This window comes from Lepidochelys kempii, chromosome 1, assembly GCF_965140285.1.
Source record: "Lepidochelys kempii isolate rLepKem1 chromosome 1, rLepKem1.hap1, whole genome shotgun sequence".
Classification (NCBI taxonomy): domain Eukaryota; kingdom Metazoa; phylum Chordata; order Testudines; family Cheloniidae; genus Lepidochelys; species Lepidochelys kempii.
Genome location: NC_136380.1, coordinates 276,588,050 through 276,732,228, shown reverse-complemented (window position 1 = coordinate 276,732,228; position 144,179 = coordinate 276,588,050). Strand labels below are relative to the sequence as shown.

Here is a 144,179-nt window from a genome sequence, read left to right as displayed (position 1 = left end):
CCCTCATACCAATGGCTCTGTGTACCCCACCACCACCACCATTTCTTCCTCTGCCACATGCCAGGGTCCTCCAATTTCTCCCCTGCCAAGGATTCAATTTCCTCCCCTCCATACCAGGGTTCCCCAATCTTCCATCCATGCCAGAAGTTCTGTTTGTTTCCCCTATTCCAGAGTCCCTCATTATCCTCCCATAGCAGGGGCTCTCTGTTTCCCCTCCTTTCCCCCATATCGGGGTCAGTCACTACCCCCTATTGCAGGGGCTCTCTCTGCCTACATTCGTTCCTTTCCCCACATGCTGGTGGGTCCCCCTTTCTTCCTCCAACCCTACACCAAAAGCTGTGTGCGTATCTTCATTCCCCTCACTTACCCATCTTTAGTCTTCCTCTGTAGGGTTAGCCTGTTAAGATGTATAAAGGTGATGAGTTAACATGCTGGTATTGTTATTCTGGAAGTGTTAAGGGGTGTCATCAACCAGTTCTTTGATCTATAGACAATTAGAGGTGCATGAAGTTGAGCTGTGCTAATCAGACATCAGGGGCTCCAAATCCCCCATTTTCCCTGTTAGTTTTCCAGTTTTCCCCCAAATCAATAGGGTTCTGGCCACTGATGACTAGAATGTTCCTGAAGTGTGATCAGATATGGTGTTCAAGAGTTATCATGTTACACACTAACAGACAGAAAAACTGAGAAAAGCTACCAAGTTGAGTAAGGCCTTTGTAAGTTTAGTCAACAATAAAATTAAGGTAAAACATATCCTGGAGATAACAATAACAGTACTTTCAAGTATATTGCCCAACAGTGTTTGGAGTAAAAACAATGACATAGTATGTGAGGAACATAAACTTGAAATAAATAATAGGGGGGACTTCACATGAAGTCACTGATGTGGTGAGCAAGTGATTTTATTTCCCCATGCCAACATGGATTGGACCCTTTGCAAATCACTAAGATAACTCTGATTTTTCAGACATACAACAGTGGATACAATTTACAATGGGCGTATCTTTCAACTTCCTCTGTGGTCCTGTAATGCAGCCACATTTTATTTTATTTAGGATGGTCATAAGCTTTCTTCTAAGAGGAAATAATTGGTTTAGGTGTCACATGGATGGCTCTTTGTGTCCTGAATTTAAAATGTCACAGAAAAAATAAGCATAGATCCAGAGTGGTTTGGCTTCATTGTGAATGCCAGCAGTGGCCCTCCAAAAAGCAGATTTTGTCTGTTGGTTGTTGTCATTTAAGCTGATTCATCTGAAGTGGATATATCAATGTTGTTGAAGAGAGGATCCTGGAGGATATTGCTGTGAACTAAAAGACTGGAAGCCCATACGGTTTAAAAGATATATCTCCCAAGATCTCTCTAAAAGAAAAGTGAAAGAGAAAATCTCATAACTTCAGCTTGTTAAAATTTGAAATCCTGGTTACTTGGTTCCATGTTTCAAAAGGAATAAAACCGGTTAGATAAAAACTTTTGATACTGGTCTCATAATTTTAGCATTTTCATAATCCAAATATTAAAGTGTTATTTTATATCTTCATTCACATGACATTCTTGTCTGGCCTGTAAATTCCAACTCTGAAACCTGCAGAAGGGCTAATATGCTTCAGGTTTAATACAGACATATTAGGTGCAGAGAAATTCAGTAGAAGAAATACATTTGGGGGTAGATTGGTGGAACAGAACCCATTTCTGTGACATTTATTAATTATTATTTCCAATGTCACATATATTTGGCTGTAATGTAAAGATTCTACATATGTTTAATCCATATTATTTTATGTACAGTGGGGGAAAATAGAGAGATACAAATCAGGTATATATGTTGAAGACAGGCCACATTTTCAAATGCCCACTGATTTCAAAGGTCCACTAAAACATATGTGCCCAGCTTGAGACACTGGGCACTTAAAACCAAGTCACCTAAAATTAATGAACACCCATGAGAAAGTGGGCCTTGATCAATGTAATTTTTGCCCTAGAAAGAAGGGGTAAGAACCACAGGATTTAGCCCTGTATACATGTATATAGTAATTCAATGACAACTCTACATAAAGAATCTGTTTGTCATTGTTCTACTTGAAGTTCTGATCTGCCACTATGAGTGCTACAGCACATAACTATTTTATTCTCTGGTAAGCTTCTAGGACAACAAGCATAAGGCCTGACTCCGCTTCTGTTGAGGTCAGTGGGAGAACTGAGCCTTTAGTAGAAAGAAAAATGCCAGCCTCAAACCAATATTGGTGATCTGGAGCATAAGACAATATATAATGATGTGGAAGAGAAGAAAGGCCGGAATCATCTCATTTTTTAATATGGAGTGTCAGCCAAGAAAGGAGAACTACTGGACCAAAAATATCTCCCCCCACACACACACACAGTTAATGAAGGCTTTGCCGTGAGGATCCATGTGCAGGATCTACCTATTTGGTTTGCAGTTGCCCCCGTGTAAGACAAAATGAAGCCATTATAATGTACAGTAAAGGGGAACACGGCTCATTTACTGGCGCATCTTGCCCCCTTCTAAACCTTCAGGGGATCTTGCTGACCAAACTGTTCTGAGAGTCGATCAAGTGTCCTATGGCATCCTCTGTAGTTAACCTGTTGAATTGATTTGGGGGAGAGACTACTCCTGTGAGCAAGGGCTGCAGACTCAGCATGTCTTATGTTCCCGTGCCTCATGTGGTAAAATGGAAAGGGCACGGGAGCTCAAAAATAAATTCAAGTAGGATGTGGCATTCTATACCTTGGGGGAGCATCCTAGAACCCCCATATTCCTCATTTTTACATTATCATGATCTTAAATATAAACTGTGGATTGTAAGGTATTAGGGGAAAGGTTATGATGTGCTGAAAGTCATTTCTCTATCCATATATGTATATCATTAATGCATATGAAGTTATAAGAATTGTGTTGTATGGTTGTCACTAAAATATGCTGTAAGTAAAATATGGCCAGATATTAGCTCCCCAGAGGCAACAGCAAGGAAAGTAACCAACACATGGGTGGGATGTCAAACAACCCATCAACAACCATTGCCCAGCAAGGGAGCTACAGTGCAATGACTCACCTGCATGAGGCCATACTAGGGGAATTGTTCAACCTTTCCTGGAGACTCAGAAATGCCCACCCAGGCATGCCTGGACTTGTGTTTTCCAAGCACATGGACTGAGGGTATAAAACTGAAAACAGGGGGGGCAGACTTGGCCTTTCTCCTTCATCCATCTATGCTGCAAGAAACAAAGACACTCTGAAGACTCCAGCTGAGGGGACTGGCTCAGATTTCAAGGGTGAAATCTGTGTACTATGAACTGCAATATCCATTCGGGTGAGAAACACAGCTTAATCTAGTTGTTGTCCAGTCTAATAGGGTTGAGAGTATAGACTGTGTGCTTATATTTTATTTATTTTGGTAACTAACTCTGACTTTTTGCCTAACACTTATAGTCACTTAAAATCTATATTTTGTAGTCAATAAATTTGTTTAACTGTTTATCTTTACCAGTGAGTTTGTATGAAGTGTGTGGCAAAACTGCTCAGGGAACAAAGGCTGGTGTATATCTACTTTCCATTGATGAAGTGGTGAGCCAATTAATAAATCTGCATTGCTTGTCTTGAGCAGTGCAAGATGGTATATTCCTGAGGTACAGTGCTGGGAGTTTAGCTCTGGTGACTTTCTCTGTGTGATCCAGGAGTGACTCTGGGAGCATTCATGTAATCTAACTGGGTGTGGGGTCTCCACATGTGGTTGTGCTGAGCAATAACAGCACCTGGAGGGGTTTGCTGCTGGTTACTAGCAAGGCATTGCAAGAGACAGCCCAGGCTGGAGAGAGTTCAGGGGGGGTACAGTGGTCCCACAGTCCCAGGCTGCACCCCAGAGAACCTGTTACAGAGGGAAATAATTATTTTTTTCAATAAATATGCTTCCACTGAAGTAAAGAGGGCAGGAGAAATTATCAGCAAATCAGATATTTATCCAAAAAACCTACTCTGTTTTCACTTAATCAGAGGCAACATAATTTGTTTGGTAGATGGCTAAACATAACCCTTACTCCTTGTGTGCAATCTTCTTCATTGCTCCTCTCCATAGATTGTGAATATTTTGGATTACTGTTTTGCCACTGACAATGTAAAAAGGCTGATTTAAAAAAAGAAACAACAAAACACAACAACAATAAAACTCATAGGCAGAAAGTTTGAGGATTAAGCTGAAATCTACAAGCTCTCTTTTTGTATTTCAGCTTAATGGACAACTCTTGTCCAAGGAAATGGACAATTCTTGTCCAACCCATAGTATCTGTTCTGTCCCCAATGAGTTTATAACATCATTCCCACCGGAAACAATAAATCCAGAGGTTAAATTCTAAAAAATGAATCTCAGACTTAATTCTGCTTCCCGTAAAAATAATAGGATCTTAAACTGTCATACAGAACTAATAGAATAGCACTGCTTGGTTGGGAGGAAAAGCCTGATAAAATATAAAATAAGAGACAATGGATTTTAACATTTCAGTTTATGAAACAAACTTATTAAAACAGTCTATTTTCTAATTTTGGAATAGAGGCTTTTTATACACTGCATTTTCAGTTTGTAACTTTTAAAAATAATTTTTAAAAAGTTGGGGGAAAGTATCCCCAGGAAAGAAATCTTGAAGCGAAAGCTTCTTTGTTGACTCCAGCTAGGATTGCAACAAAGATTGGTTGGAAGAGCTAGAAGCACTGTATGTAATGTCGTGTAGAGATGGTCAAAAAGTGTTGAAGGAAATTTCAAATTCTTGCAGTTTTTTTCAACAATACTAATGAAATGATCATATCTCGATAATAAATATTAGTGTGGCAAGTATAACGAGGTGGTGTTATTATGCATAGTCTTCTAAGTTTAGGTTTTAAGTATGAAAGCAAGTTTTGACACTTGGAAAGACATCATGGGCTATTGTTGGTTTGGGGTTATGCCAGGTTTTTGTGTAGAGACAGCTTTAGGAAAGAGGAAGCTGTTCAAGGACTTGAAGAGCTTTCTCTCTGATTAGAGTCAATACTTGAGGCAGTGTCAGGGCTGGGTCCTGGGTAACCTATGTGCACTGGCTAGTTACCAAATTGCCGTCAGAAGACTATTAGTGGGATTGGGATACCAGGAAGTCAGGGTGAGGCACCAAGTTTCAGGTGAGAGGCAAGTAGCAGAGTCAGAATCAAGCCAAATCAGGATATCAGGAAGCCAGGGTTAGGCACCAGGTTACAGACAGCAGGCAAGTAGTGGAGTCAGAGATGTACAGGGGTCAGAAGCCTGAGTCTAAGGTTCACAGCAAAGCAAGGTCTCGAATGGAAGCAGACAGATAGTCTACATCATTGTTCAGACAGCTCCCCCATGATGACTTCCTTTTGTATGCTGGCATGAACCGATCAGTGGGGTGCAGGGGGCCACCACTTGGGCCCTGCTGCGTGGTACTTCCTACGGTGTCCAGCTTCACAGGGTTCTTCAATAGAAACCCAGGCTGAATTCCTAAAGTCAGTACTACAAAACCATGTAGATCCAGGGTCTAGTCCCCCAGGTTCTTACAGGCATTGTCACTTCCCGGCAATCAGAATTAGTGTTGGGCTGAGATCCCTGGAAAAAGGGATTGTCCTGAATATTGTTTGACCATCTCATTTTAAGAGTGGTATATGTGTGTAAATAAAGTGAATTACACTCACAATATGGGCAGATTCCACATCACTGATTTTTCCTCCATTGGGAAGCCAACCTGCAAAGCTCCAGAAGACATCTGCTATCTTTCAGCAAAGGGACAATTTTTGGAGTCAGAAGAAGGAACAACACTATGCATTTCTAAAAAAGTTATATTTTCCTGAGACTCAGTAGAGAAGTTTAGAGACAGAAGCGAAGTTAGCAGAATTTGAAATATAATAACGGATTAGGCAATATAAGGAGAAAAGGTAAGCCAACATTTTACAGTTTCAATGACAATTTTGCAGTGAGAGTGGCACAAGATCCTGAGATACTGCACTGTAATTAAAAAAATGTATCAGCAGCACACACAGAGTGCTGCAATATAGTGCTGAGGTTCCAGTTGTGTCTAGCAACAAATGGGGCCAGACAACTACAGTAGATGTACCCATGTAGCAGAATCCCCCCTCTGAAGGCTGAACTTATTGTACCATATACTCAAGTGGAGTAAATCAATGTAAATGGCTCTACCTTGGTTTATATCAGCTGAAGATCTGGCCCATCACATGCATCTTGTGCCTTAGCACAAGCATGACTTTAATCCTTGTTTGTGGTCTGTAGACAGCAACTATCTCTTTTGGGGCAAGACAATAGGAGCTGACTAAGCTTGTCTCATTTGAACATCACTCATTACATTTCTTTCCCCGCCAATGCTTTTTATTTTTCACTTTCATTAATTACAAAACGGGAGGATTCATGACTACTAGTAAATTTTAGCTTTCAGACAGATGCCACAGTTTGTGACTTGAAAGGAATCTCTCTGAAGCAACTTGAAAAAATACATAATGAAGAGCATTTCTCCTCATATATAAACTATGAATTGTTTATCTCTTCATATACATCGGACTTTGAGTTTCCTGAATTATTGCTGAAAAGTTACATAATTTCTCCATCATCCTGGATTTGTTTACAGGCAGGTAAACTATGAATATACAGTTGTGTGTCTCTACACAGTCAGATACAGTAGTTAGAAGTCATACAGTTCAGATCTAAATTGGTGAGGTGGAGAGAATAACATTAGATTATATCTTCTTTCCTTTTCCTTGTTTAAATTTAGTGTCTAAGGGAAGTCATAGAATTTAAGGTCAGAAGGGACTACCATCTAGTCAGACCTCCTGTATACCACGAGTCACAAAACGCCAGTCCTATCCCTAGACCAAATTATTACAGTCCTCTGGAGACTAAATGATTGTGTGCCCCAGAGAAAGACTAGGAAGGAATGAGGTGCACCAATTCCTGAGGCCCTTGCAATTGCATGAATTAAGGTAACTACAACTAGATAGTCTTTGCAACTGATCCACTCCTTATTCTGCAGAGAAAAGCAAAAACTCCAATCCCTGCCAATCTGACCTGGGGAATAATCCCTTCCGAATTCCAAATATGGAGATCAATTAGATCCTGAGCATGTGAGCAAGAAGAGGGAATGCATGGTGCCACCTTATAGCACCACCCCATCCTGTCCAGTGTCCCATCTCCAGCTTTGGCCTCTCTGATGCTTCAGACAAAGGAGACACCCTCTACCCCATGCAAAGAAGAATAAAAAACAGAACAAATTTGGGGAAAAAATTCCCTTCCTGATCCCTACCACTTCCAAATTTTCTATTGAATAATCTTCTATAGTTTAATCATCCAGTTCTGATACCTAAACTGTTAGATTTCCCAATTATTCTATAGAAAGTTTCTGATGTAAAAGAATATTTGGACATTCAAGTCCCCTCAGGGGTATCCTCCATTCTGATCATACTTGTCTTCAGAAATCTTTCGTTGATAAAGCACTTTGTCACTAGACAAATGTGAATCCAGGAACTCACAGTGACTTTGCCAGCTGAGTACACTGGAGTCTAAAGGTATCTCTATACTGCAGTTTAACACCCACTCCTGGCTTGTGTCAGCTGACTCAGACTCACAGGGCTCGGGCTGCTGAGCAGTAAAGCTGCAATGTAGATATTTGGGCTGAAGCTGGAACCCAGGCTCTGGGATCCTCCTTCCTCAGGGTCCCAGAGCTCAGGCTTCCAACCCGAGCCCAAACTTCTCTGCTGCAGTTTTATAGCACTGCAGCCCAAGCCCCAGGAGTCCAAGTCAGCAGACATGGGCCAGCTGAGGGTGTTTAATTGCAGTGTAGACATACCCTAGAGGTCTCATTTCCAATATTAGAGCATTAGCTCTTAATTCATCTCTCATTCAGATTTAAGTCTGGTTTCCAGACTTTTACTTCAGAAAGTCATTCATCTGTATTGAGTTCTTTATTTCCTAAGATAAAATCTGGTCCTGAATATTCATTGTTTTTCAGGGCAGCAAATGTGAAGAATCCTGTTATTCCTAAATTGAAAGAGTTTGCTGATTATTAATATCCTGTGGAATCTTCTAAGAGAAGTTAACTATATTTCATGCCACAGTAGATTATCTTTAAAACTGACATCTCTGTATCTAGCCTGGGCAGTCAAAGTAAGAGATTTACAACTGTTTGGTATTTCAGAACCCTCCATGAACATAACCTAGTCATTATGAGTTTCAGTTATATTCCAGATGTAAGGCTCAAATAAATATCTGATACTTCTCCAACAGATTGGAGATTAACTGGAGAGAATTCTATATGTTCTCTTTGTTTAGTTTATAAAGATCAAACAATTTCAGAAGAGATTATGGTACATTATTGAACTCTTCATAAGAGCTATATTTTGTCACATCTGTACATTCAGTCCTTGGCTATTGCCCTGTTTCACTTTTCTTATTCTTGCATATCAAATGTTAGTCAAGATGTAGTAAAAAAAAAAAAAAAAAGCAAAAAAAAAAGCCAGGTTAGTTTTAGTGTCATACAAAACACTCATTTTACCTACAGCTGGATCCAAAGCCTGTTGAAGTCAATGAGACTCTTTCTGTCGGTTTCACTGAGTTTTGGGTCAGGACCTTGGCACATAAAATCAGAAGAAGGATTTAAAGTTTAAGAATTTGTTGGATTACTTGTCTCCTATCAGGAATATTCTCACATTAAAAGAGCTACACTATTATTCTTGACCATGAATCATGTTAAGAATACTGTGCATAGTAATGGAAAAAAAGTAGAACGTGCTTCTTATAAACTTTTCCAACTAGACAATTTTGCATTTTGTCAGTGACGATTTTGTTAAAAGCTCTGGTAGATTCTCTGCTTTCCATAGATCCTATGAAAATCTCTCGTCAAGATTCAGTTGGACTACAGAGTGTTTCCAGGCTGGTCCCCAAAGTAAAAGGATCAGATAAATTCTCTATATATAATGTAAGAAAAGGTATATTTTGCCTTGACACTACAGCTGACCAAACATTTACTGCTGGAATTAATTTTTTTAATGGAAAATGCAGTTTCTGAAAAATTGAAATTTTCTATGGGAAAATTTTTGAATCTGAATACTTCATATTGTTGACTGACCTGAAACAGTTTGTTTCAAATCAGTTCAACATAATATTAAACTGCATTTCTTACCAGCACATTGCTTTATGGGAATTTTAGTTTGGGCTCGTATTCTCTCCTATGGGTCCAGCTCCCTGTAGGACTCCATCTCCTATAATGCAATGTGGGTTTTCCTTTGACTGAGCTGCATGGGGCTTCATGGGGGGGGTCACATGCTTTGAAATGCATCATGGGAGATGTAGTCTGGTCAGGGAGCCTAGCCCATAGAGTAGAATGGAGGCAGCAGGCTGCCAAGCTACCAATCTCATGAGGCAAAACTCTGCTATGAAAAAAAAATGCAGTTCATTATTAACTGACTTGAAACACGTGGTTTTGAGTCAGTTCAATAATCCAAAATGAAACATTTCAACTTTTCCACTGTCATGGAAAAATTAACCATGCATTGTGCTTGGATTAGAACAAACCTGACATCCCTTTATTCAAGCATGTACATACAGAGAGAGTCAGAAGGAGCTGCTCTGGCATAAACAGAAAATACAGGAGCTTATATTGCTGAAAACCACAATTTGTCAAACCCACTTCCTTCAACAGCATTTTCCTTATTTGGCATATAGTGCAAGCTTCAACAGTAGCTTTGCCTTACTTGGAGTTTAGCAAAACAAGCTTTTCCTGTTATTGACAGGTGTTTTCTTTGCAGTTAATGGTTTTTTGAACTTCTAGTGGTTATGGTTACATTTCTTAAGCTGTGCTGTTTGCAATCACCCCTCAATGGAATTTTCCACACTCTCTTTTTATGCTTCATATACACAGTTAGTTTGACCAAAGTTTTAGGCCTACTTGGGAAGTTTAGGCCTACTTGGGTCCACTGAATTTTTCCTTCACGTGACAAAAAATTCAAAATGTCAACTTCTGTCCCTATTTGGCACAAAAACAAATGTTGAAATGTCAGAATTTCCTGGGGTACCTAATTTCCAACTTTCACTCAGCTCTACTTGGCAAATTGGGAAGAGAAAGAGTACAGATATTTCCCATTCAGATGTCAAGACACTGTACTGTTACAACTCAAATTATCTATTTCTTCCAAGTTGCTGAAATGTCATGAATGACATTTCAATGATCTCCTTTGAAAATTAAACAAAAGTAACTGAGACACAACAAGTTGACTTTCATGAAGTGTACTTACTCTGCCATTCACAGAGGTGCATTACTCACAGCTGATGTGCACAACTCCCAGCACAACTAAATAAATGGCTTTAAAATAAATCGTCATCAGAGAAACTCCCAAGCTACAGTATGATGGATGTTGTTTATCCACAAAAGCCAAGGAGATATGAAATCACCTTCGTAAGAAAACAATTTGTAACAGGTGTAAGTTGAGAATGCCTTCACAGTGTATTTCTATAACAGTCTTAATCATTTTCACTAAGGTCTGATTTAATTGTAGCTGGAATTCCATAAATTATGGAAAACTATCCAGTGCAGACAGGACTGACTTTCTAGATATGAATTACACCATTCCAATTGCAGGAAATCTTGTCCTAGCTCATTGTTAGCTGCTAATTAGTTGTTACTTGACCATTCTCTAGTAGTCCACACAATGTACACTACTTCATCCCACACTGGAATTGGTAAACTGGATGGAAATGTGGGCATCTCCACTGCAGTAAGTGGACATTTCCACTCATGCCAATGAAAGCAATGCCCACTTTCACTGATGTAACATATGTAATTGCTTTAGTGCTGACCATGGGCAAGATTACACATTTCCTCATATCTTTGTTCATTTCAGGGAACCATACGTTTTCACTCAATGTACGAGTCAAGTGTTCGGTAGTCTGTACTACATATATTGTCTAGTAATGATACATTCTCTCTTTTCATTAAACGGAACCTTCCACATGGTGGCAAATCACCTTGACACAAAATTATTCCAGGATGCACTATTATTTTAGTAGGTCCTGTGGAATTCTTATCAGAGTACTCACCACTTTCCAGCTCCATATTCAGTTATAGCAGAGATTATCCAGTCTGATTTAGCTTCTTTAATCCTTCTCAGACAATTACACAGGTGTTTAAATGTATGCATACGAGCAGCTGCATTGACTTCACACGCATAAGTGGTTTCAGGATTGGAGTGTTATTTTTCTGAACTGAGCATTTGAAACAACGTAGTTCATCGCTTTCTCTCTTATCAGAAGTTACATTTTTTCATTGTGGTAAAATGACAGATAATCAGCTGGAAAGTCTTTGCTATCTCAAACCCCGGTTTTCTATTTTTGCTGGCAAGTTAATATTTGGGATTCCAGGTATTAGTTAAATCATTTTTTGGTGGCCTGTAACTACTCAAATTAGCTCCACAACGGTCAAGATTAATGTATTTGCATCCCCAATCAACCGCTCAAGCTTCCTTCCCTCCTTGCAAATTTTTCTGCTCCATCTTGGTTGTGATGAGAATATGAAATTATTTTGTGGTTATTGCTTCCTGCTTTCTGGTTTCAAATTCCTCCTAGCTTCACAGGGCTGTTGTTTCAGAACAGGAAATAGTTGCAAACTGACTTAATTGAAAGATTATTTTTGAGATGCTATTTTACATTCTTTAATTTGTTGAAAGATTGTAACATCTTTAATTGAGTTTCTTAAAGGTACACATAGACTGGAATAGTTCTTAATTCTAGCACAATAATTTATAATGCCCTGAAATAATTTGGCACTCACTTAAGTACCTTGCCAAATCATGGCCCTCATATATAACAAGGCATTCCTTTTATTCAGGGAGTCCTGGATAATGTCTCTCATTCACAGAGTGCTCAGATAGTCTCTTTTCAGGAAAAAAAAAAAGGCCATGCAGTTTGTCCCCACGTTGTCTCTTATCATAGGGGAGAGATCTGCTCTGTTTCTCTCACGTCCAAGTATATTGGGTGACCTTTCCTTTCACCAAGGAAACCATTTGTCTCATAGACTGAATGTAGGTCTCAAGCCCCTGAGAGCCAGCTCCTTTTAAGCATAAAAAACAGATTTCCTTCCCTGTTTCCTCCTGACTACTTACTGCAGCTGCAGGATCATCTCCCCAGGCTTCTGATAGGGGATGCAGGTGGCTGATTTTATTCCCTATCTTCAGGACAGGCCATTAATCTCTTACTGCCCTGGCCCAATGCGAGGTTTCAACACCATATAACAAAATTTCATTTTCCTCTTTTGTGTCTTCATTATGCCCTTGTCATGTTCACTGATTATACCTTTGCCTTGTGATTTAAGTACAATCTCTGCTCCTGATGCTTTTCTCCAATGCCTTTGTTTTCCAGTGTGTTATATGCTTAGAAGTTACTGGGCTGAGGAAAGGAAGCCTCAGCCCTAGCTTAAGGCCCCTACCTTGCTTCAGGGCAGCTACCATCAGTACCTACATGGAGTGGGAAAGTAGTAGATATAATCTGCTGCATCTCCTACACTGTGTTTTGGACCAATAGATACCCATTTCCCTATCACCTACACAATCCTCATATCTCTCTATCATCATAGTCCTTGGCACTTGAGAGACTACAGTGGATAATAATGAGAACACTTTTTTCAACCACTCAGGCAGCCTGGTCATTTAAGGGAGTATATTTTTTGTGGCTATAAATGCATGTCTCTGTGTGTAATATATAGGCCTTCTTTTTTTCCAGATAGCTTTCAGGTTAACTTTCAGGGCTTTTATCTGTCATCATCTGAAAGCACTGAGCTTCCTTAGTATAGTCTACCCTGAAATACAAGTCTTGAGTGATAACTTTTGCAGGAATTCACTCATTTTAAAAATATGTATATATTTACTTGATGTTGTGAAGGTTTATTTACATTGTTCACTAGCAGGGAAACTGAATATATATATTCAGGTAAGGGTCTGTGTGACTATAAAGTAATCGCTATTCTAAGTACATGTTTTTATTCCAAGTAGATTTTGATAAATGTACTGTCTTGAGCTCATAGTATCATTTTCTTTCATCTTCTGTTAGTTCAGCGTACTTGTTCATTTGAAAGGGGGCAGGGTGCTTTATCTTGATTTTAAAAGAATTGGAGATTGAGAACTGAACAGAGCTTAGACTGTAGTTGGGGAATAGCTGTCGTAGAAAAGCAGAAAAGTTGTATTGGATCCCACGGGGTTGGCTATTTGTTGTCTGCATTTGTGATAGGGAAATCATTAGGTAGGTGCCTAGATATAAGTACATGAGAGAGCGTCATCCAAGTCAGACATTCACATCTTGCAGATATGTATTTCACATGTAAGGAACAACGGACGATTTGCAAGACAAGAGAAGAGCTAGGCACAAAGTGTGTGGGCTGCACAACATCTTTTACCTCCAAGACAAGTCACGCAGTATTTTATAATCTGTGCTAATTAGAGTTATTGTGAGATAGTGAAGAAGTCATTTTTTCAGGCATCAGTGAGCAATTAGGATGTCGCTATGTTAGGCAGCAAATGACATATCATGCAAAGAGGTTCTTAATGATAAAATGCTGTACTAGGAATTAATATTAAATTACATTAAATATTTATAGAAACTGAGACTCTGGAGGCATATATTAAAGAAGGGTCTTGGGAGAAAAAGTTTAGGCACACTCACATTAGAATAAAAAGTCTTTAATGAAAACACAACACTTGCTTTGTAACTTGAAAGCCACTGAGAGTGTTCCGCCAAAGTTGTAACATAAGAACTAGAGTGGATCAAAAATTTCTGATGAAATGTAGTTAATAGATAAGATACCCAGAAGATGACACTCAAGAATATGACCCTTGTTTTGTAAGACCAATGTAACTTCTTACTGAGCACTGCAAATGGCTTCTTCTGTGCAGTGCCTTATGTGGAGCTCTGGTTAGCATCCTCTGATAAGCAGGAAGCTGTGATTATATTTACCTGGAGCAAGATTTTTAAAGGTATTTTAAGTGCCTCAAGATGCAGAGAGGCACCTAGTGGGATATTCAAAAGCACCTAGGCATCTAACTCCCACTGATTTCAATGGGGGAGGCAGTTGGGTGCTTTTGAAAATGCTACTTGGTGCTTGTCTACATCTTTAGGTACCTAACTATCTTTTAAAATCTGGTCCTTAGAGTTGTGTGATTAATCCAGTCGTTCTCTACTTTGTTCTGAAAGTTCTAGAAAGGGAGTGATGTCTACTAGAAAGCAGAGAAGAGGAACACAATTAATTCTACTGAGGAAAAGTATCCTGCTTTCTTTATATTGTTGTTGTTCTTCTTAAGAAATGCATTTAGTTTAGGAAGGAATATGGCTTTATACAGTATGACTGAAGTAAGAGGCTACCAACATCAATTATTGTGACAAACAAAAGATAGAAGAAAATAAAAATACCAACCAAGCAAATGTTTTAGTTTTCCCATTTCTGCCACTGTGTGGTGCTGTCTCAGGATGTTAATTAGCAGCCTTTTCTAAGTCCACTGATATGACTTCGTGATACTACCCTTGAGCAAGTAATGTTGGCTTTTCCTGAGTGCCTGGATCCAAGGTAAATCCAGAACACTAGGGAATTATCCTTAGAGTGAGAGAATGGAAGAAACCATCTCTACAGTGTGACCTTGTAGATGGTCTAGCCACTCTTGAGGCTTCGTACTCACTCCCTTGGATTCTTTTGTGCTGTGATCGCAACTTGCTCCATCACAAAGTCTTCAATTAATAATTCCACTTTTTTTCATATTTTTCATAGGAATTGTAGATGAAAGGTATAAAAGATTTTCTTCTGGCTTCAGCTGCTAACCTTAGCTCTGCTACCATTAAAAGAACATAATGCTTAAAGATACAGTTTGTAGTCCAGACATCTCCAGGCTTTCATATTCTAAATTAATTGTTTCAATGGCCTTTGTGCCTGGTTGACTTTAAAGGGGTTTTATGAATGTCTGTAGAAGCAAGGGTATCCAAAGTGTCATTTACAAAACTTCTCTAAGCATTTTTCCCCATATATTTTTGAAAAATAGCTGAGAGGACATCACTGGAATCACAAAAAGAAAAGGAGTACTTGTGGCACCTTAGAGACTAACCAATTTATTTGAGCATGAGCTTTCGTGAGCTACAGCTCACTTCATCGGATGCATACCGTGGAAACTGCAGTAGACATTATATACACACAGAGACCATGAAACAATACCCCCTACCACCCCACTGTCCTGCTGATAATAGCTTATCTAAAGTGATCATCAAGTTGGGCCATTTCCAGCACAAATCCAGGTTTTCTCACCCTCCGCCCCCCCCCCCCCCACAAACTCACTCTCCTGCTGGTAATAGCCCATCAAAAGTGACCACTCTCTTCACAATGTGTATGATAATCAAGGTGGGCCATTTCCTGCACAAATCCAGGTTCTCTCACCCCCTCACCCCCATACACACACAAACTCACTCTCCTGCTGGTAATAGCTCATCCAAAGTGACCACTCTCCCTACAATGTGCATGGTAATCAAGGTGGGTCATTTCCAGCATAGATCCAGGCTTTCTCACCCGCCCCCTACCCGGGGGAACACACACACACACACACACACACACAAATAAACTACCCAAGATCCATAAACCTGGAAATCCTGGGCGCCCCATCATCTCAGGCATTGGCACCCTGACAGCAGGATTGTCTGGCTATGTAGACTCCCTCCTCAGGCCCTACGCTACCAGCACTCCCAGCTACCTTCGAGACACCGCTGACTTCCTGAGGAAACTTCAATCCATCGGCAATCTTCCTGATAACACCATCCTGGCCACTATGGATGTAGAAGCCCTCTACACCAACATTCCACACAAAGATCGACTACAAGCCGTCAAGAACACTATCCCCGATAATGTCACGGCTAACCTGGTGGCTGAACTTTGTGACTTTGTCCTTACCCATAACTATTTCACATTTGGGGAGAATGTATACCTTCAGATCAGCGGCACTGCTATGGGGACCTGCATGGCCTCACAGTATGCCAACATTTTTATGGCTGATTTAGAACAATGCTTCCTCAGCTCTCGTCCCCTAAAACCCCTACTCTACTTGCTCTATATTGATGACATCTTCATCATCTGGACCATGGAAAAGAAGCCCTTGTGGAATTCCACCATGATTTCAACAATTTCCATCCCATCATCAACCTCAGCCTGGTCCAGTCCACACAAGAGATCCACTTCCTGGACACTACAGTGCTAATAAACAATGGTCACATAAACACCACCCTATACCGGAAACCTACTGACCGCTATTCCTACCTACATGCCTCCAGCTTTCACCCTGACCACACCACACGATCCATCGTCTACAGCCAAGCTCTGTGATACAACCGCATTTGCTCCAACCCCTCAGACAGAGACAAACACCTACAAGATTTCTATCAAGCTTTCTTACAACTACAATACCCACCTGCGGAAGTGAAGAAACAGATTGATAGAGCCAGAAGAGTTCCCAGAACTCAGGACAGGACAGGCCTAATAAAGAAAATAACAGAACGCCACGAGCCGTCACCTTCAGCCCCCAACTAAAACCCCTCCAACGCATTATTAAGGATCTACAACCTATCCTGAAGGATGACCCAACACTCTCACAAATCTTGGGAGACAGGTCAGTCCTTGCCTACAGACAGCCCCGCAACCTGAAGCAAATACTCACCAACAACCACATACCACACAACAGAACCACTAGCCCAGGAACCTATCCTTGCAACAAAGCCCGTTGCCAACTGTGCCCACATATCTATTCAGGGGACACCATCACAGGGCCTAATAACATCAGTCACACTATCAGAGGCTCTTTCACCTGCACATCCACCAATGTGATATATGCCATCATGTGCCAGCAATGCCCCTCTGCCATGTACATTGGTCAAACTGGACAGTCTCTACGTAAAAGAATAAATGGACACAAATCAGATGTCAAGAATTATAACATTCATAAACCAGTCGGAGAACACTTCAATCTCTCTGGTCACGCAATCACCGACATGAAGGTCACTATCTTACAACAAAAAAACATCAAATCCAGACTCCAGTGAGAAACTGCTGAATTGGAATTCATTTGCAACTTGGATACTATTAATTTAGGCTTAAATAGAGACTGGGAGTGGCTAAGTCATTATGCAAGGTAGCCTGTTTCCCCTTGCTTTTTCCTATCCCCTCCCCCCAGACGTTCTGGTTAAACTTGGATTTAAACTTGGAGAGTGGTCAGTTTGGATGAGCTATTACCAGCGGGAGAGTGAGTTTATGTGTGTGTGTGTGTGTGTGTGTGTGTTCCCCCATGGCGGGGGGGGGGGGTGAGAAAGCCTGGATCTGTGCTGGAAATGACCCACCTTGATTACCATGCACATTGTAGGGAGAGTGGTCACTTTGGATGAGCTATTACCAGCAGGAGAGTGAGTTTGTGTGTGTATGGGGGTGGGGGGGGTGAGAAAACCTGGATTTATGCTGCAAATGGCCCACCTTGATTACCATGCACATTGTAGGGAGAGTGGTCACTTTGGATGAGCTATTACCAGCAGGAGAGTGAGTTTGTGTGTGTATGGGGGTGAGGGGGTGAGAGAACCTGGATTTGTGCAGGAAATGGCCCACCTTGATTATCATACACATTGTGAAGAGAGTGGTCACTTTTGATGGGCTATTACCAGCAGGAGAGTGAGTTTGTGGGGGGGGGGGGGGGGGCGGAGGGTGAGAAAACCTGGATTTGTGCTGGAAATGGCCCAACTTGATGATCACTTTAGATAAGCTATTATCAGCAGGACAGTGGGGTGGTAGGGGGTATTGTTTCATGGTCTCTGTGTGTATATAATGTCTACTGCAGTTTCCACGGTATGCATCCGATGAAGTGAGCTGTAGCTCACGAAAGCTCATGCTCAAATAAATTGGTTAGTCTCTAAGGTGCCACAAGTACTCCTTTTCTTTTTGCAAAGACAGACTAACACGGCTGTTACTCTGAAAACTGGAATCACAGTTCTCTTCTTAACAAGTATAGCAGTGGCAGTGTAAGCCTACTCATACTAGTTTACCACCCTAACCTGGCACAACCACATTTAGAGGTGAAAGGATCATTCATTCTTTATACCCATTCGTTCTTTGTCCTCTGATGAGATTTACAACATGCATACCCCTATGGTAGGTGGCGCTGTTAAACATAGTCTTCCAAATTCTTTTTCATAGCAAGTGAATAAATGTTTAGTTTTAAGAAGACATGCTGTTTTGTGGTTTGTTTGGATTATGTAAGGTTCTGTTCCTTGAAGAGGAGCTGTGTGAGCAGCAGGAAAGTTGACTTTCTGGCTTGATCTCTAATTAGAGTGGATTCTTGAGATAGAGTTGTCATCTGGGAACTGAGAATCGGTGTGATTCCTGAAAGAAGGGATTGCTGTATCATGCTTGACCACTTCTGTCCCAGGATTCAGGTATATGTGTAAATAAAACATTTAGAATATACCCAGATTCTGCTTCTTTGATATTTCAGGCCCTGGGAAGCCATCTTGCATGGCGCCAAACATTTACTATTGCTCAGCAGAGGGATGACACTAGTGTCAGAATAGATGCTGGGATCAGAAGAAAGGATAATAATAATAATGATACTTATCCATGGGGACTGAGAACACCAACTCACTTCACAGCTGGGATTTTCAAAGAAACCTAAGGCAATAAGGTGCCCAGCTCCTACTAGATTTTGTCCCAACAATTGGTCACACCAGGTCAGGGTGCTACAATAGTATGAAGAGGCTTGTACTGCCATTGCCAGTGCACATGCATCCTTGAAATTAGACTTCTTTTACTGAGAATGTAGGTCAGGACATCAGGACAGTTAAATTTAGTGTTCTGTGATTTCATAGTAGAGACTAAGATTTATGGTTGAAAGTGTCTCTGAAGTACCTCAGAAATATTCCTCAAAGTGTACATCCCTAAGAATTCACAACTTTCACAGGGAATGCAGATATAATAACAATAAAAAGAAAAATAAGCAGACATAATGAAGGGTTTAGTGGAAAAATTATGATTATTCATAGATATTGAAGCTTAGGCTTCAACTTTATCAGTTTAAGTATGTAAAAAGGTCTCTTCTGCCCTGTCTATACTAGAGTTTTGGAACACGCCAGTTAGAATGTATTAGCTCACTCTTTCTAAAATACCTTTCGAAGTAGCAGCCGTGTTAGTCTGTATCGGCAAAAACAACGGGAGTACTTGTGGAACCTTAGAGACTAACAAATTTATTTGAGCATAAGCTTTTGTGGGCTACAGCCCACTTCACCGGATGCATGCAGTGGAAAATACAGAGGGACGATTTTATATATACAAAGAACATTAAACAATGGGTGTTACCATACACACTATAACGAGAGTGATCAGGTAAGGTGAGCTATTACCAGCAAGAGAGAAAAAAAAACCTTTTGTAGTGATAATCAAGATGGGCCATTTCCAGGGGTTGACAAGAATGTGTGAGGAACAGTAGGGGGGGAAAATAAACATGGGGAAATAGTTTTACGTTGTGTAATGACACATACACTCCTAGTCTTTATTCAAGCCTAATTTTATGGTGTCCAGTTTGCAAATTAATTCCAATTCATCAGTCTCTCGTTGGAGTCTGTTTTTGAAGTTTTCTTGTTGTAATATTGCGACTTTTAGGTCTGTAATCGTGACCAGAGAGTGACCAGAGAGACTGAAGTGTTCTCCGACTGGTTATAATGTTATAATTATTGTCAGAATGTTATAATTCTTGACGTCTGATTTGTGTCCATTTGTCAACTGCTGGAAATGGCCCACCTTGATTATCACTACGAAAGGTTTTTTTTCTCTCCTGCTGGTAATAGCTCACCTTACCTGATCACTCTCGTTATAGTGTGTATGGTAACACCCATTGTTTCATGTTCTCTGTGTATATAAAATCTCCCCACTGTATTTTCCACTACATGCATCCGATGAAGTGGGCTGTAGCCCACAAAAGCTTATGTTCGAATAAATGTGTTAGTCTCTAAGGTGCCACAAGTACTCCTGTTATTATAATATACCTTTAAATCCTAGTCAAGACAAATTCCTAGACTGTGAGCTCGTTGGATTAAAGATTGTCTTAATCATGTGTTTGCACAATGCCTATCACAACTAGGCCCTGATCCTTACTGAGACGTGTTATGTACTGCTGTAAAAGAAGTAATAAATAATAATAACTGAATTTAGTATATAAAGTGTCTCTCTCTAGGAGGCATCCAGGCATTCACCCTGTTTATAAACAAAAACACTCAAAGTTTAAATCCTACAATAGGAAGAATCTTTGTAGTTTGACCTTAAGGGACATTTCCGTGTGTGGCCTAGACAAGCTCTGCTGATCAAAGAGTAATAAATAACGTGAGGCAAACTTCATCTCTGCTTCCTGGCATGAGGAAAGAAGGCAATTAAGGCAGAATTAAATAGGAATTTATTGTCTGGTATAAAGCAATGCACTGTACTGTAGACTCCTCCAGGAGATACTGAATTAAAGTAACAAGTTGTTAATGAGGCATATTCAGTCGCTCTGCCTCACAGCATGAAAACCGAGAAAACAATCACAGTATTCTCTATACACACAGTCAACAGGATGGAATGTGTACATTAACTTTGGGAACACCTGTGTACATACCTTGTCATGCCAATAAAGAGTAAAGATATTTAAATTTCAAATTAATTTTCCTGGTTTTCACCAGAGAGAAATTATGGCACTGTGGAATAACCAGAACTGACAGGATACTGGGAGCAAGAAAGTGCCCTATGGAATACACTTCACACTCCAGGTGCAGTTCTATATTGATCACCTAACAAAACTAGGGCCTGATCCAAAGTCCACTTAAGTTAATGGAAGTCTTTCTATTGACTTTGGTAGACATTAGGTTGGGCCACTATGCTGTTCAGTACCATATGTTTTCCAGTCCTTTGCCAGGCCCAAATTTAAGATTTATGTTACTCTTAGCCATTGTGTATAACTGAGAGCAAAATGAAAACTAGCATTGTCAGTATGTAGAGATAGAAATTTTATTAGACTTTAAAAGTGGTTAACAAAATACCGGCTGGAAATAGAAAACAGATTTAGAAAACAGAAATAAAAGATAAGACAAGATTTTGGTCTCAGTCAAGAGGACTTTTTAGGAATGTGTAAAAAATAAAAGAACAGAACTAGTCCTTGTTCTCTCTCTCTCTTTCGTTTAATAGCTTGAAAAAAAAGCCTCACAGCCAAAATGTTCCTTTACTGTTGTTTTCAATATTCTGTCACAATTATTATCAGTCCTTTCCCTTCCCATAAAAAAAGCCCTTTTTTTCTCTCTGCATGTTGGGACCAATCTCATCACAGAGAAAAACAGATCCTTTTTTTTAATATGCCATTGAAACAGTGAAAAGAAACACTCCAGACTAAACACTGATGGTCCCGTTCTCCCTCCACCTCTTCTTTAGAAAACCAAATGTTGATAAAAAAATACTAAAAGTTAAAGGAGCTCAAGAGTTTTCTTTACTTAAAAAGAAAGCTAGATATCTCAGGTGCTAAGCATAATAGGAGAAACCACAGGCTCTGTTTTAAAGGGGATCACTGGTTTTTCAGCAACTTGAAAAAAGCTGTGATCTTACCAGGCAGAGGGATTGCAAAGGAAACAAAGTGTATTCAAAAATAAGAAAAGGTCTTTAAAGAAAGAAGTATTCCAAAATTGGAGGAAAAGCGCTAATATAATAAAGAAAAAGCACTTCCAGGCAGTTAAAAGGAACTGGAAAATAAGAAATTACTGGGTGAAAAAGTTTAAAAGGTGAAAATAATGAAATGTAAATAAAGGAAACCTAAATCAGAACCAGGCTGGCTAGAATAAATTGAACAGAATTTACAAGGGAAGGAGGAAATAAAAAAGGCAGATCTACTTCAAAACCAAAGTCCCTTCAAAGGGATCTGAAATGTAAAAGAAAGTTGACCTAAGTGAAATGATGTGCAGTTAAAACTGGAAAAATAATTAAAAATAAAGTGGTTGGAAATATCAGTCTGAAAACTATCCAAAGACTTTAAAAGAATGCAAAGAGCTGAAAGAAGGATAGAAATTACTATTGGTGATTGAAATATAAATCCTCAAATAAATAAAATAAGTACTTGATTCAAAGTGTAAAGAAAAATATGGTATGAAAAGCCACAAAAGGCTCATATTTGTTCATTTCCGAAACCTTCCCCAGCAGAAGACTTCTGACACTCATTATAAATATTTAAATCAAAACAAGAAACTATTCTTCTTCACCAACAAAATCCAATGCTGCCATTTGATTGGACAATCCTTTCTCCCGTGCCCCCTGCAGTTTCCAGACATAGATCATAAAGAAACTCAAATTAAAAAAGCTGGTATCTTGTATTATTATTGATATTTCAGTGGCACCTAAACCCCAATAGACAGCAAGAGCTCATTGCACTCTGCATCTACATAATACGAGTGAGTCCTTACTGCTAACAATGAGATGCAGCTCATCTTAGGCTGACCCTCGCACCCACACAGAGCCCCACTGACTTCTTTGGGCCTCCACACAGACAAAGAGGTCTGTTCATGCATAGCCAATGAATGTAGGATTAAGGCCTGAATAGAAAAGGCAGACAGGGTGAGAGGAAGGCATTATTAGTGCACTCATTGAACACATGGAAAACTGAGGCACAGAATGATTTTAATAGATTGCTGAAAGTCTCATGGGAGCTAAACTCACAGCAGGACAAGGAATTGCATCTAGATTTCCCACGTCCCACTCCAGTGCATTGCTCACAAGACTAGCCTTCTCCTCTTTGCATTGAAGCTGTCTGTTTAGCACAGATTGTAATCAATGAAAAATAAGAAACTGTTTCATTTGAACCTGGTGAATTGAGTTTTGGCTGTGACAGTTAGATGTTCATGTGTTTCTCCCTGCTTTTAAAGTTTCGAATTCACCACTGCTTCAGTTTGATTTATTGGCTTGCTTTAGACTCCACAAGCTATATTAGATAAATCATGTATTAAACAGTCTCACTTCATGCTTAAGTGTGATTTTTTCAGATTACATCGTACAAACCAAGAGAAAATAGTTCCCGAGAATAAGAAAAAAATCTGAAATTAAAAGACCATCCCATCCAGTTTTTATTATTTCTAAAAACAGCTTTGAAAAAAGGATAGAGTACCTGAATTTTTTTATCCTCACGTTAGAATATATATTTATAAAATCACATGAGCCAAATATTTTCTTTCATACTACTAATACCATACTTTTTTTAAACATTAGAGTATTTTATTTGTAAAAATATTATTAGTTACCATTCTAAAAAAGCAACTCTAAAGTTACAGACTCTTCTAAAACTCATTCTGATGGCAATAACTGTGAACATATGTTTCCTTTGCAGAAAAACTCAAAAGTATGGAACAAGTAGTTATTTGAGTACATATCCTTAAATAGAAAAGATTAGCTAATCCTGCGTGGACCAGATGGTAGCTACTTTCCATACTATGGAAACTTTTTCTAACTCCACATAAACAAAATGGTCTAGCCTATGTAAGCCATCTTTTATTATTATACCCTTAAATATATAGCACCAGATTCTGAGCTTATATAAGTCAATAGATCTAGGCAGATTTACATCCACTGAGGATCTGGCCAACATCCTTAGGCATTAAAGGACAAAATTCTTCTTATCCTCCTATACTCCATGGATACAAAAGACTGTCAGTGCAGTAGAACTGTTACGGTTTCATTACATAGGTAGTGATATGCTATAGAGATCATACATTAGAATTCCAAATCCCTCATTATCCAAAGAGATGGGGTTGGTAGGAGATACAAAAGTAGCTGTGCAGGCTGAGGGATGTGAACAGATCAAGAAAAGAATGAGGGCATGAACCTATAGTGAGAAAATGCAAGGACAAGAATCACTATGGCAACCCAGGGCCTGATGCAGGAATTACTGGGTGAAATTTTAAAGACTGTGTTATGCAGGATGTTACACTATATGATTGTCCTTGTTCCTTCTGGCCTTAAAAAATTCTGTGAACCTAAGTGTGCCTATGCTGGTGTTTTTTTGAGCTAGTCATGACAGGATTCCATTTCTTTCTATTCAATACTTCCCCTTGAATGTGGTAGGAAGACTCTAGTTGGCAGAAAGGCTATCCAGCTCCTTCTGCCACAGAGCCCAAATGGTAAGGAGCCCTTACAGTGAAGGACTTCTGCAAGGTCATGGGAGAAGGCAAAATTGTCCTTGAAAGGTGGCACTTTCCCCTGGGCTAGTCCTGCATACTCATCTGATCAGAGACGGAAGGTGGGGAGACATTTTGCACCCTATTCCCACTTTCAGTAAACCTGTCAGATAAAATTTGGACTGATATTTAGATTTTAGTAAAGTCTTTGATAGTGGTTTAGGAATTATTCTTATCAACATTATGGCAAATTAGCTCCTATCAAATTATTGTCATGTGGAATGAAGACTGGTTGAGAGACCATAAACAAATATTTATGAAAAAATAGAAATGTGTTGAGTTGGGGGGAGATGACTAGTTGGGGACCAGCAGGGATTTGTGTAAGGATCAGCATTAATATCTTAGAGATCTAGAATTGGGTATAAACAGAAGATTAATGAAATTTGCTGTTGAGGGAGCTGTAAATACCAGTGAGAAGAGAGAAATACAAAGGGACCATTGAAGTTAGAAGATAATACACCTGGGGAATCTGTTCTTAGCGCAATCAATGATCTGGAAGAGAATATAAAATCATTGCTGGTAAAACATGTAGATGACGCAAAAATTGGAAGAGTAGTAAATAATGAGGACAGGTCAATGCTACAAAGTGTACTGGATTACTTGATAAACTGGGTTTATTTGACCAACATTAATTTTATACTTATACTTATATGCAAAACCATACAAGTAGGAACAAAGAAAGTAGGTCACACTTATAGTATGGGGGATTGTATTTTGGGAAACAGTGATGCAGAAAAGGATATAAGTGATGGTGGAAAACCAAATGAACATGAGTTCCCAGTACAATGCAGTGGTTTAGAGAGTAAATGTGAATCTTGGATGTATAAAAAGGGGAACACCAAATAGAAATAGGAAGGTGTTCTTACTACCGTACGAGACATCATTGAAACCATTACTAGAACACTATATCCAGTTCTGGTGTCTATGTAGTTTATCCAAGAGAAGGTTGAGAAAGAACTTTATCATGGTCTAAGTATCTATATGGGGAAGAGATTTCTAATAGTAGATGGCTCTTAATCTAGCAGAGTAACGTTATAAGAACAAATGGCTGGAAGCTGCAGCTAGACAAATTCAGACTAGAAATAAGATACATATTTTTAAACAGTGAAGATAATTAACCATTGAAGGAAACGTGGTGGATTCTCCATGTGTTGAAATCTTTACATCTTGCACAGACAGAAGTTATGGGCTTGATACAGGAATTAGAGTATGACATTCTATGTCCTCTGTATGCAGGTCAGACTAGAGCATCACAACGTTCCCTTCTGGCCTTAAAATCTATAATAAGCCAAAGTAGAAATATTAAATGGAAGACAGACACCTTAAAAGCAGTTATGGAGAAAGGATTAGGAGTGACAATTAACTAGACAATTAATTAGACATAGTTAGAGTGGCAAGCTGAGTGAGGTAATACCTTTTATTGGGCCAACTTCTGTTGGTGAAAGAGACAAGTTTTCAAGCTACACAGAGCTCTTCTTCTGATCTTGGAAAGGACCTGGAGATAGGGTTATCATATGCTCGGATTTTCCTGGACATGACCTTTTTTTGATATCCCCCGATCTCAGTCTGGGTGGATTTTTGAAATATGAACAAATGTCTGTGATTTTTCCTTGCTCATCTTTTTTCCAACATTGATTCTGGTGGAACTGCAATTCCCAGCATGCCCTAATACTGGCATGCGTGTTTACTGGTTTGCCACTGTAGCAGAGCATGGTTGGCCCCCCTTGGCTTCTTCCTCTGCTAAGTCCCCAAAGTCACTTTGAGACCCTGGGGTTAGTATCCACTGCAGCAGTTTATTCACAGGCTTATTCCCACCACCGTTTCATCATGTACAGTTGGCCCTTCACCATCTGCAGGAGGGAGGGAGGGAAGAGCTACCTCCCTGCTTCCACTCTCTACCTTTTCTTTTGCTCTTCCCCCACCCCCCAGCTTCCTTCCCCTGAGGCTTTTATACAGCCCCAGGCTAATTAGGTGGCAGCTGTCTCTGCCTCCCCAGTTAGGGCCAGGTTGTCTCCAGCCAGCTCTAATCTATCCCCCGGCATGACAGAGGGCTGGATCAGTAATGCTTTGCCCAGCACGCTGTCACAGCCACCCTTACTTCTGTGCTACTGTCGGTGATGGCACTGCCTTCAGAGTTGGGTGGCTGGAGAGTGGTGGCTGCTGGCCAGCCACCCAGCTCTGAAGGAAGCACCTCTGCCAGAAGCAGCACAGAAGTAAGGGTAGCATGGTATTGACTGTTGAGTCACTGAAAGGGAGCCTGCTTGTACAGTACACCTTCAGGCACACATCTTGCAAAGACTTTCATGGCTACTTGATGAGCAATCAACCACTACTGAGAAAGATATGCTCTACAGAGAAATATGCACGGGCACAACAGGAAGAAGTGCTGTAGGAAAGGATTGACTGTGTATAAAAAGGTATGTTTAAATTTGACTTACATTTATTTTTGAAGACATCATACTTGTTATTTATAAATGTTAGATATTCAAAGTAGAAAGAAATTGTACAGTAGAAACTGTACCCACCTCCTCCAGCTTTCCCTCCTCTTATTTGGGAACTTGAAATATGGTAATCCGACCTGAAGGAGACCTCTGTGTAAGCTTAAAAGCTTGTCTCTTTCACCAACAGAAGTTGGCTCAATAAAAGATATAATGTCACCTACCTTGTCTCTCTGATATCCTGAGACCAACATGGCTACTACAACACTGCAAACATATATATGGTGTGTGATATTTGCAGCAAAAAAGGCAAATGCAAATTTGCTCTGTAAACACAACCATCATTTTGTGGAAAGGAAGGATAACCAACCTTCTTCAGTGTATAACTTGGTGGTTGGGGCATCCCCCCCCGCCCCGAAATTTTTCACATGGTACACACAACACACAGCGCCCTAGGGCTTCCAGCCCAAAGTTTATTTTCCAACAAAACTTCCACCTGGAGCAAGGAAACAAAACGGAGTTACTCACTGAGAGCCATCACTGGACCTTAGGAAAAAACCCATGGTGTCTGCCCGTATAGGGTTTCCACCGCCCCTCTTCCAACCAGCTCCCACATGTGGACACTCACTGCAACTTCCCATACTTGTGTCAGGTGGGAAGGCTGTCACTGCGTCAGTCCTGAGGGCAGATCAGAGAGAGACAGACTGCTGGAAACAGGGCAAGGCCTAGCAGGCTCCTGGGTCAGGAGCCCTGGGGCAAAAACTGGCCTATTGGCAGCTGTGAGGAGGAGCAATGCTGGCTGCCCTGCTTCCCACTCAGGTTTGGCCTTGTGGCCCTACATCGTGACAAGGGGGTCAAAACTGAGTGAGTGGTATTGCAATCTGGTGCACAGGGGTTACAGTGCCAGTCAGATCATGATGAAGGAGCTGTGGGGCTAAATCTGAGCAGTGCTGGTATTTCTACCAGGTGCTGTGACCTGCGTGCACCAGGTGGCAATACCACTCACTCAATTGTGGCCTCACCGCCCCCTCTCAGCATGGTGAAGGGCCAAACCTGAGTGGGCAGTGGGATGGTCAGTGCTGCTCCTTCTCACTACTCTGTGGGGCCAGCTTCTGTCGCTGCCAATGGTATACACTGTCCATATGGCTGTGGGCACCACTGTTTGAATTCTGCGTTTTAGTCTGAGCACTTGATTTCTAGATGAAGACATGGAAGGAGTCAGAGCAAAGCAGGAAAAACTGATTGGTGGATTGAAGGGGGGATTGTTTTGTATTGAAAGATTAGGACAGTGAGGGACGTGCTAAAAATTGACTATCTGAAGGGTACAAATACCAAGGAAGGTGAGCAATTATTTTGTCGAGTGCCTGACCCTCTACGTACCAACCCAGACATTCTCGCCCCTCAGTAACTTCTAGAACCCCTCCCAAACCTACTTTAAAAATAGCATGAGTCCAAGAAAGTCCAGTGGCCTTTCTGGTAGATTCCCCGCTGCTCCCAGTAACAAATCTTGCAGGGTTTATAGGCTCCAGTGAATAGTCCAGGGGACATTCACAGCCTGGAAGGTAAAGCTGTGTGATTGTACAGTGGAATAAATGCACACCACTCTGAGAAACTAATACAGTACTTTCCACTATCCTGTGGGGCCGTAAGAAGCAAACTGCTTTCTTCTATGCTGTTCTTAGAAGCAGCGCTAGGAACCAGCAAAAATAAAGCTGTAGCCACTGAGCCAGCAACAGTGTACCATTATTGAATTAATAAATCTTAGCTTCAAAAAATAGGACTGATTGATGATTAACTGTTGTTCCATACAGTGCCATGTGATTCTTATTGTGTTTCAGATGGAAATATAGACTTTCTTGGCAGCGACTTTGGTCTGTTTCTCTTAAAGCTTGATTTTATATTGTAGGAATAGTATGGGATGGTGCAGAGCTGCCCCAGGAAGGCAGAACTTTTGATGGAGCTCCTGGGCACACAGGTGTGTTGCCACAAAGCTGACCACCAGCGTGAAGATGGGCCATGCCCAAGCTACTTCCTTCCTTCACCCTTGAGGACATGAGGGCCCTTAGATTGGGAGAGTGGGGTCAGTCTCTGCAGATTCCTTGTGCCCTCCCCAACCACAGGCTGTGTACCCATGTGAAAACCAGGCATAATCTGGCCCTTAATAGATAATGGAATGGGCTTCTGAGGGAGATTGTGGAAATCCCACCATCAAAGGCTTGTAAGAACGGGATGGACAGACACCTGTCAGGGATGGTCTAGGTTTACTTGGTCCTGCCTCAGTGTAGAGGGCTGGACCTGATGTCCCTTCCAAACCTACATTTCTATGATTCTATAAGAGACATGGACCCTCCCCGGTGTGTAACCTGTTCAGATTTGGGAGCGAGGTCATGCACACTTGGAGCTATTTGGTGTTTCGGATTCTTTCATCCTGGCACTGATGTTCTGTCTGTGTCCTCTCTCTCCACCCAAATGTCAGGGTGCCAGAGTGACCATACCTTTTCTCTTCTCTTGGATAGAGTCCAGGAATGAGTCATCTTTTTTTCCTCCCCCTCAGAAGGGAGGTTTGCCAGAGAAAGGAACTCCAGGCTACAGCATAGCAACACAGTCAATACAGCTGCAACTGGAGAGCCAGAGCTATTAGTGCTCTCTATTTGGTGTTCTTCGGTTTGTTTTTCTTTTGTTGTTTGGTTTTTCTGGGTGGAGCTGCCGGATGAATCTGCCTTGTGGTGGGTCTCTCACCTCTGCCCCTCATCCAGTCTGCATTGAAGCACACAGGGTCCTCCCTGTGGAAGTGAAGCCTGTGATGTACAGGAGGGATCCCCAAATCCTGCTCCTTGTACAATGGAGCTACCCTGTTTCTACTGCGAGAGTGCCCTCTACTGCTACAAAGGGAGGAGTAAGATTTGTCCCTTAGCTACAGACTCCACTGTACTCAAATAATACTCAAAGCTAGAGCTGGGAGAAATTTCTTGGACAACATTTATTCACTGAAAATTGCACCTTCAGTCAAACTGAAACTAGCCATGAATTCAACATGAATAGTTTCAGCCATTCACAAAATGGCCAGAGGAAGAGGAGGTGGTGGTGGTGTGGCTGCCGTCAGCCCCTTTCCCCATTATTATGTCTAGTCCAGTGGTTAGGGCATTCACATGGGACAGAGGTTTGAATCCCTGCTCTGGACAGACCCAAAATGGCTTTTTTTATTCACCAAAATTCTAAAAAAATTCAGATATCATTTGGCTTGAACCCAATTTTCCCCCGTTTTTTCCAGGATTGCCACTGATAACAAAAAATAAGTTATTCACACAGCTCTACTCCAAGCCTTAATATCAGTGTTTCTGTTTAGGATATTAACCAAACACTATTCCAGAATAATGTGAAACTTTTTAGGAATCATATTATTCAGCTCCTATCCCTAAAACTGAGCTCCAAAATCCCCTCCCCACCAAAAAATACCCCATCCATGTTTGTAAATATCTTCAGCATAGGAGTTGTATACTACTTACTACATACAGGATGCTGAGTAGATGAGACTGTGTTGGGGAAATTCATTTGGAATTTTTTCTTTGGTTTGTTATATGTGAGAATGAAAAGCAGTTTCCAAACATGAAAAACTGGCATTTTACAACCGTGGAACAAAAAACAAACATTTGTTTGCTACAAAATTTGCAAAAATTTGCCCAAAGGAAAAGTCACACTTTTGCTCATAGTGGTTAGTGCAAAATTCTCTTCAGTGGCAGTCTTGATTAAATTGCTCACTGCTTTAAACTTGTGAATTGTTACATACATATCTGCAAAGCTCTCAGGTATCTTGTGAAAATACCTACACAGCCAAAGCTAGTAGCTTTGCATAGCTGCACTAGAAATGTAAATTAGATTACTACATTTCTTAGCATTGTTTGTTTTCTTTTTAAGATAAACAGAAAATATTCCCCTTTAAGAGATGAGCATACAATTATAATTCACTTTTCTCCCCTTTTTTGTTATGAGCAGTTTCTTTAATCTGATGTAATCAGACAGAATGACAGACCACCAACCCACATATCATTTTGTCCGCATAACCTCTTTGGCTGTCAGGACTTTTCATTTTCAGCAACTCTGTGAATATACTGTAGTAGAGAGACTGTGTCTCTTTGTGTCCATGGCAAGACATTTACAAAGTCTGCAAGTCTGGTTCAAAAGAGTCCTATGAAAGTGCACAGGCAGCAGAAATGGCAACCTGCAATATCGGCTGTGGTTCGTGATGACTCCAAGCCATTCCCCATGACTCATATTTAGTAAATGTGGGTGGTCATTTGACAAGGCAGCTACAGCCATATTACTAATGTATGGATACTTTTATTTGAAGTTCAAGGAGGTTTGCCATCCGTTACAATTAAATCAATCGGAGGAACAAACTTATTCTACAAGGACAGGGAAAACTTATTTTTAAATGAAATTTAGCCTAGTGAACACTCCCCACTCTGCAGTGTGTCTCTCATGGAGACAGTTGGCTTTCATGAGGATTGACTAAGTTTCCTCTGTAGCTAGTCAAGGAAAGCTATCAGCAAACATCTTCCCAGGAGCCCCCAAAAAACCCAGCTGCCAAAACAAGTCTAATTTTTCTCCCTGTGTCCTGCCTGTGTCTAAATAGGTCCATTAGTCACAACCCTGTGAGGGAAATAACTGACCTGATTTTCAGAAGGGCTTTGTTCTTGCAGCTGCTGTTGACTTCGTAGTCGTAACATCAAAGTTAGGCCTCACATGGGTAAGATTGTGTCAGATTGATACATCCCCATATGTCATAACATGGGTAAGATTGTGTCAGATTGATACATCCCCATATGTCATAACATGGGTAAGATACTGCTGATTGATACATCCCCGTATGTCATAACTGCAGGGATGGGATTTCAGTGGATTTGAGCAGTCCAAAACGTTGGCATCTGTTCTCATGGGGGAGAGTTTTTCTACATAAGGCTTTTTTTTTTAACACAATGTGCTAGGGGAGTGTTTCCCCTGCTCACGTACACATACCCACACTAGTTCTTATTGAGCTAGCGCGAGTATAATTAGCAGCATAGCCACGGTAGAAGCAACACAGGTAAGGCTGAAAAGGGCCGAGTACATATCCACCGGCTTCAGACTGCCCGTGCTGCTGCAGCTACACTGTTACTATGGAGCTAGTGCAAGTAGGTGTACACGAGCAGGGGAATCACATCCCTAGCTTGGACTGTAGACATCACCTTAGAGAATCTTATCCCACAGTTGGAAATTAAACCAGAGGGTAGGCCTCGATAAACTGATGCCAATTTACAGCAGCTGAAGCTCTAGCCCTGTGTAGTTGCAAGGGTTTTATATGTGAGATAGATGGAAAATTGGAAGCGTTTTGGCCACATTTTTTTGCAGACAACGTCTCTTTTTTTCCACAGAAAAATACTGGCATTTGAAATGCTCTGTCAGCTCCTAGTTTATGCCTTTTTAAAAAATGACTACATTAAAAAAAATAAAATCATTAAAAAACCCCTTTTCTGACCCTGATGCAGAGAGAAATTCAAAGCTTTCTTTTTAGTCCGTAGTCAGCTAAATGAATAAATCCTTTGCAGTGTTCTCATTGTGCTTCTGTAGATGTTCCATTGAATTTGAACCAAATCTGGGAGTAACAGTGCCAATTTACTGTGGTAAACTGCTCAAGAAGAAAACCCCAAATAATGCCCCTGATGGTTGCTTTCCCAGACTCCCATTATGTTATGGGATAGTGTTATGCAACATTCCTTTTATCTCTGCTTGCTTCAATCTTCTTTTTATGCAACTAAAACCCCAGGAACCAAGTTATTTGTATTATGTGGGTTTTGGCTAACACTAAGAGGACATAATGGATAAGGATAATTGTCAAGCATACAGTGGTGTCTACTGCTTCATGAAAGCAAGTACTGGACCAGGCCTGTCTTCCTTGTCCTACTGCCCAGCAACTGTGTGGTATTTTGTCAGATGTGAGAGTATAGACTAGAATCAATGCTGATTATGAACATTTGGGAAAAATCCTGGAAACTAGCATTACAGCAGCAGCACTGTATGGACATGGAGGAAAATTGACACCCCTTTTGACTTTGCTGGACCTATCCATAAGAAATTAGTACACAATATTTTTTCATTTGATAGTTGTATTGCAACTCTCAGCATAGACTTTACATAGACCCCAATACATACCTGTCTTTCCCTCTGTAACCTGTGCCCTGCGGCCCATGGCTGAAGCCCTCAGCTTGGGCTTCAGCCCAGGGTGGTGGGGCTTGGGCTTTGGCCCCAGGCCTCAGCAAGTCTACACCAGCTTTGGTGACCCCATTAAAACAGGGTCGCAGCCCCCATTGGGGTCCCGACCCACAGTTTGAGAACCGCTGCTCTAATTTCAATAAGCATGAAATTGGAATAATGCAGTGGTAAATCAGGGCCTCAGAATATGAGAAGGCTTACAGTCTAACTATACAACACAGATAAACAACTCCCACAACATGTCAAAAATATGTGGTAAACTCTCCTTCTTTTTCTTAAACTAAATTGGACAAATCCATCCCCCTTTCCTCCCACACACCATTTTTTCTGTTGTCAAGATGGCCCACGCACCATTGCTGATCCAACGTACTCTCCTTCCACCATGCCTCATCACAAAGATCATTATGTGGGGGGGGGGGGAATAGTCTAAAAGCAAAACTTTTCACTCTAGTGTAGCTGCAGCTGCTCTTCCTTAACCTTTCTGTGGAGGGGAGGGGATGATAGCAATAAACAAGATTAGAGATCACTTTTAAAAAATCAGTGGGCATGTTGAAATGCTGCACATAACAATACTTGGCATTTATGTTGTCTCCCTTAGGGGACTCATGTTACATTTCCATACCAAAAAACAATAAAGAATTTGATCATCCCACAGACTTGTGAGATGGGTTTTTATCCCCATTTTATAGCTGTGGAAACTGAGGCACAGAGAGGTTAATTTATTTGTCCAAGGTAACATAAGGAGCCAATAGAAAAGTTGGAATAGAACCAATATTCTCCTAACACAAGAATAGCCATACTGGGTCCATGTAGCCCAGTATCCTGTCTTCCAATAGTGGTTAATGCCAGGTGCTTCACAGGGAACAAACAGAACAGGAATTCACTGAGTGATCCATCCCCTGTCATCCACTCCCAGCTTCTGTCAAACAGAGACTAGGAACACCCAGAGCATGGCTTTGCATCCCTGACCATCTTGGCTAATAGCCATTGATGGACCTATCCTCTGTGATGGACCTATCCTCCTAGTTCTGTACTATAACCTTTCTTCTATAACAAAAGCTAAAACAAACCTCCTTGCTGTGCTATTTGCACCAAAAGACAAATGAAAGCTTTCTGTTTGTTTATCTGTGTGCAAAACTGAATTCCATTCAGTATAGTAAAAAGAAAAGGAGTACTTGTGGCACCTTAGAGACTAACAAATTTATTTGAGCATAAGCTTTCGTGAGCTACAGCTCACTTCATTGGATGCATACTCTGAAACCATTCAGTATAGTGAAATTATCATGGTTATCATCCATTTAAAAGAGGTCTCAGCCTTATGTCACTTTTTCATATGTACATTCATCATATGGCATCTGTATGATAAAGTGCAGACAGGGAGCAACCATCAGGTGCTATGTGTAATCACCATAATCGAGGACATAAGCATACGTGTAAGTCTCCTGTTATCAAAGAGCAAAGAACTTCTTGATCTTAAGAGCAAGGTCAGAGGGGAAGAAGGATGGCCAGGTGGTTAACACACTAGATTAGGGATTTGTGGTTATAATTCATCATTCCTCTGCAGCCCAGCTAGGCTGGTACAAAAAGGCCATAGAGTAGTGAGGGGTGAAGTGAGTACCTGAAGAGAACCTCTGGCACAGGGGGCTCCAGTGCCTGATCAGCTCTGCACCACATCTGAAGCAGCCCTCAAGGATTGCAAGTGTTTTAGAGATTCCACCCCACTGCAAAGCTATTGAAGCAAGGACCCAGCTTCCCAAGGACACAGCTTCTTCCCCTTGTTCTGATGCTGGTGCAATCTGGGATTAATTCCTATCTCTGACACAGACTTCCTGTGTGACCTTGGGAAAGTCATTTAATGTATCCTGTACCTCATGTCCCCATCTTATCTCATAGGTATATGCTCAGATACCACTGTAATGGGGGCCATTGAATACCTAGGTAGAGGACAGTAATAGACTTCTAAAATGTACAGCACAGAATTCACAACTTTGCATGGCAGGGAAGCAGGGGGAGGTTAAAATGGCTTCTAAGCCACCTATGTATGCTCCCAGTCTTGGACTGCTGCATGGGCTGAAATGGCTCCTGTCGTAATTTCAGCAGCACATAGCTGAGCTATGGCAGCCTCCCTGGTGTGCCCTGTGTAGAGTTGCCACCTCTGAGGTACAAAGACCTAGGATACCTGGGATGATCCTTAGCCCACAAAACTGGCCAGCTGGCAGTGTGTACTGAGCACCCTGACAGATTTCCCTCGAAAGCTAGCTCACAAAAGGGATGATCCTCGGAAAACCTGGACAGGTGGCAATCCTAGTCCTATGGGTCATGGTGTTGTCTGGAATCTCTGCAGTGCTGTGTACTGGAGCCCTGTCCCAAACATGGCACTCTCAACCACAGCCCCACCTCAGTACACGCCTTATGCCAGGTCTCATGGAAGGCAGCCTCATGGCTCTGCCTGCAGCACCAACACCAGGGATATCCTTCCCCAGCTGGATATGGGGCTTTTAGGATCACTTTTACCTGGTGTGAAAGGGCCAGGGTAAGGGTGAAGATCTAACCCTGGGGTGAAATCCTAGCCCCACTAAAGTCAATGTCAAAACTACCATTTTCACCTCTGGAATTTTAAAAGGGGGAGTTAATGGAAAATACAATGCACGATGCCACCTATAACACCATGCTTCAAACTCACTGCACACAATAGTATGTAGTCTATGCCAAAGGTCTGTACAAAAGAGTCAGAAGAATTTATTATTAATAGTACCACTATTGGACAGACAAAATACTTTTTCAGTACAGAACGGAAATTATTGAATTCTTTCTAATAACGTTGATGATGCATTTACATTGGTTCAAGATTAGACTGTCAACCTCATTTAGGGGGCAGAGCACTGACAATGAAAAAGATACTGGCACATATGGCATAGTTTGGCTAAAAAATTTGACCTGGGTGTCAGAGTGGTACATGAAAGATTCAAAGAGAAAAAGCTTAGTCCTAAATGGTTATGTAGGGATATGTTTTGACAGGGTTTTAAGCCGTATGATGCCCATTAAAGTCAACAGAAGTTTAAAGCTTAATCCCCATTCCCGCTTTGAATATTTTCCTGCTGGTAGCATGTATTTGGAGCTAGGTAGTTTCATAAGTGAAATACATAACTAAGAACATCCTATCTTTGTCCTTGAGATCAGTAGTTAATGGCATGAGAAAGTTCATTTGCTAGTTTTATTTTGCATTGTTCAGTCCCTCCTGAAATTGCCCCTTTGATTCCATACTTGTGTGTGTGTGTGTGTTTTGGAAGGAGGGAACCCCACATTTTCATGAATGCTCAATTTACTAGCTCGCACCACTGCTCTTACATTCTTCTCCCCTTTTGACTCCTTTACATCATGAGTCCAAAGTGCCAGTATTTCATGCTACTGATCCTGGATTATCATTGTTTCTAAAATGCAATACAGGGCAATTGTTAGATTTTTCCGAAGGGCTGGGCACTGACTAGGCTATTGTAAATGCTTTGGGCTTTGTGTTGTAAGGCACTGTAAGAGTTAAGTACAGGTCCTGTTACACCCACATATAGTACTGATTGTAACACTGCCCAGGTAGCTTCAGGAAACCACTAAATCCTGCTGGAACCACACGTGTTTCTCATTACACCTGCCTGGCCTGCACCACAACACAACCAGCTAGAGTCTAGACTGTGGAATTTATGCCATTGCTCTCCATAATTAGATTACTTGGATTGTAAGCTCTTTGGGGCAAGTACCGTCTTTTTATTCTGTGTCTCTGTAGCCCCTAGCACAATAGGGTCCTGGTCCATGACTGGGGCTCCTAGGTGCTACCACAATAACAATACACATTGGTGTGGAGCTGTATGTCTCCCTGAAGAGCACCAGTGAGATTGTGCCTCAAGCAGACAAAGTACAGGGGGTGCACTCTGTACCAGCTTTTTGGGTCCACGCACAATTAATAGGATAGTGTGATACAGCATGGCCAGAGGGCAGCCGGAGAGTGTTTTTTTTTAAAGCAAAATATGTTTTTTATTTGCATAACACACTTACAAAGTAAAAACAGCAGCATATGCAATGTGTAACACAGCAACCATTCACAATTGTTTTCTCATTAGCTTCTGGGGAGGGAAGTGTTCAAGCTTGCCTGGGCCCAGAGCGGGGTGCTTCCTCGACTCTCGTGGTCTTCCACCCTTCCAAGTTACTTGGTGGCCCAGAGCGAGGGGGCTTCATTGACTCTCGTGGTCTTCCACCCCCTCGAGTTACCTGGCGCCACGAGTGTCACCAACAATTCCCTTCTCTGAAAGCACCCAACAAGAGGGAACTCAAGGGTAAAGGGGGTGGGGAGTGAGCTCTCAGTTATACCGGGAGCGGGCTCTATGGTGGATTTAGTAGCTACAGCATCAGGAGGTGGATTATCTTCTGTTGGGCCCCCGCCCGGGAAGGAATCGATTGCTCCGCACCAACGGGGGGTGCCCCTGGCGACTTGTGTCCCGGCCGCGTGGCGCTGGCTGTCACTTGAGCAGGCTCGATGGTCGTCAGTGGGGTGCCATCAGCAGCTGGGTCGATGGAGGAGTCCAGGGGCTCCTTGGAGGTGGGAGCAGAAGCAACAGTTAAGGGGAGGGAGCATGGGGAAAAGAGGGGTGGAGTGAGGTTGCCCAGATTGAGATTTGCTGGCAAAAGGTCATCCTCCCCCTGGGCGACCGGGGTCAGATCTAAGGCCTCAATCTCCTCTAACATGGAGGAGAGGACACTTTCCGCCGCCCCGGGGTTCTCCCTGCCGGCACCCGCCACGACGGTTGTCTCGGGGTTCACGGGGGCTTCGGGTAGTGTCAGGACAGAAGGGGCTTCCTCGAGGGTCTTGGAGGGGAGGGTCTCCCATGGAGGGGAGACACTACCCTCTGGTGGTGCCACGTCTTTCCCAGCGGTGGATGGGACGCACTCGTGGGCAAAGCGGAAGGTTTGTCATCAGTGCCCCCCTTCCTGGTCTTCCGGGGGCCTTCCGCCTCTGGTAGATGAGAAGGAGCTCGAGCCTTCTGCTTGCCTCGCTTCCCCTGGACTAGGGCCCAGTCCTCCATGGCATCATCTGGGGGCTGGTTATCAGGGGTCATGTCAGAGGGTAAAGATGATGTCTCAGGGACTTCGGGGGGAATGGTGGGGCAGCATAAGGGAGGGAGGATTCTCCCTGGGGCAGGCTCTCTCCCATGCCTGGTGGTATCTCTGCCACACCCTCCTCCATAGGCCCCGCTAGATTGTCAGCAGTGAGGGCGGGGCTGTCCCGCTCGTCTGGGCGTTGTAGGGGAGGTGCCCCTTGGGCCTGAGCGGGAGTAGCGGTGGTCCGAAGGGGGGGGGCGTGTTCAGGTACCGGGTGGCCAGGGGCGTCGGCAATGATGGGGCCAATCTCCTGCCGGGTCTCGGGGATCCCAGGTGCCCCTCCTTGCCGAGCTAAGGGGCAGTCCCTCCAGACGTGCCCCCACGCCCGGCAGAGGTAGCACCGAGCTTCCCCCATGGAAAAGTACACCCGGTAATGGGTCTCCTGGTGGGGGACTAGGAAGGACCCTTCGAGCGCCACTCCGTCACACGCCGCCGATGGCAATAAAGGTTGCACTTGCCAGTGGTAGGAAAAAATGTGACGGAGGGTGGGATCTTTGCAGCCCAATGGGAGAGGGCTGATAACAGAAACAGGTTTCCCCAGGGTGGAAAGGGCGGGTAGCAGGGCAGCGTTGGGGAGAAAAGGAGGGACAGAGGTCAGGACCAGGTGGATGCCCAGGTCCTCCAGCGGCTCTAGGAGGACAAACCCCCGCCCCCACCGCCAGGCCCCTCTCCACCGCTTCCTGGGCGGCAGCATCCGATGCTAAGAAGAAGACAACCTTCCCGTACATTTTGGAAGCTGCCACCATGGCCAAGAGCCCCACCACCCTCGCCAATGCCAGCACGTAGGTCTCCACGTGGAGCGAGGTGGGCACCAGGAGGCATCAGACACCGTGCTTCCTTGTCATGGTGGGAAAGGGGCCCCGGCCGCTATTGATGGTGGCAGAGGCGGTGGGTGGGAGAGATGACGAAGCGGCAGGCGGGGGGGCTGCCGCTGCCTGGACATGCATCCTGAGGGCTGAGGGAGGGACATCTGCAGAGCTGGTGGGGGGGCCAGCGCGGGAGGATGCCGTGGTCGGTGGCGGGGCCACAGCAGTGGGGGTGGCCCCTGCCATGGAGGGCCCAGTGGTTTTAGCGGGGCCCTTCCCCTTCTTCTTGCCCTGGCCTTTCCCGCTGGCTGGAGGGGCTTCCCTAGACTCTGGGGAGGGGATGGGCATGGCAGCGGTGGAGGTCACCCCGGTGCCCTCTATTGCTGATGCCCCAGCGGGGGCGGTGGCAGGTGGTTAACAGGAGTTTGGGTCAGATAGAAATGGACAAATTGTGGGGTGGAAAATTTGGGGGGGTGCACATAAACCACCGTACGCTTGTCCAGAGAGTCCTGTTTGGTTGGCTGGTGCTTCTGGTCCACGCGGTGGAATCAGGGCAAGAAGCTGAGTCCAGAGGCAGATGTTAGATAGCCAGCAAAGATGGCGGAGGGGGGGGCAGTGAGGACGGTCATAGTGTGGGGGTTGGGAGGACACAGATGGATCGGGGGGCAGCTCTGTGCCACACCCCCTGTGTTCCTACAAACACAATTAAGACACAGTCAAGGCCTCCCCCCACACGAGAGCACAGTTCGAAAGTTGCTCAGTCTTAGGCCCCCTCCATGGCGATTTGTAGATTTCCCGGGTGGTGTTCCTCTGGTGGATGGCTTTTCTTCTGTCTATTCCAGGTTTTCTTTTTTTCAGCAACAGCATTCCAGAAATGCCGAAGTAAGTGATAAGAATCCTCTCTACCGAAAATGGGTCCGCAGACAAACAGCAAGCGGCTGGGTCTGGGGGCTGGGTCCTTCCACTCCTCCCCTCTCTCAGGGGGGTTTGTTTCAGCTGGAGCGGCAGCAGCGTCCGAGGGCGGGCAGTGGAGCGGGGCTAACAGCCGGCCGGCAGCCAGCCAGCACTCTAGCAACAGCAGAAAGACAAAAAAAAAGAAGGGTGGAGAAGGGGGGAGAGCGTCTGGCCCGGTCGGGGGGGAAGCTGAAAGCAGGGGCAAAAAGCAAGGAAAGCCCAGGCTAGAGGGCAGCAGGAGAGTGTTAGAAGGGATCCTTATTCCCTGTGGAGGGAAGAAAGTTTGCAATAGACTAATTAGAGCACCTGAAGCCAGTCACCTGATAAAACCCACCTGCTTCAATCAGACAAGAAAAGAAGTTGAAGCAGAGTGGATTGGTGTTGGAGCAGAGAGCAGTTTGGAGGGAAGCAGAGGAGAGTTTGGAGAAGTGCTGCAGTGGGCTCAGAAGACCAAGACCCTACATAAAGGGACACCTGGTTTGTGCAGAGGGAAGGCAGGAAGCCCCCCAAGCTGAAGGGCTGGAGAGGGAAGTAGTCCAGGGGAAGGCACCGCTAGTTCAAGCGGTTTACTGCTATCCCTAAGGCCCTGGGCTGGGATCTGAAGTAGAGGGCGGGCCCGGGTCCCTCCCTCTCCACTCCCCTCCTCTAGGACACTAGTGGGGCAGTTAATACCCCAGTTCAGGGGCGAGAAACGGTGCCCTGAACCCTCCCCGAGAAGAGAAAGCGTGAGACCCATCAAAGTAGTGCTGGCAATTTGCCATAGTAGTAATAGGATAATTGACACTCTTTTTCATTTTATCAGTGTATCGATTTCCTTTTTTCTAATTAAACAAGATCCAGAGAGAAAACAGCCTGTGTTCTCAATTTTTGTGAAGCTTAAAACCTTGGGAAATTTTGTATTTCCTTAATGATCAGAATAAGACAAATTACCTCTGGACCTCATTATTATAATATTCAGTTTATCAGTTATTAATTTTGATCTCTTCTTTTCCTCTGCCTTTGCATCTTCTTGTCTTATCCTCCCAGTTTCCCTTTTAACTGTGTGGACTGGCACTATTCAGTAGTGATTTCTTATGTGGTTTTGGATCTATGCAGAAGACTGCATTATTTTGCAGCAGATGTCAACATAGTCTGACTATGGGCCTGGTCTGTTCCTACTGAATCTGTGGCTAACCTCCCATTAACTTCACTGGCATGGGCTCCCTGTATTGTTTCCAGAAGCAGACAGTGTGATCTTATTCTGAGTCTAGCAAGCAGCCAGTTATTTGCAAGTTCTCCATGCATAGAGTGTTATTGAGATATCAGTTCACTGTATGAAGATAAGTATAAAATCTTATCTGATGAACCCTCTGGAAGCTGCTGACACAGGATGTGGATAAATCCTGGAGAGCAACTTCATGCATGCTGCCCTTTTTCTTCAATTTGTCAATCCGAAGAAATTGAAAAATCTGGCACAGCTGTAAGTCTCTGATGTTGTGAGTGCGACAGTTTAGTAGGCTTCCGATAGTAGTTTCTGGATATCTATGGGTGATTATTCATTAAGCCCTTAATCACTTGGGGGTATCACAATGTTACTTTTTCACTACCCATGCCCATTCATTTCTACTCTGAACATTTGTTACACTACATGGTGAGTTTTTGTTACATTTATCTTTGGACGAGTTTACGAGTCTCTCACTTGGACTATGCTCAAAACATCTGGTGATATATATATAAAGGACATATATTTTGATGTGTTGGTAGCCAAGTCCAGGGTTTTATTTAGACCTTATCATGGATCTCTGAAAAATGGGATCCCTAAGCTAGAGGCTGCCATCTTGTAAAGGAAAAGTAGTCATTCCATATTATGACTATTATAATCAGAGGCCAGTAGCACATTCATTTATTTACACAGAGAGAGGAATTTCTTCTCCAAGTCAGTTCAGCTACAATGCCTTGCAATTAACCACAAAAAGTGAGGGTGTGAAAACATGCCATCTAAATTTAGAACCAGGTGTATTGTTACTTTAACTTTGCTCTCAGCTCAGTTCCTAGAAATGATTTTGTCTTAACAGAAAACTTGGCATACTATGGACTCAATTACCAATGCATACAATGCAAGCGAAACCCCCAGATAATGTACACTTGAAGGCAATTTATTAAAAGAGACTCCTTTAAGGACATCATGGACTGAACGGGTTTGCAGGATATGATTTTAGGCCTCAGCTGAGCAAAGCACGAAGCATTTGCCTAACTTCAAGCACACGAGTACTCCAACTGAAGTGAATGAAGCTACTCCCATATTTGAAATTAAAAAATGCTTAAGTGTTTTGCAGCATCAGAAACGTTAGGGAAATGTTCCTAAAAAGGTATGGGGCTCAGTAACCCCCATGACCGGTTCCCATCTCCTGAATTCCCTCATGCACACTCATCACCTCTCTTAATCTTCTCCTTAACCTCTCACTCTGCTCTGACTCTTTCCCTTAAGAATACAAACATGTTTTAATCTCTCCCATATTAAAAAAGAAAACTGGCCTTGACTCCACTTGCCTAACGACTGCCCCATCTCTCTTCTCCTTTTTTTCTCGAACACAGCTTACAATCACTGGAGTTCTTCTCCTCCAGTTCCATTCTAGATGCCCTCCAGTCTGGCTTCTGCTCCTTTAACTGGATTGAAACCACTCTCACCAAAATCTCTAATCACCTCTTCCTAGCCAGCAATCAGAACCAATACTCCATCCTCATCAACCTGACAGATGTCCTTGGCTGCCATCCATCATGCTCTTCTTCTTGAAGTCTTGTCTTCTGTAACTCTGTCCTCTCCTGGTTCTCCTACTACCTCTCTAATTGCTCCTTCAGCGTGTCCTTTGGAGGATCTTCATCATCACCCCATCCCTCCAACTTTCTGTGGGGATTCAACAGGGCTCTGTCCTTGATAATTTTCTCTTCTCCCTTTCCACCTTATTTCTGGCTAATGTCATCTGTCGGCAGCAGAATCAAACCTGGGACCTCTGGAGCTTAGTGCATGAGCCTCTGCTGCATGAGCTAAAAGCCAACTGGATCTTAGCTAAGGCTGTAGAGCAGACTCATTTTATCTCTCTCTCTCTCTCTCTCTCTCTCTCTCTAAGTTGTCTCAGTGCCACTAGATGGGACAGAACACCACACCCAGGAGGTGTGTGGGTTACACAAACATAAATTCAATTACCATCTCTGTGCTGACAACTCACACTTCTATCTCTCTACACCAGCCTGGTCTCTTTTTGTCTGAATTAAAATCTTGGCCTGTCTCTCTAACATCTCTTCATGGATGTCTAGCCATCAATTCAAGCTCAACATGGCTAAAACAGAACTCCTCAACCTTTCCAAACTTCCTCCCTACCTCCTTTCTTGATCACTGTGGACAACACTACCGTCCCGCCTGTCACTCAGGCCTGTAACCTCTCTCTAGGTCCTCAGACCCAGGCTATGTCTAAAACTTGCATGTTCTTTCTGCAAACTTCTCTAAAACATAGCTATTCCTATCCATCCACACAGCTAAAACTCTCATCCAGGCTGTCATCATCTCTTATCTCAGTTACTACAAACTCCTCTCTGGCTTTGACAGAGGCAATCTTGTCCTGCTCATATCCATTCAGAATGCTGCTGAAAAGATCAGTTTTCTAACCCATTGCTTTGAACATGTCATCCTTGTCTTTGAATCCCTCCACTAGCTCCCGCTTCTCTATTGAATCAAACATAAGCTACTTGTCTTCACTTTCAAGACCCTTCCTAGCCTATCTCCGGCATACCTATCATTTCTCATTCACTAATGAGAGGTCCACTCCTGCCTTCAGTAACCCCACGGTGTTGGCCTCTATTGCCTACTTCTTAAATTTTCAAACAAGCACTTTTGTGCTTTCTCCCATGCTACCCCTCATGCTTGGAAGGAGCTCTTGTAAACATCAGCAAAACAAACACATTACCCTTCTTGAAATCCTTCCTTAGAACTCCACTGACCAGCTCATTGCTTTTTTGTACTCCCCAGTTTGGCTAGTCTGTATTCATCTGTTGGCTTATGCTTAGATTGTAAATGCTTTGGTGCAAGGGCTATGTTTTTGTTCTAGGTTTGTACAGCACCTAACACTAGGACTTGTAGGTGCTACAGTAATAATAATAATAATAATAATAATTCATCACTGCACCACTGCAATTTTGGAGATAGACTTATTCCAATGTTAAATCACAGTAACATTGTAGTGAATCAGGCCCATGGACTTTACCAAGACAATGTTTTAATTTTTACTCTTCCCAAGTGCATTGAAGTTTTCAGAGCTTTCATATAGTTATTTCTCTCATTAGGCTTAAAATTTAGAGTATCACTTACTTGGCTGTTAACGGCTGTTACAAAGATGACAGTGATCAATTGTTCTCCATGTCCCCTGAAGGCAGGACAAGAAGTAATGGGCTTAATTTGTAGCAAGGGAGATTAAAGTTAGACATTAACTATAAGGGTAATTAAGCTCTTGACTAAGTTTTTGAGGGAGCTTGTGGAATCTCCATCACAGGACATGTTTCAGAACTAGCTGGACAAACACCTGTCAGGGATGGTATAGGTTTCCTTGGTCCTGCCTCAGCATGCGAGGATGGACTAGATAACCCCTTGAGCTCCCTTCCAACCCTACATTTTGATTTTTTTATTTGACCTAAGAGCCTTGTCCTTTTATCACCTTGATTACACTCTCAATCTCATATCCACCAAATCATTCACTCATTCTGATGTCACAGCCTCAGAGTTTCCTTCCCATCACCCATTACATTTTCACCTTCTGCCATTGCTTAAGTGGGCTTCCTTCACTACAGATTTCCTCTCTCCCCCAGCTCTGACATTTTTGTTACTCAACCACTCTACTTCTTCTCTTTGGTAGGTGCTGCTCCTGGGAGAATTGTATGCCAAAAAATTAAACATTCTACAAATTTTATTTGTGAAAAAACACTACAGAATCACACCAGTTTCAATTATTTTGGTAATTTATTTCAAAATGCCTGTCAGTAACAATACAGACACACACAAAAATTCCCCCAGGAGCAGAGAGTTAAAGAAACCCCTACGACAACCTAGTTCCTGTTTCTCTGCCCTCTCCCTCCACTGAGCCTAGCTGGAAGGCCAGACACCCACAAACACTCCACCCCAGAGCCCAGCTGCAGGGTCCCCCCCAGCTCAGACACCCACCCCCTACCCTCAGAGCCCAGGGATCCAGAGGGAGAAACAGCCTGATACTCAGTCCTAGGCCTGGTGGAGTTTCCTGCACACCACCACCTCCTTCCCTCAAGGGGTGCAGGGAACTGCAGCTGCCAGGAATGTACCAGCTCTTCCTCCCACTCCGCCTCTCCCCATCAGTGTTTTCTATGCATAAGCTTAGGTCTGCTGGATCCAGCAGGCCCTAGTGGCAGCCAGCAGCACTGCAGCCCATTTCTGTGGGGGAAAGAAAATTCTGCAAAAAAAGCATTAATTTCTGCAAAATTCTGCACTGTGCAGTGGCACAGAATTCCCCCAGGAGTAGTAAGTGCTTATCCTTGGAAATTCAGCATCTGTTTTCTAACTTTGTCTTCCTGCTCAAACCTGCCACAGCTTCTACTACCAACAATCTGGTGAATAGTTATCAATAATGATGAATAAAGCAAGGGAAGAGAAGTTTATCTTTCAACACACTGCATTTGAATTGGCTGTGGGACATCCAGGATGACATTTCAAAAGCTGGCACACAGCCAGAGGTATCTTTGTGTGGTTTTCCATTGAATGACTAATTCATGCTAACAGACTAATTTTAAAATTACGGGATGGCTCCAGCCATCTTAAAGCTGTGTCCTTTGCCAAAGCCCCTCTCCCTGTTTAATTAAGAAAGAGCTTATTGCTGACCTGAGGCCCTACTTGAATTGTGGGATGATTGTCAAAAAATTGCAGCTGAGTTGTGGACAAACCACAGAAAATTGTGGAAACATAATAATGGACTTTATTATTTGCGGTAATAAAGTCCATTATTACTTTTCCGTGAATTTCTGGTGTCAGCCACCCAGGGCTAAGAGCAGGGCTGACAGTAGGAGCTCGGGGTTGAGAGTGGGGGTGCCTGCTGTTGGCTGACCAGGGTTGACAGCAGGGGCCCCCACTCTCAGTCCGGGGATGGCTGGGGCTCCCACTCTCGGCCTCATACATAGCAGGGCTCCCGCTGTCAAAATTGCAATGGAAGCCTAATATTGCGGAATCCCGAGTTTTCAACAATATCAAAAGTTAAGTAGGGCCTTAATTATTAATCTCTTTCATTCTGAACACTGGTGAACATAAGGCATTAATGGGACGTCTATGTGCTGAAAAAGAAGTGGTGTTCGTAGTTTAGTAGGTGGCACTGTTCCTCCTGTGTAACTGGGAAACATCTCATACCTGCTTTACCCACAGGTGCAAATGACTACACAAGGTGTGAGGCATTGTAGGAGAAGGCCATAATATACCAGCATTCAAACCACTACCTTCCTTCTGAAGCAAGTCACTCGAGTTTAGATGAATCACTATGTGAGCTGCACTATTTCTCAGTGTTGACCTCCTTTCCCCTCATCCCCGTCATTGCATCTTTCAGTCTTTATGAAGGAAAGCAATGAGACGCAATACTGAAGTGTTCTTGGCTAGAATCTAAGAGGTTATCTCATGTTTGCTGATTAGTTTGCTGACTTCTGTACTATCCATTTAAGATTTGACCTCTTATCATGGTGGTAATTTAAAAAAAATCAAAATATCAGAGCAAGAAGCTGATTATCTACCTGGTCACTATGGCACTTCAAACCTGAAGGAAGACCATTCTGGCACAGAAAAAAAAGATAGTTTGTCCCTATATTTATAAGCATTACAGGTTTGTTGCTTATGAACGAATGCAGCTGAGAACACTAATACTAATGAATGCCGTTGAGAACACAGAATGAAAGGGGTTTTTTTGTTTGTTTTTCCAGTTCTCGCTTTATAGAAACCTATTTTCACTCTGAAATGCTCGCTGTTGCTGGTTAATAGGGGATCTGAATGTAAAAGTTTTTCCCTGGCAACAATCTCATGAACCTTGCATCTCATCAACACACTTTTGGAATGTCAGCACCCTCCAGTGGCAGTAGAACTGACTCACACCTTACGTGTTTGATTATTTCATATTTGCTTTTTACACACCATGAAATCTAGCCCAATATTCTAGGGATATTTTTAATGTAGTACATTTTTTGGAAATTGACATAGCTAAATTTATTTGTCTTTCAAAAAGAGCATTAAGGAGGGAGCAAACTTCAGTTTATCTAGATACCTTACTGCATCTCAGATGATAAACATACATTTCTCCCAACATTTTCCTGTGATCAGTAACAGAGTGGTAATTTGTTCTCTACAGAACCATTTTAGTGCAGGGCTGTGAAACAATTTTACAAATACTCTCCCTCCCCTGTCACTGTCACAAACATAACTCATGTCTTCTGTGATTGCACCACAACACACACAATCTGCCTGAGAATTCTAGGTCATCATCAACTTACATCCGAATGCACCCTGGGCTTCCTGAGCATAAACTGCCTGCTCTGTGAAACTGAAATGCCTCCTTCCCTTCTAGGGATCCTGCACCCCTCTGGGGTATCCATGGCAAAATTTCTGTGGGATCAGGGAAAGGATAGGAACAGAGCCACAGATATAGTACAGTCCTTGGATTGTGACCCATTGCCCTCTCTGCCCATTAGCCCTCTACCTAAAGATGTGGAGGAAATGTTGTGGAGCATGATTACATTATATTTAGACTTGGAAGGATTTGATTTTTATCAGTAAATGTTGGTAAATGTCAATTTCATCATACACACAAAAACCAATGAAAACATATTTTCATTGATGATTATTGAAATTTACTAAGGCAAAGTAAGAAAAATGCTGCATGAGAATTCATTAGAGTTTGATTTAAGGATATTTACTTTGTATATTTTGTGTGATGTTGACAATCTGTGTTTTCCTAAAGCTTCAGTTTTTTGACTATGTGTCTACTCTAATTAAATAATTGTCTGACACCCTCAATGCCTGATCCATCCATAATTTCCTGCAACTGTTGAAAATTAAAACTTATAAACATTAAAAAAAGCTTTAAAATGAATATTGATATCATCCATTTAAAATTATACACAAATATTGAATTCTGCCAAGCCTAGTTATATTGATGCCGGTCTTTGATAACTTTCATTTGTGCAATCAGACCACAGAAAGCATGTCCATTTTAACTTTGCAATAAATTATAGTGCTAATATATTTTCACTTTCCACATGAATGATTTGTCCTTGGGCCCTTTCTAAATGTATTAGATACAAAGAAGCTTTTCTTTAATTGGGGGCATAATTGCCTTGCGTGATGATCTTTTTTCTTTCAACAGACTTACTGGTTAATAGGTTGGCATGACACTCCAAGCCTTCCAACTTGTTTGTAGCTAAATGTCTGAAGCCTGCCTATTCTGTGTTGTCTTCCTTCCTTTTCTCCATTATATTCCCCTGCCCCTTTATGTTTTTGTTTTTTTTTTCCATTTCTGGCAGAGCAAGTAGTGACTAAAAATGCTGAAGCAATCTGAAATGGGGAGATGTGAGAGAACTGGACCAAGGCCCCAGTACATCTAAAACAATCATCACTCATTGTGTTGTCATTTATCTGTGGAATCCATGTTTGAATAATAAGAGTATAATAGTAGAAATATACTACTGACCACCTAGCCAAGGATGGTAATGGTGATTGTGAGTTGCTCAGAGAGATTAGAGAGGCTACAAAAGAAGAAAACCCAATAATAATGGTGTATTTTAGCTATCGTCATATTGACTGGTTATATGTCACCTCAGGACATGATGCAGAGATAGCATTTCTAGATATAATTAATGACTGCTTCTTGGAGCAGCTAGTTCTGGAACCCCTAAGGGGAGAGACAAGTTGTAATTTATGTCTAAGTGGCACACAAGATCTGGTTCAAGAAGTGAATATAGATGAACTGCTTGGTAATACTGACCATAATATAATTAAATTGAATATCCTTGTAGGGGGAAAAATATCAATGAAACCCACCACAGTACCATTTAACTTCAAAAATGGGACTACAGAGATATAAGGAAGCTAGTTAAATAGAAATTAAAAGGACCAGTCACAAGAGTGAAATGCCTGCAAGCTGCATGGAAACTATTTAAAAACACCATCATAGAGGTTCAAATGAAATGTATACCCCAAATAAAAAAAAAAAACAAAAACAGTAAGAGGATAAAAAGTGGCACCATGGCTAAACAGCAAACTAAAAGGGGCGTATAGAGACAAAAAGGCATCTTTTAGGAACTGGAAGTCAAATCCTAGTTAGGAATGTAGATAGGAGCATACATACTGAGAACTCAAGTGTGAAAGTATAATTAGGCAGGCCAAAAAAGGATTTGAAAAGCAACTATCAAAAGACTCTAAAACTAACAGCATTTTTAAAAAATACATTGGAAGCAGGAAGTCTGGCAACAATCAATGGCACTGAGGGACAATCAAGATGGGCAAATGTTGTGGAGAAGCTAAGTAAATTCTTTGCATCAGTTTTCACTGCAGAGGATGTGGTAGAGATTCCCACACCCGAGCCACTTTTTTTAGATGAAAAATCTGAGGAACTGTCCCAGATTGAGTTGTCAACAGAGGAGATTTAAGAACAAATTGATAAATTAAACAGTGGTAAGTCACCAGGACCAGATGGTATTCACCCAAGTGTTCTGAAGGAACTCAAATATGAATTGCAGAAATACTAACTGTGGTATGTAATCTATCACTTAAATCAGCCACTGTACCAGATGAGTGGAGGATAACTAATGTCATACTGATATTTTTAAAAGGCCCTAGAGGCAATCCTGGCAATTACAGGCCAGTAAGCTAACTTTGAAACGAGGCACATTGATTGAAATGATGGTAAAGGACAGAATTATCAGAGATAGATGACCATGATATGTTGGGGAAGAGTCAGCACAGCTTTTGTCAAGGGAAATCATGCCTCAACAGACTATTAGAATTCTTTGAGGGTATCAACAAACATGTGGACAAGGGTGATCCAGGTGCTATAGTGTGGGCTTTTGGAAATCCTTTGAAATGAAATCCCACATCAAAGGTTCTTAAGCAAAGTAAGCAGTCGTTATAAGAGAGAAGGTCCTCTCATGGATCAGTAACTGGTTAAAAGATAGGAAACAAAGGGTAGGATTAAATGATCTGTTTTCACAATGGAAAGTGGTAAATAGTGCTGTATCCCAGGGATCTATATTTGGACCAGTGCTGTTCAACATATTCATTAATGATCTGGAAAAGAGGGTAAACAGTGAGGTGGGAAAGTTCGCAGACAATACTAAATTACTCACTGGTCATGTTATAGTTACTTCATATGAGGGTATTTTATCTCCACTAATGGCTAGCACAACAAAAATCACACGCTGAGGCAAACTTCTACTCGTAGTAATTCAATAGAGATTTCAATGGACTTTCACCAGAGATTGAAAAAGGCAGTATGTATTCATGTTTGGCTTGTCTCCTGGGGCTGGGATGTTGCACAGAATCTTTTGTACTCTTTATTTTTAAGGTGACTCTTTGAAGACCTCCACATTTACTTACACATTTCCAGCAGTGGTTTTTTTTTTCAAAGGACTCAGCTTCAACGGTGGAGGATGTTTAGCAGCAGTAGGCACCAAGCATTTGAGTGGCAGTAGACAGGATGTGCACTAAAGCACAGGGATTCCTGGAGCCCACCACATTCCATGCAACCGGTATGGCAGAATAATCAAAGTATGGTTCTTGTGATGAAACTAATCAAGAGTTAGCAATTTAAATGTGTGGTCATTTTAAGGAAAGGATAAAAATATTACAGAAAGTAGATGAAACAGGAGAAAGAGATAACAGATTCTCCTGATGGCATGGCCTCTACCATACTGAGACAATCCTTCACTCTGTGATTATTGTTGCATTGAAGTCTTTTTTGTATTTCTGGAATAGGCAAAGGGAATGTAACCAGGCCTGAGCACAGGGTCTTTTGTGATAGGGGCTGTCCATTGGGAAAGGGTAGTTCTGTTGACAGATGTTAGTATGATCATCTCCATTTATTCAGCTGTGACGGGGTGTGCCCGTCACTGCCGGGATGGTGCCTCTTCCTGCCCATTCTGGGTAATAGCTTTCAAGGTTGACACTCCATCCTGCAGTTGCCGCTGTCTCTGTCTCTCTCTCTCTCTCTCAGTGTCTGCAGCTCCTCTCTTATTCCACAAGCTGCAGCTGCCCCTTTGTAACTCAGCCCACTGGCAAGGTTACCATCTGTGTTTTCCCCTTCTGGGGTCTTCTCTCAGCAATGCTGGGTAGTCCTCTCATTCACTGCCACATAGTGCCACTTCCTCAGTGGCAGGCAGGGGAACATGGGCCTGCCCTCTACTCCAGGTTCCAACTCAGGGACCCTCTAGCCAGCAGTCAAAGCCTGTGCCCTCTTAGACCTTACTGCCTTTCCCTAAGCCATCCTGACTCCCCCCGCACCCCTCTCTGGAGATGATAGTACATTCCTCCACTTCTGCTGCTTCCATGTGGCAGGTTTGGGCACATCTCTACATTCTGTACACATTTCCTCTACGTCTCTTGCTATTCTGCTGTGGTATATGTGACATTATCTGATAAAATATGACCATGTAGGTCATTGTTGCTACCACTGCTATATAATTGCAACAAATCTTGTACAAAGTATGTCAAGTAAGGTGTCTAGGGAAAGGATATGATTTGATGAATATGATTTTGCTATTTGTATGCATGTATCATTTTTGTATTTGAAGTTATGAGTATTGGCTCTATACGTGTATTTTAAATATGTGTGCTCCTGTGGTAATGCCCACAAGGTATTTAGCCTGCACATCTTGAAGGGACTATTTGAGTTGAGTGGCCCATTAAAGAACACTTAACTCACAATGGAAGTTGCCCATCTACACTTAACGGACTTTCCTGCTGTGACTAAGCGAAATCATGCATGGACATGTGACTTGCCCATGTGACTCCAAACACCATCTTGTCACTTGTAATTTTCCACAGTGAGAACAAATGGGTTTCCCTTCACTTGAGAGGAGCTATAAAAGGCTCTGGAAAGATCTCCATTTTGCCTCTTTCCTACTTAAATCTCTGGACTATGGACTTATACTAATGGGAGCATTCTAACCAAAGGACTGAGGACTTTTGAGTGATTTGGAAGCAACCAGTATGTATTTGATTTCTTTAACCAATTTTAATTCTCACCTTTCTTTCTTTTTATAAACAACCTTTAGATTTTAGATACTAAAGGAATGGCAACTGTGTGATTTTTGGGTAAGATCTGAGTAATATATTGACCTGGGTATGTAGTCCTTTGGGATCAGAAGAACCCTTCTGTTTAATGAAATTGGTTTTAAATAACCACTCATCTTTAAGTCTAGTGCCTGGATGTTGAATCAGGACTGGAATGCCTAAGGAGACTGCTTTTCTGACTTCTTATTAGCCAGTGTGGTGAAACCAGTTTACTTAGTTTGGTATATCCTATGGGAGAATAACCACCAGTTTTGGGGTGTGTCTGCCCAATTTCTCAGCAGTTTGTTCTGAATTTGGTATTCTGAGTTGTGACCCATGAAGGCACAGTGACACAGCTCCCACTGGCTATGGTTTGCCCCTCGAGGCCAATGGGGGCTGCGGGAAGCGGCGCAGGCTGAGGGATGTGCTGGCCACCGCTTCCTGCAGCCCCCATTGGCCTGGAGCAGCGAATTACAGCCAGTGGGAGCTGCGATCGGCAGAACCTGCAGATGCGGCAGGTAAACAAACCGGCCCTGTCCACCAGAGGGCTTACCCTGGCAGGCCGTGGGCCAAAGGTTGCCGATCCCTGCTCTGGACCTTTATTTTCACATGCAAGTATTTTATTCTGAATCACACACAATTTTGAGCCACCTTATACACCTATGCAAAGACATAAGCAAACATAGGGCTTACCTATGTGGGCTACCAGAAGCACAGGTAGCCGCAGAGAAACAAAGCAGCTTTCACAGCTTTCTCTCCTATGTAGACATGAAGAGGGACAGTCAGGGATAGGATGAGGATAGGTGCAAGTCAATCCCAGAGGAAGGGGGGTGGAAGGAGAATAAGGTACCAGAGAGTGGCTCCAACTTCCTTGCATTCCCCTCCCAGAGACACAATCTGGTTCCTTGTTCTGCCCCTGTGGCAACATAGCCATTCTTTACTCTTTGCTCAGGACTTGTGGCAAAAGCAGAATTGAGTCTATAGTTTATAAGCTCCTCAGGGCATATAATATGTCTGGATTTGTAAAATGCTATGTAAATTTACAGAGCTACATAAATTATTGTAGTAATAACAAAAAATCCTTATTCCTGATGCAGTAATTTAATGAAAACATGACCTCCCAGTTAAATATATTTTTGCTTTTACAGGCTTTGAGCACCTCTCTCCAGTTTGTGAACACTGTTCTTTCAGCTAGCCCAGCTGATAAGCAGGAGGGTTACACTATAAAAACAAATAAACGTCTTTTTTCACTCTCTTTATTCATAGGTTAAAATGTAATGCAATACAGTTCTTAACAATTATTCACTAAAAAAACCAAGGATTTATTTTTGCATAAACCAGAAGCAAAACAGAAAGAGACTAATTAAAAAAGCCATCTTGCTTCAAGTTTTGAAACCATTACATACAGTATTAATATACATATTTACATTACAAGTATATTATATAAATATAATATATATGTAATCTTGTAACCACAATAAATATCAAGAAGGTTTTTAGGCACACAGCATAGAAAAAATGCAGAATCTGCACAATCATTAAGAGTCTTGGAGTGACTCACTCTTACATCATTTTCACACTGAAAAAGAAAATATTTTACATAAAATATACAGCCACAGCTTAAGCAGTCCTCAGTGAACTGGGGACTCGTATTCCCATTAGAAGCCTCCTCCTTGGTTTACTAATACTATTTTTCTATACAGCTGTTACATAAGAAAATAGTTTGCAAGATTTTGTACTCAGCTAATAGCCTAAGTAATTATCAGTGCTAACAAAATAAGTACAGCGTATCTACATAATGTATATACAAATGTGTGCAGAAATATGGGTTTGGTGAATTACTTTGTAGCTCACTTCTAATACTGGGGAGTTACCCTGACATCAAAAAAGGGATTTTCAGTTAAATCAAGTCAGAAATATTACATAATTTGAGAAATTGCTGCAAACTGAGGTAACACCTGTACTTTATAGACAGAAAGCTTTCAAATTAAATTAAAAAAAAAAAATCTTGGCTATCTTGACAGACCTAAGCCATCACTGATTTTTTTTGTGTGGTGTGTTTTCCCTTCAACACTCAAGCTAGTCAAGTCCAAAGCAGACTGCAAAGAGTTACAAAAGGGATCTCACAAACCTGGGTGACGGGGCAACAAAATGGCAGATGAAATTCTATGAGAATAAATGCAAAGCAATGCACATTGGAAAACATAATCCCAGCTATACATACAACATGATAGGGTCTAAATTAGCTGTTATCACTCAAGAAAGAGATCTTGGAGTCACTGCGGATAGTTCTCTGAAAAATCCACCCAATGTGCAGCAGCAGTCAAAAAAGTGAACAGAATACTGGGAATCATTAAGAAAGGGATAGATAATAAGACATAAAATATCATATTGACTCTATATAAATCCATGGTATGCCCACATCTTGAATACTGCATGCAGATGTGGTCGCCCCATCTAAAAACACAATATATTGGATTTGGAAAAGGTTCACAGAAGGGCAACAAAAATGATTACGGGCATGGAACAGCTTCCATATGAGGTGAGATTAATAAGACTGGGACTTTTCATCTTGGAAAAGAGACGACTAAGGGGGGATATGATAGATGTCTATAAAGTCATGACTGGTGTGGAGAAAGTAAATACAGAGGTGTTATTTACTCCTTCCCATAACACAAGAACTAGGGGTCATCAAATGAAATTAATAGGCAGCATGTTTAAAAGAAACAAAAGGAAGTATTTCTTCACACAATGCACAGTCAATCTGTGGAAATCTTTGCCAGAGGATTTTGTGAAGGCCAAGACCATAACAGGGTTCAAAAAAGAACTAGATAACTTCATGGAGGATAGGTCCATCAATGGCTATTAGCCAGGATAGGCAGAGATGGTGTCCCTGGCAGCTGTTTGCCGGAGGCTGGGGTTGGGTAACTGGGGATGGATCGCTTGATGATTGCCTGTTCTGTTCATTCCCTCTGAAGCACCTGGAAATGGTCACTGTCAGAGGACATGATAGTGGGCTGGATGGGCTTTTGGTCTGACCCAATATGACTTTTCTTATGTTCTAATGCAATATAAAACCAGAAGATCAATCCAAAGGGAATTTTTACACTATATGTACCGTCATGATATTTTAAAGACTGTAGCTAGGGGGCACCTGAGATCACATTCTAGTAAGTGAAGCGGACAACTTCTCTTAGAGAGCTAACGTTCAGTGATACAGTATAAACAACAAAAAAAGTAATTTTGTTCTCTAGCTACAAGTCAGACTCGGGCATATCTGGCATATCTGCCATTAGATAGCCAATACCATAGCGTCCATTGGGAGCAGTATCCAGAGTTGGGGATCCAGTCTGTTTCCGGTATATGTTTTTACCAAAATTTGGAGATGGCAGCTCACTTGGAATCTTCCCATGAATCAGACTTGCATCATCTCCCTCTAGATTAACAGGCTCCTTTATTATCCGTCCTCTTTTGTAGGATACAGCAGCCAAACTACCAGAGCTATCATCAATAAGGTTGCAGCGGCGGACTATGAAGACTATAGGGACAGGAAGTATGGCCAATATCATCAGAGATATACAGATAATCATTCCCCATGGTGGATAGCTCAGGAACTCCGCGGTAGCCTATGCGGGCCAAGAGAAACACAATTAATACATTGTTACTTAATAAGAGACAAAGCTTGCAATCATAGGTGCCGACTTCCTCTCTTTCCCTTGGGTGCTTGACCCCCTCCTGCCCCGCTCCCATTCCAACCCCTTCTTCAAAGTTCCCGTCCCAACTCTGCCCCTCCCTGCCAATATTTCAACTCCTTACCCAAATCCCCTCCTTGGCACTGCCTCTGTCCCGCCTCCCCTGAGAGCGCCACATTCCCACTCCTCCCCCTCCCTTCCAGAGTGTGCTAACGCTGCGAAATAGCTGTTTGGCGGCAGCTGGAAAGGAAAAGCTGGGAAGTAGGCGGAGGAGGAGGGATGCGGCGTGCTTGGGGGGATGGGAGGTGAGGGGAGCTTGGCTGCCGGTGGGTGCAGAGTACCCACTAATTTTTCCCAGTGGGTGCTCCAGCCCTAGAGCACCGACGGAGTCAGCGCCTATGCTTGCAGTCCTAACCCAGGCTAAACTCCTATTGATATCACACATTAACTTCCCCCAAATTTTGATTAGCAGTCAACCCCAGATTTGGTGTTGCTAAGTGAGATGAAATAAGCACTAAGAGTAGTGCTAATGTTGCAAAAAAACTAGAAAACAGAACATTACCAATTCTTCACTGAAAAACAATATAGCTAGATTTCCCAAAAACTGAGTGTCCTTATCCCACTATACTGGACAATCACAGATTGTTCTATAAAGTAGCTGTTCACTGATATGCTGTACCAGCTTCCAAGGGGAGTGGCCATGAAATGCCTAATCTGAATATTGAGTTATATGATAGCTGATGACAACAAAGTGGTGAAACAATTGATGCTCGCTCAGTACCACCACCATGTATTCTGCTTTAATTCAAACAAACAAATGCCATTGTCATCCAGTGACTACCTTTTTTGGAAATGAAAGAACTAATGCTATATTAAAGGTAATGATGTTTTTGTATTAGTATAACTAGAAACAAAAGTGGCCAGGTTTACCTTTGTAATGAACTATATGAATTACAAAGTGTCTTTTCCCAGGCTAGCAAAAGTACTTTAAATAAAAGTTACATTATTCTGGCAATGGTATATGTTATTACTTACCTTTTCTTCAATCCATGCATTGTAACCAGGAGGACTTAATCCCATTTGGACAATACTACCTACCAGCAAAAATAACAACACTACAGGAGAAATGTACTTCCACATGTAGTAATAATATTGGTTTGGAGAAAAACCAAGCATATCCTTTAGGTCCTCCATAAATCTGGGGGGAAATGCACATTATTAGTTCAGAAATTGAGGTTTTGAGTGTCTGTAGTTCAGACATATCAGCTAATTTGCAACAATCGGCACACCAATAAAGAGTACACATAGAAATATCTGCATTTAGATCAATTGTATGGATTTACAAATAGTACCTATATTAATAATGAGTTGAATCAGCTCAGATCAAGTTCACTCAGAGTGCTAGAAAACTTAGATTTGAATCCTGATTAAGTCTCAAGCAGAAATGAGTGTGATCCCTAAACAATGTTAGACCAATGGTTAGTCCCTGGTGTGTCACAAATATAGATTAGATTACCTTCAAATAAGTAAGAAACATATTTTGAATGTTGATGAATCATTGTGAAAGACCACAGTGTTCAGCTCAGAAAGATTTAACACTGTTGTGTAGGTGTGACACATTAGAACCCCCCCCACACACACACACTGTTATGAGCTTTTCCAACCCATTCTTGCAGCTGTGTGCTAGTTCAAATATGCTACCCCAAACCAGTATACGTGTAAAAAGAAATATTACCCTGAACCAACTCAAAACCTACTGAAGTGTTTATATTTGTGCTGGGATATCTATTTAGGAATGTGCCATTGCTTTTGAATTCACATACAAGTAGGACACCAGAAAGGACAAAATAGGTGTCACAAAACTAATTTGAATTCAAGTGTGCTATATATTATGATAAATTACATTATCAACAAGCTACCGTTTTGCACCTTATCAGTTGTTGACTGACTGTGTGAGGTCTTGATTCTGCCACTGTGCCTTAGTAGTGCAACATATGTTTTGAACCAAGCCTACAGTTTTAGGACTTTCTGATGAAAAAGTACACATACTCCAATGCCAGCAGAAAATGAGAGTGTTAACTTAGAACTGGTTCCTTTTGGGTTTTGTCAGCAAACTCTGATGGCATCTTAACTCCTTTGCTGTTTCATTTCCCTATTTGAATGTTACTGTAACAAAACGTTTCTACTGTAATTAACGTTGTGAAAGAAACGTCCCATGCAAGGTTACTATGACATAAAATCTCATCTAATTCCTGGAAACATACCACTGAGAACATACTTCATTGTGAGCAAAGGACAGAGATAGGCACATAGTTAAAACCAGTGAAAATAACTGATTTCAAAAATGGCTTTAACCCTTGGTATATAGCTCCCTTTCTTCACCACAGCAAACATAAGCTACTTGTCTTCACTTTTAAGATTTTTCATGTCCAATCGCCACACTACCTATCGTCTCTCATATACTATCAAGATGCCATCTCCTGCCTCTGATCTGCCAATGGTGACAGCCTTCATCACCCACTTTCTTAGTTTCTCCATCACACTTTCTTATGTTCTCCTATGCTGCTCCTCACGCTTGGGAGGAGCTCCACATAAACATCCACAAGGTCACCTCCCTCAAACTTTCCTTTGCTGTGATGCCTACAGAAAACTTGAGGGTTAGGTGCTGTGCTGAGACCGCTGTCTACCAGGCTGATCAATATTGTCTCATGTTTCCTTGCTTTCCCCTGTTGATCTGTACCCACCTGTTGTCTCTTTTCTTACACTTAGATTATTAGCTCCATGGGGCAGGCACTGCCTTTTTGTACTGTGTTTGTCCAGCATCTACTACAGTATGGTCCTGACCTTTGACTGAGAGAACAACTTTTAGAGAAACATCCAATCTTGATTTAAAAATTGCCAGTGATGGAGAATCTACCATGACCCTTGGTAAATTGTTCCAGTGGTTAATTACTCTCACTGTTATAAATTTACATCTCATTTCCAGTCTGAATTTGTCTAGTTTCAACTTCAAGCCATTGGATCATGTTATACCTTTCTCTGCTAGACTGAAGAGCCCATTATCAAATATTTGTTCCCCATGTAGGCACCTACAGCCTGTAGTCAAGTAACTCCTTCACCTTCTTTTTGCTGAGCTAAATAGATTCAACTCCTTGAGTCTGTCAGTATAAGGCACTATAATATTTTTCACTTTCATCATTCTTGTAGCTCTTCTCTGAATCTTCTCCAATTTATCAACCTACTTCTTGAATTGTGTACACCAGAACTGGACACAGTATTCCAGCAGCAGTTGCACCAGTGCTAGATACAGAGGTAAAGTAACCTCTCCACTTCTACTTGATATTTTCTTGTTTATGCATTCAAGGACTGCGTTAACCCTTTTGGCCACAACATTGCATTGGGAGCTTATGTTCAGCTGATTATCTACTACAAACCCCAAATCTTTTTTCCTGCCTCCCAGGATAAAGAGCCCCATCCTATAAGTATGGCCTACATTCTTTGTTCCTTATACCTCTACATTTAACTGTACTGAAACACATACAGTTTGCTTGAGACCAGTTTACCAAACAATCCAGATCACTCTGTACCAGTGACCTCTTCATTACTTACACACCCCCAATTTTTGTGTCATCTGCAAACTTTATCAGTGATGACTTTATGTTTTCTCCCAGGTCACTGATAAAACTGTCCAGGGCCTGATTATTTCTCACCTCAGCTACTGGAATTTCTTCATTGATGACTTCCCTGACACTTGCTCATGCCCCCTCTAGTCTATGTAAAATAATTCAATCTGCCAAAAATCATATATTGTTCCTCACCCACTACTGTATGTTTATCTCTTCTTGAAATCCTTCCATTGGCTTCCCCTTTCTGTCTAGATCAAATTTATACTCCTCTTCCTTGACTTCAAGGCCTTTCTCATCCTGACCATCTCTCTTACCTTGTCTCTTTCCACTGACTTCCTCTCCTCTGTTGCACTGGTCTAATCAACACTCTGTGTCCCCCTACTACTCATGCTTGCAGGCCTTCTTCCATGCTGCCCCCATAGATTTAGAACCCCCCTCCTACCCTGGTCCAATATATTCTCCAACTCCATCCTTAAAAATGCACTTCACTCAGGAGTCCTACAAGCACAGACTCACCCACCCTGATACCCGTAACCTACCAAAAATAATGTACCTACACACACAAGAAAAAAACAACCCCAAGATGAAGGCTTGATTTCACCCTTGAGTTCATCATTCCCCTTCCCTTCTCTGCTTTTGTATTCTGCCTAGATAATCTGAACGCTCTTTGGGGCAGGGATCTGTCTTTACCACATCCAGAGGGCTGTTGATCCTATACAACTAAAACAATAACAAGGATAACGATGAATAGTGTCAACATATTAACCATCACAGAAAGGAGCAACTCCATTTCCTGAACTTACTTGTCTATCCCATAAACTTGAGAAATGGCAATATTCTCCAAAATGACCACGATAAGCAGAGGCAGAGTAGCAGAATAATCATCAAACATTGTGACAAAATAATTTCCAGAGCGCTGCACAAAGATCAGGCCAATTGAAAATGCTACCAGACAGCAGATGACTGGAACAAAGGACAGAAATGAGAATTGTAACCATAATCATGCATCAGAGAAAGAAAGGAAGAAAGAAAGAGTTACCAAACATCAAAATAATTATTGTTTTACTCTAGGTTGACACTAGTTTTCCCTTCTTTCCTTTCCACTTTTGCACTGGCAAAGTAAAGCCATAAAAGGAATCTTAGCCGTTCCCTAGGCAGCAAACAGTCACAATTTGAATTACTAGAATGAAAGGCAGCCCTGACTCAGCAAAGTAAGTTCTTTGCTGAAGCAAGAACTATTTATCATTAGACACTTAAAGTGAATGTAAGAGTAGAATCCAGGAAAACAGAACATTTAATGCAGTGCATGCTTCGTTCTCTCTTTCCATCAACGAAAGTTAAGTGGGTCAAAGTTTTAGACCAGATTTTTCAAAACCAACAGCTATATAGGTTTACTAGGTAGAATCATTCACTGCCACTTCAATTCAGATTGCATTCACTTGCCATGGGAACTATCTGCATTTACTTGCTTTCAAAGCAAGAGCATCACAACCTTTTCTTCTTCTAAAGTCCAGCTGGAAATCTCCGTCCCAAAGTCAATGAAATTCAGTGATGAAAGTCAATGGGATTTCTGCCATTGGCTTCAGTGGGAGCAGGACTGGGCCCTACAACAGTAATACAGTGAGACAAATTCTGCAAAAAATTAGGATTGGCCCCAAAGTGTAACAGTACTCCATAATGACCACTGGTTATACTCCAGCCAATATATGTGTTGACTTAAGTACTGTAAGGGAAGAGAACAATAATCTTGTAAATATGGTCATATAAAAATAAACTTCTCTTTTTTTATCATGTAGCCACTGTTGTTTACTTTATTAATGTCTTTTGGAGAAAAAGTTTTGAATTAAAGCATTGCAGAAGAAACATCTATTAAACTAAAAAATGGATGTTAACCATAGCATTCAGGGCCCAACACAAATTGACAAAAGCCGGGAAAGTTAGTGTGGAATCTTCAAAAGTGCTCAGCACTGGCCTAATTGCTCCCCCTGAAGTCAATAGGAGTGATCCTAGAGACTTCAGGGAAACAGATTTAGACCCATACAGTGTGCTTTTGAAAATCCCACCCTCAGACTTTATATTAGCCCTGAATTGTTAACTCTCCCCTCTGTGCCTTCATGTTGTATATAGCCAGAGTATGCAACAATCTGTATATAGAGACTCTGATAAGAGCACTAATGTATCTGAACACATACACCCCAAAGCATTTAAGCATGTGATAAGTCTCAATGAAGGCAACAGAGATTCGAAGATACTTGAGTGCTTTGCTGAATCAGGCCCATAATGCTGCAAGTTACTAATGCAGGAACACTTTAATCAAAATTGCAGATTTGTGGGTATCTATGACTCTTCACACTAAATTCTCCTGTTGGTTTTTATGCTGTGCAATTCAACTGGCATTGTATTGGGCGTAATCCAGGGTAGAATTTGGAGATTGGAGATCAATTCTGAAAACATTACACTAAATTGTAATCCCTTGAGTCCAACTGACATAAACGGAATCATGGAGGTAAAACCAATGCACAGCACTCAGAAAAAGTGTTAGATTAAAGTAGTATCATGGAACTTTATTTCGTTTTTTATTATTTAAATTCCTAAATCATAACAAAGGTTTATTGTGAAGTGTTAAAATTGTATTCCGTGCCAACAGGACATTCATATACGCATTCAGAGTTAGCTAATTTTCAAACTATGTTAATGTTACATGAGTTATTTGATAGGGTTTTAAAGAAGCAAAAGAACGTAAGGGCTGTTTTTCAGAAGTGGTGAGCATTTCTACTCAATGGCTCAGCACTCATGAATATCTGCTGATTAGCCTTTGGGCAAATGGTTAGGCCCTGATCCAGCAAACAACTGAAGCACATGTTTCCTTTTAAGCACTACTTGTTAACTAAGTGGCTTGCATACTGACAGGTTTCAGAGTAGCAGCCATGTCAGTCTGTATTCGCAAAAAGAACAGGAGTACTTGTGGCACCTTAGAGACTAACAAATTTATTAGAGCACAACATTTTGTGGGCTACAGCCCACTTCATCGGATGCACAGAATGGAACATATAGTAAGACGATATATATATATATATATATACACACATACAGAGTAATTTAATTTAATTAAATTAATTAGCCTCTTACAGTTTGTCTGGCAACTTCCACCTTCTCTGTATGTATATATATATCTGCTTACTATATGTTCCATTCTATGCATCCAATGAAGCGGGCTGTAGCCCACAAAATGTTATGCTCTAATAAATTTGTTAGTCTCTAAGGTGTCACAAGTACTCCTGTTCTTTTTGTTAACTAAGTTCTCCAAGGCCAGATTTTTAAAGGTATTCAGGCACCTAAGATTTAGACAGGCGCCTAGTGGGATTTTCAAAATTGTATAGGAACCCATAGGAGCCTAGTGCATTGCTGGCTCGGCCAGACTCTCAGTAAAAATGTATTTTTTGTGAATGGTGGGTGCAGGGATGCTATCTTCTTCATAAATGTCTGACATAGGCCATTTCTGGCAGTAGGTTATCAGAGTGAATGGGCAATTTCCTTGGTCCACTGTGGTAGTTCTATAGACTTTTTGAACTGCAAATTTCATCTCACTGTTTATTTCTTTACCTCATTTTTTTCTCTATCCAAAGAAAAGATTAGTAAAAGATGGTTAAGGATGCCCCATTAATCACTCATAAATCAGGACAAGCCACTCACTATTAAGGCTGCATGTGAAACTTCCATTCCTCTTTGTGCATAACTTTTAGCATCTTATATTTATTTTTTTCATTCTTTTTTGTTTACATTGTCATACTTGTCTATGCTTGAATGGCCAACATTTTGGGAGACTTAAGAATGACTGACTATAAAGGAGCTCACAGTGGAAACTATTATACAACTTGAATTGCAAACAAGAAAAATTCTTTATGGAGCTATGTATGTCGGGGGGGATAGAGAGTACAGACTGGACTGCAGTTAAATAACACTATGCTATATTCCAAGGTGTACCTCCTCACGCCAACAAAAACATAAAATACCTCTTATTCTTCTCCAAAGACTTTTCCATCTGTAAGGAGGAGACCTATTTTACGGGGCTAACGAGAGATGAAAACTTGTAAAACTCACCAGTAAGAATTTCTTTCCTCACTTTGAAAGTATCAACAATAGGTGTGATGATTCCTTCAATGGTTCCAAACATACTGCCAAGTCCCAAATTTACCAGCATGAGGAAGAACATCACTGACCAGAAAGGAGAAGCAGGGAAGTGGGTCATTGCTTCTGTAAAGGCAATAAAAGCTAAACCGGTGCCTTGAACAGCCTGTCAATAAGAAATCCACATAAGATGATTAATGGAGACAACAGCGCAAACTGTGAGTCGAAATAATAGTGGGTCAGTATTTATTTACATAATTTTGTAAGCTTGTGTTCACAAATTCTGCCTCCCACTCATAATATTGCATGCTCAGAAATTCTGAAAATCAGGCTTATTATATTTTATGATTTCAGGATCAGTATATCTTGACCATAGCATACAGTCACTCAGTGCAGAGACATTGATTAGGGACCTGATCCAAAAAATCTGATTGGGGCTTTAGATCAGGCCCATCTGTTTACAGATGAGGCTGTTCAGAAAATAAAGCAACTTTTAGGTATACAACAGGGATCGGCAACCTTTGGCATGCAGCCCGTAGGGGAAATTCGCTGGCGTGCCAGGACGGTTTGTTTCCCTGCAGCGTCCGCAGGTTCGGCCAATCACAGCTCCAACTGGCCGTGGCTGTTCCAGGCCAATGAGGGCTGCGGGAAGCGGTGCAGGCCGCAGGATGTGCTGGCTGCCACTTCCCACAGCCCCAGTTGGCATGGAATGGTGAACCGCAGCCAGTGGGAGCTGCAATCGGCCAAACCTGCGGATGCTGCAGGTAAACAAACCATCCCGGCCTGCCAGAAGATTTCCCTGACAGGCTGCATGCCAAAGGTTGCCAATCCCTAGTATAAAATATTGCATTCTTTATATTTCACAATAACAGATGGCTAATAAAATACCCAATCATTCAAAATCTTTGCATTGAAGACACAAACATCATTCTCACCTTATTAAGTTCATCTTCAATCAGACAGGATTTCAGGTCAAGAGCAGGAAATTCTTCTTCTTTAACTTTCTGAATGATGTCATAAACTAAATTGTAATCATCTGCTGTAATGCTAGAGAAATTGATATGATGGGGGATCATATCCTGGCTCAGATTGCCTATTTTCAAAAGTTTTAAAATCTTTTCTGAATTTCTGTAAAACACAATGAAATAGTGATAATAAATCAGAAGATTTCTTGTGTGAATTCCTCAGTGAAATATAACATAAAAATGAAGAAAAGAAATGAATATTCATACTGGGTAATGCATTTCTCATTTATGATATTTGCTTTGAAGCCCAGAACAGCAAACACCACCAAAGTTGCCAGCACAGAAGTGAAAAAATTGATGAAGGACACCAGAACAGCATCGAAATGGCAGTTGTTGTCTCTCTTGTTGTAGCTTGAAAAGGCAATGACTCCACCAAATCCAAGCCCTAAGGCAAAGAACACCTGAGTAGCAGCTTCTCTCCAGACCTTGGGCTCCAGCATTATTTCAAGCTGTTTGAAATGAGACACAATATACGTCAGCTACAAAATACAGTACTTCTTTTGTATGGATAGACAACATATAATCCTGTAAAATAACCCACACCAACTAAAATGCTAAAGCACAAATGTAAAATTATTTATACATTATTAGAACAAAGCTGAATATTAAGTATACCATTGGAGGAAAGTATGGGCCAAGATTTCTACTGGCTTACACATGGTGCAAGAGGAACACAATGAGGCACCACTGGCCAGTTAAGATCATTATTAAAATGGTAGCTAGTTGTACCCCGGTATTGGAGGCCACATTGTAGTACGTTTCCAGTTTAACTGTGGATTAATTGATTTGAGCTGCAACTGTTAAGATATTTTGGGGTACATTTCCTTTATAAAATTAAAATAAAGTATGTTGAAGATCGTTTGAATAGCAAAAATGAATTACATGAAGCATCATGTGGAATTTTGTTGTATAAAAAAGAGAGAGTTCTGTGAATGCACTTACGTTATAGTCTGTGCAGAAAGATTCACTGAGCAGAGTAAACTCTGGCCACTATAACCTATGCTGATATTTGTGGGTCAAATTCTGTCTTCAAATATACACATAAACCTCTTGCTGACTTAAATAGATCACATATCCAAGTGAAAATTTTGGCCCTGTACTGAAAATTGATTGTAAACTCCATTTGCATTGCTTCTTCAGCCAATCCAATTTCAATGAATGCCTTTGATGAAACTAGATAATTTATACTCCATCCCCTGTTTATCTAGTATCTACCCAATTAGTAGATCACAACAGAATAACAACACTGTATAGTTCTTATATATTGTTTTTCTTCCATAGATCTCAAAGAAGATCAGAAGTTGATGGTTAAGGTGGTCATATTAGATTTGTCTACTGAGATCAAACTGAACCATACCTTCATAAATATGTTATGAAATTATATATAACATTAGAAGACCTTAATTTTGATGACATACTTTGTATTTAAATGTCATTAGTTTTATAAGAAAATAAAAGCATCAAAATATGAATTGTTTTTCCATACTTTAAGCAAAATATGCCTTAAGTTACTTTAATACAATTTTAGAAAAGTTTCCAACTTCCTGGAAAAGCTGAAAGATTATATATATCGCATGTAAACAGTAAAGGAGCTATTTTCATAAAGCTAATTCTGGTCCTGGAAGTCCTGACAAATGGATCTTTAGTGTGAAGGTGGAAATATATATTTTTCTGTAAAGATGCACAGTACTTTAATTACAAATGGTACAAACAGATATACTCTACCGATACTTCAAATGTTGTATCTATCACACAATCATTTCTAGTGCTTGCTCACTAGATGGAGCTAAACATACACTCTTAATTCCTACCAGCATGTCAGAACATTTTTTTCACATTTTTATTCACTCTGTTAATATAAAGCATTTTCATTTCAGTTTTTGTGCAGTAAAAGGAAACACTTCTCCACATACTGTGATATTTCTGCCCTAGTAACTGACTTCAGTGGGTTTTGAATCAGGCCCATATGTATTTCGTTTGCTACTCTATCTACATCAAGCCAATGTTCAATTGACAGTCTTCTGGTTATATACACTGCAAACAACATGATCCCCTCCTGTATTTACACCATCACTTGATAGTAAAGAAAATCAGGTTTTGAGACACACTTCTCGAGACCAATAGAAAATATTAAGAATACCATTTTTCTTTAAACATTATTTATTTGAACAATTTTATTACTAAACTCTTTTAATTAAAAAATTATCAGTATTTTAAATAAAACATTATTTGTAATGTACTCACAACTATGTTTAAATCATGATGGGCCAAATCCTGAGAGATGCTGAGTCCCTTTTACTCAGTGGGAGTTGTGGAGCTTAGCGTCCTTCAGGATCTGGCCCCAGAGTGTTTTTATGATTAAAAGAAAGATAGTCTTGTGTTTGAAGCACTGAAATGTAAATCAGGAGCTCTCAGTTCAATTCCTGCCTCTGCTACAGGTTTTCTGTATGACAGTGGGCAAGTCACCTAATATCTCTGTTCCTTGGTTTTCCATCTGTAGAAATTGGAATAAGACTTCCTCACCTGGCAACTGTCTTGCCTATTTAGATGGTAAGCTAATTTAGGGCACAGACTGTCTCTTACTATGTGTTTGTACAGGGCCTAACTCAGTGGGCCTGGATCTCAGTTAGGGACTCTTAGCATTACTATCATGAAAGTAAAAAATAATATGATTGCTAACGCAGGTCATTTTAACCTATCGATGGTGCTCCTTACATTCAAACAAGGGGGTAACATTCTTGTTATTTTTCTCTGGCCACTATGGCCCCTTCAGTTTTATCATATATTATTTAACATTTATCTGTGAAGGCCAGTCCTGCTTCCACTTAACTCAGCTGTAGAACTGACTTGTACAGAAACAGGAACAGATCCCATATGTATTTCGGAGCAGGTAGGCTCTAAGGGCTTGATCCTGTGCCACTGAAGTCAATGGAAAAATTCCCATTAATTACAATGGGAGCAGGAGCAGGCCCTGAAAGAAGGCTGCTGAGTCCACTGTTTTATTATTCAAAGAATTCATAAATGAACAATTTGCCATTGAAGCCATAAGTGTACATTCAATGGAAACTAAGCACATACCTTAGGTGTAAACATGTGACGAATTCCATCCATGGAACCATTTAAGAGCAGTCCTCTGACTAGAAAGCATATAAGTACCACATAAGGGAAAAGGGAACTAAAATACATGATCTGAAAAACATTAAAAGATCATTAAAAAAACATTTATGGCCTTTATTTTCTCAGAGTTTCATTTTCTATAGTCAGTGCCTTTTCATGGTACAATTGCATGACCAAGATTAAATTGCAAGACAGACTCTCTGTTCCTCTCCATGGTGCAGAAAGGAGCAAAAGCAAGATAATGTTACTCAAATCGTTCCCCAAATTGCAGAAACAGTTATAGTACAATATCTGGTCTGGTTGGTTGAACAACACAGAATTGGGGTTCCGTGGAAATCCAATGGGTATGTCAGTCCTGATGAGCAGCCATTCTTGGGGGAGCAGCCATTCTTAAGCACTTTGCTTCCGCTTCTAAATTTACTCTGTTTCAGGCAGAAATCATGATGAAGAATGTGTCTGCTTCTTGCAGCATTGTTATAATCTGCAACTTGTACACTCTTTGGGAGGGGGATAACAGGTAGTCCAGTGGGTACACCCCACCAAATAATTTGTACTGCCAAGAAGGAAGGGGAGTCCAAAACAGTATGCAAATGCCTCAAGATCCATGGGATTTGAGCCATGTTCCATAGGGATTGGACCATTCCCCCTCACCTGAAGATAACATCTCACTGCGCTAGTAGGCACAGAAGTTAGTACACTTTAGAGTCCTAGAATACAATCCAGGCCAACTTTCTGAGCCAGGAGAACCCTACTCATACACGCTACAGCACCCATGCAGCTAAGGACCAGATTTTTACCTTACACTTGAAGCCTGACTTCATTTGGTTTTAAAAGCATAAAGCTTAATTTTCTGAGATACGTGCTACCCCTCGTGATAAATATCTTTTCGCTTTACTGTTAACTTAGCTGATCTCATAGCGGAAAGAAAACAGTATCCAGTAAGTGAAATGCTATCTTTCATTCCTTAACCGTTCTTGAAAAGGCCAGTAAATTAATTTGGTGCTTGAAAAGCTCAGTAGTTTTGTAATGTGTCAAAACAGGCCACACTTAAATCATTTCTGTTACTGGAATATGCTAAAGAGGCATGTGATAATTCCCAATGATCTGATGTAACATCCTATCACAAGATTTTCTGATTGCAAAGAACGGGGCAGATGATGCTGTCAACCATGAGGCGTCAGAACCAGCCAGTCTTAAGGGCAACTTTTTTTTTTCTTATCTGGGGCTGTATGTGGAGGAAAGATGAATTTCCTTAAATTTGGCTAGTATTTTATAATACAGCCTGGCATGACTCAGTCCTCTTGCCTCCAGGGCAGGAGATTATGGGTGGAAGTTCTAGGTGAGTACTTGCAGTCATGTTAAATACAAATTTTGCAGACTTACTTAGGATCAGGAATAACTGGAGGATGAACCTGGGGAGAGGATTATTGCCATTGCCACCTTCTAGGTCCATCCCAAAATGCCCCTCCACAACTTCAGACCTTCCTGCAGCATACCTCAGGTGTCTCCTTTCTAAATGCTAGTTGAGCCAGCCCTACTTACGACCCAACCCTGTAAATATTTACACTCACGTGTAACTTTATTGACTGTCCCAGTTTTAGGCTTTACTGTGATGCATAAAATTTCCACTGAACCCTGTAGGTGCCTAAACTCACTTGGCACCTAAGATTTTCCTTTAAAATTTCCCTAGGCACCTATGATTCTGCCTCTGAGAATGTACACTGCTGCCTCACTCTAGGCGCCTGCATGCCTATCTCCCACCTAATCCCCAGAGCAATTCACAGATCCGGGGAAGACTTTTTGTCACCTCAGTCATGTGTGGGGCCAGATTGTGGACAGCCTCCAAACACAGCTAATGGTTTGGGCCCCTCAGGCGAGTTTACACAAAACAGACAGGAGAAGGAGGAAGAGGACTCATAACATTTAGCCCAGTGGTTAGGGTATTCTCCTGGAACGTGGGAGACTCACAGTTCAAGACCCACTCTCCCTGAGGAGGTGAAGGGATTTGAGCAGGGATCTGCCACTGGGCTATGGCATATTCTGTTGTGGGAGTTCTCTCCTGCTGAAGCTGCACACTCTGGATAATTAGTCATTGGCACAGGAGGGCTGGGTCCTCAGTGCTCTAACCACTGGACTATGGAGTCATTTTCATGTTTGTGCTCTCTTTTACTCTCTTGCTGGCCCAAATGACTCTTTGACACACAGAGAGTGCACGAGAGAGTACAAGCATGAGAATTACTCTGTAGCATCTATTGCTCTCCTCCTCCTCCTCAGCAGCAAAAGGGGATGGCTGATAAAAAAGGAACAATCCCGGCTTCCAAAGGGAGCTGTATCCAGCCCTCATGATAAAGGATGTTACAGCAGCATGGACGCCTGTGAGACGGGATCAAAATGATAATGGATCATAAGGACCCAATCTACCATGCCGTAAATAGGCATGGATGTGGTAAGAGCATCTCACCCCTTTATCTGATACATAGAAACATATGCACATGTATCAGTGATGCAATAAAACAGAGGTGAAATTACCTGCATTATTTATATCAAATGAAAACAAAAAGGGTTCTCAGACTTCAGACTCCCTCCTTCTTTATAACCAAACGTTATGTCTACAGTTTTAATGCATAGGTACCAACAGTTCTCTACTTGAGATTATAAAAATGCTAGATAAGTCACAACCTTTAGTCTGACCATGCAGATTTTATGAGAGGGCAGGCAAAGGAAGTGGCAAGTAAGAATGTACAGAGAAGTAAAACACTGTAATTAAGATAAAGAATATACTCACTTTGCCTGAAGACTGAATGCCTTTGATCATTGCCAGGCAAACCAGAACCCAGGCAGCCAGCAAGCACAGAGTCATTTTCCAGTTCAGACCCCCACTCTCTGAGAGAGAGTTGGAAATGTTCAGTGCTTCTCTGTACCAGTAATAGGTGGTAGCAGAGCTTTTTTCACACTCAGGCTCCACAACTGGCAAAAAAGTCAATAAATTGTTATTGATCTTTGGATATTGGGTAGAAAGTACCTTCACATTCTTCCAGCAAATCATCACAGCAACCTGGAATTAGTTCTGATATATTTTATTACCATGGTGGCATCATTTTACTGAAAAAGTAAATCCACACACACAAAGTGATTAAAGTCTATTAATATGAAAATATCACAGTTCTAAGATGGAATTTGAGGCCACTGAATGGAAAGTTTTGTATACAGCCCTTGAAAAAATACCCAACTCTACGCCCTGGAAATGAAATCCATTCGTGCGCAGAACACCAACCCAAAGCCTATGAATCACCTAAATCCCATGTAAGCCCTCAAAATAGAGCTTTGAGTCGTGCACGTCTTGTACATAGTTTTCTGCACAAAGCTGAATTCCAGGTTTTCCATTATCATTACGGAAAATAATGTACTGTAAAGTTATTCTGACATGTGGATGATATTAATTTTGGAATAAATACGGTGAAGCCATTTTCAAACAAGTGTGTGTGATGGGATTACTAGGCCTTCATGGCCCGCCTCTGGAGGCCCCACTGCTCTGCCACACCCTATCCCAGGAAGCAGCACGGTGGGAGGAAAAGGTAGAAAAAGTGAGTCCTCCAGGACTACCTAAAGAGGCCTCACTGTAGAAGCCATCTTGGAAGCTAGAGAGACTTGTCCTCCAATGGCTAGAAGGACAAGCAACAGCCAATCAGAGCCCAGCAGGCTTAGATAAAAGGAGCTGCAGGGCCTTAGCAGATCAATTGCTGGCTGGGACCAGAGGAGTGAGGGAGGGGGTGCCTCTCTGGCCAAAGGAGCCTGACAAGTAGCTAGAGTTTAAGGCTAGCTGCACTTACTCTGAGACTGCAGATATTGGCCCTGAGATAGAGCTGGAAATAAAAGGGCCTGGAAGGAAGAGGCCCAGGGAAACAGCAGCAGAGGATTGGAGTAAGCAGTATAGTGGCTCCTGTGTATAGAGTCCTTAGGTGGGCCCCCAGAGGAGGGGATGGGCCCAGGTTCCCTTATGGGCCATTTGTAAAATGGCATAAATGCCAGGAAGAGGAGAGGCCTTATCTGGGAGCCCAAACAATGCACCATATTTAAAGGGCCAAGAGCCAGGGCTGAAGACCCTACTGAGGTGAAATAGACTGTTTAGTTATTGGACTCTTTAATACCTGGAAGGAATTCTTTTGAACTTTTTGACTTGGCCACATGGCCAAGCTACTGAAGACACAGCAAAGTTGGCCAACAGCATGCAGGGGTTCAGCCACTAGGAGGTGCTCAAGAGGTGAGTGCCCTTTTACAGGGTGCCTCAAAAGAATATCCAAATCCTCCATACACACACTCAGTCTGGCAGATAGGCACATAAATGACTATTTTACAAGTCAAAATAATGATTTAATGATACCGAAGTGTTAAAGCACTCGAAAACAGGGTCCTTATATTGTTATGTTGAACTGAAAGTGGTTATGTGTATTACAGTAGTGATATTTTATAGTACTGTAATGCTACTATGAGTTTTCCAATAATCTTATACTTATCAAACTGTTAAAATATATTTTAAAGGAATTTTTTTTAAAAAGACACATAAAATTCACTTACATTTTTAAATAATAGCATTTCTAATCTAGCTCTTGAATCAAAATAGCTTATGGAGGAAAGAGGTTTATTTTAAAGTCTAATTAATACAAAGGGCAGATCCTCAGCTGTTATAAATTGTCCTAGCTCCATTATGGCTAGTACGCATTTTCCTGGCAATTATGAAGCTATGACAACTTATATGAGCTGGAAATCTGCCTCCGGGTATTGAAAAAGCAATAAAAACTGGGAAAAGACTTCATAAAGAAATTATTTGCAACATTTCAAATTGGTCATCTTCTTCAAGCAGAAAACAAACAAACAGCACACACTGAATATTTAAGATAAAAATAAAAAAATCAAAAGAAATGTTTCCTACTTCTAGGTGTATGGTCGGTCATCATGAGGTAATCAAATCCTAGGTATAAGAAGCACTTAGTTGTGCTTCATGATGTGCCAGAATAGGATTATAGCGTCACGACTATAAACCAATCGCTAATTCTCCAATTCCTACTTATTTATGAGTCAGACAGGTATTTAATTCACAGGTATTTCACTGATTCTTTTGGGCTTTCTGTTGTCTAACGTGTTTTCATTAGGACACTGAACAAACATGCCACTGAAATCACTAATGGAAAATATAATCCAGATGTTATCAGCGTACAACTATGTCCTCAAAGAAAACATCTTAATGTAGCCACAGGGAGCTTTGACATACAGTATTAAATATAGAAAAGTTTCCTCTGCGATTACATCTTCCATTTGTGGCCAAGTCAAAGTAAATATACAACTCATGATTAAAATTAGAAAAGTATATTTATAGTTTAGCCTATAACTTTCCTCATCAAAATATTTCCTAAGAGGTTAGTATTCAATCAGCCCAGTTACCCTTCAAATGACCTTTTTACATTATTAGGCCTTTTCCAAATTCTGCCTATTTTTCTTAGACGTCAGGTGGGTTATTTTTCTTTTTATGCATCATAACACCATATCTGCCTTATTTTAGGTTTAAAATCTAGTCAGTGTTTTTTTTCAATGAGGTAAAGGTAGTCTCGGGACAGTACTGATACCTGTACAGACCAGAAACCTATCCCTGAATCCTCCTGTCAATATCTGTGGTTTGAAATGTGTTGTTTTTCTCTCTCTCCCCTGGTGCTGTTTAAAAATCTCAGACAAAGGCAAAGTGATAAGTGAAGCATTATATAGGGGAAAGAGGGAAATGGACATGGGCGGCGAGTATAATATGCCAGCTCAGCCTCCCATGGCACAGCCACTGCCTCCGGAAGCCCTGTTGTGGGTTTGGTGGAGGAAGTTTTTGCTTGTTATTATGCCCCATGCAGGTTCTGGGGTGGCTGAGAAGGTAGTATCTGCTACTCAGCTTCCCGGGATCATCAGTAATCACTCCGGAGTCCAGGGATATTACTGATGAACCCAGAAAGCTGAGTAGCACATACCGCCTCCTCAGCTGCCCCAGAACCTGCATAGGGCATATCAAAAGCTCACGTTGTTCTTCCAGAAGAGACACATTTCCTGTGGGCTGGCTTGGAGTCTGGGGAGGGGAGGCATGGCATGGCAGTAATGGTTCTGGTTGACGCTGGGCTCCTCTGGCAGTGAGGGGCTTGGGACTCTGGCGAGCCCGGGACTCCTCCAGGCAGGTGTGTGGGTGGGGGACTCAGGGCTTCGGCTGGCCCAAAGCTCCTCCGGCAGAAAGGGGGGGTCTGGGGGCTCCTCCAGGTGGGGGGGTGGGACTCGGGGCTCCTCCGGGGGGAGGGCAGGGTTGGCTACCCTGAGAGGGGACAGGGGGTCTCAGGGCTCCAGGTGTGGGGGGGGGGGGGGCTTGGGGCTCTGGCTGCAGGGGTTGGGTACAGTACAGTGCTCACTTTATATTATTATTTCGTATTACAAATATTTGCACTGTAAAAATTATAAAAAAAAATACAGGAAAAGATGTTTTGTCCAGCATGTTGGGAGAATAGGGGGTGCCAGTAAGTGAAAAATTCTGGTTAAATAAGAGGGAGGGAGTTTGGGTGCAGGAGGGGGCTCAGGGCAGTGGCTTGGGGGTCGGGAGGGAGTGCGAAGTGCCGGATCTGGGAGCCACTCACCTCAAGTGGCTCCCTGCAAGCGGTGACCATCCTAGCTGCTCCTTTGTGTAGGTGTGGCAGGCAGCTCTGCGCACTGCCTGAGCCTCCTCCCACAGGCGCCGCCCCCACAGCTCCCATTGGCCATGGTTGCCAGCCAATGGGAGCTGCGTTGCTAGTGCTTGGGGTGGGACAGGCATGGCGCCAAGAGCCACCTACCATGCACGCCTAGGAGCAGCCAGGACAGGAGCCCCGTATCCAGTACCCTGCACTCCCTCTCACGCCCCAAGCTCCCTCCCGCTCCCAAACTCCCTCCCAGAGCCTGCGCTCCACACTCCCTCCCAAACCCCAACCCCCTGCTGGCCCCACGCCAACTGGACTATAAACTGGAATTTCAATGAAGATCAGAAATGCCAGTTTATAGAGCTTTCCAGTTGGTGAAGTGCCAGATAAAACAGCTTTTACTGTAGTATTTTTCAATTCACCTCATACAAGTACTGTAGAGCAATCTCTTTATTGTGACAGTGTAATTTACAAATGCAGATTTTTTTTTGTTACATAACTGCACTCAGAAAGAAAACAACGTAAAACTTTAGAGCCTACACCTCAACTCAGTCCTACTTCTTGTTCAACCAATCACTAAGACAAACAAGTTTGTTGACATTTATGGGGAATACTGCTGCCTGCTTCTTATTTACAATGTCACCTGCAAGTGAGAACAGGCCTTCACATGGCATTTTTGTAGCCATCGTTGCAAGTTATTTACATGCCAGATATGCTAAACATTCGTATGCCCCTTCATGCTTCAGCCACCATTCCAGAGGACATGCCTCCATTATGACAATACTCATTAAAAAAATAATGCATTAATTAAATTTGTGACTGACATTCTTGGGGGAGAATTGTATGTCCCCTGCTCTGTTTTACCCACATTCTGCCATATATTTCATGTTACAGCAGTCTCAGTTGATGACACAGCACATGTTCGTTTTGAGAACAGTTTCACAGCAGATTTGACAAAATGCAAAAAAGGTACCATTGTGATATTTCTAAAATTAGCTACAGCACTGGACCCAAGGTTTAAGAATCTGAGAGGGATGAGGTGTGGAGAATGCTTTCAGAAGTCTTAAAAGAGCAACACTCAGATGCAGAAACTACAGAACCCGAAACACCAAAAAAGGAAATCAACCTTCTGCCGGTGGCATCAGATTCAGATGATGAAAATGAACATGTGTAGGTCCGCTTTGCTTTGTACTGTTATCGAGCAGAACCGTCATCAGCATGGACGCATGTCCTTTGGAATGGTGGTTGAAGCATGAAGAGACATATGAATCTTTAGCGCATCTGGCACATCTTGCGATGCAGGTTACAACAGTGCAATGCGAAAGCCTGTTCTCGCTTTCAGGTGACATTGTAAATAAGAAGCGGGCAGCATTATCTCTTGCAAATTGTAACCAAACTTGTTTGTCTGAGCGGTTGGCTGAATAAGAAATAGTGCTGAGTGGACTTGTAGGCTCTGAAGTTTTACATTGTTTTGTTTTTGAATGTAGTTTTTTTTTGTACATAACTCTAAATTTGTAAGTTCAACTTTCATGATAAAGAGATTGTACTACAGTACTTGTATTAGGTGAATTGAAAAATACTCTTTTGTTTTTTTACAGTGCAAAGATTTATAATAAAAAATAAATATAAAGTGAGCACTGTATACTTTGTATTCTGTGTTGTAATTGAAATCAATATATTTGAAAATGTAAAATAATCCAAAAAATTAAATAAATCGTTTAACAGTGTGATTAATAATGTGATTAATCACAATTAATTTTTTAATTGCACGATTAATCGTGATTAATTTTTTTAATCGTTTGACAGCCTTAAAAAAAGTTGTTGTTTTTTAAATGGCAATATCCAAATAAAGGGTCTAACTCAAAGCCCACTGAAATCAGTGGAAAGACTGCCCTTGACTTCAGTGGATTTTGGATCAAGCCCAAAGTGACTTTAAAAAAAAATGAATATATCCAAGACTTACAGGTATGAGAAGTATTTTTCACCAAAGGACACTGATCCCATGGCAAGGGGTGCTGAAACGACTGAGAAAAGTAAAACAAACTCCATCCAATTATGACATTGTAGTAGAGGGCCACAAAGAAACATACCTGAAGTATAAAACAAGATATTTTAAAAGATTTATTGAACAACTACATATCATAAGTTAAACTAAATAAAACAATGAGCTAAATCCAGCACTATATAAAATTGCTATTGAAATTAAGGAGAATTTTGCCTAAGTAAGGAATGAATAAAGGCTCTGTGATTTGGCCCTTGTGGATATATTTAAAGTCCAATACTTTCCAAATTCTTGGTTTTTTTTCTGTGTTTATCATGCATACCTTGCTAATATTTTAGCAGATTCTCTTCCTCCAAAAAGACTAATATTTTTATATATTCGAATATGAGCTTTACGGATTCTGTAAACATTGTGAATTGACTTTGGAGCTAGAACAAAAATTATTAACCTTTGGTTAAAACTGAGCAGAAAGTCCCAATGTATTTCATTGTGATGCTCTGGAGAACATCAAACTATGTAAATTACAAACTTACCACACAGCTTGCAAATCCAATTCCACCGAGCGTGGGGCTGATGTAATTCCATACGCCAATGCTTCCTCGTCGGATTCTCTGGCCCACAGAAAGCTCCAGGAAAAAAAGTGGAATCCCTATTATCATCAGCAAAATTAAGTATGGCACAAGATATGCACCTATGAAAACAAGAGGACATCAATCATTATTAGGATGAGGAAGAGTCTTCTAAGTCAGGGGCTGGTGTAAATTTCTGAAAGGAGAACAAATAATAGATGACACAAATGGCTGAAGTGTTTGAAGTGTGTGTGTGGTTTTTTTTCCTTCAGGCTCCATTGAAAAGATTAATTGTGACTAGATGCTTAACACAATATTAACAAGTGAGAAAGATTACAGACCAGAATAGGGTAAGAACAGGTTAAAGAACATTTAAATAAGTTAGATATCTTCAAGTCAGCAGGGCCAGATGAAACTTACCCAAGACCACTTAAGGAACTAGCTGAACCAAGGTGAACTATTAGCGATTATCTCAGAGAACTTTTAGAGGACTGATGAGGTCCTGGAGAAGAGCACACACTAGTACCTGTCTTTAAAAAGGTCCTGAGGAATTATAGAGCAGTCATCCTAACCTTCATACCCAAAAAGATACCAGAACAAATTATTAAATAATACATTAGTAAGCAGCTAGAGGGCAATAAGGTGATAAGGAATAGCCACCATGGACTACCAAGTATAAATCATTCTAAACTACTCTAATTTTCTTATTTTTATTTGAGAGGATACATGGCCTAATGGATGGGGGAAGCAGTAGATATGATATATCTGGACTTTAGTGAGGCTTTTGACACAGTTCCACATGACAGTCTCATAAGCAAATGAGGGAAATGTGGTCTAGATGAAATTATTATACAGTGGGTGCCCAACAGGTTGAAAAAACATACTCAAAGAATAGTTATCTGTAGTTCACTGTCAAATTGGGAAGACATATCAAGTGGGGTCTCACAGCAGTCACTCCTGGGTCTGGTACTATTAAACATTGTCATTAATTTCACTGAATGTAGAGAGTACACTTGAAAAATGTACAGACAACACCAAGCTTAGAGAGGTTGCAAGCACTTTGGAAGGTCAGACTGGAATTTTAATTTATCTTGATTACATTGGAGAATTGGTCAGAAATGAAAAAGATGAAATTCAATATAGACAAGGGCAAAGCACTGCAGTTAGAAAGGAAAAATCAAATGCACAAAAGCAAAATGGAAAATAAATGGCGAGGCAGTAGTACTGCAGAAAAAAGAGGTGGGGGTTATAGCAGATCACAAACTGAATATGGGCCAAGAATGTGATGCTGCTGCAAAAAAAGCAAATATCATTCTGGGGTGTATAAACAGTTGTGTCATATCTAGAGCAAGGGAGACAACTGTCTCGCTCTAGTTGGCACTGGTGCAGACTCAGCTGGAGTACTGAGTCCAGTTTTGGACACCACACTTGTTGTGGAAGTTGTGGAAAAAAGGGAGAGTCCAAAGGAGCACAACAAAAATAAGAGGTTTAGAAAACATCACCTGCAAAGGAAGATTGAAAGAATTGGCCATGTTTATTCTTGACAAGAAAAACTGAGGGGGGCAGGGGGTTTGGTCATGATAGCAAATATGTAATTTTCAAATATGTAACAGATTGTTGTGATTAATTGTTCTCCATGTCCACCAACGGTAGAACAAGAAGTAATAGGGTTAATTTGAAGCAAGGGAGATTTAGGTTAGATATTAGGAAATACTTTCTAACTATAAGGATAGTTAAGCACTGAAACAGGTTATCTAGGAGGTTACAGAATCCCTGTCACTGAGCATTTTAAGAACAGGTTAGACAAACAGCTATCAGAAATAGTCTAGGCATACTAATCATGTCTCAGCATCTGGGGATAGACAAGATGATCGCTCAGTGATCCTTTCAGCCCCATAGTTCTATGATCTCATGTTTACAAAGCACTTTCTGTTAAGTAAGTGTATATCATTTCGAGACAAACCTTCCCAAGGAGGGAGCCTCTCTGATCTGGCTACTTGATTGTGCTAGATTTTGTGTGCATATAATCACACTCATCAGAATAGCAGTGATATAATCACATGCTAAATCAACCTACCTTTCAGACACTGTGTGTGTTAACTGCCACCAGAGCAGCAAAAGTGCACATTTTTGACCTATAAAGGGATTGTGTGATGTTGCAAAAAACTTTCAGTGAGATTTAGGCTCCTAAGTACCTAAGTCACTTTTGAAAATGAGACTTAGCTGTCTACATTTCTTTGGCCTTGTAATGGTGAGTGGAGCAGTGCTTAAATACCTTTAAAAACTGGACTTAACTGACTAATGTTACCCAGGATGTCTGTACTAGAGCAAGAACTGAACCCATGTCTTCAACATCTCAACCTACAAGCTTAACCAAAAGGGTCTAAAGTTAAGCACATACTTAACTCCTGTGCAGAACTGGGGCCCTCTTGTACACCAGTTGTAGGTTGCAAGGTTTATCAATTAAACCAATGGGCCAAATTTACCCTTGCATAATTCTGCATTGTCTTATACCCTGTGCAACTCTGTTATTTTCAGTGCACAGGTGTAGGTCAGCAGCAGGGTGTCCAGATGTCCCGATTTTAGAGGAACAGTCCCTGATATTCAGGGCTTTCTCTTATATAGGTGCCTATTCCCCCTACCCCATCTTAATTTTTCACATTTACTATCTGATCAACCTAGTCAGCATAGAATCAGAACAAATATGTTTTGTTTCAGCTTCTTGCAGTGTCATCCTCACACTGTCACAAATGGGAATTATATGAAAGCATTCTTTCCAATGCATAAAAACTTGGCACATGGGTGTTCTAGTGTACATGACAAATTGGGATGATTCCTATTCAATTTGGGCAACATTTGGCCATATTTCCTAACAGCATCCTAAATTAGCAGAGTACACAGGTAAAAGTGGCTCAACATGCCAACTATCAAGATAACCCTTTTGAGTGTCACAGCTTGGTATGATTTCTGTATTTTCATGCCACAGTTCTGTTCTAAATCTTAAAAATATTTTTCCTTTTGAAGGTGCAAGTTGTAACATTAAAATATGTGTTAATATAGCTTTATAGTTCAGATCTGTATATAAAATAATTTGTCCTCTAATAAAATTATCTATTGTAATATGATGTTACTGTCATATTTTCTGACCTGACATCCCAAACTGTCAATTTCAGAATGCTTGGATTAAAGCTGTGCATGACTCAGCACATTAGACAAAGCTGTGAACTGCAATATAAATAATGTGTGATTAAATAAAATGTATCACAATCAAATATGTGCCTGGAAATAATCAACTCCAAAAGAGCTCCAGGTAGAAAAATACTGTTGACAATATTTAACAGTTTCCTAGATCTGTATTTTGTGGAGTTCCTAATGTGAATATATGACCCAGCATGTCTGCCTTGTGGGCCAGTATTGCAAATCTTGGTTAGACATCATTTACACCAGTGGTTCTCAAAGCCGGTCCACCCCTTGTTCAGGGAAAGCCCCTGGCACGCCGGACCAGTTTGTTTACCTGCTGCGTCCGCAGGTATGGCCGATCGCGGCTCCCACTGGCCACAGTTCACTGCTCCAGGCCCATGGGCGCTGCGGGAAGCGGCGCGGGCCAAGGGACGTGCTGGCCGCCCTTCCCGCAGTCTCCTTTGGCCTGGAGCGGCGAACCACGGCCAATGGGAGCCGCGATCGGCCGAACCTGCGGACGCGGCAGGTAAACAAACTGGTCTGGCATGCCAGGGGCTTTCCCTGAACAAGCGGTGGACCGGCTTTGAGAACCACTGATTTACAGAGCCATGCTGTATGTAAGTGTGATGCATGGCTAGAAAGGGTTAAACAGCCTGCAAAATAAATAATCCTCAAAATACAAGTGGGGAGATAATGTTTGTGGTTTTGTGTATTTACATATGTATGAGTAGGGTCAATGATGTAATCAACAGTCCCTGTCTATGCTGTATTCTGATAATTCAGAGGTCAAAAGAACATCCTATCATTTAAATGAATTGTAAACACAGGATATCTCAGTATTCATCTCTCTTTGAAATGTACTGTGAATGGTGGAGGAACAAACAAATGGCCTTATGTTAATTTGTATAGCTAAGTACCAGTGTTGGACCTCCTTCAAAGTCACTCTAATTACCTGTTGTTCCCTGAGGAACTCCAACTTGTCAAAAGACATGAAATTGTATAAAAGATCCTTGGATCCTGATTCTGTCATCTCAGATCTGCTTAGGCTTCATCAAGGGAAGTTTGAGTCCCAAGACTGAGGTCCCAGTTATGCTGGTACGCCCTGAATATGAGATTTGGACATTGAACTATAACCTATGAACTATTTCTGAAAGAACTCTTTGCAACTACAAAGCTCACCATCTCTGCTACGAATCTGAACCTCAATGAATTGAACTCTAACTCTGTATGTACACTGATCATTTAACCATACTCTCTCTTTTGTTTTATAATAAATTTTACTTTAGTTAATAAGAATTGGCTGTAGCGTTTACTTGGGTAAGATCTGACACATTCATTAACCTGGGAGGTAATGTGTCCAATCCTTTGGGATTGGTAGAACCTTTTATTTTATATGATGAAATAAGATTAACAGAAATTTTCATCATATCTGACGTGGGTACCTGAATGGAGCCCTGAGGCTGGATCACTTTAAGGGAACTGTGTTGTTTGGACTTCTGAGTAACCAGTAAGGTAATAAAGAAGCTGTTTTATGCTGTCTTGGTAAATCTATGTATTGGAATATCCACCAGCTTTATGGGGACTATCTCCTCCATTCTTTGCAGTTCACCCTAATTGAGTGACCACAGCTGGCTCCCCACTAGGGCCCCAGTCACAGTAAGTAAGGTGTCCTTAATTGACACTCTGACATTATTTTATCCGTGTAAACGTGATATCACTCCCCCCAACCAATTTCCATTTTCTTTCTTTCTTCAGACTATAATGAAAAACAAACATTAGAACTGTCTTGGTTAGTCTCTAAGGTGCCACAAGTACTCCTTTTCTTTTTGCGAATACAGACTAACACGGCTGTTACTCTGATACCAATCTGTGGATACCATGGTGTGCTTTGTATGTCAACAATATGTCCAGTACTAAATATGAATCAAAATACTGATAAGTTTCTGTGGAAGAGTGCAAGGAGGGAGCAAGCAAAAAAGGGTCTCAAATCCCAAGGTCAGAGAGAGAAAGCTATTAAACTAGGGAGTCAAAGTGAATAGGGAGATCTGGAACCAGAGAAAGGAAAAGGGTTTGGAGGCACCCACGTCCTATCGCCAGTCTAGTCACGTCCCATTAAGGAACTGGGATAAGACCAATATTTTCACTAGAGAAATTATCGGTAACCAATTCAGCCTCAAGTCTACAATTCTTTTCTATAGTTATTTGCATCTTTAAAGTCACAAGTATCAAAGATAAAAATGTTGAAGGTTAGCCCATCATAAAAGTTTACATGCTATTATTGATTTTAGAACACATTATATAGAAGGAAATATAGTAAATTTATTGTTGTAGTGGAAAGCTTTTTAGTCAATAAATATATTGTTTTTTGGTAGCTGGAAATTGATTGGTTTACTTCTAAAACTAACTCCTGGCCCATCCAACCCCCCACGTTCCTTGACACACCCCGCCCCGGGACCCCTGTCCCATTCACCCCCCTCCCCTGTCTGCCCACAGAACCGGGCAGAAGAGTCTCGTGGGCTGCCATAGTGGCTGCCCACCCCACTCTGCCCCTAGGAGCCAGAGGAACCTGCCAGGGGGCGAGGTGGGGAGTCCCGGCAGTGCTTACCTGGGGCGGCTCCCAGGGCTCCTAGGGGAGTGGTAGCATAGCTGCGGGGGAGCAGGGGGAACGGCCGCTCCCCCCACTGATCACTTGAAAAGTGGCGCCTTAGGCACCGACTCCATGGGTGCTCCGGGGCTGGAGCATCCACGGGGAAAATTTGGTGGGTGCAGAGCACCCACTGGCAGCTTCCCGCCCCGCCCTGCGCCCGGCCCCAGCTCACCTCCGCTCTGCCTCCTCCCCTGAATGCACCACCCCGCTCTGCTTCTCCGCCCCTCTCCCCCTCCCCCCCCGGTTTCCCGCGAATCAGCTGTTTGCACGGGAAACTTTGGAGTACTGAGAAGCAGGCGGCGGCTTCGTGCTCAGGCCAGAGAGGTGGAGGCGAGCTGGAGCGGGGAGCGGTTCCCCTGCGTGCCCCCCCCCCACCCGGGTTACCTGCTGTGGCACGGGCAGCCCCCCCTGCCCCAGCTCCCCTCCGCTCCGCCTCCTTGGGCCTGAGCGCAAAGCCACCGCTTGCTTCTCAGCCCTCCCAGGCTTCCCGCGCAAATAGCTGATTTGAGGGAAACCGGGAGGGGGCGGAGAAGCAGAGCGGGGCGGTGCATTCAGGGTAAGAGGCGGAGCGGAGGTGAGCTGGGGCCGGGTGCAGGGTGGGGTGGGGAGCTGCCAGTGGGTGATCTGCACCCACCAAATTTTCCCCGTGGATGCTTCAGCCCCGGAGCACCCACGGAGTCGGTGCCTAAGGAGCCACTTTTGGCCAGTTGTTATATTTAGAAGCCCTTTTAGTACCAGTTGTCCCTCTACACTTAGAATAGTAGATACCATGATACTGCGGTCACTTTGGAAGGACAAATATTGAGCTCTTAATGTCAGCCACTGTAGATTTATTTTCCCAGACCACAGAACAACCCTAGATTTGTATTGTTAATTAATTTAATTAAATATACATTATTTATTTTATTAATAAATTTGTGTTTCATCTGGATTAATTTGGCAAGCTCAAGCTGACACAGTACTTGTAAAGATGCCTGACCATGTCAAAACAATCTTTCCTTGGTCCAAGGAAAGCAGCTGATAGACTGGTGCTGCTGGTTCACAGAATTAAGAAATGAGTTTGCAAAATTCATAACTGATTAGCACTAACCAAAGCTTCACAAAATAACTATAAGTTTGATGAATGTGAATTAGTTTAATTTGTTTGTGTTAGCCAATAAGGATACATGATCAGCCCTACCCTACCCATATACTGCCTACAAAAGCCCTTAAACAGAAAGAATATATGGCTTTCAAGAACACTATATCCAATTTCCACTTTCTGGATCAGAACTTCCTATTTAGCACAGAGACAAGGAAATGAGTCAGATTCCACAGGGACCCAACAATGTAATGGTTCTAGCCCAGAATAAAGGTACAAATTAAAGTTAAACAAAGGGTGGAAGGGTTTGAAATGAATGAAAACTATGCAGCTATGGAATGTGGGCCATTGTGACCACAGGTTGGAATTCAAATAACTATTTTAGGCCTGATTCGGTAGCCTTTAATGGCATCTGTTTTCCCAGTCTGTACATTTTGAAGGATCTGGCCCTTAATGTCCACCATGAATAAAAGTTCTTGTTTGTTTTCAATTCTCTAGAACTGTCTCATTTTTTGTTCAGCAAATATGGACAGACTCTTTTTCAACTCAGCTGAGCATTCAGCTGTACCAGGGAGTGGATTAATAAGCTATTGTTGCATATCTTGAAGGAAGGCCCCAGCTCATGTATCTAAGACATGAATCAACAGACAAGTAATATGCAACTTGATGTGGTTTCCTTTTTATGTGAAAGGTATTAAGAAAAAGTGAAGCAAATTTATATCCTAGCATAATATGTTCTTCTAACATCTAGATTAGCTCCTTTTTGTCTCATATTATACACTGTATGATTAAAGTTATTCATTACCTATAGAACCACCATTGCATTCCCATAATATTTTGTTCTGGCAAAGACCAGTCATGATCAAACTATCTAGGAAGTAGTGATCTAATGAAAAAGGACTTGATGCTCAATTATGCTAAGTCCCCATTAAACTGCTTTAGTCCTTAAAGTGAGTGTACATTAAATTTATTTCCATTTTAATGCCCCTTTACAGTGTCTGAATGATGTAAAGAGGCCTAGTCTGACTAAGAATCAGGCCCTAACTATTTCACATACCATAATCTGCCCACAAAAATAACAAGTGAGAGGACCTTGCTTAGCAAATATTTAAGTTAATATAAAACAGTCACGTGAACAGGGAAATTCTACCACAAAACACAAGGCCAAAGAAGCTTATCAGGTTAATGTATTGCTTCCTTCAGCAGATCTGGCTCTCTAAAATAAAGATGGGGGTGCTTTCTTCTCATAAACACTTGCCAAAATTAAGATAAATTTGAGATCCTGGAGAAATGTATCGGGTTTTTACAATGAAATCAGCAAGGCAAGTTAGTAAACACTGACCCTTACCTCCACCATTTTTCTGACACAGGTATGGGAATCGCCACACATTTCCCAACCCTACAGAAAATCCAACTTGTGCCAGAATATACTGAAGTTTGCTGTTCCAAGCTGGTCTTTCATCTTCTATGTCTGACCCCTCTTCAACATCTACATCTTTATTTTCTTGATCATCAACCAGCAGTTCACTCTTCTTAAAGGCATCATCTGCAGAGTCTTCATTAGAGAGAAGATCCTTAACTGACTCAATGACTTCATCATCTATTTCTCTTTTTACCACCTTGCTGTTCTTAGGCATTTGCAATAAGGAAAAGGTGTAAGTGGGTCAGGTTCAGTTCAGGCAAGCTGACAGGCCTCAAAGAAAGCTTTCCTTTGGCTAAACCAAAAATGTTGGTAATTCACTGAACAGTTAGACTGAAGAGGATGTCAGATAAGTCCTTCATACAGAGTGTTCAGAGGAAAGAAGATTTCTGGTTCTAAATGTTTGAACTATATATATCTGTGAAATTAAAAAAAGAATACATTATTAAATTATACAAGAAAATGTAATTAGGAAAGTTATTTGCCCATTTATCTATTTCAGTTTATTTTCACATTAGGTTACAAGAAAACTTCTAACTCATCTTTTAGATGGTTGTTTTAATTTGCTTGTAGACTACATTGAAAGTCATATTCCTCTCCTTATAAATAAAATGTCAGAGAGACACCATCAATATGTGGAGGTCCAAATTCTGATTTACACTAAATTATGATAATCCACTTAACTCTACCTTTCAGATTTCAAGCATCTATTTAAAATATGCTTTACTCAACTGCTAAGAACTACTGTGTGTGCGATGAGTCTAGTGGCCTGCTAGGCAAGGCTGAGAGCTTCTTAATGAGGCTTTGATTCCCTAAGCCCTTTAGCACCCATCAACCCTTGAGATGATGGTGTAGAGAGGAGGGGTTTAGATTTATTAGGAACTGGGAAGACTTTTGGGAAAGGGGAGCCTATACAGGAAGGATGGGCTCCACCTAAACCAAAACAGAACCAGATTGCTGGCACTTAAAATTAAAAAGGTCGTTGAGCAGTTTTTAAACTAAGGACTGGGGGGAGAGCTGACAGGTGTGGAGGAGCACATGGTTCGGACAGCAACATCCCTTAGGGGAGGATCTATTAATGGAGATGCTGTATGTCCTAGTAAGGAGGAGAGGAAGAAAGATGATAAAATACAGGCAGGATCTGATGAAAAACAGATTTAAAAAGTCCCATTCAATTACATCATGGCAGACAGCTAAAAAGTGGCAAGTTTTTGAAGTGCTTATATACCAATGCTAGAAGTCTAAATAATAAGATGGGTAAACTAGAGTGCCTCATATTAAATGAGTATATTGATATAATAGGCATCACAGAAACTTGGTGGTATGAGGATAATCAATGGACACAGTGGCCATTCTTATGTTCTTAAGAAGTCTTTACAAACCAGCATGCCAACTGCTAATATTTTGATGTAGTCATACCTACATATATTGTACCATTGGGTACATGTGTAAAATAAAATTAAAAATCTCAGTTCAGAATTTCTATTTGACTTGTGGCTAAAAACTTGAAATTATTTTTTAATTTTTTTCTGGAATTTATTTATTAAGAATCTTTAAAAGGGGCAGCCTAAATGTTCGGAAATTTTTTCCTGAAACTCAGACGTCAGTAAGATTTTCAAATTTAATATACAGAGAAGTGCTGTTGCTTTAATAGTGTGGACAGCCTATATTGTGTGCATGACTATATAGCACGAGAAATGTAAGAGCCCCCAAACACATTTTCAAGCTAGGGCTTTCCATTTCTTAGGAGTGAGATGAAATGGTGCTTTAGATACAATTATTGTGGAAAAAGAGGATATCTGAACATAGGCTGAAATGTCTGACAACCTGTGTTTTTAAAAACCCTTCCCTTTTGAACATATATATATATATATATATATATATATATATATTAGCACAGACATAAAAAGTGTATATAATTATGCTTTCTTTTAACACAATACGTCATTTTAAAAGACACTTGGGCTTGCTTGCAACTGCTCATAAAGTATTGTAGATATATCTGAGTGGCTATCCGATTTCTGGGGAAGTGCTTTGGAAGGAATTTTTCATCCTCTCAGAGGGCGAAGTTCAGTCTACTGCAGAGGACTGGTATGAAGCCATCTGGACAATTTAAACCCCTGACAGAGGTCTTACAATTCAGGCTTACGTGATGTGGAGAGCTTAGTGCAGGCCCTCTGAAGTAAGTAAATGTACCCCAAATGCCTAATCTTGAAGTCCCAATTGATGTTTTATATGATGCATGAAAACTCCTCTAGCCTTTAGACTTCTAAGTTTCTGTAGCAGCATCTGGCCTCTAGTGGTAGGGCTACACAGTAGTGGTAGTGCTCTGCCAAACCCCTGGACAGTTTGAGATCTGCAGGGTGGTTTTAAGAATTTCAAACTAATTATAGAGGGGCAGATTATCTGTACAGAGGTCAGCAAGGCTATTTTCCAGGTCTTAATGCCAGATGACAGCCATGAAGGGAGTTATTTTGCCCCAGTCCTCATCCTGCAGCTAATCAAGGGGAGTGTTTGCAGAAACAGAGCTGGATTCACTGTCATTGTAAGTGCTATCATCTTGAGTGGGGAAACCTGCAAGATTAGAGGGAGATAATGCCATGGAAAGTGGTATGACCCAGGTTTCTCACCTCCTGCCCATCAGAAATTTCCCATCCCTCTTCATCCATGGAATCCAAAATGTAGGAGGGCTCCTGAATGCTTCAGGAGAGGAGGGATGAGCACATTAGCACATATCTCCACCACATCTTCCATGAGTCATGCCTGTTTGTGATTGTTACTTACACAGATTCCCTTCCTCTAATATGGTCATCCTGACTGGACAATTGGATCTTTTTTTTTAAGAACAAATTCCCATGTAGACAAAGAAAGTTTTTTTTCCAAATAACAACTAAATAATATTAGACGCAATACACTTATAACTGTACTTGCCATGTTAGTATAAAGGCAACACACAACACCATTCACTCTAACTGACAATGCATATAGGTTTGTGAATGCAAAAGGGTGGGCCAAGGGAAATAAATGCAGCAATAGAAATCCAGAGCTCACTTCAGCAGCTTTAGAAAATGCAGTTTCTCAGTGAAGCTAGGTCAATGTGTGCACTGCCTACTTTGCTACCTGAGATGAACCTACTGCTCTGAAACGGATGTTGACTCTTAAAGAGGTAAAACAAGAATGGGTCGTACAGATCTGTTTGTTACCATGGTACAAAGCAGCATTGCCAATGATGTGCACGTATCTATTTTTATCATAGATTATGTAATAAAGCCCATGCATTGGAAGAGAAATAAACAAAACCTATTTGTATGCTTGCCTTGATAGAAAAACATAAAATAAACACTTGTTAAGTAGAAAAAGGAAAAATCAAGAGTATCTGTTTTCAAGTCTCTAGAGGATACTGTAGACTATAAATTGGCCTCAGAAAGCCCTTTTAAATTAGCATTAATGACTACATTACTCTATATTCCAAGATTCACATCCTGACCAGACTCCCATGCACAAAAGTTTTCCACTCCTATTTTGGCTTCCCTAAAAGTGGCAGCAAGGTTGCTCCGCAGGCCTTCTGGGTCACATGCCCCAGAGGAACATTCTGAAGCAGGGTCTTGAAGATACCATTGGTGCATGTATGCCTCCAGGCCTGAAATTGGCTCCCATGCACAATCCACATTACCCCTTTAATTTCTACTTTGGCAGAATAATCTGCAAATGGGTGACAAAAGCTGTACATGGGGTGACTGCTGAGTAGAATGTTTTCCACACTTTAATACTGTTTGTGCAGCGTACTGTACATGTGCATCAGTTAGGGGGCATTCTGGCATGTGTTGAACTAGAAATGGGGCCTACAAAGGCACCAGTTCTGAAAAGTACTTAAGCACATAATGAACTAGCAGCAGAACACAGCAGAGATTGGTGGGAGAGTGGGGGCGTTATATAAAGGAAAAAGTGACGAGAAATAGTATCATACTTTTTGTTGTTTATCTCTGTATGTTTACCTTGCCTTTTAGGGAGAGGGTGTGTCTTCTATTCCAGCGGTTCTCAAACTTTAGCAACCCGAAGACCCCCATTTTGATTTTTAAAAATGTCACAGACTCCCAAGCATCCTGCTCAGCCCCAGGCCCTGCCTCCCACTCCACCCCACCCCTTCCCCAAGGCCCCACCCCCACCCCACTTCTTCCCATCCCTGATCCACCTCTCCCCCTCCTCTTCCGCACCCCTTTCCATTCCCTCCCACAAGCGCACCTCGTCCCCCCTCCTCCCCCTCCCTCCCAGTGCCTCCTGCATGCTGGGGAACAGCTGTTCAGCAAAGCAGGAGGCAATGGGAGGTAGGGGGAAGAGTTGATCAATGGGGCCGGCAGCACCCAAAAACTATTCCACTCCCTCCTCCAAGCACGTTCTGTCCCCACTCCTTCTCCTCCCTCCCAGCTGAACTGCTGTTTTCCAGCATGCAGAAGGTGCTTAGGAGGAAGGGGGAGGAGTTGATCAGCGGGGCCCGTGGGGCCCCTGGAGTACCCTCACAGACCCCCAGGTATCCACCGACCCCAGTTTGAGAAATGCTGTTCTATTCTATTGTGTGTACAGTGCCTAGCACAATGCGGTCCCAACCCTGACTGGAATCTTTAGGCGCTCTCAGCATATAAATAATAATATTTTAAATACATGAGTCATTCCATTGAAGTCACAACCGTAATCCTTAGAGACATAGGTGTTTCCACTGATTTTTCAGTAGTATACCCTTGAACTATATTTTAAGCTTCCAGAGAATGAAACAGACTTCTTAAACAAGACTTTCAAGATCTTCTGTACTTTCCACAGTATGCATCCGATGAAGTGAGCTGTAGCTCACGAAAGCTTATGCTCAAATAAATTGGTTAGTCTCTAAGGTGCCACAAGTACTCCTTTTCTTTTTGCGAATACAGACTAACACAGCTGTTACTCTGAAACCTGTCTGTCATAAATATAAAGGGAAGGGTAAACCCCTTTGAAATCCCTTCTGGCCAGGGGAAAGCTCCTCTCACATGTAAAGGGTTAAGAAGCTAAAGGTAACCTCGCTGGCACCTGACCAAAATGACCAATGAGGAGACAAGATACTTTCAAAAGCTGGGAGGAGGGAGAGAAACAAAGGGTCTGTGTGTCTGTCTATATGCTGGTTTCTGCCGGGGATAGACCAGGAATGGAGTCTTAGAACTTTTAGTAAGTAATCTAGCGAGGTATGTGTTAGATTATGATTTCTTTAAATGGCTGAGAAAAGAATTGTGCTGAATAGAATAACTATTTCTGTCTGTGTATCTTTTTTGTAACTTAAGGTTTTGCCTAGAGGGGTTCTCTATGTTTTTGAATCTAATTACCCTGTAAGATATCTACCATCCTGATTTTACAGGGGGGATTTCTTTATTTCTATTTACTTCTATTTTTATTAAAAGTCTTCTTGTAAGAAAACTGAATGCTTTTTCATTGTTCTCAGATCCAAGGGTTTGGGTCTGTGGTCACCTATGCAAATTGGTGAGGCTTTTTATCCAACATTTCCCAGGAAATGGGGGGGTGCAAGTGTTGGGAGGATTGTTCATTGTTCTTAAAATCCAAGGGTCTGGGTCTGGAGTCACCTAGGCAAAGTGGTGAGGCTTTTTACCAAACCTTGTCCAGGAAGTGGGGTGCAAGGTTTTGGGAAGTATTTTGGGGGGAAAGACGTGTCCAAACAGCTCTTCCCCAGTAACCAGTATTAGTTTGGTGGTGGTAGCGGCCAATCCAAGGACAAAGGGTGGAATATTTTGTACCTTGGGGAAGTTTTGACCTAAGCTGGTAAAGATAAGCTTGGAGGTTTTTCATGCAGGTCCCCACATCTGTACCCTAGAGTTCAGAGTGGGGGAGGAACCTTGACATGGTGGCATAGTGGTGGGATTAACCTGAAATCATTTTGAGATCCAGTTGAGATTTTTTGAACTAGAAATACAGATTTTAAAAGGAATTTTTTTTTCCTTTGGAAAGGAAGTCCAGAAAGCAGCTGAAACTGAAAGCAGCTTGTTTTTTCTCTGCTTTGTGGCCAAGCAGAGACAAAAGGGGATTATCTTTGTGAATTGCAGGTTTTCTTTGCCTGGAGGCAGGGTACTTAACTCCTGCAGGGAAATTCACAGTCTTCCAACCCAGAGTTTTTTTTTTTTTCCCTAAAAGTAAATAGGGGGTGTGTGTTCTACTCCTTTGCTTTTTCTTTGGGCTGGGTAAGCAGGTTTCCAAGTAGTTGGAGGTTTTTTGCTTTGATTTGGGCCCAGAGCAGAGACAAGGGAATTGTCTTTTTCAGTAGGCTGACAATCACTATCAGAGAATAGGTACTCTATTCCAGCACAGCAAAATTTTACAGCCAAGTTTTGTTTGTTTATTTCTAAACATCGGGTGTAAAGTTAGTTAAAAACAAAGAGGTTAGAATGACAAAATCCGCAGCTTGACTACAGCTGGAATTAGCCAAATTTCAGGCTGAGGAAAAACAAAGGGAACATGAAAGACAGATAGAACTCATGCGGCTGGAGAAGGAGGTTCAGGAGGCTGCCCACAAGAGGGAAATGGAGGCAAGGAAGCATGTGGAGGAGGAGAAGGAAAAAGAGAGGAAGCATGTGGAGGAGGTGGAGAGGATAAAGGCCCGGCAGAATACACCAACAAACCCTAGCAATCCTTCTCCAGGTACCACTTCCCATCCCAGAAAGTTCCCCACCTACAAGGCAGGTGATGATACTGAGGCCTTCTTAGAAAACTTCGAAAGGGCCTGCCTTGGGTACAGCATCTCTACTGACCAATACATGGTAGAGCTGAGGCCACAGCTCAGTGGACCCTTAGCTGAGGTGGCGGCTGAAATGCCTAGAGAACACATGAACGAGTATGAACTGTTTAAATCCAAGGCGAGAGTCAGAATGGGGATAACACCCAAGTATTCTCGTCGGAGGTTCAGAGCCCTAAGGTGGAAACCAGACGTGTCATTTACCCGACATGCCTACCACATTGTGAAACATTGGGATGGCTGGATATCAGGAGCAAGAGTTGAATCTCCAGTAGATGTGCCCTTCCTAATGCAAATGGAACAATTCTTAGAGGGTGTTCCTGAGGAAATAGAAAGATACATCCTAGATGGGAAGCCCAAAACTGTAATCGAGACAGGAGAGATTGGAGCCAGATGGGTGGAGGTGGCAGAGAAGAAGAAAACTGGTCGCAGTTGGAGCGGAGACCAGAAGGGACAACCCCAGACCCCACCCTATTACCGGGGGCCGCCCAAAGCCCCACCTACCTCCCAAAGAACCCTCCAGACCCCTTATCGTCCCACCACCCCGTTCTCCAGCAACCCTCCTCGCCCCAGTGACCCGTCAGCTGGACGATGTTTTAAATGTAACGAGCTGGGGCATGTAAAGGCCAACTGCCCCAAGAACCCCAACAGATTACAGTTCATTGCACCGGAATCACACCAGAGGTCCACAGGCCCAGATACCTCCCAGATACCCTTGGAGTGGAGGGAAACTGTGAGTGTGGGCGGGAAGAAGGTCACCGCGTGGAGGGACACCGGAGCACAAGTGTCAGCTATCCATGCTTCCTTAGTGGACCCCAATTTAATCAACCCAGAGATCCAAGTGACGATTCAACCCTTCAAGTCCAACTCTTTCAATTTGCCTACAGCCAAGTTGCCTGTCCAGTACAAGGGCTGGTCAGGAATGTGGACTTTTGCAGTCTATGATGATTATCCCATCCCCATGCTGTTGGGGGAAGACTTGGCCAATCATGTGAAGCAGGCCAAGAGGGTGGGAACGGTCACCCGCAGCCAGGCTAAACAAGCCGTGAAGCCTAGCTCTGTTCCGGAAACTTCTATCAGGACCCAGTCAGAGGTGATGGACCCGGACCCCAGGCCAATGTCTGCAACAGCAGTAGTGGATCCAGTCCCAGAGACCCAGATGGAACCAGTCCCAGAACCGGAACCAGCCGAACAACCAACACCAGACCCCGTGTCAGCACTGAATCCAGTACTTGCAACCTCAACACCAGAGGGCCCCACCAAACCTGAACTGGCAGCAGCCGATAACCCTACACAAGAGGCTCAGCCGGAGCCTGAATCCCAACATAGTGCACCAGCGGAGAGTGGTTCACAGTCAACAGAAACAGCTCCATCCCCTATATCGCTTCCAGAGGGACCAAGCGTAGGTCCACAATCCAATGAGGAACTGATGTCTCCAGCATCAAGGGAACAGTTCCAGACCGAACAGGAAGCAGATGAAAGCCTCCAGAGAGCTTGGACGGCGGCACGGAGCAACCCACCGCCTCTCAGCTCTTCTAATCGATCCAGGTTTGTTGTAGAAAGAGGACTTTTATACAAGGAAACTCTTTCTGGTGGACACCAGAAAGACTGGCATCCTCAGAGACAGTTGGTAGTTCCAACTAAATACCGGGCCAAGCTCTTGAGCTTAGCCCACGATCACCCTAGTGGCCATGCTGGGGTGAACAGGACCAAAGACCGTTTGGGGGGGTCATTCCACTGGGAGGGAATGGGCAAGGATGTTTCTACCTATGTCCAGTCTTGTGAGGTGTGCCAAAGAGTGGGAAAACCCCAAGACCAGGTCAAAGCCCCTCTCCAGCCACTCCCCATCATTGAAGTTCCATTTCAGCGAGTAGCTGTGGATATTCTGGGTCCTTTTCCGAAAAAGACAGCCAGAGGAAAGCAGTACATATTGACTTTCATGGATTTTGCCACCTGATGGCCAGAAGCAGTAGCTCTAAGCAACACCAGGGCTAAAAGTGTGTGCCAGGCACTAGCAGACATTTTTGCCAGGGTAGGTTGGCCCTCCGACATCCTCACAGATGTAGGGACTAATTTCCTGGCAGAAACTATGGAAAACCTTTGGGAAGCTCATGGGGTAAATCACTTGGTTGCCACTCCTTACCACCATCAAACAAATGGCATGGTGGAGAAGTTTAATGGAACTTTGGGGGCCATGATACGTAAATTCGTAAATGAGCACTCCAATGATTGGGACCTAGTGTTGCAGCAGTTGCTTTTTGCCTACAGAGCTGTACCACACCCCAGTTTAGGGTTTTCCCCATTTGAACTTGTATATGGCCGTGAGGTTAAGGGGCCATTGCAGTTGGTGAAGCAGCAATGGGAGGGATTTACACCTTCTCCAGGAACTAACATTCTGGACTTTGTAACCAACCTACAAAACACCCTCCAAACCTCTTTAGCCCTTGCTAGAGAAAACTTACAGGATGCTCAACAAGAGCAAAAAGCCTGGTATGATAAACATGGCAGAGAGCGTTCCTTCAAAGTAGGGGACCAGGTCATGGCCTTAAAGGCGCTCCAGGCCCATAAAATGGAAGCATCGTGGGAAGGGCCATTCACGGTCCAGGAGCGCCTGGGAGCTGTTAATTATCTCATATCATTCCCCACCTCCAACCGAAAGCCTAAGGTGTACCATATTAATTCTCTAAAGCCCTTTTATTCCAGAGAATTAAAGGTTTGTCAGTTTACAGCCCAGGGAGGAGACAACGCTGAGTGACCCGAAGGTGTCTACTATGAAGGGAAATGTGGTGGTGGTGTGGAAGAGGTGAACCTCTCCATGACCCTTGGGCGTATGCAGCGACAGCAGATCCAGGAGCTGTGCACTAGCTACGCGCCAACATTCTCAGCCACCCCAGGACTGACTGAACGGGCATACCACTCCATTGACACAGGTAATGCTCACCCAATTAGGGTCCAACCTTACCGGGTGTCTCCTCAAGCTAAAACTGCTATAGAACGGGAGATCCAGGATATGTTACAGATGGGTGTAATCCACCCCTCTGAAAGTGCATGGGCATCTCCAGTGGTTCTGGTTCCCAAACCAGATGGGGAAATACGTTTTTGCGTGGACTACCATAAGCTAAATGCTGTAACTCGCCCAGACAACTATCCAATGCCACGCACAGATGAACTATTAGAGAAACTGGGACGGGCCCAGTTCATCTCTACCTTGGACTTAACCAAGGGGTACTGGCAGGTACGGCTAGATGAATCTGCCAAGGAAAGGTCAGCCTTCACCACACATCTCGGGCTGTATGAATTTAATGTACTCCCTTTCGGGCTGCAAAATGCACCCGCCACCTTCCAAAGACTTGTAGATGGTCTCCTAGCGGGATTAGGAGAATATGCGTTCGCCTACCTTGACGATGTGGCCATATTTTCGGATTCCTGGGCAGACCACCTGGAACATCTACAAAAAGTCCTTGAGCGCATAAGGGAGGCAGGACTAACTGTTAAGGCTAAGAAGTGTCAAATAGGCCTAAACAGAGTGACTTACCTTGGACACCAGGTGGGTCAAGGAACTATCAGCCCCCTACAGGCCAAAGTGGATGCTATCCAAAAGTGGCCTGTCCCAAAGTCAAAGAAACAGGTTCAATCCTTCTTAGGCTTGGCCGGTTATTACAGATGATTTGTACCGCACTACAACCAAATCGCTGCCCCACTGACAGACCTAACCAAAAAGAAACAGCCAAATGCTGTTCAGTGGACCGAAAAGTGTCAGAAGGCCTTTAACAAGGTTAAAGCGACACTCATGTCTGACCCTGTACTAAGGGCCCCAGACTTTGACAAACCGTTCCTAGTAACCACAGATGCGTCCGAGCGTGGTGTGGGAGCAGTTTTAATGCAGAAAGGACCTGATCAAGAATTCCACCCTGTAGTGTTTCTCAGCAAAAAAACTGTCTGAGAGGGAAAGCAACTGGTCAGTCACTGAAAAAGAATGTTATGCCATTGTCTATGCTCTGGAAAAGCTACGCCAATATGTTTGGGGATGGCGTTTCCACCTGCAAACCGACCATGCTGCACTGAAGTGGCTTCACACCATCAAGGAAACTAACAAAAAACTTCTTCGGTGGAGTTTAGCTCTCCAAGATTTTGATTTCGACATCCAACACATCTCAGGAGCTTCCAACAAAGTGGCTGATGCACTCTCCCGTGAAAGTTTCCCAGAATCAACTGGTTAAAATCGTCCTTGAGATGTGGAAAATATTGTTAGTCTTTATGTACTTGGTAGTATATTTAGAGATGCATGTGTCTTATTAACTCTGTTTTTCCTAGAGCTCCAGGAAGAAATCCCAGCCAGTGTTTCACCCTAGCTGAGATTTGGGGGGCGTGTCATAAATATAAAGGGAAGGGTAAACCCCTTTGAAATCCCTTCTGGCCAGGGGAAAGCTCCTCTCACATGTAAAGGGTTAAGAAGCTAAAGGTAACCTCGCTGGCACCTGACCAAAATGACCAATGAGGAGACAAGATACTTTCAAAAGCTGGGAGGAGGGAGAGAAACAAAGGGTCTGTGTGTCTGTCTATATGCTGGTTTCTGCTGGGGATAGACCAGGAATGGAGTCTTAGAACTTTTAGTAAGTAATCTAGCTAGGTATGTGTTAGATTATGATTTCTTTAAATGGCTGAGAAAAGAATTGTGCTGAATAGAATAACTATTTCTGTCTGTGTATCTTTTTTGTAACTTAAGGTTTTGCCTAGAGGGGTTCTCTATGTTTTTGAATCTAATTACCCTGTAAGATATCTACCATCCTGATTTTACAGGGGGGATTTCTTTATTTCTATTTACTTCTATTTTTATTAAAAGTCTTCTTGTAAGAAAACTGAATGCTTTTTCATTGTTCTCAGATCCAAGGGTTTGGGTCTGTGGTCACCTATGCAAATTGGTGAGGCTTTTTATCCAACATTTCCCAGGAAAGGGGGGTGCAAGTGTTGGGAGGATTGTTCATTGTTCTTAAGATCCAAGGGTCTGAGTCTGTAGTCACCTAGGCAAATTGGTGAGGCTTTTTACCAAACCTTGTCCAGGAAGTGGGGTGCAAGGTTTTGGGAAGTATTTTGGGGGGAAAGACGCGTCCAAACAGCTCTTCCCCAGTAACCAGTATTAGTTTGGTGGTGGTAGCGGCCAATCCAAGGACAAAGGGTGGAATATTTTGTACCTTGGGGAAGTTTTGACCTAAGCTGGTAAAGATAAGTTTAGGAGGTTTTTCATGCAGGTCCCCACATCTGTACCCTAGAGTTCAGAGTGGGGGAGGAACCTTGACACCGTCAATTTTAAAATGTAACCTATAAGAGTAATTTCTTCTTGCAAGAAATGTGAATGATGGAACAAGCAATCTTTCCCAAAGACTAAAAAACTAGAATAGAATTATTTTCAAAAACCTCTGGTAACTGAATGGAAGGGAAATTAAAACATTAAAAAAACAGTGCTAAGTATAATCGGTCCATCTAGTCCATTTCACTACTTCACTGAATGACCAACATGTCATATTCAAATTGTTGTGAATTCTCAGATGCTTGTAACTTCTACAGGTTCCCAGATCAGATTCTCTTTACCCCCTAAGCCTTTGGGGAAATTTTTGCCTAATATCTAACCTAAATCAATATCTTCTAAAATTGGATCATGACCACATGTTTAACTGTTATCTTGTAATGAAAGCAAAATAATTCCTAGTCTCACTATCTTGTCTCCATATAAATTAGCCTATAATTTAAATTAATCTCTCAAATACTTTTAAACTTAAGGAACAAATTTGTAGAGGAAGATTCATAAATGTTCATTTCTGAAGTATTTCTATGCACTGTTGGGGCATACAGGAATTATGACATGTCCTAGCTTCTGCTACTTCTTTTTTATTTTTATTATTATTATTTCTTGCTTTTCAGCTCTTATACATATAGTAATGGGAATGCTTTTTTCATATATGCTATGTTCACTCCAAGCTCAATATGATCAAATTGCCGGCCACTTTTGCCCTTATATAATTTCACGTTCACCCCATGTATCTCATTGTAAACTATGCATTATTTCTTCCCTTTATAAAACAACCTGAATTGCTGCCTCATTTCTTCAGCACCTTATTGTCCACTTAAGCAAACGGACAGAGCATTATATGCGACATAACTAATTTTCTAAAGAAAAATCAGATTACCCCAATGATTTATGTGATTTATTCCAGAATGGGTCATTTAGGAGAGAACATATGCCAAGAATGTTACCTGTCACAATAGGGCAAATATTATGGTAAATCATGTCCTGGACCCTGTGTCAAGTTAGATGTTCTTTCACCAAGCAGTTAGGTTCCCAACAAAAACAGTGAAAGTTTCAGCATAATGCGATATGTATTATAGCACGTCCATAAAGCAAAAGGCATATGACAACCAGCAATAACATGCCACAACAAAAAAGGTGGGGTGTCTTTTCTCTTTACTTATCTGAGACAATAGGCATTTGTAATGAAATCCTATCACCCCTTCACATTTTGTATGAGCCATTTCCATTCTGTTCTGTCTGTTTTAAATCAAAATGTGGGGGTCTTTGGTTTGCTAAAGTTTGAGAACCGCTGGAATAGAAGACAGACCTTGTCCCTAAAATAATAAAATAAAACAAAGAGTACTTTAAACCAGTGATTTTTCATAAGGCTGAATACAAAGAACCTCTGTGTTGTACTAAATGTTGGGCTTTATTACCTGGAGTCATGGATGTAGCCAAAACTACTAAGCACTCTAACATGACTTTTACTAGATTCTAAGGCCAGAAGGGAACATTGTGATCATCTAATCTGACCTCCTGTGTAACGCAGGCCTTCTGTTTACTTGGAGTGGGTTGGTTACTGATGAGGAGGTAGTGATATGGCAAAATACAAAACATGGCTCCTGATGGACAAACAGGGAACATAGTATTGCCCATTCCAACCGTAGGGTATTTTCCTTTAAGTTTCCTTGGAATGGTACTGTAATGCTGTGACTCTGCACCCCATATTCTTGACAGTAATATATTTATGATATGATTATAGCATAACTATGATGTATTTTATGCAAGATAGGGTCATGTGAGATATCTTTGGAAAGGTTATGATTTACTACTATGTTTATACTATTTGTATGCATGTGCCTTTTTTGTATCTGAAGTTAGGAATATTGTCTATTTATCTATTACAAATGTGTTTACACATGGGGAATGCCCACTAGGCAGAATGCACTCAGTCTAGATGGCTGGCTGGGAAGTTAATGAACCATTAAAAAGAACAATAGGCCTTAGGAAAAGCTTATCTCCCACCTTGGAACTTTCCTGAGGACATTGTAAACAGCCTCTGACTCATGGCTGCCAGGACCCTACAGGGACAGGAGACCAGGTCACCTGGTACTGGACTCCATCTTGGAATACCAATGATTTTCCACTGACTGGCAAGGGAAGGAAGTGTGGAGACAAAGGGTTCCCGCCATATGCAAAAGCTATTTAAGGGAGGGAAGTGAAATCATTGAGGGTCTTCACTGACTCCCCACATCAAAGAGACTCTTGGAAACACCTGAGGAACAAGGACTGAACTGGGAGGAAGTGCTGGACTTAGGCTAAAAGCAATTTTTGGCCTGTGAAAGTAACACCTGGGGCTTTTAAGCTGCAAGCAAGTGCAGCTAGCCCCTTAAGAATCTCTGCAGCCTGCTTGAATCAACATTTAGGGAGAGAATTTACTACTCATATCCAATTTCTTTAGTATATTAAGCTTAGGTTGTGTTTTTGTTTATTTGCTCTGTAATATGCTTTGATCTTATAATCACTTAAAATCTATCTTTTGTAGTTAATGAATTTATTTTATGTTTTAATCCAAACCAGTATGCGATTGACTAAAGTGTTTGGGGGAAAATCTCAGCTTGGTTACCACAAGTGTGCATGCTCCTCTTCACATTGATGGACCAGGTGTTAAACCCATATACTGGCCAGATTTGACCAGGGCAGAAAGGTACTGCTCTGGGGACCTAGGATGGGAGGCTGGTGGTTAAAGAGCCTGCTGTGACTGCAGCTGGGTGTGTCCCTATCTGTGTGAATGCTGGTGAAAGTGCAAGGTTACAGGTCTTTGCAACTTGTCACAGCAACACAGTGTGAGAGAGAGAGACCAGGCTGCTGAGTCAGAGGGCTCAGTGATATCCCAGTTCCAGGTGGCCCCCCAGGGTGAACCTGTCACAAGTGCCTAATCTAGAAATGGACTGTGTTTGCATTATATGTTGGAAATAAATCTCATAGGCTTATTTTTGGTTTATCTTCCAAGTAGTGAACTCCTGAGTTTGGCATTACTGCCAGATAATCTGCTGTTTAGCCACAGTAGGCCCATTCCTGGTTACCTTCTAAGAAGGCTGATAAAGTCATATAGTACTGACTGATAGGTAAATTTAGACCATGTCACTTATATGTTACCTAACATTAAGGAAAAAAAAAACAGTTCCCCAATAATAATACCATTACAAATGTAGTTAGGAGCTAATGACATTCCAACACAAGATACTATAATAGACCCAACATTTCCCTATAACCATTTTAAATCCTTCACCAAACTACATTGCTTTTGGGGTACAAGTCTCGCTTATGGACCCAAAAACATCTTTGCACTGAGACAAAATCCAGGGCCTATCAAATCTGTATCATAGGCACCAACTCCATGGATGCTCCATGGCTGGAGCACCCACACAGAAAAATTAAATTGTGCTCAGCACCCACCTGCAGCCAAGCTCCCCCTCTCCCCCCATGGCCCCCAGAGCCTCTCCCCTGCTGGCGGCCCCATTGATCCACTCCTCTTGCTCCCTCCCAGCACCTCCTGCCCTCCGCAAACAGCTGTTTCATGGTGTGCAGATCGGCTTCAGGAGGGAGGGGGAGGAGCAGGGATGGGGCATCCTTGGGGGAGGGGGTGGAAAGAGGTGGGGAAGGGGTGGATCGGGGCGGGAAGAGGACAAGGGCTTGGGGGAAGGGGTGGAGTCGGGGCAGGGGCTTGAGGGAAGGGGTGGAGTTGGGCAGGGCCTGGGGTGGAGGGGGGTTCGAGCACCCCCTGGGTAGAGGAGAAGTTGGGACCTATGAACTCTATTGCTATGTGGATAAGAAACCTGGACCCTCTCACAGGCAGACTTGGAGCAGCTAGAGGCATTACATATGCACTGTCAGCGCCAAATCCTCAGCATAAAGCAGTTTGACTCTGTGCTAAATGTCATAATCTCGCCAAGATTTGACCTTCCTTCAATAGTTCTTTATATTAAAAAGTGGTGTTGTATGCTTTTTGGCCATGTCAGCAGGAGAGACAAAAACATCCCAGGCTCTCATACTTTCCATTGAACCATGAAGGGAAGCATGCCCTAACCCTAACTGGCACCGCTCAAAGGGCCATCCCAGAGATACATGGATTCACAGGACTAAGCCAGATCTGGGAACTTCACTACACGATACATGGTGTGACACCATCAAGCATGGTCACTCTTGCCGGCACAACAGTCCGCGGATGACTACGGACACTTAATGATGATGTGAGGCAGATGGAGTTTGTCAGGAGGCGGAGAGGAGTTCAAATTTCCAATCAGACTCCACAGGAACTTCACCAGTGGGAGAATCTGAATAGATACATTCTCTAAGCAGCCTGGCTAGACAGCTTTTTTCTGCTGGTCCTGCCCACTTAGGGGGGGTTCACTGCCACCCATTCCTGCTCTTTCATTAAGAGTTGTAGCAGCTTTGCACTGTCTTCCACCATACCAGAGACCATCATCAATACTTAAATCCTTTTATTAGCATTTAAACTTGAATCTGGCTCAACAATCCTTTTCAGGCTTATCCGCTAAGATGTATATATTAATATATAAGTGCAACTTTCTGGATATGTACTGTTTTCCAAGCGCTGTCAATTATGTAGTATGAATAAATAATTAAAAAGTGATGGTGCTAGAGATTTTCACAATAGGGAAAAACATGCACAAAACTTATGTAGACTTGCATACAAATTTGAAAGTAAAATAAACATAGCTGACCCAGAAATCCTATAGCTGTAATCACAGCATCAGTCTATATGCAAATATATATGTAAGGCAATTTTAGTTTATAAAGTACAGTAGAATATTATTACACTGATTGATGTAACTCAACAGCAAAGAGCCATAGAAAAGATCTATTTTGACATAAAGTAAAACATAATTGTTTTTAGATTCATAGCTTTCAAAAGGGAACATACTATCATCTGAAAATATATAGATCCCAACACACCTTTAATGGAAGGTGTATTGTAATGTATTTTATTTCTTTTTTATTTTATTTTTATAGTTTATTTTGCATTTAATCAAAATTAAAAGCATTCATCAAAAAGAATGAGAAAGAGTCTCAATACACTAATTAATACATTCTATTTATTTGGTTTCAGCCCTCATTTGGACATTTACATAAAGGAAACAAAGACAAAATGAAGACATCACATTTTAAAGCTTTATAAAAGACTAGCAACAAACATCAAATAGAGCAGAATTTCTCATTAGTTTGAAAAGTCTCACTTAATTATAATATAATACACTATTCCTACACATTCAAAATAGAAAAAAGAAAAATGGAATTAATTTCCTTTTAAATTCAAGATTACTCACTAACAGAAGTAAGAGATTCATGTTCTCAGAGCTCAATATTCCTTTCAGGAGTAGCTCTTTTCATAACTTTGAAGAGTTAGGAAAAGGTGGAATGCATGGTGTGAAAGGATTTATGGAGTTCATGCCATATTCACCTAACTTTGTGAGAAAGTGCCAGAACAGTTTAAAGTCCAGTCTGCAAGGTGTTAAGTGCCTTCTTCTCCCATTCACAAAATGTCCCATTGACTCCCATGAAGGATCGTGTAGTTCAGGAGATAAGATACCAGACAAGTTGTCAAGATTCTATCCTCATTCTGCCACTGGGTGGCTTTCTGACCTTGATCAAGTCACATCTCCATGCTTCAGTTTTCCTGTCTGTAAAATGATGATGATGCTTACCCATCCCTGAGATTTATGTGCAAAAAGCTGCAAAACTAAGATGAGGATGCTCAGCACCTTACAGGAACCTTGCAGGAGTCGATTCAAATACAGAGCAGGACAGTGGAAGCTGATGCTGGGACAGGAAAAGAAAAAGAGCAGGAGCAGAGAGCCTTGCTGAGCTGAGAAGAAGTAGACAAGTGCTGCTGATAGGACCTGGGGGAAGATCTGAAGGACATCAGTTCTGACTGGGAAATAGGAATGGGTGGGGAAAGGTAGTAGGATTGATCCAAGTTTTGGAGGCAGACTGTGAGTGTGAAGAATGGCTAAGGTTGGTGAAGACCTATTTGCAGGCAGCTGAGAGGAAGAGCTACACTATGTTACTCTGTTTAATAGACATGAACTATTGCTGCAATGCAGCAGCATATTCCTTGCACTGTCTTCTTCCCACCAAGTGAAGCCTATTGTTACCCTTCTGCACCCTACAAGATGGAAAAGTATAGGAGTGGCCATTACACTGCATTACACTGCACTCCTCAGTAGGAGCTGCATGTTATAGCATTTTGCCCTAGTTAATTAATGTAGTTATACATACCAAAAAGTTAATACAAGTTTCCCATTATAAAACGGTTATACAAGTGTACATTAAGAACTTTAAATCTGTTAGGAAAACATGGTGTTCTCAGTTTCATCCATATTGTCGCTAAGGCTCGACTCCAAAAAATTATCAACCAGTGTGGTAGAAACAGACGAGGACTCAAGCTGCATCTGACTTGATCTTTCCCTTAGGAAAGATGTGAACTCATCCATATAAAGAGGGACCCAGTTCTGTGTGTTCCCTTGTGATTCTACCTGAGATGTGCAGGAATATAACATAGAAAATGTGACATTACAATCTTGCTTATAGGCTCAGAAATGGACCTTTGGTTTGGAAGCATGAGAAACAATGAGTGTCTCCCCCTGAAATGCCCCGACCCCAATTAAATGTTTTGATCCTGGGAAAATAATTTAAAGACTCAGGACCAAATTTACCAATCATGAAAGTAGGTGCATATTTTCTGACTTCAATGAAGTTATGCTTTCTTATTTTAAAAGTGAATGTAGCCCTCAGTTGCTAATAAATGCTCTTCCTGGGATCTCTCTTAGAACAGGAACTTCTTTCACAATCTCAAATACAGGCCAAATAAGTCCTTCATTTCTCCCTCCTGTTCTCTCATCCCGACACTCAGGTCCATTGGAGGATTCTTTCTGAATTTTTGGACAAACAATATGGATTAGCTAGGGGTAGAAACTATTCTTCACAGAATCGTCAGACTTCAGTAAATATTTGTTGACAGTTGGTTCATTAACTCAATGACAACTTTCTCCTTGCAAATCAGTGGCACAGCTGGGGCTTATATTTGGGGATCTCCAATCGCACATCTGGGGAATATCTAAGATTATTTTATTTTGGAATTCTTGAGTGTCATTTTTGTTCTGCATGTGTAGGTTGTCTCTAATAATCAGCTCAATTGTGGCCTGAACAGATCCTAATTTTATCTCTTGTGCCTCTAATCTTCTCATCAGATTCTATAGACTTCTCAGCACTTGTCACTGTGACATGCAAAGATGCTCTGTAGTGCCCCCTTCAGGACCTCTCCCCACCTTAATCTGCAAAGTTCTTAACTGGCCTGCTGGTTCCTGAGCAGTCAATATTTTCTCCTTGCCCTTGGAGGACTGGCTTGTTGATCGCTTGTTCTTAGAAGATTTTCCTTGGGCTAGGAGTTTTGGGCACTGATGCCTCCAGCAGGGGGCAGAGAAGGCCTAATAGACCCCATCACACACCTCCACCCTGCAGAATGGGCCTATTGATCCAATCTCCCTCCTCTGCAATAATGCCACCCTCCCAGGAAAAGAAATCTGCATTCTGATGTTGTGAATCTGGCTGGTGTACTAACTCCAGATACCACCAAGTAATGCAAGGTTTAGTGTCTTTCATTGACTGCCACCATTTAAGGGGTGCCTTCTGGGTTTCATTTGGAGGGTACCCCTCATTTGGGGACTTCTCTGGGAACCCCCTGGGCCCTTTCTAGTACCTCAAGTTGACTCCTCAGGAGGTTGGGACCAGGCTTCACCAGACAAGGGCCATTCACTCTGGCTGGACCAACCTGCTGCCATAAAGTCCTCTGTGAGTTGAACTGTCACCGTGCCGAGATTGTATCAGCATACTCAGGTTTGGATGACAGTTGGCAGAATGTTTGAGCACCAACACCTCCAGAATCTTGGCTGGAGGGCGGGATGCCAGCTGGAGCTGGTGGGCAGCTCAATCCTTTAACCACTAAGCCACAGCCTGGGGTTGTGCCCCCCAGTGGGAAATGTTCTGTCTAGAATCGTCTCAGGCGATGGATGCCCCTTGTTGGTCGAGAACAGTAGCTTTCAGGGTATCAGAATCCTTTGCAGCTTCATCATCTAAGGCCACGTAGGCCACCTGGGCTTCCCCAGCCAGAAAAGGGGCTAGTCGTGTGGCTCATGTGTCCTTCTCCCATTGTGTGGCTGTGCCTATGCACTCAAACATAACAAGATATGTCTCAGGGTTAGCAGCAGGTCCCAATTTGGAAAGGACAATACTGGGGCTGGCTGAGTCACTTCAGAGTGGGAGCAGCTGGTGATCCATTCCAGTGTTGCCTCCTAAAACTGTTACTGCCATTATTGCTTGCTTGCTGCTATTGGGTGGCTCGCCGAGTCTGGGCTGCTGGGCCTCTGCCTGGACCTGCTGCTGCTGAGCTAGGAGTTGTATGATCTGCTCCATGGTTACCCTTTACTAAAAACGTCAGTCCCACTTCTGGGTCCAAGATGTGGCAGGCAGGGCTGCATGTGGTACTGCAGTTAATCCACACCTTAGTCTGCAAAGTTGGCCACTTACTTGGGGCTGTAAGCTTGGCATCAAGCTCTAAACAAAAACAGCAACTCATGATTTGGCTGTCTGCGCCTCTAAACAAGGAGGGGGAAAATTCCTTCAAAATGCAAATGCTTAGTTGCAGTGCTTAGGGCAAGGCCTTGGCCTGGTTTCCCGGTTTGCCCTGATGAGCTCCTCCTCTGTCCCAATCTCACCTAGTTCTGCCCTTGAGCAAAAGCAGGCTAGCCTTCTTAACTGATCTGCTGGTTCCTGATTGGTATTTCCTTCTGGACCTTTCAGGCCGCTGGAGAACTGTCTTGTTGGTTACCCAGTCTGAGTGGATTTTCCTTTGGTGGAGAATGTTAGGGCTTTGATGCCACAGCAGGAGGGAGAGAAGCCCTGATAGACCCCATCAGTGACCCACAACGCAGAATTACTGAATGAGTTCTGCACCATGTCCATTTTTTCTGGACACAATCTTTTACAGTTTTACATGGGGGTAGTTGCAGATATTTCCACTTTAGATGCAGTGAAGACTTCACTTGCTTTGTGATTATTTTCTATGGGTATGTCAGTCAGGGCCAATTGTTTACTACCTGAAATTCATAGATGCTGGAACTAGGGTTGCTGCTGCACCCCCCTGGCTTGAAGTGGTTTCCATCATATACAGGGTTTACAGTTCAGTTCAGTGACTTTCAGCACCCCCACTATACAAATTGTTCCAGCACCCCTGCTTAAGTCCCCATAACTCCAGTATAACTGGGAGGAGGCAATGGATAAGCAATAGTGAACACAAGGCCAACACAAGGCACAAAGGTAAGCAAATTCACAGAGTTTTTCCTTTTTCTGCCCTAATCATGTATTTGCCATTACATTATGATAAAGAGTTTATCAAAAACCCTTACTCCTTAAGCCTTACTTAAGGTGGCAGAGGATATAAATGTAAGCAGTGTCAGGATGAGCTCCACCCTGACATCTGGTGGTGAGGTGTGGCAAGTTGTGGAAAAGAACTTCAGGGGCCGATCTCATTTGCATAGGCACACCCACCCCACCTAGAATGAGGCCATAGCTACCCAAATGGTCACTTTGGCTGCTGTGGGATCCCCAGTGTCTCTGTTATTGGGGCAGGAAGAATAAATTGTTGTTACGCTGATTATGGGAACTGTGCTTGGAACTGTACTTGGCCTTTTGTTATGATGGAGGGACTCACCATCAACTAAGTAGCACTCGCTAGGCAAGGGTCATGGGTTTTAAAACTCTGTGAAGGGAGAGAGGCTGGGGACAAGTATTAATACTTGGTGGTATGGGCCCCTTAGTGAGGGTCTTACGTGCTAATTGCACTTCCTCCTCTCTCCACTGTGGAATATCAGAGCTAATTTTGATTACATTAGGAGTCTAGTTACAGGCTGCTGAGCTCACTTTGAGCTAATGGTGCACCAGCACTGAGGCTCCCCTACTACAAGCTGAATTCACCAAAGAGCTGAACTGACTAAGAGCTGAAATCACTGAGCATTGTGTTAAGTAGTGAGGGAGCCTGAAGATATATTGTGGAGCAGTTTGCGGGACGGCTGGAATGCCTTGTGGACAGGCTGGTGGAGCAGTTCGTAGGACGGCGGAAGCTGCTGGTGGGACGCAGAGCAGTTTGTGGACTGGCTGGTGGAGCACTTTGTGGGATGGCGGGAGCTGCTTGTGGGCCGCGGAGCTGAGCGAAGGAGTTTGTGGGGCGGCTGACAGAGCAGAGCGGAGGCCTATGGAGCTGTGGGTTGGTCAGCTTCAGATCATGTAAGGTGCCTCTTACCCCCGCCCCATCTCCACCCAGGTTGGGAGGTAAAGCTCCACAGATAAACTTTCGAACTCTGGGGCTGCCCTGACCAGGGACAGAGACTTTTGGGTCATTGGACTTTTGGGACTTTGGGTGATTTGGGGTTGCTGGACTCAAGAACCAAAGGGAAAGGGGCATGCTCCAATTTGCTTGGGGTGGGTTTTTTGCTCATGGGTTGTGTTATGAATCCTGTTGGTGGTGTTTCCCCAACATAATGCCACATTGTTTCTCTCTGTTATTAAAAGGCTTTTTGCTACACTCAGACTATGTGCTTGCGAGAGGGGAAGTATTGCCTCTTGGAGGCGCCCAGCGGGGGTGGTATATATTTGTCCCAGGTCACTGGGTGGGGGCTCGAGCCGGTTTGCATTGTGTTATTGGAATGGATCCCCTAGATATTGAACCCGGCCCTTGTTGCTGCCAACTCTGACGGGCAGAAGGGTTACATAAAGATATTTTAAATATTACAAAGGGCCAGATTCATAAAGGGATCTAGCTTCCTAACTGCCACTTTAGGCACCTAAATCCCAGATTTAGGTACCACTACTATTCCCAAACCCCTTTTTCAGCTGCAATCTAACCTCACTCATCACCTATGTTTTTCCAGCACAACTTCCCTAAACACCTATATCCCTGCCTTTGAGCATGTGCACTGCTGCCTTATTCTAGACATCCAGATTCTTAAGCCCCAGTGTGATGCACTAACGGCCTCCTCCGTCTTACTCACCTGGGGGGCCCGATCCTGTAGGTGTGCAGTTCCACACAAGATGACTTCCCTCCTAACTTTTAGCCCAGTGTTTAGGGTACTCACCTGAGATGTGCATACCAAGTACAGTGTGTTCTGCTGCTATTTGGTGGTGTGGGCCCAGGTCTTTAGAACGTTGGTATTCAGTTATTATTATGGCAGTTTGCTAAATTTTCCCTGAGGAATACAAGTGAAAAAGGGAAAAGGAGTTAAATCTGTATGAAATTTCAGAGGACAAAAGAAAAATGTACTTCTCTAGCCTGGGTGCTTCTCTGTACAAAACTTCAAAGACCTGCTGCAAACAGTGGATGTGTTAGCGTTTCTAAAAAAAGCTCACAAGAATCTTTTATAACAGAAGCTACTAGGCCATGTAAATATAAAGATTGTTACCAACTCTGCATATAAGGACCAAAAGTGCTAAAAGCTTGCATTAAGTAAAGCAGTTTTGTCAGCCATCTTAATTCACTCAACTGTAAGTAACTTCATAGTAGATTTTATAGAACTTAATATTTAATTGGTGAAAAGTTCAGATATTCTTTTGCGTTAGAGGGGATTAAAATGAAAAATGTAGTAAGTGTGGACAAAATAGTCTCCGTAACTAACCAAAAATAATTTAACAACATGACAGCACCTTCAGGAAACTATGTAGTTGCCAAATCGCTTGCCTGAAAAATTGCTACTGATACTTATGTCATGAGATAATTACCAAAAGAAGAGGATGACAAAGAGAAGCCTGATAGGAAGGAACATGAAGGAAAATATTTTCCTTTAATATTAAAGGATACTAACATTTTAAAATAATTTAAAATACTGAGAACAAAAATTCAGACAGGAAATAAGGCATACATTTTTTAACAATCAGAGTAATTAACCATTTGAACAACTTACCAAGGGTTGTGGTGGATTCTTCATCACCAACAATTTTTAAATCAATACTGGTTATTTTTCTAAAAGGAATTATTTTGGGGAAGTTCTATGATCTATGTTATACAGTAGGTCAGACTGGATGGTCCCAATTGTCCCTTTTGGCATCTTGGAATCTATGAATCAGCTGTATTCTGAAAAAGTAACTTGGAATTGCATCAGCAACTTCTTAATTCCACTGTTGGTGGCACATCTGAACTTCTGTGAGTGGACCCAATTTTGGATTCTAAGACCTAAATCAACAGGAAGGCTCCCCTCCCCTTGTATTTGGAGTGTAATATTGAGCTCCTAGGGAGTTGTGTGTGTGTAAGGAGCTATTTTCTTAATAGCGTCAATGCATAAATTCAATCCTTCAATAATGGAGTCCAAAATGGAGAAATCCTGATTTGGGTTTTCTAACATTTAGTTAACTAAATTTTCTTTTTAATGCAGAAAAGATCAATACAAATGGTTGTCTGGGAAGTAAGTTGCAACACAGAAGGATTTGGGTGAAATTGTGTCATTTTTATCAAAGGGAGAAAGTTGTCTGGAGAACATATCTGTGTGCACATGCATAACGGCTGATGTAACACCTGACTCTTATGAAATCACTAGTGCTAATTTATGCATTTTTGAGGGAAAAAGAAATTGGGAGAAACCAGCATTTTTATCCTCTATTAAAAATAATAATTGCCTCCTAAGAGGAAGACTGTGTTTTGAAAATAGTTAGGGTTTCCTATAAACCAATGCTACTACACTCACTGTGATTGATATGTAGCAATACTAAACACGAGATGGTCTAAAATGGCTGATCCACACGGTAATATAAAACTTTGACTGCAAAATTTAACAAATAACATTCAATTCTCTGCAATAGAAATCTACATTCCTTTGCATCTCTAAGGGCAGGGAGGCGATGATACCTTTTAAAAATCCTATGTGCTTCCTCAACCGAAACAAAGTATGGCAGAGAAATGCTGAACCTCTCTGCCTGTCTGGCTGTTCATTCTCATCCTAGCAAGCCCCAAAGGAAAATATTACAGGAGCATGTAGGCAATGAGGAGGATTATCAAAGGAATCCGATAGCGCAGAGTCCAAACACAGCATGAAAATTACAGGCGTGAATCTCCCCTCTCTCTGAGATATATATTTTGTACATGGGTGCTGGAGAGAGGGGATGAGTCTTAAAATGCGGGGGGGGGGGGGGAGGGGGAAGACGACCCAAGACCGAACAAGGCTGGGGAGAAATCCTCATTAACATACCCACCCAAACATGGCTGACATCACGGTAGACCAGCCTTGCCCCCCTTCCCCCAGAGTTACTCCAGCCAGACTGGGATTCGGAAGGCGGGGGAGAAGGAGGAACAAGCACTGGCCATGACCATTGAATACACAGAATGAGACAGCATCCAGACCTCTTCCTCCCCACCACCGCTAAAATGATCTTAGATCCAGGCCCCTCGGCCCCGTCTCCAAAATAATATGCCAGTAGCCTCAGCTGAGCAGATCCTGCCTTCTGAAGATATTTCCCTAAACCTCTCCTCCATTCGCCGCCCTCCAGTTAGAGAGAGAGAGAGAGATGCAGATTTGGGAACCGCTACAGGCGCAACCGGCGCTATTCATCCTCTTTCATCCCCCAAATAGCTTAAACGATTAAGATCAGGCAGTCTCCTCTTAATAAGCCTTGAAGCCACCGAAATAGCTCCAGCCAGAAAGGCAGATCTCCAGATTAAATGCTCCCTTCCCTGCGCTGCAGACACACAAGCAATGAAGGCGTTTTACACAACCCGCGGGACCTGAACGAAATGCTTTTGATCCACACCAGGAGAGGAACTGCCCGCCAAAGAGAAAGAAAGGAAGAAAGAAACCCAACCCCACCGAATCAAAGCACAAGGCGGCTCTTTCCATCTGGCCATACTGTTGTTTCCCCAAACACGCTTCCCTCCGAACAGGCGATGTTCAGTGACAATGCCCCTGGCTTCTACCAGAGGGGAAACACCGGGCGGAGAGAAACCACTTCCCCTCCCAGCACATACAGATAAGCGGGCGGGTCTCTCTTCCCACCCCCAGCGTGAGCTCTCCGGTGCCCACGAACCCCACCACCGGCAAACGGTGCCTCCCGATCATGCGTTTCCTTCCATCCCGCTCTGCCAGAGCAGGACCCACACAAGATGGCTTGGGAGCACTAAAGCCGCGAGCATCCTGTGCGGGAATCCTGCTGATCCCTCTCCATCCCGCTCCCCGCGCCCCAGACATGCCCCCTTGTCCGGCGGTGCGGCCCCCTTACCTACCTTTCTTTGGGGCGAGGCCCTGCGGCGGAGGCTGGCTTCGCCCTGTGTGCTTGGAGTGAATGAATGAGCGTGTTTGTCGTAGGGCTTGGGTGCGTGATGGAGAGCGAGATGCAGGCGCACATGTGCCCAGCCCTCTATGCAGCGGCGGCTTAAAGGCGGACACAACAAAAAAAAAAAAAAAAAAGGGGGGGGGGGGCGGCGCCGGTGGAAGGAGGGAGGGCAGGGCTGAGCCGGGGGAGCCGCACCTCCCTTGACGCAGAGGAAACTCTGCGACACCCGCCCGCAGTTGCATCCTTGCTCAGCCAGCGATGGGGGTGATGGGTGTGGGGAGAGGAGGGGTGGAGACGGGGCCCAGGGCTCCATTCCACAAGCGTGCCGCTGCCTGGTGGTCTTTAGCCCTGTTTGTTTAAGGCTTTGCTTCAGCTTTGTGTTCAAGAACCATCAGCAGCTCCCAGCTGGCCCCACCCTGGCTCCTGCGCTGGAACGGCCGGTGGCATCCGCAGTATGCTCCTTGCCCTGCCTCACAAAGGCAAGAGGCGCCTTTTCCCACCCTCTTCCCCTCTGCTACCACCACTGCACCCCTAGCGCACGCGTGCGAGGTATCTGTCTGCCCAAGGGTTGTGGGAAAGTGAAGCAGTTACCGCTCTTCCCATGCCCTTGGCCCAGGCCCAGCGCTTCCACTGCAGCCCGGCGGGATGGAGAGTTGGGATCTATAAGGCAATGGGTGGGAGGGGGGTGTGTATTCGTGTGTGTTTTGTGGTTGACATGCTGATAGACGAAGGGTGGGCACCCAGGCGTGTAGAAACACAGGAGTGAGGAGCTAAAAAGTACACAGAAGGGAAAGAGGATGTGGAGGAGCTGAGCTGGGTGGTGCAGGAGCCCAGGAGCAGGTGAGGAGCCCGGCTGCATTCTGTAGAATTGGATAGGATGGAGGGTTCCGGGGTGAGGAGTTGTGCTGGGAGTTGGGGGCAGGACGGTTAATGGAGGAGTGAGGAAGAAGAGATCTCTGAGGGATGGGAGAGTAAGAAGATGGAAGAGTGGACGTGAGGAGGTGATTTGGAAAATTAGTGAGATGGAGGCCTGGGAATGAGGATCTGATCATGAAGAGCATACATTTGAAAAATTGAGATCAGGAGTAACAATGCATGAGTCCTGCAGCCATGCTGTGGGTGACTTCAAAAGGACTGCAAAAGTTTGGAGAGGAGACATTTCCCTGTGCAACCTTAATTCTGTCCTCTTGTGCATACGCATTATAATACAGTTTTTAATTATGTGATCACATACTGTTTTTCCCACAGGACCCTTTGCTTCATTCAGTACACAGGACAGACTGTGTTCACTTAATGAGCAGTTATGGAATATTTTGTTTTTTCATCACTGTTCAGTGTGTTGTCCTGGGCCTTATCTACTGTACACTATTCAAACTCTGTTATGAAGATCAAATTATTAATTTCCTCATGGGCTTTTAATGGTGTTTTTCAGTATACTATCTGAGTGTTCCACAATTAATTTATCTTCAGAACACCCCTGTAAAGTGATAAGGTGGTACCCCCATTTTACAGATGGGAGCTGAGGCACAGAGAGATTAAGGTAAATATATCCATTAATTTTGAGTGTGCAATTTGAGACACCTAAGACTCGACTTTTCAGAGTACTTAGCATTATATAGCACTTTGAAGCACAGCTCTCAATTATTGCAGTTGCATTTGTGAGCACACAGCACTTCTGCAAAAGTCAGACCTCAGGATCTCAAGTCAGGCATCCAGAAAATGAGGAGCACATAGGTAGTGACCACCTCTGAAAAGCTTGGGTTAAATGACTTGTTTAACATCACACAGGAGTGGCAGAGGCAGGGGCAAAATCCAGTTCTCCAGGGCAGTATCCAACTGCTTTGGCCATGAAACCATCATTTCTCTTCTCTTAATCCCTGCTTTATTCACTACACACCCTTCAATTTCTGCAACAAATGAGGAGAGGCCCTACAAGCGACAACCTCCTTTATTACATAACCCTGATTCATCCTTGCAGCAAGACAGTTCTATACACTGAATAAGGCAGGAGTCCTGTGGAAAAAAATCATATGTGATCATGTTACTAAAGACTATCACAAGGCATAAACACAAAGGGGATGAATCAAGGTAATACAGACAACTTTAAATCTAGCATTTCCTAACTTTTGAGTGCTTGACTTTGCAACCTTAATTGTTTTTTTAACATAGTTTTCCTGTGTAATTTCCTAGGTTTTTAAAAAATCATATTGAAAAAATAGAAATTGCATTGTGTGGCATCATATTGACACCCACATCAGCAGGGTTGGAAACTTTACCTCTGCCACTTGAGCTAACTGAGCAACTAATAGCAATAGTATGCGGTCATCCTTTATATGAACTAGCACAAGTGGGGAGTGAGACACATACTGTGCCTGTAGGTTTCACTGACAATGGAGGAATGATGAGACTCAAGAATCTTGGCTTCCATTCCAAGCTTTGGAGGGGAATGTGCTCCAGTGTTCACAGATTCTTCTGATCATTTCCCCTAAGCTCGACCCCTTCTGCCCCATCCCCTCTAACTTGTCCCTTTCCTAGTCCTGACTGTCTTCTACCCCAGGATCCTTATACCAGGCCCATTCTCATTGTCCATCTAGTCCTAGTCTTCACTCCTCAGGCTTCTCAAACCAGACCCAGTCTCCTTGCTTGGTCAGTCCTAATCTCCCCCTTTCAGCTCGCTGTCAGAGTCCAAGTCTCTACCCCTCCCCACACTTAGTCCCAATTTCCCCCTCCCATCCGTACACCTTGTCCCTAGTCTCCTTGTCCAGCCAGTACCAGTTCCTCCATCTGGCTCCTCATCCAATCTGTCTCTCATCTTCCATCTCAGTGGCTCACAGTCCCAGTCTCTGTCCTTGAGCTCCTCATCTGATCTCAACTTCCCCCTCAACGCCTTCCTGGATCCTTGTCCCACTCAATCCCAATTAACCCACACCTCTTCTCTGTGTCAAATATGTTGCTCCTCCTCCTTTCCCTTTCCCTCTCCCACTGATTCCTGGTTCCAGTCTCTCGTGCTCCCTCCAGCTCTCATCCAATCTCAGAGTTTCCCACCAACAACAGCCAACTGGCTCCCAGTCTTGTTTTACTCACTGTCTCCCAGTCCCTGTCTCCTTGCCCAACTGGTTTCACCCTCTCTTCCCTCCAGCTGTTAGTCTCCACCCCGCCAAATCCCACAGTTTCACTCCCCCACCCCTACCTCCAGTCCCAGTCTCACCAGACTCCTTGTTCCAGTCTACTCCTTTCCTTTTCCCCGGTCCAGTTTTTGTCCCAGGTGCATTTGAGTCAGTTTCCTCCTCCATCCAGTGTGGTAGCAGGTGGATCATTGAGAGCACAGGAGAAACACGTTCCTGCTCTCAGTTCTAATGCCTGGCCCGACACTGGCCCTGAGCAGCTGGGAGCAGCTTTCACAGATATGGCTACTCTGAGCCGTCATAGCCCTGGGCTGGAGAAAGCATGATCAGTCACTCTGTGAGGACTGTGAGCGCATGTGCAGTCTGGTCAAACATAGGAGCTGTGAGGGCATGGAACATGCTCAATTACTGTGTGGGAATAGCACATGCATAGTTTGGTCACCACTTTATGTTATGAGAGGCTGAAGCATGTTCAGAGAGGGTGGAATCTTCTGAGATTTTAGCTGATAAGCTCCAACCAGTCTCTACTGAGCATATGCAAACTGTGATTTCTCAAATGCTTATAACTTGGCCAAATTTGGACAGATTTTCATGGGTACAGCAACAAGCACATCCATGACAGAAAGGAGACCCCACTGCCAAATTTAAAAACATACTCCGAAACAAGGAGCTCTAGAGCATTTTTTTAAAATGGTTGCCAGACATTTTTAACATGGGAAAAATAATATGATTTTCTCAGTCATTGTGCTCGGAAAAATCTGAACCACTTTGTCTGAAATTCTCCCGAAATATTCAGCCTGAGGCACATACCTGGCTTGGAAAACTTCAGCGTGAACGCTTTATGTTTGACAAAGTTATAAACAACAGAAAACAGGATCGTATGGTGGGAAATGTTGGACAACCTTAATGACATTTAGAAAGGGCTGCCTATAGCATGTGTGTCTGTGTGCATAATTATTGCAGCTACTTAAACCTAACGTATACAGTGCTATGTTTTCTCTAAGTGGAATCTTCTTTATTCTATTTTTGAAAATATCCTCAGAGGCATTTTTTCTCTATCTCTAACTCTCCTTTTATAACTTTTATTTTGCAAAGTGACTTACAAATTAAAACAAAAACACCAAAAATATTTTTTTTTAGTATATTTACAATGCAAGAACTAGTCAAATATTTTTCATTGAAAAGGATTATAAAGTTGCTGTTTCAGGGGTACTGTGTTGGTCAGAATGTTTGAATGGAAACTTAAGTCAATTTTCTTACCTCGTTTTCCAACAAGAGGTTGTCATGAAGGTTTTCTGTATTTTTTGCTGTTGTTGATGGCCCTCCTCACTAAAGATTTCCACAATCCACATCTAATTTAATTATCAAACAAATTATGTACATGTTTTTGTAACCCTCTCTGGAGTTGGTTGTTCCTGACATATTACCCTAAGCCACTAAGGGACTTGCCCCTGGAGTACAGCAGCAATGGCTACAGAGGCTCAGGACTCAGTTTCCCAGATAGCTTCACTTACAGGGAAGTGACAGAACAAGCTGGAAGCTACTACCAGAATCAGTCATAAGCCAGAACTCAGAGACAAATGGTTTGTTTTTATTTTGGGCTTTGGTTGTTGTTGCAGTGGAGAGGAGACTGGAAAGGGGAGAGAAGCATCACGGCCTGGGAGGTCCCCATTAAGCTTCCCATTTCTACCGAAAGGGAAACTTTGAACTCTGTTGGTGGTTACTGGGTCATTGAAGGGTGTCAGCCTGGCAGAGACCAGCAACAGGGAGACCAAGTCAGGGTAGCAAGAGCCAGACTAATTACCTATACTCCAGAACAGTGTGATGGGATCCCCAGGGTACAACCTGGAACTAGGGTACTACTGTGCTCCCTTAACTCTCCAGCCAGGGCTATCCCTCACAATTCTTTGCTAGTGACAGGCAGCAAACCCCTCCAGGCGCTGTTATCACTCAATACAATAGCATGTAGAGCCCCACACTCAGCTAGATTGCATGAATGCTCCCTGAGCTACTCATGAATCACACAGAGAAATGCACCAGCCTTGCACCCCAGAACTGAACCATCTTGCCCTGATCCGAAGCCTGACCACTGTAAGTTTATTACTAAGTCTGTCTCTCCCTTGATATGGAGAGGGCACACCTCTAAACTGGGCTGAGATTTCCCAAGTACTTTACCCAAAACACACTGTTTTAAGTGAAATATAAAACAGATTTATTAACTACAGAGACAGGTTTTAAGTGATTATAAGTGACAGGCACAAAAGGTCCAAAATAGTTATCAAAGAAAATAAAAGGTAAGCACAGAGTCTAAATCTTAAACCTCATTAGACTAGGCAGTATTTGGATCAAGCCGTTTTTCTCACCCCACTGGATGTTGCAGATAGGTTATAGTTTAATACACAGGCTTCCCCTTTAAGCCTGGGTCCAATCTCCTCAGATCATAGAATATCAGCGTTGGAAGGGACCTTGGAAGGTCATCTAGTCTAACCCCCTGCTCAAAGCAGGACCAATCCCCAATTATTGCTGATTAATGGTCATGTAACACTCGCCTGGGTGTGGATTACCCACTTTGTTGTCCCTGGAGAACTAGCAATGGGGACTCCCAAATTTACAACATATTCCAATAACAACCATACAACAAAATCTCAGAACTTCACACACACTAATGATATACATATTTTGACAGAACAATGTGTTTCAGAAGATCATGATATCGTATATAGCATGCTTTGTATGAAATATCACAACGATATATGAATGATGAATATGAGGTTTGCAGGATGCTACGTTGGGGTACAGCATGTCACAACCAGGGAGCCTCAGGATACACTCCTTTTTGGGTGAAGACATTGTCAGAAATCCCATGTCTAATTATGTTGTTTATGAGTTTTACGTCGGACAATGATTATAGTGCTGCATCACCAGGAAAGAACTGATTCTCACCTCACTATCTGCCTTGGCAGGTTGTGGGAGGGAGCTGAGTGATTTGGACCTGTTGTAAATATTGCGGGGGGGAGGGATTAAGGTATTATTGCTATTTTATTCTAATTACACCTATTCTTTCCTTATCCATTATCCTTTATTCCTCGAACCTAATAAAGTTCCCCCTGTTGCACTGTTACTTTGAGGATTGTGATAACTATTTTATTTCTTGTGTATTGGGCTACACTCCTGTCATAAATATAAAGGGAAGGGTAAACCCCTTTGAAATCCCTCCTGGCCAGGGGAAAGCTCCTCTCACCTGTAAAGGGTTAAGAAGCTAAAGGTAACCTCGCTGGCACCTGACCAAAATGACCAATGAGGAGACAAGATACTTTCAAAAGCTGGGAGGAGGGAGAGAAACAAAGGGTCTGTGTGTCTGTCTATATGCTGTTTTTTTACCGGGGATAGACCAGGAATGGAGTCTTAGAACTTTTAGTAAGTAATCTAGCTAGGTATGTGTTAGATTATGATTTCTTTAAATGGCTGAGAAAAGAATTGTGCTGAATAGAATAACTATTTCTGTCTGTGTATCTTTTTTGTAACTTAAGGTTTTGCCTAGAGGGGTTCTCTATGTTTTTGAATCTAATTACCCTGTAAGATATCTACCATCCTGATTTTACAGGGGGGATTTCTTTATTTCTATTTACTTCTATTTTTTATTAAAAGTCTTCTTGTAAAACACTGAATGCTTTTTCATTGTTCTCAGATCCAAGGGTTTGGGTCTGTGGTCACCTATGCAAATTGGTGAGGCTTTTTATCCAACATTTCCCAGGAAAGGGGGGGTGCAAGTGTTGGGAGGATTGTTCATTGTTCTTAAGATCCAAGGGTCTGGGTCTGTAGTCACCTAGGCAAATTGGTGAGGCTTTTTACCAAACCTTGTCCAGGAAGTGGGGTGCAAGGTTTTGGGAAGTATTTTGGGGGGAAAGACGCGTCCAAACAGCTCTTCCCCAGTAACCAGTATTAGTTTGGTGGTGGTAGCGGCCAGTCCAAGGTGTAATATTTTGTACCTTGGGGAAGTTTTGACCTAAGCTGGTAAAGATAAACTTAGGAGGGTTTTCATGCAGGTCCCCACATCTGTACCCTAGAGTTCAGAGTGGGGGAGGAACCGTGACAACTCCTAGTATATTATTTCGTAGTAGACATTTCCCAGGGACCAGCACCTCTTGTGTTCCATGCACTAGGAGGGGTTATCCTTGGGTGGAGGCACCAGGTGCCAAGATAAAGTACCCCCAAGACTCGTACCCCTGAGGTGAGAGGAGAGAAGCTGTTCTAAGCAACAGGCAAAGCAGAGGTGGATTAAATTTACTGGGGCCCTGGGCACAAAGAACATTTGGGTCCTCCACATCCCTCTCGCCACAGGGCCCTGCCCCTTACCTCTCCTCTCCCCCCAGAAGCCCCATCCCCTGGCCAGACCAGAAGCCAGAGTAAGGAAGTAGTAAGAGCTTTCCAGGGAGTCTGGGCTGTTGTGGGGAGCCCTGGACCCTCCACCTACCCTGAGTTCTGCACCCCATGGGGCAGGGACATGGCCTGCTCTCAGGCATATCAACCCCCCAGCCTAGGGCAGGTGAAGGGCCAGGAGTTCTCCACAGCAGCCCAGACTCCCTGTGTGTCTCTTACCATGCCTGGCTCCAGCTTCCAGCCTGGCCCAGGGGAAGAGAGGAAGCAGGTGCAGGACCACAGTTCCAGGGCTGGTGTCCCCTCCACTTCTACATGGGTTCTGGTGCTCCTGTGGGGACCCCCAAATTGACCGGGTCCCTCTGGGCACAGGCCACATGGACCCATGCATTAATCTGCCCTGCAAAAGGGAGAAGGCCAGAGCCATACTTTGAGGGCTGGGGTTCCATTTAATTTTATAGAGATTGAACCTTATTTGAAAATTCAGTGAAAGTAATCCTGCAGTCTAGATATTTTAAGATTTTTGTCTCATCTGTCAAATTTTAATTCAATGTTAACTTCTAATTAAGACTTTGTTCCAAACTCCATTGTATCATGTGCTAACAAAGGTGACTCTTTCCTTTTTTCTAGTTCCCTACTAATAAAAGTAATATTCATGCTAATAAGTATGCTAAGAAAGATTAATGTTCTCAAAAGACCACACAGTTAATTCTTAGATTAAAAGGCTCACAACTGGGTCCTTTTGAAAACTACATCCAGCTTTGATCCATAATTCTGTCCCCAACAATCTTGTGCCTCTGGGTAATTCCACCAGATATAAATACATTTTCCCATATTTTTGTGCCCTCTTCAAAACTGGTCACTGTCTGATTTAGAATTTTGCCTGAAGTTTGCTGGAGTACGATAGTGCTGAAACAATTCTTCAAAATAGTTTTCTATAACAGTGGGATATATGTAAGAAGCTGGTCCAAAAGATTGTATTAATGACTATTCTTTAACCAGTATTACCCTTTTCCCTTTATGTCTCCATTGATTTTGTATGGGAGAAATGGGTATCCTTTTCATTCCAGTTTTCCTGTAAGCAATATTTTTAAAATGTGAACTTTATATTAAAGTTTTGTTTATTAGCCTTACTAAAGCTATAGACACCACTCCTGAAAACATTTACACATCTGTTTCACTTTACAAAAGGCAAATATCTCCAGCTGCTAATGTATAGAGAAAAATGGATTTCCATCTTTGGTCTTTAATGCAAATAATAAAACTATAATTGTACTCTCTGTAACTTACTAATGGCATGTAATCATTCATTCAGTGCTGTCTTTTCCTTGATTACAAGAAATGAACAGGTGAGGTAGGCAAATAGCATGCAACCTACTCACATAAGCACTGTGCTAATGTGTAGCGGAAGCTATCACAACTTTGTAGGTTGAGTTAAGGAAGGTTTCTGTCTTGATGTGAGCAGAACTGTTCAGTTGCCACCAGTACTGATAACATATCTGTACTTCTCACTCAGGGCTCCATCGAAGAGATTTGAAGACTGTACAGACAGGAACCATCTGAGTGGAAACCAAGAAATCCTAGAGTGGTGTTCTGAGTGTGATGTAGGGGTATTGAAGTGCATGTAGGTTAGGCTACTGGTATGCTGAGCCAGCTGCCTATTATGCTGACTAATATTGTTTCCTTGTACTCTCCTTGTCAGTCTGTCTATATCCATCTGTTGTCTCATGTCTTATACTTAGATTATAAGCATTTTGGGACAGGGACTGTCTTTTTGTTCTGTGTTTGTACAATGCCTAGTACAATGGACTTCTAGGCCCAATTGGGCTCTTTAGGCACTTTCATAATATACATAAATAATAAATCATCATCATTGTCATCCTCATTATCATACAGTAACCGATGATATTTTCGACTTCCACCCTACAAAAATATAAAACAGATACCACACAAGTTGATCAAATGAGTGTTCAGAGTTCACAGTTCCTGAACTGTGCTCTCCCTGAGGCCTTGTAGCAAAGGAGCATGGCCTCCCTCGGAGATAGATGGAGGGACAGCTGTGACCACCTTACAGTTACTTAGACCAATATTTTCATACTTGTGTCCCTAAAAGTAGGTACCTAAATCCATAGCCTGTAAAGATATAGGTACTACTTCTTCAATATGTAGCAGAAACCTGAGCAGGAGAAAGCAGACAGCATATAAGGCATCAGGCATTAAAAACCTTATTGAATTATATTTAAGTATCTCTAGAGTCCATCGTTTTGAATGCAAAGTTTGTGTATGATTGTGGATTTGGATGTAAGTTCAAATTTGGATGGGGGAAGATATGGCCAATGTAAATCTTGGGAAGTCTTATGAGCTTCAAAGGACTATTTTAAATAATGTGCCAGACAAGAAGGAACTTTGGGGAACAAGTTCAGTGAGTTTCCTGGGAAATACCAGGGGAGAGGTGAATACAGATTCCCATCTCTGGACCCAAACTTTTGAAGCTATGCCCTGAGGAGAGAGCCATTGTTTGCTGATTACCTAGTTTCTAAATTTGAAAAATCAAAGGACCAGGATATATAAAGGAGAGACTCACTTATTCATGGATGTGTTTCTTCTGAGCAAAAGCTGTTATGAACTTGTAACCACACAAAAAACCCTGTGTAGTGTTTGAAGGACTGATCACCTACCAGAATCCTTGTTGGAGCTGGGGGTGATCGCAGGTGGTGATGAGTTATTTTTGAGGCCACGTCTACACTACAGTCAACTTAAGTTACATCAATGACCATATGTTGCTTTAATAACATGGGTTGTGAATGTCCACATAACACTCCTTGTGTCAATAGAGTTCATCCACAGTCGGTGCTCTTGTATCAACAGAGAAAGTATTGCATCATGGGTAGCTATCCCATTGTGCAACTTGCCACCCTCTGCTACTGGGAGTTCTGGGAATGGATCACAGTGTCTCATGGGGGCATGGTCACCATCCCATGATGCAGTTCTTTTCTGTCCCATTATTCCATGGGCTTCCAACTTAATTTCAAGATGTTTTTGAACAGCTCCGTAAACTGTGTGCCTGCCATCTCTGCCTGAAAGCATGGATCCTGAACTGCTAACCAGTCTGGTGAGGAGCGTTATGAACACCACGTGGATGGTCCTGTGGTATTTCATGAGATGTAAAACAGAAAATGAATTTGTGGTGCCTGCCCTGCTGTGTACAATGGAAAGAAACAATTCAAGATTGCTGCTGGCATTCACAGAGAAGCTGCATACAGTGAACCGTTGATATTGGGTTCAGAAAATAAGCACTGAGCAGTGGGATCACAGCGTGATGCATGCATGGGATGATGAGCGTTGGCAGCAGAACTTTCAGATGTGCTAATTGACCTTTCTGGAACTGTGTGCTGAACTCACCCTTGTCCCGTGGAGCAAGGACACCAGAATGAGAGCTGCCCTCATTGTGGAAAAGTGAGTGGTGATCGCTGTGTGGAAGCTGGAAACTCCAAACTGCTACTGGTCTGTTACAAATCAGTTTGAAGTTGGGAAGTCCACAGTGGGGGTTGTGGTGAATACAGATTCAAGCATTCAGGATCATTAATTGCCTCTTATGAAGGACTGACTCTGGGTAATGTGCAGGAAATACTTGATGGCTTTGCGGCAATGTGATTCCCGAACTGCAGCAGGGCGATACAGGGCATGCATATCCCCATTTTGGCCCCAGACCATCTTGCGAAGGAGTACATCAACTGAAAGTGCTACTTACCTATGGTATTGAAGGCGCTGGTGGTCACTGGGGCCTTTTCACTGACATCAATGCAAGGTGGTCAGGGAAGGCTCATCTTTAGGAATATTGCACTGTGTAGAAAGGTATATGGGACTTTCTTTCCAGACCATAGTGATCCTGCAAAACCCTGACTACCCCTTGCTCCCTCGGCTTATGAAGCCATACACCAGGAAACTAGACAGCAGCAAGGATTGTTTCAACAACAGATTCAGCAGGTGCTGAATGACCACTGAATGTGCCTTTGGTTGATTTAAAGATCACTGGCACTGCCTTTTTGGCAGGTTAGACCTCAATGTGGAAAATATTCTGTTAGTCATAGCAGCCTGCTGTGTGCTGCATAACATGTGCAAAGCAAAGAGGGAAATGTTTCCCCAGCTTTGGAGCACTAAGGTGGATCAGCTAGCTGCTGATTTTGAGCAGTGAGATGCCAGGGCAATTAGAGGGGCTCATCACGGGGTTATTCGAATCAGGGAAGCTTTGAAGGAGCATTTTGACAATGAGCCCCAGTAATGTGCTTTGATGTGATGCATTTGTCCAGGCAATGTTTACTTGCCACCTAGAATGACCCCTGTAATGCTCGCTTCCTGAGCTTTAATTGTGGTGAGCAAATGTTCTTGCCTACAGCCACTGTGTTTAAATTTTAGCAGCAACTACCATGTGCATGACACAAATAAAGACTCATTTTATTTCAAAGTCTTCACTTTAATTAAAGGATATATATATATATATATATTTATATATTTTTGCAAACAGGGGACATGGCTTTAACAGCTTTAACAGCTGTGTGCAACTCCATCTTTCCTCATGAAACCAGTCTCTAGGGTGTCACAATTCCTTCCCCAGTCTGAACACCCAGATGTGGGGACCTGCATGAAAGACCCCCTAAACTTATTCTTACCAGCTTAGGTTAAAAGCTTCCCCAAGGTACAAACTTTGCCTTGTCCTTGAACAGTATGCTGCCCCCACCAAGCGTTTTAAACAAAGAACAGGGAAAGAGCCCACTTGGAGACATCTTCCCCCAAAATATCCCCCCAAGCCCTCCTGGGAAAGGCTTGATAATAATCCTCACCAATTGGTACAGGTGAACACAGACCCAAACCCTTGGATCTTAAGAACAATGAAAAAATCAATCAGGTTCTTAAAAGAAGAATTTTAATTAAAGAAAAGGTAAAAGAATCACCTCTACAAAATCAGGATGGAAAATACTTTACAGGGTCTTCAGATTCAAAACACAGAAGATCCCCCTCTGGGCAAAGCCTTAAAGTTACAGAAAACAGGAATAAACCTCCATCTTAACACAAGGAAAATTCACATAAAAGAAAAGATAAACGAATCTGCCTTGCCTGGCTTACCTATACTTGTTGCAATATTGGAGACTTGGATTAGGATGGGTTGGAGAAGATGGATTTCCTGTCTGGCCTCTCTCAGTCCCAAGAGAGAACAAACATGTAAACAAAGAGCACAAACAAAAGCCTTCTCCCCCCCCAGGATTTGAAAGTTTCTTGTTCCCTTATTTGGGTCAGGTGCCAGCCAGGTTAGCTGAGCTTCTTAACCCTTTACAGGTAACGGGATGTTGCCTCTGGCCAGGAGGGATTTTATAGCACTGTATACAGAAAGGTGGTTACCCTTCCCTTTATATTTATGGCAGACCATCATAATGATTGTGTGGTACTTCTTCCTTTTGCCGAGTTTACACACAGTAATTCTCACTTCAAATCAATCCACCAGAGTCCTTTCCCCACCCTCTTATTGTGGTTTAGAGACTTGGTTTCATCTGTCCATATCACCAATTTCCCACAGCCTCCAACCTGGCTAAGCATCTGCACCATATCTACAAAGAAATGAAAACCCACCTAGAATTATCCAAGAGGGATTACAAAAGATATACTAACCTCCATCTGCAGGACTCCCCCTCACATTGTGTTGGAGATCAGGTATGGCTCTCAACACAATACCTGGACATTGCTTATCCTTCAAGGTAGTTGGACTGCTGCTATTTTGGCCCATTCCCAGTCATCCCACAGATTAACCAGGTGGTCTTCAAATTCTAGCTACCCAATACATTGAAGGTGCAATCAGTGTTCCATGTTTCTCCTCTGAAGTACATTGACAACTCATTTCCTGGATGGATATAGCCACCTCCTCTCGTCCTCTTGCCCCTGGATCATGAAGAGTATCGGTGGAGGCAGATCTTGGACTCCAAGGTTCTTGGAGGGAAGCTCATGTACCTCATTGGTTGGGACAGCTGTGATTCAACTGATTGCTCATGGGAGCCAGCCAACAACGTACATACACTGAACATACTTTGGGAATTCCATTGTCATACCCCAACAATCCAGGCCCAAAGATACCAGGAAAGTGTCTTTTTAGAGGGGTGATGTGAAGATTTATCTTTAAGCCTGGCTAAGCTTGAATTACCTCTGAGCCTGAGTGTGCTTAAACCCAATGAGTCATATCTGAGATACCTCTGAGCCTGCTTAAGTCTGATGAGTCCTCCCTCAGCCAGATGGTGTGGTGAGTGGCCAGAGGCTATTACCTGTTGGTCTTGTGATAGGCCTCATGCCATTCGAGCAGGGTTCAGCCAACCCCAAGATGAAGACTCACCGAGATGATCCCAAAGCAGGCATATAGGCTTAACATCACTACCTAGTCAGGAACATTCCCGTTGGCAGTATTTTCTACAGATTGCCCTTACTGCTGCTACAACCAGCTCCTGCTCCTGCTGTAGCCCAAGCCCATTTCCATGCTAGCCAGCCCCTGCCTCAGCCAGCTGCCTAGCAATTTTGACATTGGTAAACATATTAGCATGAGTGTAGTTTCTTTCATTGGTTTTAATAGGTTTTCTCTGTAATGATTTTGCCTTAAAATAAATGTGCTTGCTTAGAAAGAGTGATGCGGTAACTGTGGGCAATTATGCTGTTTATAGCTTCTGCAGAGAAAGCAAAGCACAGACACTGGTGCTTTAGGCCATTTGGCTTGCTGGGAATAACCCAGTTTAGGGTGCGATGCAGCCTGGAAAAACCCCAGTGAGGAAGAAGAGAGACACCGGTCTCCACCCAAGAAAGGTTATGGCTGGGGAGCTGAAAGCCTAAGCATGGGTCCCCTTGATGATTCACTAGGGGGGAATACAGGTACAGTTATTAGAATATTTTCATTATTCAAATAAAGTTTGTTGTTCACTGTTAGGTGACAGTGCTAAAGAATCAAAGAAAGAACTTGCTTTCTTCTAAGTGCCTAAGTATTAGATATGTAGTGTTAGGCATCCAAGTTTGACAATTTTGACCCAACTACTTTTTAGGAGAATTGATACAATGTACATCAGTTTATTTGAGCAGTTTCATTCTTTAGTCATATCAGAATAGCAAACAAATGCATGGAATTCAGGATTAGGAATAAAAGAATGCAAAAGTAAGGGAAATTGTTAAAACAAAATCCAGTGTCACTTTTGTACCAATCCCTGGTAATCTGGTAAACAGCATATTGTATAAAGCATTCATTTTGTATCTACTTATAGTTAGATCTTTGATACTCAAAAAAGGCCAGATAAAAAGGCACATATTTTGAGTTTCAGAGTACCATTATTGACACTGAGTAGCACTTTACTTTTAGAATAGGCTCATTGAATACAATGTGATGATTCATGTGGTTAACTCTCCACCAAAAGGACCATGTTTTTGTACAGAGAATTTGAACATATCAATAAAGCATTCCAGAACAAGCTTATTACATGTTGACCATATTCCCTTGAGAGAGATTACTAGTCATCATAATGCTGCAGGTGCATTCTTTAATAATTAAGATATTATATCCTATTTAATATATAGCTTCATCAGACACCGGTGAAGTTGGAAATGTTAGAGTATGTATTAGAATTCTTTAGCAACCCCTAGAAATTGCATTTCAGGTGGATTAGCTTTCACTTCTTGTGCAATTCTGTTCCAATTAGACTTTTTTAAAAAAAGGTGACTCAAAATAGGCAAAAAAAGTCATGGAATCATAGAACCATAGGTTTGGAAGGGACCTAGGAGTCATCTAGTCTAACCCCTGCTAAGATGCAGGATTTGTTGTGTCTAAAATCTAAGATAGGCATGTGAAAATATTTTTAAAAGGTCTCTTGATATTTGCAAAATTTCTCACAATGTGTGTGTCTTGCTGCGGCTTTTGAATGTCCTCCAAAAAAGGTATATCAACTAGAAAAAAAGTAAGATAGGCCATGCCAAAGATCAATCACAACACAAAGGAAGAAAATGCCAGGAAAAGGTAGAACATAAAATGTATTGCTTGCTGGAGATTTTCCAACATATTTGAAGGATTTAACAGTCCCATATTTCCATATCTTTGACATGGCCCCTTGGCCTAGTGATTATAAACCTGTCATGGTTTACAATGTTTCACAAGTTACAGAATTTGCTTTAAGTATAAACCTGTTCTGATAACAGTTGAGTAATTCTTTGAATCAGAGAGAATTTTTTTGCTCGGACAGCAGTGGAAAGATTACAAATCTTCCATAACACAGACCGGTTTTTATCACGGTGCTTGTTTCCCTAGCATTTTGTTATTATGATTTGTGGATCAAAAAGAGAACAGTAAAAGTTTTAAATAAAGTCTTGCAAATGTTTGATTTGAGGTGAACATGTGGTGTGAACTAGATGTGAGCAACACTCAGCTGCTAACACATTGTGACAGCATGATTGCAACTCCTTTCTGAAGGGCTGTGCTAGATGTTGAGAGAACTGACTTCTATGGAGTGATTCCTGGACTGGTTATTGAAACTACCTCCTTCCTCTTCCCTGTTGACATGGATCTCAACAGGCTTTGCTCACCATTCTTTTTCCTTCAGTGGTGTCCAGAGACTTTTTAGGGAAGCATGTTATTATCATTAGCAACAGCAAAGAAGAAAAATTGTTTTGCAAATCAGAGAACATGTGGACAAAGGTGGAGACTGCTGGCAACACCAATTCAGCAGAATGAGATAATTTAGTGAGATTTTGGAAATCCATCTTTTTGAAATTATGCATGGTGTGGACAGAGGGTGTAGATAAAGTTAAATTAACATTGAGCTACATATTTGATCATTCTTCCTTTGACAGAGTAAAGCTTTGTTTTCTATTTCATTCACTTTAAGGGAAGCATAATAGAGAAAATATTTAGCCAGCTATAAGAATAACTTGCCCAAGTGAGGCTTAGCTTTAAAAATGTTAATTATATATTTTTTAGAAATGATAAAGTTCCACATACTGCCTTAGGAGCTTTTCCATAAATGGTATTAATTTATATAACAAATGCTGTGAGTCTTGCAGTTGCCATTTGCTTTTAAATTGTGAAAGGGACAATACCTTTACTAGACTACAGTCAGGCCATTTGTAGGGAAAAATGACATGTGGTTTCCAAAGTTGACTGAAGTTCACTAGAGTGAAATGTTGGATTATTCTAGCGTGGGGGACATTGAATGAGGAACAAAGAATCTGTGTCATATCAGAATCTAAGGATAGTCTTGGATAAGTTAAAAATAGAGTTTCCCCATAGAGAAATACAATGCAATGTAAGAGATGGCCAATAAAGCACAATAGGGAGCACCAACATCCTTTCAGAAGACCTGATTCTGGTGCTTCCCCACATTGAGTTGTACTTAACTGCAAATGGTCCCATGGCATAAGGGAATGCAAAGTCTTAGACCCCCACTCCAGCAAAGCACTTAAACATGTGATTAACTTAGAGTCTTTGGGAATCATCTGGTGATGTCTCATATGAGAAGTAATAGTGTTTAAATTGTGCCACACTGAATCTTCTATTTCTGTAGAATTTCCTTACAGTTTTATGGCTTAGCCTAGAAAGTTTGCTGGTTTGAATAAAATCACAATATCTTGTTAATGTCCTGGAAGTTGAGAACTAATTTTTAAAAGAATCATAATTGGGTGCTAAGGTGTAACATCTATGGAGCAGTGTTTAGTTATGATAATTCAGTGCACCCCACAAGTAAATGAATGTGGTGTTTAAATGAAAGTTAAGAGTTTCCAAGTTCTGAAATTCTCCAGAGACTGTTTTAAAAGATTGAATCAATGATAAACTAATCCTTACAACAGCAAAGAATAAACATTATGCAATATGATAGATTATAAGCCACCCAAAGGAGAATTTTAAATATGTTTAGACAAATAAGCATACAAAAGTTTAGACAGACTGTTCTAAAGTGACAGTTTAGTACATGAAGAAGAAATGAACAAATCTTCTATTAAAAAAACACAGGGAAAAAGATGGCTGTGAGTGTCAGCATCATGTTGATCATAGCCATCTGTAGCAAAGCAAAGACTCACTGGTGTGGCACCTCCTACTGGTCATCTTGGGAATTAGCTCTTTACCAGCTCTGGAGCACCCTCTGCAGGCCAGTGTCTCACCTGGCACTGACACTGTGTCTGGCCCAGACCCCGGTGCCCCTTTACCTCAGGGTTCTGCCCCAGCAGTACCTCCACACTCTGGGTCTCCCCTCCCCAGGGGAACCCCAACCCTCTAAACCCACCTTGCCTCAGTGGCTACTGCCTGTCATCATCTAGCTCCCACTCACTGGAGCAAACTTTAGTCTGTAGTGGCCACTCATCATTGGCAAGGGGTTAGGACCTGCTGCCTTTGCCTAACCTCAGTACCTTTGTAGGCCTTTGCAGCCTACGGGTTTACCAAAGTGGAGCTCCCCAGTTCCCTTTACCCCTCCCCAGCACTGCTTCACTTCAGGTACCTTGCTCTCAGGCAGCTAGCCATTCCCATTCCAGGGCTAGAGTGAGATTCCTTTAGCTCTTGGCCTACAGCCCTTTTATAAAGGTCAGCTGGGCCCTGATTGAGGTGGTCACAGCTGTGGCTGCTTCCCCAATCAGCCTCCACTTGCTGCTTTCACTCCTTTTCCCAACCACAGCCCTCTCCAGGGCTACTTTTAACCCTGGTTCTGCAGGAGTGGGGCAGTTGTCCCACTACACTATCATTCTAAGGTCTATAGTAAAGCAAGAAAATGACTACTTCAGAACATAAGGTTGGTAGTTTACTTCCTTGCATTCTTTTACACCAGAAGGCTTTATAGATTTCCCATCAGGATAGTATATTTCCAAGAGATTTTACAAAATTAAATCACTAAATTAAAATCTAACATTTCCCATTGCAAAGTGCTTAATTAACTTTGGCCCAATTAAAACTAAATTAATGTCAATCATTTTCATTACCTTTTAGGCAAAATATATAGAAATCAAACAACAGTGCAGTACACAATTTAAGCATAAAAAAGGTCTGATTGCACATATACTGTAAGTCTGGGAAACAATTCCTTGTCAAAAAGATAAATAAATAGCAACAAGATTCTTCATTTAAAAGCTTGTGGCACAGCTCTTCAAGGAAAATTATGTGTGTATGTGGAGCCAGGCTGAACATTTTAATGTTTTACTTGCTTTTGAATATTGTATTTGTTCAGTTCTTGCCAGCAATGGAACTTAATACCTACAGTTGTGTCGTGGTTTGGCTTAATAGTGGTAATGGGGTGGATCCAACATAAATTCTAGTATGCCACCGTATATTGGCATTAGATCATATTGAACATCTAGGACACCACTCAAGTCAATGACAAAACTCCCTTTGACTTCGGTTGAGCCATGATTTCACTCCCAGTTTCTATCTGCCCCTGTTCTTTGAGGTAACCTCTGTGCTTCAAGCAGAAGTCTCAAAGGCTATAAATCAATCCTACTGAGGACCTTGAGGATGCATCTCAACCTCAGGTCTGAAGCAAGCACTAAACTCAGAGACCCTGCAACAAATCCTGTACGTCATCATCACTCACCACAAAGACAATCAGCAGCCTCCACTATGCAGAATAATAATTGAATAGTATGAAATGGATTCTAGATTTACCCTTTGTTTACTTATAGTTAGAGACGGCCTGGAACAGGAATTGCCTTTCTCGATCCAACATGGGACCTTCTGTGGAATAAGCAGTGGTGAGCTGGAGCCGGTTCGCGCGAACCAGTTGTTAAATTTTAAAGTAGTTTTAGAACCATTTGTTAACCTGCTTCCCTGCAGGGGGCGCTGAAGCTTTGATGGGCTCTGGCCGGGAAGTGATGTAATTACTCCTCTGGCCACCAGGGGCACTGCACTGCGGGACCTACGTGGGCTGCTGCCGGGCCCTGGTCACGAGCCCTGGTGCTGCTGCTGCTGCCCTGACCCTGGCCCTGAGGCTCCCGCTGCTGCCTGGTGGGTCCCCGGCTGTTCTGCTGGGCCTGGGCTGCGTCCTGCTGCTCGGGCTGCTCCAAGCCACTCTCACCGTGAGCAACCACCACCCTGCCCACAGTCAGCCCCTGTCTCCAGCCACCCCCGCACCCCCTGCCCTGCCCGTAGCCAGCCCTGCACCCCCTGCCTCCTGCTAGCCCTGCCCCATGCCACTGTCTGCAGCTGGCCCCACGTCCACTGGTGCCCTGCAGTTCCCAGGGCAGTAACCCTGCACACCTGCTTCAATGAGGGGGGCATGGAGCAGCTGGGACCCACACATGTGCACACCTAGGGTGACCAGACAGCAAGTGTGAAAAATCAGGACGGGGATGGGGGTAATAGGAGCCTATATAAGAAAAAGACCCCAAAATCGGGACTGTCCCTATAAAATCGGGACATCTGGTCACCCTAGCACACCCCCAGGGAGTGGCGTGGACCCCCACATGGGAAACGGAGCTTATTTCTAGTTCAGGCCCATCTTTTTAAAAAAAAAACTTTAGGCAGGGTTAACATACATCCATATTTTCCAGGACAGGTCAGGCTTTTTGGTTTTTAAATCACCGTCCGGGAGGAATTTTTAAATGTTAAAAATTCCTCCCGGAAAAATACGGACATATGGTAACCCTGTTGGTACAAAAAATACATACTGGGGCACAACCCTTAAATCAGAACTTTTTATAGGGAACCAGTTGTTAAGATTTTGGCAGCTCATCACTGGGTATAAGGTGTTGTTTGGCTTGAGAAGCAGTCACTGTTAAGTCCTGCTATCCACCATAAACTCGGGGCAAGCAATGACAAAGACAATACTTTTGAAGTGTATTGGAGTGCATGTTGACTGGTCAAATCCAAAAGGAAACAGTTTTCTCCCAAGACCATGAGGCTGTAATTTGATACGACATTTGTGGATTTATGGTGTGGTTTAGTGGCTCAGGAAGAAGACAGATGACCAAGATCTCTGTGTTTTATCCATGGGCACATCCATTTTAAGGAATAAGGGGGATATGAACCTCCTCAAATGTTTACTGTCCTCTTGATGTCTAACCTTTAATGCAGCTTGTGAATTTTCACTTCTGGTCCTTCCTTAGACCCCCATTTTTTAAATATGTTTATCTCTTTGGTTCTATTACTCGATTTATCACTTTGCTAAGTGTCCTCAGTCAAGCCTTTTAACTCTCTGTCCTCCGGTCTGTCAATCACAGAATCATAGAATCACAGAATATTAGGGAAGAGACCTCAGGAGGTCATCTAGTCCAACACCCTGCTCAAAGCAAGACCAACACCAACTAAATCATCCCAGCCAGGGCTTTGTCAAGACAGGCCTTAAAAATCTCTCAGGATGGAGATTCCACCACCTCCCTAGGTAACCCATTCCAGTGCTTCACCACCCCCTTAGTGAAATAGCATTTCCTAATATCCAACTTAGACCTCCCCCACTGCAACTTGAGACCGTTGCTTCTTGTTCTGTCATCTGCCACCACTGAGAACAGCCGAGCTCCATCCTCTTGGGAACCCCTCTTCAGGTAGTTGAAAGCTGCTATGAAATCTTCCCTTACTCTTCTCTTCTGTGGACTAAATAACCCCAGTTCCCTCAGCATCTCCTCGTAAGTCATGTGCCCCACCCCCCTAATCATTTTTGTTGCCCTCCTTTGGACTCTCTCCAATTTGTCCACATCCTTTCTGTAGTGGGGGGGTGACAACTGGACACAATACTCCAGGTGTAGCCTCACCAGTGCCAAATAGAGGGAAATAATCACTTCCCCTCTGTCTGCTGACAATGCTCCTACTAATAAAGGCCAAAATGCCATTGGTCTTATTGGCAACAAGGTCATACTGTTGACTCATATCCAGCTTCTCATCCATTGTAAACCCCAAGTCCTTTTTTTCAGAACTGCTGCTTTGCCAGTTGGTTCCCAGCCTGTAGCGGTGCATGGGATTCTTCCTCCCTAAGTGCAGGACTCTGCACTTGTTCTTGTTGAACCTCATCAGATTTCTTTTGGCCCAATCCTTCAATTTGTCTAGGTCACTCTGGACACTATCCCTACCCTCCAGCATATCTACCTCTCCCCACCCAGCTTAGGGTCATCTGAGAACTTACTGAGGGTGCAAGTCATTCAATATCCAAATCATTAATAAATATGTTGAACAAAACCGGCCCCAGGACTGACCCGTGGGGCACTCTGCTTGATACCGTCTGCCAACTAGACATTGAGCCATGGATCACTACCCGTTGAACCCGACCATCTAGCCAGCTTTCTATCCACCTTATAGTCCATTCATCTAATCCATACTTCTTTAACTTGCGGGCAAGAATACTGTGGGAGACCATATCAAAAGCTTTGCTAAAGTCAAGATATATCACATCCACCACTTTCCCCATATCCACAGAGCCAGTTGTCTTATCATAGAAGGCAATCAAGTTGGTCAGGCATGACTTGCCTTTGGTGAATCCATGTTGACTATTCCTGATCACCTTCCTCTCCTCCAAGTGCTTCAAAATAGATTCCTTGAGAACTTGCTCCATGATTTTTCCAGGGACTGAAGTGAGGCTGACTGGTCTGTAGTTCTCCAGGTTTTCTTTCTTCCCTTTTTAAAATATGGGCACTATATTTACCTTTTTCCAATCATCTGGGATCTCCCCCAATCGCCATGAGTTTTCAAAGATAATGGCCAATGGCTCTGCAATCACATCAGCCAACTCCCTCAGCACCCTTGGATGCATTAGATCTGGACCCATGGATTTATGCATGTCCAGATTTTCAAAATAGTCCGTAACCTGTTCTTTCACCACTAAGGGCTGCTCACCTGATCCACATACTGTGTTGCCCAGTGCAGCAGCCTCGGAGCTGACCTTGTCTGAGAAGACCGAGGCAAAAAAAGCATCGAGTACTTCAGCTTTTTCCACATCATCTGTCACTATGTTGCCCCCCACATTGAGTAAGGGTCCCACACTTTCCCTGACCACCTTCTTGTTGCTAACATACCTAAGAGACCCTTCTTGTTACCCTTCACTTCCCTTGCTAGCTGCAACTCCAATTGTGCCTTGGCATTCCTGGTTACACCCCTGCATGCTCTAGCAATATCTTTATACTCCTCCCTAGTCATCTGTCCAAATTTCCACTTCTTGTAAGCTTCCTTTTTGAGTTGAAGCTCACCGAAGATTTCTCTGTTAAGCCTAGCTGGTCGCCTGCCATATTTGCTATTCTTTCTGCACATCAGGATGGTTTATTCCTGTGCCCTAAATAAGGCTTCTTTAAAATACAGCCAGCTTTCCTGGACTCCTTTCCCCTCATATTAGCCTCCCAGGGGATCCTGCCCATCCTGCCCTAAGGGAGTCAAAGTCTGCTTTTCTGAGATCCAGAGTCCATATTTTGCTACTCTCCTTTCTTTCTTTTGTTAGGATCCTGAACTCAACCATCTCATGGTCACTGGTGCCTAGGTTGCCACCCACTTCTTCCTACCAATTCTTCCCTGTTTGTAAACAGCAGGTCAAGAGGATCACAGCCCCTATTTAGTTCCTCCAGTACTTGTATCAGGAAGTTGTCCCCAACACTCTCCAAAAGCTTCCTGGATTGTCTGTGCATTTCTGTATTGCTCTCCCAGCAGATGTCAGGGTGATTGAAGTCCCCCATTAGAACCAGGGCCTGTGATCTGGAAACTTCAGTTAGTTTCAAACTGGTATAATAACATGTACATCATAGGGCTGTTGCAAAACCATAAAATAATCAAAACCCAGCATCCTTTTTTATGCTGAATTAGCTGCAACACTGAATTAATCCCAACAAATATTGGATGGGCATGAATAGCACTGACAAATAATGACAAAGGGACACTATGCATCCATAAAATGGTTTACTGGGCACTTTACTTACATCCATGTTGTATTTTCTGTAACAGGACTACTGTTGAAATAACTATTTTCCCCCTCCCCCGCCCCAAATAGCTCCTCTAAATGACTAGGGAGTTCCATACGAAGTGGACATGAAAAATTACACTCTCAATGTTGTGTTTTGTTTGCATGTGGTTCAAGCAACTTAAGGTTTGTTTACAATTTTCCCCCCTCACAATAACTTTTGTATTTTTCAAATTAAAATGACCTGCATCCACATGTGACATTTAATGATTAAGGCCATATCAAAAGCTCTTAATTCTTGAGAATTAACTGGCCAGTTATTGTGAATTGGATAATCCGCTTTGAAAGTGGATTAAATCAGTTGCGGAATGAGTTTGTGCAGAGTAAGGTTCATGTGGATGCATCTTATTTCACAGTGATTTGATAGTCCTCCAACATCTATCCCACATTGCATTGTTTCACATCAGAACCAACCTGTCTGCTTACCTATGTAGCCTCTACTGCTCTGGGGTCAGAAACATGTGGAGGAATTTAAATTTCACCGCTTTTGGAGGGGTATGTTCTGTGCACCTTCTGTAGCCCCAGTGCTGGAGGAACTGTCATCTCCCACCATGGTCGCAGGATCTGAGAAGCTTGGTCTCCCCACCTCAGGGCTGGAGGAGTTCACTCTCCCTACCCTGGCCCAGGGGACGGAAGAGTTCTATGCCCCCACTCCAGCCCCAGGGCCAGAGGAGTTCTATGCCCATGCCAATTCTTTGTGGGGGTTCTGCCCCTGCTTGCCCCTCCAGTGCACACCCTTGTCTGGGATCATCTTGGCTGCCAGTCACCGCTCTATTCAAATGGTGGGACACAGCCAGGTTTGCCCGCATTTGCAATTGCAGACTCCTGGAGTTGAATATATCTGTATTTTTTTGTGGAGGTTCAATGAAATATATAGACAGAATCAATCCTTTATGAAGGGCCTAGAGGCATTTTTTGTTAATTTTGGTCACAACATAGTTTGAAACTGCTGACTTCAGAAATACAACCTGAGTTTTGACATTTAGATGATCAAACTTGCGAATAAATATGGCTGCCAAAATTCACCAGAAATATTTGATATACCAACAGCATGTGCATGAACTTGTCAAGAAAATCCAACTGTTTAGCATAATTTCTTTTCAGTCCATTTAAAACAGAAATAAGAAGTCCCACATTATGGCATTAACATGTACTGTACCCTAATATTCAACTTTTTATTTTGTTTAGTCATCCATATATTGTAATATTCAAAATAAGTTAATCATAATAGTTATTTTTGCTGCAATATGTCAAATCATTTTCTTGCATGCTTAGTATTTGTTTTATAGTACATAATATGTTATAGTTTGAGTAGACTTAACATAGAAGTGGTCATGATAGTATTTTTTTTTACAAATAGAGAGAGCAACAGTAGTTGGATAAGGTGGCAGCTTGCGACGCTATAATTGGTTTACAGTTACAAGTGTGTCATGAACCGAAAGTAAATCTCAAGAGATCCACACCAATTTCCTACTGTCTCTGCATTATTTGCCAAGAATCAAGTAAAGAAGGTGTTCACCTGCTTCGTGCACAAGGATTACATAGAATAAGGGAATTAACCACCATTAGAAAGAAACTACAAGATGTCAAATACAGAGTTGACAGAATCGAGTCCATCTTTCATTAACGGACAGTATCAGTCATGTGGCACAGAAACTATGGCACCCAATACACTGCAAAGGCAAATACAGAGGTTACAGAAACCTAGAGCATTTGCAGCTGATGTATCATACTTAGCAAATTGTTGTGATCCCAATAAACACATCAGGGTCCATAATACAAGACAGTCAAGTTCTATGAAAACTATGAACTGGAGATTCTGCATGTTTTGTCAAGAAGTGCACCCTAAAGAGAGACTCGTTTATAACTACATTAAAGATGAGTGAACGGATAATAAAGGCAGCTGTCTTCGACTGCAAAATGGAAGTTTAGTGGAAAGCGGAAAATACAGTGGGGAGATTTATATACATAGAGAACATGAAACAATGGGTGTTACCATACACACTGTAACCAGAGTGATCACGTAAGGTGAGCTATTACCAGCAGGAGTAAAGGAAATGAACTTATATGGATGGATAAAAAGCAAACCTTAAATACATTAAGCATAGACTCTAAGAGCCAGATCAGGATCCCATGAAAAGGCTGCTATTGACTTACTTTGGATTTACAGTACATAAGAGAGCAGAATTGGTTTCATGGACTGTGAAACTATAGTTGAAATCACTAATGGGTAGACTGTGACTTAAACTACCTGTCCAGACACTGTCTTACAACACTGTGTGTGCTATCTGGACCTAGGCACACAGGAGTATGGGCTTGATTTTGTGCTTATTGAAGTCAATGACAAAACTCCTGCTGACTTCAAGGGTGCAGATCAGGTCTTTAGTGGGCATGCCTACTTATTTCCCATCTGGGATGAGTAATGGGTAGAATTCCCCCCTGCACACACAACACATATGGGAGTGCAGCTGACCTCTCACGGGATGTTTCAATTTCCTGTGAGTATAAACTAGCAACAAATTACTCCCCAGGGGGAAGGGAGAAGTAGGGAGGAATTTGCCCCTCAGAGAGAAAAGGAGTACTTGTGGCACCTTAGAGACTAACAAATTTATTTGAGAATAAGTTTTCGTGAGCTACAGCTCACTTCAGCGGATGCTCAATCACACCACTTCCCAGAGCTACTTCTGGGGTGGTGAAACTTATGCACCAACCCTACTTAGGGCTGTGCCTAAGGACGGAATATAACCCTAAGAGTACAAGTACATAGAAACAATCTCCTAACTACAAATTATTGGGTCCAATATCTAAATTATTGCTCTATCAGGGGTTAACTAGTTTGAAATTTCTCCCTTTCCTTCAAGGGAGGTCTATGAATCAGCAAGCCGAGAAGTGAGGAACCAGACAGGTATTTTCATCATGTTTTATGCTGCAAATCTGCATTGTGTTCAGGCCATTGTAGAAAAGATTCTGTTTTGAATATGTACAAAGAGACAATTAGTGCTGGATTCAAATGAAAGCACCAGCAGGAAGGCAGTTGAGTTAGCATGAACATCTGTTGATTTTCCTTGTGCCTTATCTTTAAAATGCAACAGTCTTTGTGAATATGGTGAATGGGGACCATAAAAGCTTGCAAAAAAAACCTTATCTACTTCATAGTGCTGATATTGTTGGTTTAAAATGCTAGACGAATGAAAAGGACAGATTTAGTTTTTTGGAACAAAACAAAGTGATCATCAAAAATATCATTGATGTCCCAAGGAATCCAAATGAAAAAGTATTTGAATTATATCCCCATCCTGTATTCATCTGTAAAAGTAAGCAAACAGCTCATAGCCAACCATTTGTCCTTAACTGAGAAGTGTTTATTCAGATTAGAGGCAGAGAGCGAAGGGCTCTCATCCAGATTTATCAAATGGAATTGGTCACTGCTACTGAAATCATCTTGTTGTTTTTTTCCCAGTTGTTTTAAAGTGATTTATTTATTTCAAAAAGCTTTTCATTAATTTATCAGGAGCTGGCAACAAAAATTATTATAGAACAGAGCTCATTTCTATGAAAACAGGCTCATTACCATGCCAGTGGCAGAAGAGCATTGACACTAGTTTCATGCTGGCAAATGAAGTCCCGTGGAGTTTGTGTCACTCTGGCCGCCGATGGAAGAACATCCATGTGAACAATTAATGCTTTGCCTGCTTGAACAGCAGGACAAGTGCTGATCTGCAGAATAGCAACAAGTCCTGGGGGATCAGTATAATACATATCTCAATAAATCAGAAATAGGGAATGTTGCAGGAAGTGATCATAGAATCATAGAATATTAGGGTTGGAAGAGACCTCAGGAGGTCTTCTAGTCCAATCCCCTGCTCAAAGAAGGACCAACACCAACTAAATCTGGTGCAGGAAATCCAGTTTGTGTGTGCACAGGTTCTTGTGTCCTGGCTTATATGAAACCAATAAGAATTTGTGTTCATTTTGGTGTTTTCATGTACTGAATGGATCCTCCAAATATGTTTGAAGTTCTGTCCTTCTTTTCTTCATCACAAGCTACCAAGACAATTTAGTTGCTTCAAAAAAGATAAGAGAAAGATACATATTAAAAATGAAAATAACTGGAATATTTCAAAATAAAGATCTTCATTTCAAAAATCAGTTGAGATTGCTTGAGTTTAACCTACCTATGTAAGCCTAAGATCTTTGATTATTATGTGGGCAGTGTAAGATATATCTGCTTGTGGTCTTTTTGCAAATAATATAAAATGTACATAACCCCAGATCTTCAATTGGTACAGCTTGATGTTACTCGTGCTAGAATTGCAACAATTTACAAAGGCGAAGGTCTGTCCCTACATTATTACTGTACAACTCTAACTAGGTTTTGTTTGGGAATGTAAACACAAGAAAGGCAAATATTTTCATTTCCTACTTATATCACTTCAGCAGATTTGTTTTTGTTTTTTTTTTGTTCCTCCTTTAGCACTTACGATTCTGAATGTACAGCCTGTGAGCTCATGTGTCAATAGTTAAGATATCACAATCTTTTCCGAGGGCACATATTCTCATGTCAGAAATATAAGGATTCCCATATTCCCAGAAAAGAGTTGATTTACATTTTAGGGAAACTATACAAGGAAATGTAAAATCTTCCAGCCTGTATTATGCAGCAGGTGAAACTAGATGATCATTATGATTAACTTCCAGTGTAAAAAAAAAATCCACATGCACAATTACAGATAATGAACAAATATGTAAAATTCATACTCTGTTAGTGAATAACTGCAGCCAGAAGAAATGGCACCAAGCAGATAAATTAATTGCAACAACTAATTTGATCATCACTAGGATTTACACTAGACCTGAACAAATAATGCACAATTAATAATTTATTCAATGAATGTCATCTTTTTTCCCCCTCATTAATTCTTCATGAACAGGGCTCCCTCCCAGCCAGCCAGGGTACAGCTTTTGGCTGCATCCAAGCAGGTAGATAGACATCTGGGGCTTGTATTTTTCTGTTGCTGAAACTTTGTCATGGGGTGCATAGATCCCATGCTGTGTCAGTCGTTAAGGGGTTAATAGGGAAACTGCCTGTCTGCTGAGTTGTGACTGATTGGTGGCCTCATGACAGCTGCAGAGATAAAAGGGCTGCAGAGCGGCAGGGTGGCTGTTAGAAAGGCTGATGAGCTCCTGGAAATAGAAACCTTTAAATACAGATAGGTGAGAAGCTGTCTAGGCAGCTGACTCTGAGCAGCAGCCTGACATAGCAGTGTGCTAGGAAAGCAGGCCAGAGAAACAGTAAGGGATTTACAGAGATTGGTGCTAACCACTTCATACAGGGTCTCTGGAAACCTCTGAAACCCAGAGAAATGGGTGGAGCTGGGATCCCCTATCAAACCCACCAAGGGGGTTTATTAAGGCCTTGAATAAGTGAGGTATACGTGAAGAGGCCAGACGCTGTATGCCATTCATCTAGGCTAGTTGGCCTTCTGATGTAGTGGGCTTTCTCACCCTGAAAGCGGAAGAGACAAGCAATGACTCATCCAGAGGGCTGAGTTTGTACCACAAAAATAAGTGGGCTAGATAGTGATTGACCCATTGCAGAAAGAGGGAAATTGAGGCAGAGTTGCTGTGTTGCCTGGCTTTGCCACAAAGGGGTACTAATGATTTTAAAGGTGACTTCTGACAAACCCCTCACCCCCTACAGCATTCCTGGTTGTCTCATGGAGGGACTGGCCCTTTTACCTTTCCCTAGTGGCCCTGACTGATCCATTCATTGTACTGGGAAGCTGATTAGTCTCCTTCATTCCATTCCCTTGGGACCAGGCTGAGGTGAGCCATTCAGCCAGGAATTGAGCTCCACCTGATTTTGTTTCTAAAGATATCATTTATGTAGTATAGGTTCAGCTGTTAGGGCTTTCGATGTTCAACATAGGGTCTATCTATGTACTTTGGCTCTAAGCAGGTCACCCATGGGGCTCAGAGGAATTTTCCTCAGGTTAGTCTGGAAGCTGGGAGTGCTGTTCACAAAGCACTCAGTGGACTGGGTTAAAATGTTAGAGTAAGTGCAGTAATTGTTCTGAAAGTTAGGGCAGGGAGCCAGTTTAGTAATAGAGGGAGCAGAAGCTGTTCACCTACCCAAATTCCATGTATCGACTGGTAAGTTTTGATTCACATAAGATGGAAGGCTTCTAAATATAGTACAGTCTGGAACATCTCTTGTATTCACCCTTATCATTCATGCAAGACGGAGGTGGCTAAGGGACGTCTACAGTGGACTTCCATCCACAGACTGTGTGGTGACTGACAGCCTCATTTCATATGTAGTGGTCATGGTGGCCAGTTAATAAGCATTGATATCTTTAACCCTATCTTTTCCTGGTTCTCCTGAAAGCAGTTAACAATTTAATAATCCACACTGGCCTGATTCCCTAACAGTGTCCATATAATGTAACACTCTGAAGGGTTATTCCATATTTTTAAATGATTCACACATTTTTTTTTAGTGAATAATTCTTAGTGTTCAGATCATTCGCAAAGAGTTTGTTGTATATATTCAACATTCAGGAAACTTGTTTTATTGCTACTTATGTTCAGTGAATTCAATTGGCAATAGTCCACACAAAAACCTATTTTACTTAAATTGACAGTGCTAATTGTTCAAAACAAGGATTATGTTGCTCAGAAGTTGAGTTACATCTCATCATGGCTGTGAATTTGCTTGTAGTGAGATAAAGTTGTCTATTTTTAAAAAATAAGACTCATTACACATTTGAATCATTATTCATCTTAACACATTTTATCATTACAGCTGCTGCATACTCTGAATGGGTGGCTGTGTGCATCTGATTCCATTTGAAGGCTTTTGTTTACGTCGCAAGGTATGAGACACCAGGGTAAAATCCGAAAGCATAAAGAAAACCCATTAAACTGAAATATTTGTTTGCTTTTATTTGTCTGGATTAATTGAGTGATGAATGTTAGTTTCCAGAGCATGTATAAGAAGGAAAAAAAAAGTCTATGGTAATAATCAGAAACAATAAATATCACGCTAGCTTCTCAGTTGTACAAAAGTCATAAATGATCTATCCTCCGGAAATCAAAGACTCAAATCAAAAATATTGTCACAACTTGCAGGTATGCAGGACTGATTCACTTTATCTGTTTGATTGTGGGTAAACTCCCACCTTTTAGTATTGTATTATTCATTTATTTTCTTTTTTTTCTTCTAAAGGGGGAGGGAAAGGAATCTTTCTGCAAGCTAGGGGAGTGGAGTGGGAGTGTTTGTGGCAGATGAAACTGGCCCAAGATAAGGAGAGATGTTGATCAAACAGTTTCCTCTAATGTGTTCTTGTATGTAGGTAATCTAATCCCAGGCCCCTGACAATGGGAGTTTGCTACTGCATGTGACTTGCTCCCCTCCCCCCCACAAGCATCTAAATTAATTCAGAGCACATTTCCCTTCAATTTTAATGGGATTTGTGCTCCAAAATAATTTCTGTGCTTCTGAAAATTCTACCCATTGGCTTCTGTGGGGCCAGGATTTTGCCCAGAGAGATTTATTCATAAGTATGTTCAAAGTGTTTGAGCTGTGAACAAAATTAAAGCAATTTTTCATATATTTTGAACCATTTTACAAAACCTGGGATGTACATCAGTTGCTCCTTGGAATCATTCTTCCTCATTTGCTTACTTCAGAAACAGCTTGTTTGGCTGATGTAACGTTTTAGAAAGATGGCATCAGAAATATACTTACTCTGGTTCAGAGAGGAAAATAGGCTTCTTGTGAAGTTTCAGATATAAAAAGGATTGTCACTAAAACTGAAATTTAAGTGTTACCTAACCACATTTAAAAGCAACTAAATAAACAACAAAGCTAAAAGCAAATAGGTACATCTAAAAATGGATTGAAAAAATGGCCACAGAAATCTTAGGAATGGCTCATATAAGACTAACATTTAACAATATATTCAATACTTTCAGGTTTTCTTTGTTCATGCATTGTAGGCAACTTTAAACATAATTCAGTTGATTCTTTTATACTCTGTTGTTGTCTGAAGCCACAAATTGAGCAATGTCAATGTGCAAATATACATTGACCTTAGCTTATTCAGTGAACAGAGAGCTAATTCAACCAACAAACTTTGAACATACAGTTCTGTTCCTTTATTAACCAAGCATTGTCAAGGAATCTGATTAGCATTAATTTAGTGTATAAACTGATTTTTAGTGAGTATTAATTCTGCAGTTGAAATACTTTATAAAATTCATGGTTTCATTTGTTTTGTTTCAGTGGACTCAATTGGGCATCTCAATTAGCTCTAGGATAAGTAGACATATTGTATGCTACAGGGGTTCTCATCTCAGTGAATTATTTGGGACATCAAGTAATCAGATTCGTAGTCCTCAACTGTTCATTCTTCCATTTTCTTTATATTCCCATTCTGCTTTATTCTTAGGAGCACCCTTGATTATGAATTCACCCTAGGAGCAGAAGGCACATCAGTCTTGGGACTATAATGTAACTCTATAGTTAATAATAGTACTGAATACATGTTCTTTCCTCTTACTATCCAACTATTACAAAGACTAAGAAGATGTAGAGACAAGTGCTAAAGAATTTGTAGTGCTTAGCAGTAGTCCTGGTAAGAATCCCAATGCCGACGCTATCCCGCAAATGCTCAGGCTGAGATTGAAAGAATCAGAAGAAACTACACTATAGGAAGACGAGTATGCCCATGTGCCCTCTGAAAGCAAGAAAGAGGAAGCAATGAACAAAGAGACAAAAAAATAAAATAAAACCAAGCGAAATTGTGCTGTGGGACCATCTGAAAAGCCCTTTGCTTCTTGTGTTCCTTCAGCTAGTACAAGGCAAAATCAAATGTGTATATTACCAGTATATTTATGTATCTAAAATCATTTATATTTGACTGTAAAGTATCTCTCTCATTTGACCCTTAGTATGCTACTTGTC

The 144,179-nt window shown here is 42.2% G+C and overlaps 1 protein-coding gene across 3 annotated transcripts; it reads right to left on the bottom strand.

Annotated features, from left to right (window-relative positions):
• Positions 1 to 53,303: 53,303 nt before the first annotated feature.
• Positions 53,304 to 111,888, bottom strand: SLC6A15 (solute carrier family 6 member 15). Of its 3 annotated transcripts, none has more exons than XM_073327615.2 (13): positions 111,740 to 111,888; positions 108,612 to 108,722; positions 85,274 to 85,763; positions 76,982 to 77,139; positions 76,410 to 76,536; positions 70,540 to 70,721; positions 67,716 to 67,826; positions 64,845 to 65,086; positions 64,548 to 64,740; positions 63,586 to 63,778; positions 60,288 to 60,447; positions 56,894 to 57,056; positions 53,304 to 55,792 (listed from the first exon to the last, which is right to left on the bottom strand). In XM_073327615.2, the coding sequence occupies exons 3-13, from the start codon at positions 85,560 to 85,562 to the stop codon at positions 55,421 to 55,423; spliced, it is 2,190 nt and encodes a 729-aa protein (XP_073183716.1). In that variant the 5' UTR covers positions 85,563 to 85,763; positions 108,612 to 108,722; positions 111,740 to 111,888; the 3' UTR covers positions 53,304 to 55,420. The 3 variants fall into 3 exon arrangements, with proteins under 3 accessions (XP_073183716.1, XP_073183717.1, XP_073183715.1); XM_073327616.2 differs by lacking the exon at positions 111,740 to 111,888 and adding an exon at positions 111,327 to 111,457; XM_073327614.2 differs by lacking the exon at positions 108,612 to 108,722.
• Positions 111,889 to 144,179: the final 32,291 nt, after the last annotated feature.

What these genes read in the sequence shown, in the direction of transcription:
- SLC6A15 (XM_073327615.2), bottom strand. Translation starts at nt 85,562, where the DNA reads ATGCCTAAGAACAGCAAGGTGGTAAAAAGAGAAATAGATGATGAAGTC. An exon ending in GTCACATGTTTACACCTAAG is followed by an intron (nt 65,087 to 67,715) that starts GTATGTGCTTAG and finishes CATTTCAAACAG; the next exon opens with CTTGAAATAATGCTGGAGCC. An exon ending in AATGAGAAATGCATTACCCA is followed by an intron (nt 64,741 to 64,844) that starts GTATGAATATTC and finishes TGTGTTTTACAG; the next exon opens with AAATTCAGAAAAGATTTTAA.